General features: G+C 42.9%; 2 protein-coding genes across 2 annotated transcripts in view; both read left to right on the top strand.

Annotated features, from left to right (window-relative positions):
* The window catches only part of LOC310789155 (tryptophan--tRNA ligase, cytoplasmic-like), a gene marked incomplete at both ends in the record, with an annotated part of 10,721 nt that extends 6,000 nt beyond the window's left edge, over positions 1-4,721 (top strand). Inside the window, 5 exons of the mRNA XM_083650744.1 lie at positions 148-248; positions 468-580; positions 2,208-2,381; positions 2,645-2,785; positions 4,563-4,721. Of these exons, the coding sequence (XP_083506870.1) occupies positions 148-248; positions 468-580; positions 2,208-2,381; positions 2,645-2,785; positions 4,563-4,721 (688 nt within the window). The remainder of the gene's footprint in view (positions 1-147; positions 249-467; positions 581-2,207; positions 2,382-2,644; positions 2,786-4,562) is intronic.
* Positions 4,722-39,075: 34,354 nt separating this feature from the next.
* LOC310789401 (NLR family CARD domain-containing protein 3-like) lies at positions 39,076-125,574 on the top strand. The gene is made up of 10 exons (XM_083651044.1): positions 39,076-39,177; positions 69,763-69,849; positions 72,615-72,894; positions 83,765-83,848; positions 89,861-89,938; positions 92,469-94,308; positions 97,871-98,044; positions 105,115-105,285; positions 105,391-105,437; positions 124,811-125,574. The coding sequence occupies exons 3-10, from the start codon at positions 72,627-72,629 to the stop codon at positions 125,338-125,340; spliced, it is 3,192 nt and encodes a 1,063-aa protein (XP_083507170.1). The 5' UTR covers positions 39,076-39,177; positions 69,763-69,849; positions 72,615-72,626; the 3' UTR covers positions 125,341-125,574.
* The last annotated feature ends 18,605 nt before the right edge of the window (positions 125,575-144,179 follow it).

Here is a 144,179-nt window from a genome sequence, read left to right as displayed (position 1 = left end):
CGGAATCGAAAAACACAAAGACAATCAATCATTTCGATCACGTATAGGGGGTTTGTCCATCTTGATCCTCCAACAGCAGTTTAATTGTGAATCATTGATTTTTGTTGAACTTATTTTCTCTGTTCTTCTGTTTTCTTTTCTCCGCAGTTCATCCCGGGATTTCTACAGCAACGTGGTGAAGATCCAGAAGCATGTGACTTTCAACGAGGTCAAAGGCATCTTTGGCTTTTCAGACAGCGACAGCATTGGTATGACAGACACATACTTATGGGCTTTATCATTCATTAGAATGATAAAGCACAGTTATTACATTAGAACAAAATTATTACATTAGAACAAAAGTGCTGAATAGGCAGCAAAATACTTGGCTGATATTTGGCGTGCTCATTCTCCATAACGTTCTGAGCAACATGGCAGCAGTGTGTGTGGGGCACCAGTAACAGCTGTTCCCTCTGCTCCTTCTCCAGGAAAGATCAGCTTCCCGGCCATCCAGGCAGCTCCGTCCTTCAGTAACTCTTTCCCTCAGATCTTCAGAGGCAGAACAGACGTCCCCTGTCTCATCCCCTGCGCCATAGACCAGGTCAGGATAACACCGCGTAATGATTCACATTATTCACAGCCTTACAGACTCAAATGACTGTGTACACCACCACCAAACCCAAAATGTCACCATTATCTCAGTCAACTCACCGTATTTACATTGGCTGGGTTTCCCAAATGCTTCTTAGCGCTAAGAAGCTTCTTTGACCCTTCTTAAGGCTCCCGTAAGAAGCCAACGTGTTTCCCAATTGCTTCTTAGCCTAAGATGATCTTTCGTTAAGAAGGTTTTGTAAGAAGGGTCTGGGGCATTCTTAACACCTTCTTAACGATGAAACACTCACAGATCAAGTCGCGTCAGGCAAAAGGAGATAATAATATAGTGTCCACTGTTGTGTTTTTCCCTTTTGCCTTTCTTTCATGCACCCTTTAGTGTTTAAAATTGGGCAACGCTTGAAAATCTCTCCTCTATGCAATATGTTTACTTGTGTTTTAAATGTTTTACCATAGGCTATATTCCTCTAATCAGAATGGATTCCTTTTATAATAAGAATGTTGTGGATTTATATAGCACCTTTCACAGAACCTTCTTTAGCGATGTGTTAAGAAGGCGTTTGGGAAACACTTCTTTGGAGCCTTCTTAACTCCTTAAGAAGCTTCTTATTTGGGAAACGCAGCCATTATCCGTTTTGAAGTGCCAGTCCCACTCAGGATTTCATATTTAGGATTTTAGTGTATCCATGGCAATGTCAAGCCAGACACTCTTATATTGGTAAAGTATTTTATTTTATTTCACCTTTATTCAACCAGGTAAGTCATTAAGAACAAATTCTTATTTACAATGGCGACCTGGCAAAAGGCACAGCCTTTTGAGGGATAGGAGGTAGGGGATAAAATAAATACAAAGTTAGGACAAGTTAAAACACAAGTTAAAACACAGTTAAAACATAGCAGACAGACAGAGCAAAAAACAACAACAAACAACCGGAGCAGACAGGCAGGGGAATAGAGTTAGTTTAGGAAGCAGTTGCAGGTGTCAGTGAATATGTCCATGATAGAGTCTTTGAAAGCTGACTTGGAGATGAAATTGTCCAGTTTTAGTGTTTTTTGTAAGCCATTCCAGTCTGTGGGCACAGCAGAATGAAATGACGAATGACCGACGATTACAGAATGAGTTTTGGGGATTTTCAGCAGGATGAGGTTAGCAGAACAGGTGTTGTAGCAAACTACACAGGTAGGGGGGTGACAGACCAAGGAGAGTTTTGTAAATTAGCATGAACCAGTGTATTTCATGACGGGTGTGTAGGGATGGCCAGTTTACAGAGGAATATAAAGTGCAGTGGTGAGTTCTGAAAGTGGGCATTAGTAGCAAAACGGATGGCAGAGTGATAGATAGAAGGACAAAAAAGCCAGCACTCAAAATAAATCCTTTTGGGGTTTTTTAATACCTTCAAGCAGCAGTTTCAGACAATGGACGTTTCGGCGCAAGCCTTCCTCAGCATTGAGTGATAGATAACATCAAGCTTCTGCAGAGTAGTTGTGCATGCAGATCGGTAAACAGTGTCACCATAGTCTAACATGGGAAGAACTGGCCCATGCTAGTAATCCAAGTACACTGAAAATGATGAAACCAGACTGTGAACTTGTGTCTGTCCCTCCACCTCTCCCAGGACCCCTACTTCAGGATGACCCGTGACGTAGCTCCCAGTATCGGTTACCCCAAGCCGGCCCTGCTGCACTCCACCTTCTTCCCCGCCCTGCAGGGGGCGCAGACCAAGATGAGCGCCAGCAAGCCCAACTCCTCCATCTTCCTCACCGACACACCCAAGCAGATCAAAGACAAGGTGAAGCGTGCTTAGAAAAGGACGAAAACACACACACACACACACACACACACACACACACGCCAGTCCTCGACAATAGGTGCTGAACTGAGTGCAAAACCTGGAGGATGAAAGAGTGAATGTACATTTATCTGCACCCAATGTGTGTGTGTGTGTGCGTGCGTGCATGTGTGTGTGTGTGTGTGTGTGTGTGTGTGTGTGTGTGTGTGTGTGTGTGTGAACTATTTCTAATGATAGCCTGGTCGTTTTGTCGTGGCACCCAGGTGAACTGCCACGCGTTCTCCGGGGGCAATGACACCGTGGAAGAGCACAGGAAGCACGGCGGGAACCCGGACGTTGACGTCTCCTTCATGTACCTCACCTTCTTCCTGGAGGACGACGAGCAACTGGAGAAGATCAGACAGGTGGGAGGCGCAGTGTGAGACAGGAGGGAACATAGGCTACGTTCACACAGCCGTCCTTAGTGCTTGAATCTAATCTTTTCCTCCCCTAAGTGACTCTTTTTCATGACTGTGTGAACAGTACAAGTCACATTGAAAGTGACTTTTTTAAAGACGACCTGGGCTACTTTTAAATGTGGAAAAACCATCAGATTCAAATCTGATGTTTTGGAATGTGACTCCGGTGTGAACAGACATCTGGCCCATATCTGACTTAATGCTTCAATGTGACTTTTACGTCATTCCAGAGCGACATTCGTCACTATTCTGCGCTGGCGGGAGGAGGGAGGACCAACAAGCGGGCAGATTGTGATTACAAACATGGAGGACAGCTGTGAGGGAGCTAATCAGTGGAGGGACAGTGAGGTTTTAGACCTTATAAGTAATAGCAAGAAGTAGCAGCTATTGCTCCACAGAAAGCCATTATTAAAATGTTGGCTCTCTTTCTCCTCTTCCTCGCTATCATCTGCTCCTGTATTCGTTGGCTTCCACTGCACAATAACTTGTAAATTAAACCGCAAACAACAGATGAAACAACACAAAAAAAATCAGACCAGATCAAAAAATCTGATTCGAGCGCTAAGGTTTGCTGTGTGAACGTAGCCTTAGAAGAGGGGAGGAGGAAAATGGGAGTGAAACGGGATGAAAGTAGAAAACTGTCTGGAATGTTGGATGCGTGGAGAGGGAGGATAATTGGGATGAGATGAGACAGAGTAGAGACATGGAACACAAAGGAGGTGGGTAGTTGAGAAGGCCTTCATACCAGGACGGGACAGGAATGACTGTAGTGTTGAGCTTCAGGAGGAGAGTGCAAACATACCATCAATTGAACATACAAACACATCCTATTTACCTCTCCTGCATGGTAAATGGTCAAATGGACTGCATATAGCACTTTTCTCCAAAGTGCTTTACAATGTGCCTACATTCACCCATTGACACACCGAAGGCAGCAAGCTGCCACGCAGGGTGCTGGCACAGCCATCAGGAGCGATTTGGGGTTGTGTCTTGCCCAAGGACACTTCGACATGCCGGGGATCGAGCCACCGACCTTCTGGTTGGTGGACGACGCGCTCTACCTCCTGAGCCACAGCCGCCCCATGGTCGTTCATTACCCGGCGTGAATGGACTACAACAGTGGTTCTCAAACTTTTTTGGCACCCCCTCTCCCCGATTTCTGAATCCATGTACCCCCTTTACCCGACTACAACATCTTGCTTCGAAAACGGCAAGAGAAAACTATAGCATAATGATGCAATGAAGGAATAATGGATAACCCATTTTTTGAAGAATATAACTTAACGAAATAAAAATGGGGTCGAAAAAGTTGCAATTAGTGCCTCCTGAGCAGATTTATTTTAACATTTGGTTTATTTTCAAGATTTATGCTTCCATTTTTCCATTTTCCCCAATTCTTCTTTCAAGTACCGCATGTAGTAGCTTTGGGAACCAGTGGACTAGAAGGACCAAAACAAGAAACTTATTAAGCATTAACCACATACAGAATGGCGAGGCACAGATCCTGTAAAGAATAACTGACCCTGGAATTTGCTAAGACAGCAGAGTTAAATAATGACAGAATTTGCTCTTTGTGCTGTGAACTTTTGAAGAGGAACAAGAGTACGGCCACTGTCAAAATTCCTTGGACATGTCCCACCATGGAGAATCTTTTCTAATCTCACCCCACTGTACATTCTCTCCCTTTCTCACTATTCTGTTCATCTCACCCTCCTCTCTGCAGGACTACACCAGCGGGGCTCTGCTGACAGGAGAGCTGAAGAAGTTGTTGGTTGAGACTCTGCAGCCGATGATCGCCGAGCATCAAGAGAAACGCAAGCAAGTGACGGATGAGATGATCAAACAGTTTATGACCCCCAGGCCTCTAAAGGTCAACTTCTAGCCTGCTTCAGCATGTGAGCTGTCAGAGGTCATCGTGCGGTTTAGTCTGAATGTAGGTATGACTGTGAGTCAAGCTGTTTCCAGCTAAAACTGTTATTTGGATTAAATACAAAATAAATATTGATTACAATACGATTCACTTGAGGTTTTGTGTATTTATTTATTGGATTTTTTTAAAGATAGGTTGATCACATTCCATAAAACGGGGTGTGTATATATATATATGTATGGGGCCATTTTCTATAACAAGTGATACGTCTTATTTTATATTAACAAAATTTCACTTGAATAAAAACAAAACAACTCTTACCTTGTGATTGCACAGATTTTATTCAATAAAAGGTAATACTTTTAATTGACTAGAAATGCTACAGAAATGAGTTATTAATTAATACTCCACTCGCATTCATACAGCAATTAATTTCTCCTAAAATATCACAAATGATGATTGTTATTCAAAATCGATAAGAAAATGATTGCATAAGTCAAGTCAAGTCAAGTTTATTTATATAGCCCTAATTCACAAGCATGTCTCAGAGGGCTTCACAGAAAGTATGTCTAGCTGATTCTAGCTAACACACAGTAACAAGAATATACAGAATAAAGATAACATTTGAACATTTGAAGAAAGCAGGAGAGTGGAGGAGGGAGGGAGAGGGAGGAGGGAGGAGAGGGGGGAGGTGGGGAGAAAATAGGAAATGTGGAGAGGTGGGAGGGCGCAGGGGAAGGAGAGCAGTGGGAATGTGAGAGAGGGGAGAGGACAGAGAGGAGGAGAGAACAGAGAAGGAGAGGTGGAAGGGTACAGGGGAGGTAGAGTAGAGGTAGGGTCTAGGGTGGAGGGAGGGAGGGAGGAGAGGGGGGAGGTGGGGAGAAAATAGGAAATGTGGAGGAGGAGAGAACAGGGGAGGAGAGATGAGGGTGCAGGGGAGGGAGAGCCAGGGTAGGGGTAGGGTCCTCATGAAATGGTTTGAGCATTTGATAATAAATACATATTCCTCATGCCTCATACAGTATTCCATTTAACGGGAGGTAATATACAGTATTGCAGTAGAGCAGGGGTCGGTAACCTTTTTGATATGAAGTGCCATTTTCAAATGTGCTTGTCAATCACTGCAATCAGTGTGCCATTACCAAGATCAATGAATCTGTGTTGTTATTAAAGTTGGAAAAATATTGACAGATTCGCACTTCCCGGATCAATAGCTCATAAACGAAGCATTTGTACTGCACACACAAGGCCTCTTTCCCATCTTAGTAAGGTAGACAACGAGCTACAACCTCATTTTCACCTAAATGAGCGATCCTCCGAGCTGGACAAATAACATTGGTCTCTATGTGCTGCGGGCGGTGAGGCGAGTGCTTAGGGACCGTCCACAAAGTGCAACACCATCCATCACCATCATGATCAATCAGTCAATTAGTCAAAATTCAGTTCCATCATCATGGAAAGTAGCTACCGTGGCACCCATTTTTAAATCCGGGTCCAAAACGCTTGTGGCCAACTATCGGCCTATAAGCATCCTGCCAATCATCTCTAAGATCGCGGAGAAATGGATTGCGAGCCAATTGATTTCACATCTTGACAATGGCCCCTCCATGTTACATCCAATGCAGTTTGGATTCCGGGCTAACCACTCCACTGAAACGGCGAACTGCCTTTTCACTGAAAGGGTTAAGTGCCTTTTAGACAAAAATCCATGTGTAGGAACTGTATTTCTTGACCTCAAGAAGGCTTTCGACACTGTCAACCATCAGGTTCTACTATCTAAACTCTCTTATTTCAATTTCTCAGCGGATGCTTTGTTATGGTTCAAGTCATATCTTTCAAACAGAACACAGTGTGTCTCTGTTGACGGTGTTAAATCTACTTACCTTAACAATCATGTCGGTGTCCCTCAAGGATCTATTTTAGGGCCTTTACTGTTCTCCTTATATATAAATGACCTCCCAGATGTTTGTAAGGAATTAGGCGTCCTGATGTATGCTGACGATGCAGCCATCATTGCGCATGGTAAGGATGCCATGTTAACTGCATCCAAGCTAACTAGTGCATTGGCCCAGGTACAAGCATGGTTACGAGACTCATGTCTCATGCTCAACACAAAGAAAACTGTATGTATGATGTTCACCAAGCGACCAAATAAGTTGAGCAGATCCTATGTATTCCTGGAGAGAGAAGAACTGGAACTGGTACCACAGTTCAAGTACCTTGGAGTTATTTTGGACTCTAACCTCACTTTCAAAAAACATGTAAAAAAGGTGTCCAATACAGTTAGATTTAACATACAGAATTTCAAACAAATTAGGCCCTTTATCACAACGGATGCGGCTAAAGCCTATCTCCACTGTATGATCCTCTCTCACATAGACTACTGCTCCACTGTTTGGTCCTTCGCTGGTGTCACTGTGCTCAAACCCCTTGAACAGCTCTATAAAAAAGCCATCAAGGTGTTTGACAAAAAACCACAATCACATCATCACTGTGAAATCCTAGAGAAATATCAGCTCCTTAGCTTTAACAATTTTAGAACATTTAAAAGCACGTGTCTAATCTATAAATGTTTACACGGCTTGGCTCCTCCTCCTCTAGGGGAGTTCATTAGAAGGAAGAATAGAAATTTGAGCACAAGGGCAGCAGCTAGGGGGGACTGCGAAGTCCAAGCTAGAAAATCCACGTTCTCAAAAAACACCTGGTCGATCAATGGCAGCACTAGCTGGAACACACTTCCTATGGCTATTAGGGAAAGCCCCACTTTTGCGGCATTCAAAAGCCAGCTCAAAATATGGCTTAAAACAAACCAAATTTGTGAACACTAGCTTAATAGCTGCCTTCCAAATCTTCTTCTCTTCCTGCACTAGGCACTTCACCACTTAAGTGTAACACTTAAGAGAGAGTAGAGTAGCCTTCATATTGTTTCTATGTATTGTTATCTTGTAACCTGTCGAATGGAAGGTGTAGTATTCTTCTTTTAGCACTGACATGCTGCATGTACATCCTGTCTGTGTTTTGCTGTAATTTTGATGTCTGTAATGTGTGGTATCTCTTGCGATGACACGCTACAGGTATATCAGTTTGTTGCGTACATCCTGTCTGTGTTTTGCTGTAATTTTGATGTCTGTAATGCTGTGGTATCTTTTGCGATGACACGTTACATGTATATTTCAGTCTGTGCGTTGAATGAATGAAATGAGTGACTGTTTTGATATTTATTGGGGACAACGGATGTAAATTAGCATTAGCTAACTCCGGCATATTTACATGTTTTTGTATATAGAGGCTTCTGTATTTCTGAACATGTCCATTAATGTGCATTGTCCCGTCACAATAAACCAATAAAGAAAGAAAGAAAGAACACAGATTACAAAAATATTCAATAAATTCACTGTTGTACAGTGTAGCTTCACCAAAATCATGTCACACATCAATGACCTCCTGCTGGTTATACTACACCACTACGTTTTGAAAAATATGATTTTGAATAATTTTGGTTAATTTTTATTGGAGAAATCATTCAATAACTTCACTCTCATACTGTGTAGTGTCACCAAAATCATGTCACACATCAATGGGCTCCTGCTGGTTATACTACAGCAATATGTTTGGAAAAATATGATTTTGAATAATTTTGGTGAATTTGTATTGGAGAAATCATTCAATAACTTCACTCTTATGCTGTGTAGTGTCACCAAAACCATGTCACACATCAATGGGCTCCTGCTGGTTATACTACAGCAATAATTTTGGAAAAATATGATTTTTAATAATTTCTGTGAATTTGTATGGGAGAAATCATTCAATAACTTCACTCTCATACTGTGTAGTGTCACCAAAATCATGTCACACATCAATGGGCTCCTGCTGGTTATACTACAGCAATATGTTTGGAAAAATATGATTTTGAATAATTTTGGTGAATTTGTATTGGAGAAATCATTCAATAACTTCACTCTTATGCTGTGTAGTGTCACCAAAACCATGTCACACATCAATGGGCTCCTGCTGGTTATACTACAGCAATAATTTTGGAAAAATATGATTTTTAATAATTTCTGTGAATTTGTATGGGAGAAATCATTCAATAACTTCACTCTCATACTGTGTAGTGTCACCAACATCATGTCACACATCAATGGGCTCCTGCTGGTTATACTACAGCAATAATTTTGAAAAAATATGATTTTGAATAATTTTGGTGAATTTGTATTGGAGAAATCATTCAATAACTTCACTCTCATACTGTGTAGTGTCACCAACATCATGTCACACATCAATAGCCTCCAGCTGGTTATACTACAGCAATACGTTTGGAAAAATATGATTTTGAATAATTTTGGTGAATTTGTATTGGAGAAATCATTCAATAACTTCACTCTCATACTGTGTAGTGTCACCAACATCATGTCACACATCAATGGGCTCCTGCTGGTTATACTACAGCAATAATTTTGAAAAAATATGATTTTGAATAATTTTGGTGAATTTGTATTGGAGAAATCATTCAATAACTTCACTCTCATACTGTGTAGTGTCACCAACATCATGTCACACATCAATGGGCTCCTGCTGGTTATACTACAGCAATAATTTTGGAAAAATATGATTTTGAATAATTTTGGTGTAATTTTATTGGACAAATCATGCAATAACTTCACTCTCATACTGTGTAGTGTCACCAAAACCATGTCACACATCAATGGGCTCCTGCTGGTTATACTACAGCAATAATTTTGAAAAAATATGATTTTGAATAATTTTGGTGAATTTGTATTGGAGAAATCATTCAATAACTTCACTCTCATACTGTGTAGTGTCACCAACATCATGTCACACATCAATGGGCTCCTGCTGGTTATACTACAGCAATAATTTTGAAAAAATATGATTTTGAATAATTTTGGTGAATTTGTATTGGAGAAATCATTCAATAACTTCACTCTCATACTGTGTAGTGTCACCAACATCATGTCACACATCAATGGGCTCCTGCTGGTTATACTACAGCAATAATTTTGGAAAAATATGATTTTGAATAATTTTGGTGTAATTTTATTGGACAAATCATGCAATAACTTCACTCTCATACTGTGTAGTGTCACCAAAATCATGTCACACATCAATAGCCTCCAGCTGGTTATACTACACCAACACGTTTGGAAAAATATGATTTTACATAATTTTGGTGAATTTGTATTTGGACAGATATTCACTTGTCACCCTTAAGAGTGTATTACTATCAGTTCAACCACCAGGGGTCTCCTGCTGTTTATTATAAAATGTGCCTTTGCCTAATCATGGGGTATTTTTTTTATTTGTTTTCAGAATCAGAATCAGAATCAGAAAGACTTTAATGATCCCGGGGGGAAATTGGGACAAGTTACAGTAGCTCGCTCACACACATAGCATAAAATAAACGGTAGTAAATGCAATATTAAGCAAATAAACGACATTATCCTATTTCATTGTTTATTGCACTTTTTTGATTGATTACTTTTTATCTGTTCTTCTTTCGTGTTTGTATCTGTCCATTTGGAAAGCACTTTGAATTGCCTGTGGGTATGAATTGTGCCATATAAATAAAATTGCCTTGCCTCAGCTTGCCTTGCCTTGCCTTTCCTTGCTGGTCAAACTACAATACTTAGTTTGGATTTCTATGTAAAATATTATTCAATAACTCCACTATAATACACTGTTGTGTCACCAACATGTCACACATCAAAGGACTCCAGTGGCTGTATACTACAAGAGTTAGTTTGGAAAATGTACTTTTGCCATTTTTAGGTATTTCTATTTGGAAGAATATTCAATAACTTCACTCTAATATAGATAGATAGATTAACTTTATTGTCACTTCATGGTACAAGTATCACGAGCGAAATTTCTGCTTGGTTCGCTCTCAGAGTCGGAGAGCAAAACCGGGTCGCCATTGAACGGCGCCAGCAATTTGATTGGACAAAGCATATAAGCTTGTCCAACGAGTGTAGTACCATCACAATCATATCAACCACCAGGGGTCTCCTGCTTGTTCTACTCCAGCACTTAGTTTGGAAAAATATCCTTTTGCGTAATTTTGGTGAAATTTTATTGGGAATTATATTCAACTAGAAATCTAGTTTGCTGGGACTCCGGCCCGGTATTGTGTGTGTGAGGTATCGGTGGGTGGCGCGATGCCGAATAGCACGACATTTGACACTGAACTCTGTGAGGTCCCCCTAAGGCACACATGGGCAAAATGCACACCCAGGCCAGCCCCCCTACCACCACCCAACCACTACCCAGCCCAAGTGCCTCTCTCCCGGCCACCAGACACCCAGGCCAGCCCCCCTACCACCACCCAACCACTACCCAGCCCAAGTGCCTCTCTCCCGGCCACCAGACACCCAGACCAGCCCCCCTACCACCACCCAACCACTACCCAGCCCAGGTGCCTCTCTCCCGGCCACCAGACACCCAGGCCAGCCCCCCTACCACCACCCAACCACTACCCAGCCCAGGTGCCTCTCTCCCGGCCACCAGACACCCAGGCCAGCCCCCCTACCACCACCCAACCACTACCCTGCCCAGGTGCCTCTCTCCTGGCCACCAGACACCCAGGCCAGCCTCCCTACCACCACTCATCCACCAAGAAAAGTGAGAAAAGGCACATTTTAGCTTCTCTATGGATAACTTCCTTTTATATTCCTCTAAGCTCTATTCATTGGGATCTCTCCCCCCCCCTCCCCAGACCCCGGGTAGGCAAACTACTGAGATAAGTGGCCCGCAGACCTCTTCCCTTCTGGCTAAGGGAGGTTTGACCTATATACTACTGTAGAATGACCTTGTATTCTGTGAAGGAGCTGATGCCCCGGACTAATCTGACTTTCTACACCAATAGCGGAGGAAGAAAGGCTACCACAAAATAGTGCCTCTTACCCTTTAGGATCTGTGGAACTCTCAAAATTGTTTTGAAGAAGAAAAATAAAAAATAATGATCCAAGGTTGTGTTATTGGGTTTTATATAAGATTGCAGTTTCCATTACAAAGCATACGAAACAATTCTCTGTCCAATTTTGTCCAATATACATGACATTATTGTCCAATACACATTCCCTTGTTAAGGATTACCACTGGCTTCAAATGATATTTCCTTCTTTACTGGGCACTATCTTAGTGCCCGTATTACTAGATAATTATGTTTTCTGTGAATCAACAAGCAGTGCCCATATTCCTAGATAATTCTGTTTTCGGTGGACCAACGAGCAGTAAGTAAGAGTGCAGTAAGTATAAAAGTTATATTTGAATTCCCCATGATTAGGCAAAGGCACATTTATAATAAACGGCAGGAGACCCCTGGTGGTTGAACTAATAGTAATACACTCTTAAGGGTGACAAGTGAATATCTTTCCAAATAAAAATTAACCAAAATTATGCAAAATCATATTTTTCCCAAGCTTATTGCTGTAGTATAACCAGCAGGAGCCCATTGATGTGTGACATGATTTTGGTGACACTACACAGTATGAGAGTGAAGTTATTGAATGATTTCTCCAATAGAAATTCACCAAAATTATTCAAAATCATATTTTTCCAAAATTATTGCTGTAGTATAACCAGCAGGAGCCCATTGATGTGTGACATGATGTTGGTGACACTACACAGTATGAGAGTGAAGTTATTGAATGATTTCTCCAATACAAATTCACCAAAATTATTCAAAATCATATTTTTCCAAACTTATTGCTGTAGTATAACCAGCAGGAGCCCATTGATGTGTGACATGATGTTGGTGACACTACACAGTATGAGAGTGAAGTTATTGAATGATTTCTCCAATACAAATTCACCAAAATTATTCAAAATCATATTTTTTCAAAATTATTGCTGTAGTATAACCAGCAGGAGCCCATTGATGTGTGACATGATGTTGGTGACACTACACAGTATGAGAGTGAAGTTATTGAATGATTTCTCCAATACAAATTCACCAAAATTATTCAAAATCATATTTTTCCAAACGTATTGCTGTAGTATAACCAGCTGGAGGCTAATGATGTGTGACATGATGTTGGTGACACTACACAGTATGAGAGTGAAGTTATTGAATGATTTCTCCAATACAAATTCACCGAAATTATTAAAAATCATATTTTTCCTAAATTATTGCTGTAGTATAACCCGCAGGAGCCCATTGATGTGTGACATGGTTTTGGTGACACTACACAGTATGAGAGTGAAGTTATTGAATGATTTCTCCAATACAAATTCACCAAAATTATTAAAAATCATATTTTTCCAAACGTATTGCTGTAGTATAACCAGCTGGAGGCTATTGATGTGTGACATGATGTTGGTGACACTACACAGTATGAGAGTGAAGTTATTGAATGATTTCTCCAATACAAATACACCAAAATTATTCAAAATCATATTTTTTCAGAATTATTGCTGTAGTATAACCAGCAGGAGCCCATTGATGTGTGACATGATGTTGGTGACACTACACAGTATGAGAGTGAAGTTATTGAATGATTTCTCCAATACAAATTCACCAAAATTATTCAAAATCATATTTCTTCAAAATTATTGTTGTAGTATAACCAGCAGGAGCCCATTGATGTGTGACATGATGTTGGTGACACTACACAGTATGAGAGTGAAGTTATTGAATGATTTCTCCAATACAAATTCACCAAAATTATTCAAAATCATATTTTTTCAAAATTATTGCTGTAGTATAACCAGCAGGAGCCCATTGATGTGTGACATGATGTTGGTGACACTACACAGTATGAGAGTGAAGTTATTGAATGATTTCTCCAATACAAATTCACCAAAATTATTAAAAATCATATTTTTCCAAACTTATTGCTGTAGTATAACCAGCAGGAGCCCATTGATGTGTGACATGATTTTGGTGACACTACACAGTATGAGAGTGAAGTTATTGAATGATTTCTCCAATAAAAATTAACCAAAATTATTCAAAATCATATTTTTCAAAACGTAGTGGTGTAGTATAACCAGCAGGAGGTCATTGATGTGTGACATGATTTTGGTGAAGCTACACTGTACAACAGTGAATTTATTGAATATTTTTGTAATCTGTGTTGCACTTTGTGGACGGTCCCTAAGCACTCGCCTCACCGCCCGCAGCACATAGAGACCAATGTTATTTGTCCAGCTCGGAGGATTGCTCATTTAGGTGAAAATGAGGTTGTAGCTCGTTGTCTACCTTACTAAGATGGGAAAGAGGCCTTGTGTGTGCAGTACAAATGCTTCGTTTATGAGCTATTGATCCGGGAAGTGCGAATCTGTCAATATTTTTCCAACTTTACCGAACTCAAAAAGTTGACATTGAAATGAGAGCACTATTCAAGATACACAGGACTGATAACAGGCCGTGCAACTGCAAATGGCTGTGAAATAGGTAATTTGGCAGGGCATTTCAACATTTCTACAAAAACAATCTCTTGTGCACTTATTGCTACTGTGCGCTGCCGTGCCACTGGTTACCCCTTCGCGTGTCAGAGGTGGCACCCGTGTCATAGGTTACCGACCCCCGCAGTAGATACTCAGGCTGAGAAATCTCGAGGCATTTGAGTGAAGATGTTGAAAATGGAATTGTAAGGCGGTAATAAAGATAACAAGACAAACGGAAGATGTTATTTCATAGAGGTCGGTTGCTGAATTCAGTAGCACAAAATGATGTGCCGTTTTCAAACGGTAGTTTGATCTGCTGCCTGGCACAAAACATGAGTCATGTTAACAGTTTGACAGAAAGCAGAACCCTGAGAGGGAAATGTCTTGCAAAGGCATTTCTGGACAATAAAATGACAATAATAATAATGCCATTTCTAAAACATGGAATATAGTTTCACTGCAAAAAATAATAATAATTAAAAGACATCACCACTGAAAGAATTTGTTATACTCTATGATTAATACGTTGTTAATCCAACCTTTCCACTGATTTACAGCATCTGTTACAGAGAACATGTCCTGGTCCAATAATGACTTCCCCTTCCTGTTCTTATGTAATGAGAGGAATGAGACGACTGTCTTCCTACAACACTTCTGAACAGATATACTTTGTGTATTCAATTAATTACTCTTTTGTTTGGGAGCTCTGAATTAAAATATATTCACATTTCAAGTAAAGTAAGTATTTACATTATTTTAAATACTTTAGAGTTATATGAAACACATAGCAGCATCAGGGGGAAATGGTCATAAAATATTCTATATTAGAATAAAATTTACTTCGTTAGAAAATGTCATATTACACGCATCTTGTATTTTAAAATGAGCACCACCTCTCAGGACAATACTTTGGGAACTTTCTAAAAGATGCCTGCAGATTTGACATAATTTAGGCATTTGGTTGAATCTTCTCAAACCGTATCGATCCTTTCATGAGACATTTCTCTCCATTGATGGTGTGTGAGATGAACCTAGAGCAGTGGTTCTCAAATTGGGGTTCACCTCTCGGACTTCCAATACAACTCAGTGTCCTGTCATCTCCAGACATTTTCAGATGACTCTGCAGTTGTGGGGTGTGTCAGTGGTGGAGAGGAGACGGAGTACAGGGAACTGGTGGAGCGCTTCGTGGCATGGTGTGGAAACAACCACCTCCTCCTAAATGTGTCTAAAACAAGGGAGATGGTTGTGGACTTTGGGAGGACCAGGACTGAACTGAACCCTGTTTCCATCGGGGGTGAGGAGGTGGAGAGGGTGGGCAGCTACAAATACATGGACGTGCACATGGACAAAAAACTGGACGGGAAATGCAACACTGAGGCTGTATACAAGAAGGGACAGAGCAGACTCTACTTTTTGAGGAATCTTAGATCCTTCAATGTATGCAGCAAGATGTTGCATATATTTTACCAGTCTGTTGTGGCAAGTGCAGTCCTCTTTGCTGCCACCAGCTGAGGCAGCAGCATCAGAGTGGGTGACTCTAAGAAACTGAACAAACTGATAAAGAGAGCTGGCTCGGTGCTGGGGACTACTCTGTAGCCCCTGGAGGTGATTGTGGAGAGACGGATGTTGCACAAAGTGCTCAAAATAATGGACGACACAACACCCCTCCTACACAACCTACTGGCTGAACAAGTGTTTTCAGTCAGAGGCTCCATCAGCTCCCATGCAGTAAAGACCATTACAGGAGGTATTTCATGCCCATCACAATAACCATATATAATAACTCCCATACATGCAGCGAGAGGAGACTCCTCCCCTCCCATAAAGGCACTACTTAACTCACATTGCTTATGCACATTGCACACTGTACACTTTTTGTCCACACAGCACACGTGTAGTTGTAATGATAGTAATAATAGTATTTTTATATAATATGATGCAAGTGGACAGTTACTAGTAGTTGTGTAAAATATGTATATATTGTTTCGTAAGTATGTATATACTGTATTATATATTTATATTACAATATCTATATTTGTTTCCCCAACACCTACCTGTGTGCGTTTGTCTTGAGTTTTTGATATAGGAGTATGTTATGTTACTGTCATTGGTTACTGCTGCTGTAACGCAAGAATTAAATAAAGTCATCGATCTATCTATCGATCTATCTATCTATCTACAGTATCTATCTATCTATCTATCTATCTATCTATCTATCTATCTATCTATCTATCTAGCCAACTATATATATATATATATATTTTTTTTTTACAAATGTAATTAAAAATATTTTGCAGTGCACTATGTTCCTTTCTTGTTTAAGAATGTTTCGGGAAATGAAAATGTAGCCTATTTAAATAGAATTATCAACAATAACAATCAAGGAAGTTACATGCTTGTAGGCTAGAGAAGAAGAAGAAGCGTGCATGCACGCACATGTTGTGTTGAACCAACCAACAACCAATACGAATTGTTTAATCTGGCAATAAAGAAATGTGAACTTGATATGCTATTTTAATAGCCTACTCAAAAATGCACCTCCCACTATACAGCAAAGAGAGGAGTCAATGTTTCTTGATATATGCCATTCAGATCAGAATAATTAGTCTAGTCATTAAGTTTGCTGATAATATTTCTATCATGTTAAGTCTGTGTCATGTTAACTGGTGTATTCAGAGCAAATAGGGAGATATATTTATTTATAAAATATTTATTTATTAACGTTAGGTTATTGGCATGTAGTATGTAGCAGCTGGATCGTTAGCTAATGGGCAGTGTTGAGGTGCATTTGTTTCTCAATAGCTTGTGGTTGGATTACAGTCATGTCTATAGCTGGCTAGCTACAACTTCATCTGAAATCAGCTTGACTGTAATGCTAGCTTGTCTGCCTTTCTGTGTAACTAAGAGTATCATCTGATTAGCATAACCCCTAGCTTGTTTACAGTATACAAACTGTACAGTATAGCAGACTGTACGGTTTGTAAGTATCTACTTAGACACACACACACACATTCTGATATATCTGCCTGTGAAGAACAATCTTCATCTATACTGATATAACCTAGGTAGCAGGGGCAAGGGGCTCTACTCTCCCACAGGCCATCGGCGCTATTACGGGCCTTAACCGCAAAAAAACGTGCCTTGCGCCTGTTTCGGCAAGATAGCAATAGGCTTTAGGCTGCCAAATGCGCTTTAGGCCGAATGGGCGTGGCGCAGTCCCAAAGTGGGCGTGTCGGCGCTAAATACCAGCCTAGTCATATCTTGGGAGCTGGCCTACATTTAGCGCTTTGCGCTTTTGAAAAGCAGGCCTATTCTTTGCCTTCACTGCTTCTTCTCTGTCACCCTTCTCTCTCTCTCTCTCTGAGTTCCCAGCATGCATTGTGTTTCTTCATTTCGCTACTAAATAGCCACCAAATGAGCCAAAATAGATATAAAAGGTAGTTCTAAATTAATGTGTAATGGTAACACAGCCTGCCATTGTCAACATTTCAATATTGGACCAAATAAAACCTCGAAATGAAAACACCACCCTATGTGAAACATATATGTCCTCCTGGGCATATATATACCCCTTGTCGAGTTAACGTGATTTAGAGAAGTAACAGCGGAACGCGCTTCGGAACGCGCTTCTAATGGCATCTGCTATACTGTGATGTCCGTCCAATAACTTGGCCCTATTTCACATTTAGTTTTACAATAAAAACACATTTATGCAATGACTTGACATAATGTAGGGTATATTTATGTGCATCATCCTTCCTGCAGCAGGCGAGAGAAAATGATATCTTTCTGGACAAACTTTCACCAATCTAATAGGCTATATTTTTCTAGCTGATGCATAGAACATTATTTTCACTTTGATCTTGCTATAGTGTAGCGTATTTACATGCTTGCAGTATTGAAACTGCAGTTAGATTGGTTTGAGAAGCATAATAATATGGAATAATAGCCTATAATGCAGACAGACAGGCTGGATGAAGGGAGGGGGGGGGGGGGGGGCAGAGCGTTTGGCTTTCGTCTGGTTTTGCGGGATCACTGGAATTGGAGCTAAAAAGGCAAGCGTGCGATTCGTTTATTGCACTTATCCAATGAGCATGACGGTGCATAATTTTACGCCTAAAAGGCGTGGTTGTAATGCTTTGGGCTGCATCTAGCGCCAGCACGACGATATCAAGTGCGCCTTTCCACGCCCACTGCTTTGATCTGCGCCTGCCGCTCGGCCTAGAAACTGCGCCGATGCAACGATAGGGGCCAAGATGTCTATCTCCCTCACATTGAACACCAGACGTACGGCCCCTATCGTTGCATCGGCGCAGTTTCTAGGCCGAGCGGCAGGCGCAGATCAAAGCAGTGGGCGTGGAAAGGCGCACTTGATATCGTCGTGCTGGCGCTAGATGCAGCCCAAAGCATTACAACCACGCCTTTTAGGCGTAAAATTATGCACCGTCATGCTCATTGGATAAGTGCAATAAACGAATCGCACGCTTGCCTTTTTAGCTCCAATTCCAGTGATCCCGCAAAACCAGACGAAAGCCAAACGCTCTGCCCCCCCCCCCTCCCTTCATCCAGCCTGTCTGTCTGCATTATAGGCTATTATTCCATATTATTATGCTTCTCAAACCAATCTAACTGCAGTTTCAATACTGCAAGCATGTAAATACGCTACACTATAGCAAGATCAAAGTGAAAATAATGTTCTATGCATCAGCTAGAAAAATATAGCCTATTAGATTGGTGAAAGTTTGTCCAGAAAGATATAATTTTCTCTCGCCTGCTGCAGGAAGGATGATGCACATAAATATACCCTACATTATGTCAAGTCATTGCATGAATGTGTTTTTATTGTAAAACTAAATGTGAAATAGGGCCAAGTTATTGGAGGGACATCACAGTATAGCAGATGCCATTAGAAGCGTTCCGAAGCGCGTTCCGCTGTTACTTCTCTAAATCACGTTAACTCGACAAGGGGTATATATATGCCCAGGAGGACATATATGTTTCACATAGGGTGGTGTTTTCATTTCATGTTTTATTTGGTCCAATATTGAAATGTTGACAATGGCAGGCTGTGTTACCATTACACATTAATTTAGAACTACCTTTTATATCTATTTTGGCTCATTTGGTGGCTATTTAGTAGCGAAATGAAGAAACACAATGCATGCTGGGAACTCAGAGAGAGAGAGAGAGAAGGGTGACAGAGAAGAAGCAGTGAAGGCAAAGAATAGGCCTGCTTTTCAAAAGCGCAAAGCGCTAAATGTAGGCAAGGGTCCCAAGATATCACTAGGCTGGTATTTAGCGCCGACACGCCCACTTTGGGACTGCGCCACGCCCATTCGGCCTAAAGCGCATTTGGCAGCCTAAAGCCTATTGCTATCTTGCCGAAACAGGCGCAAGGCACGTTTTTTTGCGGTTAAGGCCCGTAATAGCGCCGATGGCCTGTGGGAGAATAGAGCCCATCTTTAAAACAAATAAAGGTCTGGAAAACATGGAATTTTTTTATTTGAAAATGTGAAGAAACCCTGTGTTCAACAAAAACACAATGTGGAACATAGGCTATCATTAGAATGCAAAACACAGTATACAATGTATTTTGTTTTATGTGCAGAAGTCATCTTTATGGATCAAAAGCCTCCACCACAGCCTGGCCTGCCTCCACTACAGCTATGCCCTGCCTCCACAAGAGCCTGCTTTGCTTCCCCCTAGAGATGAAAGGGTAAGAACATTTCATATCACGATTATAGTGGCCAAAATAAAATGATAATGATGAAATGCATTCACTGTAATAATTTCACCAAGTTTTATTTAGAAAACTCAGACGTGCAACCTGCGTCTGGATAGACCAGACCAGCAAATCTGGGTACTTTGCAAAACGTCAAGGCGCTGCGCCCCTTTTAGGGGGAAAACACAAGCCACTCGCTGTTGACTTCAATGTAAAAATAACAGTACAAAAAAAAAATCAATAGAAAAAGAACAGAATTAATTTTGTTTATTAATGACCCAAAGACACCATGACATGACAATATATTTCAACTCGGCCGTGCTTGCCTTATATCAACGGTGTGTCCAGCCCACTGAGGAGTTTTAACCAGGTTACCTGCATCATCCATATAGACGGTGTCCTTCTGCAATTCATTCTTTATGTAAGGACGCGCTAAACGTGCTCTCAACATGATTTTCATAGCTAAAAAGAAGTAACCAAGGCACTCTTGTAGGTGAAAAAAGTTAAAAAGCCTTTATTGTATGGCTAATGCATAGTAGCAAGAATTTAAAACGCACCGACGCGTTGCGGCACACAGGCCTTCATCAGGGTGACAAGGTTGTTGTTGTCACCCTGAGAGGGCAGAGAGAAGACAGGCCTGTGCGCTGCACGTCATTCGCCTGCGGCGAGCACCTCGCTCTAGCCTGAAGTACCCCCGATCTTTGCACAGATTTTCAGGAGGCTAATCCGTAGCGTTTGTGGATTCCTCCCTCACGAGAGAGCCAGGATCGGGTGCTAATCCCATCCCGTACCGGATGTTGTCTCTCCGACCGTCAACTGTCTCTCCAGCTTGTCACCAAACTATACTTGGTTGTCACCTAGTCGATTCCTAAGTGTCACTGGCCAGGGGAGCCAGTGACACAGTATTTACAGTCTTTTTCAAAGCGCTGTAATCAAACTTTGGTTTTATTGATCATTCAAATTTGAAACAGTAATACTATCATCAGGAATTTGATCATGGTTTATCAGTAAACCGGTAATAATTTCATCCCTACTTCTACCACAGCGTGGCCTGCCTCCACCACAGATGACTGTCACTACTAAAGCTGCATGTGTCCCAGTCACACTTCTGCCCCCTGCATCACCAATCCCCAAGCACAGGCTGCTCCTGCTGTTGAGAAGATGGTCCACACCAGCTTGGAGAAGCAGCAGCTGCAACAGCCAACCCAAGTCTCGCTACGAAGGTGATTCACTTTTTCTATCAGGGTGGACAAGTCAGATACTTTTATTGCTCATCCAAAGTGTACAAGATTTACAGTTCCGAGGGTCTCACAAAGGGGACTGCCCCCTAGTCCGACACCTCACGAGTCCGAAAAATGATGCATTGGAGAGACATCTCATTAGTCCGACAGCTCGTTAACCCGACAACGAAAATCTCACTAATCTGACAGCTCGTTAGTCCGAAAATAATGTGCTTTGACTCCAGCGCAGACGGCAAATTTCTCTGCTGGTTTTCTTCTTTCTCTCATGAAAATAATGTAGTAAACCTGCTGTGGGAGAAGTTTGGGGGGTGCACACACACACACACACACACACACACACACACAGAGGGGGAGAGAGAGTTTCTACAGTGAAATCAGCAAGAATACAGGATTTTTTTCATTGATCATTTAGGGAACATTATTAGCGCCGCCTGTGAGAGTAACATGACTCTCTGATAATGAACTCTGATCAATTGTTATGACTGTTATTGAAGATCATGACCAGTCAGATGGATAATAGATTGGTTGTGAGGATGATATGAAGCGCAGGCTGTGTGACGCAGACAGCTTTACGCACAGGTGAGGTAGCCTATGTTACAGGCATTTTTCAGCAGCTAAGATTGTCATTAAGCTATAAGGGCACAAACACATTTCTTTTAGATCTATCACAAACCACTCCTACAGTAGCTGCACTATCCGTCATGTGCTTTAAAACAGGTCACTGCAGTAAATTATGTTATTATTACATTTTTTATTATACAATTTCTGCAGCGCTCCGAAAGACACAATAGGCCTTTAGGCTACGACATAACGTCCTTTTCCTTCCAGCCTGTTCTAACCGGAGTGCGTTTCCATAGTGGGATATGAATAATAACGCATGTCGGATCTGTTAAGCCAAGGTGAGCGGACAAATGCAGAAGCAGAGGCTGAGGCAATTGCAAGGTAACAGGGTGTTTTAATAAATGTTCAGGAGTGGCATGTGCCAGATGGAGCTGGCAGGTAGGCTGGCTGGCAGAGGAGCAGGCTGGAGTCAAGTCCGATGGTGATCTGAGCAGAGACAGGAACAGGTTAGAACAGGTAGGCAGAACAGAACAGGATTTGTAGTAGGGGTGGGGGAAAAAATCGATTCACCTAAGTATCGCGATTTTTAATGTCACAATTTTTTGAATCGATCTTTTATTCCAGAATCGATAATCGCAAAAAAAAAAAAAAAAAAAAAAAAAAAAATTGGGTGCTTGCAGTCAGGCCACTCACTGAACAGCAGGCCAGGCGCCGCCTACTGGTCTACTAGTGGTTTTATTACTTTATTAGTTAGTCTGAAGTAATAATTACACTTCAGGGTTAAAGTGGGTGCATCTCATTGTAAAATTGGACCTCAAACGGCCCAAACTGGCTTCAAACGGCCCAAATTGGGCTTCAAACGGCCCAAATTTCACGAGCATCTGCCCATATTGGCCTGGCCTGCTTGGTATCTAATGCCCGGCCTGAATTATGATCCCAGTCTGTCCCTGTTTTTAACTATATCGCCCAGCCCTACTCATGATATATAATATACAGTCTCTAGTGTATGATTCAACTTTTCCCATGTTCTAATCTAGTGTAAAAAAGCAAACAAACTGAAAAAATAAAAGAAAAAAATAAACAAAAATCGCAATAAATCGTAATATCGAATCGCAATAATCGTAGAATCGCAATACTTAAGAATCGCAATATAAATCGAATCGGCACCCAAGAATCGTGATAGTATCGAATCGGGAGATAAGTGAATCGCCACAGCCCTAATTTGTAGTATCTTAATAGACAGTTTTTAGACTGGAGCGACTAACTGGATGCAAGTGGCTCCAATCCTGCAATCACACACACCACACACACACGTACAGAAAGAAAGAGAGAGAGCGACTAGGAGGCAGGGGGCATGACATGACAGTGTCATCAGGCTATAGCATAGGCTTCAGTCTACACTGAATGAGAACAGTGACTTGCGCTGCTGTCAGAGCACATTATTTTCGATAACGAGCTGCCAGATTAGTGAGATTTTCATTGTCGGGTTAACGAGCTGTCAGACTTATGAGACATCTGTCCAATGCGTCATTTTTCGGACTCGTGAGGTGTCGGACTAGTGCCATGGCACCCTCACAAACCCCAAAATACCATTTGAGGAGTTCTTCAAAACTCCCTTCTTTCAGTGGACAGAAAAAACATGTTTAAGCTTGTGGATCAAGAGGACAATGCTATGGTCCATCAGTCTGCCACAGATTCAAACAGTCTGCTCCATCCAACAACCAAACACCAGATAACACAGCACATAAAACACCTGGCGAAACAGGTGAACACGAACTCATCACTGAACACCAGTCCAGAAACAACTTTTGGAGACAAAAAAAACTGTGGCAAAGTTTAACTGAGGGAAGTGAGACTGTCCCCATGTCCCAGTTATAGAACTGCTGCCAGCCATTGTGAATCCAGCAAACCTGGTCTCACAGCCAGCACCTGAAGAGCTACTAACATGGGAGAATGTAGAGAAAATTGTGCAGGACAGCACAGCAGCAGCAGCAACAACAACAAAACTGTTGTGATTTTAACCATCATGTTTTCAAGGTTAGGTATATGCTTGAATTTGAATATCCTCCTTGAAAAGTGATTTTCAACATAATCTGGTGTTTCATCTACACATTACAATCACTCATGTAAACAAAACATCTTTTAATACCTGAAATGAGATGATGCTGTTGTGATATTCATTGTCTGCTGACATCTCACACAAGACACAGAGCGGACGGCGGAGTGCACCGGAGCTGGATTGACTAACATGGGCCCCGAAATGAAAAGGGGCGTTTTTCTGTTCAGCTCCGCTCCACTCCACTCCGCATCATGAGGGCGACCATCTGCTCTCATTTCCCTGAAAGTGCTTGAATTTGATGTTGAAGAAGGTGTGGGAACCCTGACTGCATAGATTGACAAAATCATATCTGACAGTAAAACATATTCTCAGATTTGGGCCTGAGAGACACAATCTCATCAAATGGGGGTCTGTGGCTCTAATGTGGACTGAATTAGGGGTTCTTGATATGACATCATGTCCATCCTATCACATGGGATCTAAATGGAGCATATTCTGGTAAATTGCTACTGTGTGTAAATTGTGTAGTGATTAATACAATTGACTGTATTTCCTTGTATAAGGTATACAGTATATTTTATTTATATTGTTCTTTTTTTCTTGTGGAGGATAGAACTGTTAATTATTACTCATTATAAACTTTTTTTTATACTTGCTTGTTTTCATTAATGCCCCTTGATTTGCTGCTGATTAGTATTCTCCTTGTTCGACAAATGTCCAACTACTTTGCCCTGTCCCATTGCATTGCAGCAGCTAGCAGTTGCCTAGTTGTATTTTCTTTTCATTGTTTGTTTATATTTGTTTTAGCACTCTCTCCACTTGATTTTATGTTCAAAGCATTTGTCAGCTAATTGCACTGAAGACACATGTTTGGCTGGATTTAATAAAACGTTGATTTTATGGAAATAATTTGTTTCACTTGATTTTATCTTCAAGGGCATTGCTCAGATTGTTTTCAATAATTATATGTCAAACAGGTGGTTTATCAAATTCATTTTTGAATCCAACAGTTTTGAGTACAGTATAAATATGATTGATGCAGTGTAATAATTACACTATTATATACTATACTTTGGGCCTTCCTCTAAGATTATCTATACAAAAACTGATATAGCCTACACATTTCAGACTGAACTGATGTAGATTATAGGCTAACCTGTCTCATGTGAAATTTGCGTTCACCTGTCATCTGCTAATCATGTAATAGTTGATATTTATGTATTAAAATTAATCAACTGTTGTTAATGTTGACTAAAAACATGTTTTAGTTATCAGCAATGTTGCATGACAATTGTTTGAGGTGGGGTAAATAAACCGCTGAAAACCAGGAATTCTGACCGCTAGACCATATGGGACATGTTACAAAAAACTGCACCAGTTCAAAGGAGTCACCACCTTCACATGCAGCCAGATCATCATATAAATCTGACTGGTTCAGACAGCAGTAATCAATTTAGAACAAACCGACCAACGCCAATCAGGTTGAAGATTGTGCTGGACTGTTTTATCCTCCCAATCCGATAGTCTGCCATAAAAGAAATAATGCTGCAGTGGCCATGGCCCACAAAAACTGTCCATAACTCAATTGCCAAACCAAACACACAACTAAGTGCTCTTCATCATGAGAGGTCAGCGACAGGGTGCAATGGCTCAAATCAACCAATAGGGGGTCCACAAAGGCCACAAAACTATCAACTAATCTAGTGGTTAGAATTGCATTTGGTACACATAGGACCATGCATAGTCAAAATAGTAAGTTTGGCCCTGGTTGGTCAAATATGCGTGGCCTACAGCATCATTGCATAAGTGTCATTAAAAATCCCAAGCTAGACTTCCTGGTATCCTGGACTCAACTTCCCATAATCCACCACTCACGTCTCCCACTTCCACCTCCTTGCACAGCTGCCCACCACAATCACCTTAATTACCTCACTCTACACCAGTGATACTCAACTGGCGGCCTGCGGGCCACATGCGGCCCGCGGGTGCCCCCTGTGTGGCCCGCGATGGAATTGCAAAAAAATAAAAAATAATTTACAGTGCACCTGAACACAACATGCAAGATACCCGCTGAATAAGTATCCAAATGTTAATGTAATTCTGGCCAATACTCACACTTGTTATAGCATTTCAGTCTGGAATATGGAATATCTTTCAATAATCTATGATTTCGCTGCTAAATTGTCAAATACCGCCGTCCACTTGCTACCCAGGCACTTATGTATGTACTTAACCGAAGTAACTATCCGGTGTGCACAACATTGTCAGACTAAACTCCGTCTGACACCTACAATCCGCTACAGAAAAATATATATTGTTTATTAACTGGCCCCTGGCCTTCTATCATTTCACGAAAGTGGCCCGCGGGCAAAGCAAGTATATCCCTGCTCTACACACTGCCTTTAACAACCCTCTCATTTCACGCAATGTTTAGAGCTGGCCTGTAGTAAAAACTACTTTACCCTTGTTACTTTGATTATAGTAAATCCTAAGTTTATGTCTACTTCTACCTGTTAATATCCTGCACTCCTTTTGCATTGCTTTACCTGTGGCAGTGATTGGTTTTGTGGGCAGCATGACTTTTGATAGTTTACTCTGTTTATTTCAGAACCACACATGTTGGATTTCCTTGAGCTAACAAGGGGCGGCTTTGTGTTGACCATTTGCATTTAACACATTGAATGCCAGCCATGTTTTCATTCCTGTAGGTAAGTTGTGCCAGGGGTGTTTTTGACGATTCTGGCTCATTTTAGAGACAGCCGAGGATTCTTTTCTGTTAAGAATTCATGAACACCAATCATCTAAAAATAACTAATAGAATGTGTGCTTTCTCTGTCTAAAAGAGTTAGTTTGCAGAGTTAGTAGTTATGTAGATATTAGCCGTTGAGTACAGCATGGTTTCAGCGTCTGGAAATTTATTCAGAGATAAATGGCTTTTTGTGAAACAGTCACTTTAACCATTCATTTTTGGCATCAGTAAGCCGTCAGACATTCTAAACAATAGTTTTGAACAGTAATTTCCTCCATAACAACAGGAAACACCCCTCTCATTCAAACTCCTCCCTCCGTGTGTCTTCTCCTCGTTCCTCCTGGCTGTACAGCGGGCGTGTCAGAAGCGCTTTTGCTGCTGCCTGCCTGTGTGCCTGCCTGCCTGCTTGCCTGCGTGCAGACGCTCCTTGTGCGAGTCAAGATGGGCCGGGGAATGCGTGGGCGATGGGCAGATGTTGATTCTGGCCTTTCTGAGGTGTTTCAAAGTGTGTTTCACCTATGATCTATTTTGCAAATCGCTCTCCGCTCTCTGTGTGCTGCTGCCGGTGCGCGGCCGCTCTCAGGCAAGACAAGTCTTGAATGGATTTACTGTAAAATCGCCACGGCATTTCCTTGAACGGCTTGGTCCCGCGGCAGTTTTTTCTTTGATTTCGGTCGTCTGGGGGAGCACTGTCAACACTTAGTGGGTCGGTAAAATAGATTATACACATTATCTTGCTCCAATAGTGATCTCGAAGATGTAAAAGTTGTTGATTGATGTCCCACCGTCAAAAAAAAAAAAATGTTTATGTAAGACGAGTAAACTCGGCTCTGGCACTTAAGCGTTGGATTATGTAAGACGAATTATTTCGGCTATGGCACTTAAGGTGTTAAGAGACTTGCTGCTACCAGTTGTTAGAATTAGTGGAGCCTGCGGTGACGCACAAGCTGAAAGAGTGCATATCACCACCTATCGTAGTGGAGGCGACATGATTCCATAATTAATCAATTTCCCACCTGGGACGAGGACAGTTACAGTCAGAGTAAATAGCCTAATCAAGCTATAACCATAGCTCGACTTAACTGTCCATGTAAACATACTGACAGAGAAGGAGAAAGAGACAACTACAGCAGTCCAGAGTAGAACATCCCTTCAATTGGAGGTGAGTTACGAAATGCATTCTGAGGTCAGACTAGGACAATGTAAGACCATGTAGTTAAGCTACAGTGATTCTCAAACTTTTCCATATTATTAAGGGCCTCTGATTTAGTATGCATTATGGCCACAGACCCTCATTTGATAATTTGTGTCTCTGACCCAAATCTGAAAATATTTTTGATTGTAGGTAGATTCTATTCTACATTATCTAATTGTTAGCCTCTTGTACATGAAATAATGGTGAAGATTAACAATCCATAAAATTGCTGGGTCCCCTTTCGAAGCCCCTCAAAGACCCCTGATGTTGACCAGGCCCATGTTGAGAGCGACCAGACTCATAGTATCCTCTTACCCACAAGTCTAGAAATACCCCCTAAAGTCTAGAAATCCCCCCGATGTGAAGCATGTAAGGGGGGGATTTTGTAGCACTTATGCTGGAATAAGTGTAAATAGGAGATGGATATATAATCAAGTATATAGTAGAGTATGGGCTAGTTCCAGGTTTGACTATGGAGCTGGTGGAAGAGTAATGAACACACCGACACAGAACTGCAAGAACTGGTTTGTATTAGATAATCAAAATGAAAATGCATAACAAAAAACACTTGCATTAAATCAAGATAAATAACAAATAAAGTAAATATAAATAGGCCTTTTAAATAACAAAAGGGTGGGTTTACACCTTCTGTAAAGTAGCACTACTAGTGGTGATTTCAGTTCAGCCCATCAATGTTCAAATCAATTCATTAAGTCATGATCACATTTCTGTTCATTTCATCACCATCTTCTTCCCCGTCATAAATACTATGTAATTGCACAATCCCATAAAGCCTTCAATTCAGTTCACACTGTAAAGTGACTATTGTGATTAAAGTGCTTTAAGTTGACAATGGTTATGACAATTATTGCACAACCCATATGACCTTTGTAGTGCAATGAGGGAGAAGGGGAGAGAAAAATTGATTGGAGACTAGTCCAAGTCTACAGTTCTACCACCCAACGGGAATGGGGCCTATGGTAGGACTGAGTCAGGCTTGAAGCCTGCCCAGAGTTCTTCAAGATTCTTCTGGTTTAACCATCCATTAGCTCCAGCTATGAAGCCCGACCAGGGTTCGCAGCAGGCTTTCCTCCACAACAGCAGCAGGACATCATCAGATCAGACACTGTTGGGTGAAGGCTTGATTACAATTTGCATGTATAGTGAAGTCTATAGTTGGCATGGTAGCTTAGCATCTATCTTGGCATGTAGCTTAGCATTTATCACTGTTTGCATTGTTGGTTTTAGCAATGATGGCAGAAGATTTCCATGCTTTCTGTAATGAGGATCCACTCACCCATGTGGTGTAAAAAGCAGTGTTGCATCCAGTTTCCAATATTCAGGTTCCAAATGTCCAATGTCAGTCAAGGTGAACATGCATCAAGGTGTGTGGCCTGCTTGCATCAAGGTGTGGGGTCTGCTCTCAGCAGGTGTGAGTGGTGCCATGGAGTGAAAGAGAGGGAGGCAGTGATTTCCTCCTCCCAGACCAAGAAAAGGGGGCGGGTGCAAGGCTGAAGAGCCTGCAGCCGATTGGCTCAGGTGTTTGATTTGACAGTTTTGCTTGTCCAATCATTATACAGGACTGTGGATAGATGAGTGTGTATATGGCAGAATGATCAATTCACCTGTGTTGCAATTTGCTAAATGAATTTTAGGCCCTGAGTAGCATGCGGCAACTTCTATGAATACTTGTTATAGATGATATAATCATGTATTGCCATGTGTAACGTGCAAGTACAATGGTATGCTTACTCCCAATTATAAATTCTAAACAGATTCTCACAATAGGCCTCAGTAAAAAGTAATGTACACAATATCCTAATTAAGGTAGAAAGTATCCAAGGCACAGTTTGGAGGATGCAGTATTTGACTGTTGTGCTGTGGACTGTGTGTAGACTAAAGGGACGGAGTGTGTGTGATGTCACCCATTGGTTCGTTGACTACTGTTTTGAAAGCTCTAGTTCGGCACTTTGGCCGCTGTCATCTTTGTTCATACGCAGCTCACTTGAGACAGGAGCCCTGTTCGGAATCGGTCCCTATGAATAGTGGACTATTTAGTGTCGCCACTTTTCTTTTTTAATAGTGTCCGAATCCTCAACTGTTAATTTGATTCACTATTTAGTCCACTATAAAATACCCACAATGCACAGCGATTTCTAGTGAACAGCGAATGTATCCTACATTTTTGCCGGTATACCACAATGCAATGTGGTTGTCTTTATCGAAGGAGAAGAAGAAAGTCGTTAGCTTGCGAGTTAACAAGCTTGTGAGCTACTTCACCAGCAAAGCTTGCTATTAGGAGACAGCACTAACAAAACCGCACATGCAGGTAATTAGAATTTGAAATTAGCTATAGACCTAAACATTGTTTTGAACCAGGCTGTAAACATGTTTATTTACGATGTAAAGACAGGCATTTTAACATAGGGGTCTATGGGGATTGACTCGCTCTTGCAGCCACCCTCAATTGCCCATTCATGGAATTGCAGTTTTTGCAACTGCTGCATTGATGTCAATGCAGAAGTAGAAAGCTTTGCCCTCGGTGTAGAAACAGGGCTCCTTTAAGGAGCTAAGGAGTTGAGCATGGCTAATAGGCTTTTTCACGTTAGCTGTATGAGGAAGTGAATGCTGGTGTGTTTGTGTTGGTTGTTTGGTGACTGAGTCATGAATAAACAACATGTGAGATGGTGTGACACCTCTACACCTAGTCAGGGCCGTAGCTAGCTATGAGGACGGGGAGGTCCGGACCTCCCCTAATATTTCAGAGATTTTTTTTTTTTTTTTTTTTAATAAAACAATCTGCATGGAAAAGCATGAAAAACACGGGATCGCTTTTATTTTGAAACGAAAGGCAGGTCAGGCAGGAAGTCATCTGACGCGGTAACTTGATTCCGAGAGAGCAGCAGCATGGTGGTGAGTGATGACTGTCTGTCTGCCTGGCGAGATAATTGAAGGTGAGCGACCTGCGAGACAGTGAGCGAGTGAACGACAGACAGTGAGTGACACTGACAGATTTTTTAGCAACAACCAAGAAAGTAAGTGTCTAGTCTGTCTCTTAAGTAATGTTACCTGTGTGACACGTTGGGATGCTACTGGCTAATCATGCATGATGCCAATTGCCAAGCTCCCGAAGTCAGGTATGCAGGTGGCTATATGCATGGTTTCAGTTTCATGACCCAATAAGTAACAAAAAGAGGTGGTGTAAAGTTAAAAACAACATAATATATTTTATTTTATTTTTCAATCGTTCCTATCAGGAATAAATAAATGTCCCTCTGTATGTTTTTTTTTATTATCGATGATGACTTTGTGTGTTGTGTACGGCTTGGGTTGTGTACCTGTGTTTGTAGGTGTCATTTTGATATGAATTTGGCTAAAACAGTTTGTGTTTGTTAGTTACAATTATGTTGACAGGAGAGCTGAGCAGGTGGTGACATGAAAGAGAATATACTGAATAATGACATCACAACAGTATAATCCTAATGTTGATTTAAAATGATATATTACTCTAAATATGGCTTAAAAAGGGGGAAAAAAAACCTCAAATTTTTCAAACTCAAATCCGCCTCCCCTTGCTGGACCTCCCCTATTTCGGAACCCTGGCTACGGCCCTGCACCTAGTAGAATTATCAATACTATATGGCTCACTGCACCCCCACCATAAGGTGCCAACATTGTTTCAGTAGTTAACTACAGTACACACAATAATTACAAGTAAATTCATTCACTGAAACACTATGTAAAAGTGTAACGACCCTGGGATGGCCCTTGCACGATGATTGTCCCTTTGTCTGACTGGTCAGCAGCGGCCTGTCTGAGGACGGGGAGCCCCAGGTTCAAGAGACACCTCGGCTCTGTTACAATATGAATATAGTTCAAATTGACCAGCAAGCTACTGCAAAATGTGTAATTACATTGCATGTAGTTCACTACTCCCCAACACTGGCTTTGTGACCTGCAGATCAGACTGTGGTTGTACTGGTCAGTGGAGCTGCTCAGTGGCCAGCAGATCAGACTGTGGTTGTACTGGTCAGTGGAGCTGCTGAGTGGCCAGCAGATCAGACTGTGGTTGTACTGGTCATCTTCCAGGTGTGAATGTGTGTGTGAATGTGAACAGGGCGCTCCTGAAAAAGAGAGCTCTCAGTGAGACTCCCCCTGTATAAATAAAGGTAAAAAACAACAACAGTGATGTCACTCGAGCAATTGTGATGTTATCAGTGATCTAATAAATTATTCCTGGTATGACATTCCATGACAGGGAGGACCTGACAATTTTCAACTTCCACTGTGGCAACGAGAACGTGGCCATGGTCTCAACGCCAGCAGTGACCATTACAGCTCCAGAGCGATGTTCCGATTGAGCGCCTGCACATCTCGAACATACTTTCCCCGTCCTGCCAGCCTACAAGCTTCCCACACCTGTTTGACAGCGCTGTTCCACATGTTCTGCACGCACACATCACAGACTCTGAACTCTTCTTATTTATCATGCTTATGTTACAAACTTCTACTAATTTTCTACATGTTCACTGGCCACAAATGTATTTTAAAGAGCTAAATTCTTATTGTGAGTATTAAAGGATGGGTTTATCGGTAATCAACCCACTTTGTATCATTAATAATGTCAAAGGGAGGAAGCCTTTTTGTCTGTTCTCACGTAAGCCCATAAAAAGTGACAGATGCAGCAATCTTTAATTGGCATCTGGGCCATGACAGGTCCTTGGCAGATTAAACAAAGTCAACACGGAAACGTAACAGTGGCGGTAATCTTCAGGTGATACTCCCACCCGAAACCCTTTCAGCTGCCAGCTGGCTGCCATAGCAAAGAACTGAACTTTGTTACACCATAAGGTGCACTGCTTCTGGAATGTGACAGAGCAAGCATCCGTGACAGCCATGAAGAACAACATATTCTCTCCATCAGGCATGAGAAGAAGCTAAAACCACAGAAACTAAACTTGTTGGCCAATATTTCTATGACTAAGTTATGCTAAGTTATGCTAAGTTATAGGAAACATCACAGTAACAGAGTAGAAAATTAAAGTTGCATTCAGCTATGTTTTTGTGTTAAAATAAGTGTTAAATGACTGAAATAGTGTTTGGTCAGTGACTTTGAACCCCCAAACCCCCGCTGTCCTCTATTTCTCTCTCATGCAGGCAGGGCGGATGTATCTCATTATTGCTGAATGCAGCTTTAAAATGTTTCGGGGGATTTTTGATAATTTCCAGGGCAATTTTAGCAATTGCAATAGCATTTTTATTTATTCACATTATTTGTTTTTTTGCTTAGTTGCCATACAGTCTATGCTGCAGAGACCAGGAGGTAATTTGATGTTTCACATGCTTGTGCAGTGTAGCCTCACTCTCCTCAATAAAAAATAAAATAAAGTTACACCCGGGTGTTGAAGTACTCATACTCTGAAAATACCTTGAAAGTGTTATCATTTATATGATTTACCCCCAGGTCACTTTATAGCATTGTCTGATTTTTCTTTCCGACCAAATCATTTCAATTCAAAACTTCTCCTTGTACTGTGGCTCCTTTTTCCTCTATACTGTAGCCTGCTGGATCCTCCTGTAATTGGTCAGAAAATCCAACCATCCAAAAAAAAAATAATCACACTACAAACAAACCGAACCATGGTCCAGTTTGATCCGGACTGAGACCACCTCTTCATCGGACCAAGGTTCGGCTGTTTGGTCCGGACTGTGGCCCGGGGACAGGTTGGATTGGAGGGTGTTTTTTTTTAATCAAAATGGAAAGTCCAGACCAAACAAGGTAGATGTGAAAGTCCCCGAACAACAGTGATGTTATTCCTAATTAAGGTCAGGCCCGGCCTCATGCAGAATCTAAGCTACTGAGAATGAGTGATGCCAAGCAGAGTAGGGATAGTGTGTGTGTGTGTGTGTGTGTGCGTGTGTGTTTTGTGTGGGTTTCTTTCCTGTCAAACAAGTTTTTTGTTTTCTTTTCTCTTCTTTCCTCTCAGACATTTTTTCTTTCCTGTGAAGCAATACAGCCCTCGTCCCCCGTCCCCCGTGAAACAATTGCTTTCATCTCCAACCACCCCATTACGTAACAATCAGACAAAAGTATCATGACCGTCACTTGTCACATTCCAGAGCCACCTCTGCTTCATGGCCTGTCATTTCCATCAGCATGTCTCTCATGTCTCTTTAAATGCAGGCTACATAACTGCCTGACACTGACCCTCTTGTTTGTCCCTGCGGTTACACGCAGAAGAAGTGCTTCAAAAATACACAGAAATGATCAGAAATAATGATATCAGTCACTGAAACTTTATCAATACTAAGCACCTTTGATATCCCCGCAAGTCAAGTGTATTACTTTGACGATGTGTTGGCTCATGGACATACTAGTACAGGCTCTATTTTCCCACAGTAGTTTACTTAGGGTGGGTGTTTTGGGACTTTTGTGAAAATTCCACTTTTCCCATATTTTAGTGGGCGTGGCATCGGGTAAAATGGGCGTGGCCTAAACTACCCGATGCCCCACCCCCCTGATTTTGGAGTTTCTGAAAATCCACTTTTTCCACTTTCTCATTTTTAGGGCAAGATGGGATTGGGTAAAAGGGGCATGGTCTAAAACTACCCAACGGACAGCCCCCCTGATTTTCCAAGTTTCTGAAAATCCACTTTTCAAGGATGAGTGGGAGGGGAGAAAAGGCAGATATCCTCTCAGCATGATTTTGACACCTCTGTTTTTTAATCTCTCCTCCCAATGTCATAAATAGGGGGCTACTTCCTACCGAGAGTGTTAAGATGGTATCTTAGAAATATTCCCAAGGAAGAACTCGGTTTTTTAACACCATTTATTTTTGACCACGGCCAAATGCCATTTGGCCATCCAGGAAGTTGCTGCGTGTGCACTGTGCATCCAACCATTACATTTTTGACGACGGGCAATTCCCTCAGTGAGATCGCATCTCAACAACAACAGCGTTCAGATGGGAACCCCGTTTGTTTTTTTGATGACGGCCAAATGGCATTTGGCCATTCAGGACGTTGTGGCTCTATTCTTATGCATTTGAGGAATAGCCTACAATTTCACTGATTCCCCAGCCCTCCCGATCTATGTCATGTTGTTGTGTTTCTCTAACTCCCCCCAGCACCAACACACTCCTCCCATCCCCAAGTTGTATTACTTTATTACCCGGCCGTCCTGTATAAAGCCTGGCAAGGCTGTCTGCACAATCACTCCAGTTTTAAATAAACTTGTTTTTTTTTGCAGTCAGTGTTGTCTATAGTTACTGCTAAAAACGATGAGTTACAAATCAAAACCTCAAGCTAAAGGTGCGCATAATGTCTCGGGGAGTGGGCGTCACAGTTTTTTTTTCGTGGTGCATCATACTCAGTAGTTTATGAATACTTAATTATTATCTGTCTATTAGTTAGTCTTTTTGTGTACCCTATTGTAAAGTGGTGCATCATACCCAGTAGTTTATGAATACTGAATCATTACCTGTCCATTTGTTACTCTTTTTGTGTACCCTACTATAAAGTGAAAGATATCAAATAAACACTCTCTCCAGGTGAGATTTGAACTTTCAGCCCCAAGATTGTCACATTGTAAGTCTGGTTCTCTACCATCTGAGCTAAACAGCCTGTTAGTTGGTAGAGCCATACTAGGGATTGTAGAGCCAGAGAATAAGTATTATGTTCTATCCACATACTACTTTCTGTTCAAGTACTTATAGTTTTAAAGGTATATTCCATCCAAATCCTAGTAACTAATTACTTTGAAGTAACTGGTAACTTTAAAGTAATTAAATTACCTTTTGAGAGAAGTAACTAGTAACTGTAACTAATTACCAATTTTCAGTAACTTTCCCAACACTGCACATCAGGTGCTAAAATTATAGAGTAGTATTTAGCTGTCTTCAGCATCGTTTTAATTTCCTTTTGAATCTGTGAGGCTAACATTATTATTATTTCGTTTTGAATGTCTTTGCCTAAGTAGTGAACCTGTGTTTCCTTTGAAGTTATTCTCCTAATGTGTTCAGCCATAAAGCTGTCAAAAAGGCTGATTGTCTCCACTAGTTTGAGGAAATTGCCATTGTTATGCTCAAACAATGCATCTGTGCCACCACGGAATGCCAGGTTTTGCGCAGCCATTACCCTGATCAAACTGATCAACCGCTGAATACATTTCGCCAGTGCAGCCAGCTTCCTCTGATGATGTGCATCAATGGTTTTTTGTGTAGCCAATCTTATATTTAGTTCTCTCCGTTTATGAAAACTGTCTAGGTGGTCATTTGACTTTTCATGACCGCTAAGGATGGTAGACATATTTTTCCAGTCTTTAACACCCTCTCTCGCCAGAGCTGACTTTCTATCATTTCCACAGAAAAGCTTACAGCAGAAACAAAATGTGACATCCTTCCTTGCTGAATAAACGAGCCAGGAGTCTCTCTCCATTTGCCAAACTGCGACTATAATGATACTCAGAAAACTTTCTGTTTGCACTGTCTCTGGGGAAATCAATTCCTTTGATTTGATAGGTTCCCCTCTCAATCAAGATTTCTTTGAGTCCTTTCGTTATTATTTCTGGCCATTTGCTGGGGTCATCAAAATCCTCTTCACCGTGTACCGTTATATTATCCTCATGCTCAGAATCAGTAACGTTCAAAATATCATTATCTTGTTGTCCAGTTATATCCTCGTTTTCGTTGCTACTCCCGGCCACGGTCTCTGGTGGAGGGGCTTCCTCCCTCACGATCACAGCGGCCGCGTCCCAGGCAGCGCACCTGGCAGGCTCCGGTGCCGGTGATGAAGGGGCGTCTTCCCTGCTACTCCCGGCCACGGTCTCCGGTGGAGCCGGAGGGGCTTTCCTCACGATCACGGCGGGCCAGGCAGCGCACCTGACAGGCTCCGCCGGTGGCGGTGGATGCAAAGAAGAAGGGGCGTCTTCTTCCCTGCTACTCCCGGGTGCTGGTGCAGCGTCGCTACTAGTACTAGCAACAGCGGTATTGCTAGTGCTACTAGCAATAGCAGCTAGCACAGTGCTGCTAGCTGTCTCCGGCGCCAGCGAACTTGAAGGTGCACCAGGTCGGGCGAGGGCCAGCCGGCCCGCAGCGGCAGCGATGGTGTTAGCACTAGCAGCAGCACGGACGGTAGCAGTAGTGTCGATGTGATGCTGCTGCTGGCAGCGGCCTCCGTCTCCGGTGGTAGCGGTGGACTTGGTGGATCCCTCCCGATGGCTTTGTTGTCAGACTTGTCACTACTAGCCGCGGCAGACCTGGGTTCAATAAACCTTAACAAGGAACCCCTCTGCTGTTCCCGTGCTTGCTCCTTTTGCAACTGGGCAACTTTGCAACTTTCTTTTTAAACTGGGCACCAGACAATTTTGGTCGCTTAGGGTTAGACATGATGTTTAACTGGCGCTTTTTTCGCTTTGTCTTCGTTGTGGCGTTGTTGGGGTGAGGGCGGGCCACAGCGGGAGCAGGTAGGCGGGTGCTGCAGGTGCATGAAGCCCAGTCATTGGTGCAGCGCCACATTGACCCATTCCTCAGCAAATGACTATACGGCAGAAAATGTGATCAACCAACCAGCAACCACGAACCACATTATTTTATTTTGGTTTTATTGTGTGGGTTTGTTTGTTTTTTCTGCCTCATCTTGCCGCCCCCACAAGATGGCGCCATAGGCGGTCGCCTATGTCGCCTATATGCACGAACCGGCCCTGGATGTATGACCTCCCAACAATACTACAGAGAAGCCTCTCTGCATTGTCAATATGCCGCAGTGCTGTGTCCCTCATTGTTGGAATAGATCCAAGACAAAAAAAAAGATTCAACTGTCATTCTCCTTGCGATGAGAAAGAGAAGAGGACATGTTTGCAGTTAATAAGGTTCACAAATACAACAAAGTTTGGCGCAAAAACTAAAAATATTATCTATAAAAATGTATGTTAAGTTAAACAATTATTTATATAAAGATATCTAAAAAGATTCACGGGATCCACCATAGTTGTTTTGAATGAGGCAAATGAGGAGCGGTGCCGCTTGGCCCCGGAGGTGACACGGGGTGAACATCTGTCGTCAGTCTTAACAACCGATTGTCCAGCTTGTCCAGGAGGACGATTAGGTGAAAATGAGGTTGTAGCTCATGGTCTACCTTAACCTGACATTGTCAGATGGGGGCGGTATTGAGAGAATCCAGCTTGCTTGCAAGGTTAGGTCTACCTTACTAAGGTGGGAAAGAGGCGTGGTTTGTGTGCATTACAAACACCTTGCTTCTGAGCTATTGATCTGAAGTGTGAATCTGTCAACGTATTTCCAACTTTAGTGAATGTGAGCGGAGCTGTGTGTTTTTCAAAGGGAAGGCAGACGAGACAGGCAGTATTCACGCCGTAAGTAAGTTGCATAATCGTCACAAACAATCTTGTCATCTATTTCAGGCAGTTACAGCACTGAAAATGCTAAATGCTTTTGCACACAATAAGTGTCAAAAATGGTTGCACGTTTAAAAATAAATACGATCTTATGTTGTGTCACCTACGTTTACACACTGCCCCACGAAACTTTCTTCTGTCATTAAAGTTTTCGGAACAGGTTTGATTTTCTGTGTTTTTTGGTATCAGTCAAAAGGCGTTTGTGAGCTGTTTGACCCGTGTATGATGATGATGATGATGATGGGAGTATAAGTAATCAGTTGTGTATATAAATAAATAAAGGAGCAAAAAGAAGAAGAAAAAAAGAATTTGGGTGTGTCCCGGAGGCTTTGGGGAGGTCTAACTCCCACGGGTCCACTAGTGTATAGAATTGGTGATGTCACCAGTGATGTCACTCGAGAACTCAATGAGGACATAATCAGTGAGTGATGTCAACAGTGATGATGTCACCAGATGATGTCATCATTGCTCGAGTGACATCACATTATCATTACGTAATTAGGACAATCATCATTAGGTAATTAGGGAAATGAATCTGCCCTAATTACCTAATTAAGAAATCTGGCTCCATTAGGTCACCCGCAGGGGTGCTCTTTACACTTCCTGAAAGTTTCACCCCGATCGCATGTAGAATGGCATAGCTGTGGCCGAACAAAATTCTGCTCGTGTTTTGGGGAATTTTTGACCATGTTGATCAATTCTCGAGTGATCAAAATGGCTAAATCTAAATCTGGCACCAGATCTGTGCTACAAATGGGATCAACCTCAGCATTTAATATGAAATCATAGACTTTATATGACATCATAGACTTTCAGCACCCCAAAGCTCACTGACTCCAGAGTCTCTGCGTGTTGTGGCATGTGGCCACACCTCAATCAGTGTCAAGGCAGGTCTTTCCATGTCTTTAGTATTTGGCATTTGCCCATTATGGGCGTGGTTAGAGAATGTTGTTGCGCATCATCTACTGTAACTGCCTCCCTGTTCATTTCCTCTTTTGTGCATCATAAAGCTTTAGGTGATCTGACAACAGGCACAGACTGACTAAAACTCTGTCTATGTTCTCTTCATTAAAACCAGGCCAGATGTCCATCCCATCTCTATATGCCTCTAGAGAATGCCAGGTAAGATCTGTGCAATTAATCATTTAAGTGTATACTGTTGCTGTGCTTATTATATGTTTTTCTTATTGCATTTATGGGAGAGAAAACCATTACAAAATAATTCTAAGTTGCAAAATTCTAGGCATTAAAATAAAAATAAAAAAAGGACCCACTGAGCACCCCCGTGCAGCTACTGTGGCCAGACAGCAGATTTTGAGACATTAATTTGCAGGCAATCAAATGCATTTGCACTGTTAACAATTTTTTTTATGTCTAGAATAATATGTCTGAAACTTAGAATGATCTTTTAATTATTTTCTCTCATAAGTGCTTCAAGCCAAGTTGGAAGAAGGCAAAGACTCAAACTAATGATGCGGTGATGGTCCGATCACCTGCCCTTTACAGGGAACTTGACCGTGTTTTGAATTAGAATTATTTTATTTTGAACAAGCGACGTTTGCACATATAAATTACATAGTGTCACTGTCAGATTACTGGCAGAAATGTAAAAAAAATCTCCAAAAAAGCTATTTTTCATTTTAACATAGTTTAATAATAGCAACATTAATAACCAGTAATATAACATCTGTCGCTCGGCCAAAATACCTGAAACTTTCACAGGTTATTTTGGGGTACCTACTAAATCTTAAATCAATTTATGAAAATAAACAATTAAATAAAAATAAAATATATATTTTTTAAAAGGCTGAATTTGGAGATAGAAGCTATCCGCCGGACAGCGACAATAGTTTACATAAGGAACATGATAAGTTAGAAGAAATATACAAGATATAGACAGATATAAAGATATAAACATTATATTAACAACCAAGTGTGGCAAACCAGCAGGTTATATAAAAAACACACCTTTTCAGGCTCCACCTGGCCCCTTGTTGAACTAACATCTTTCTTAAAAAAACTTACCACTCTATTCCTTCAAATGTTGTAGCTGTCATAGATTATGTTGCATAGTTGATTTCTCTATTGTTGACAAAATGTTATTGTAAGTGAGAGTGAGAGTAAAAGCATCTGCTAAATGATGTAATGTAATGTAATGTAAGGCAATGTAATGTAATAATGTTATATTTTGGCTGATCAACTGTGACAGCTTTGTTTGTTTGTTTGCGGGTCATGTGGGTCAGTTCAGGACCGTGAGCAGGTCACACTGGAATCTGATGTTGGGTCAGTTCAGGACCGTGAGCAGGTCACACTGGAATCTGATGTTGGGTCAGTTCAGGACCGTGAGCAGGTCACACTGGAATCTGATGTTGGGTCAGTTCAGGACCGTGAGCAGGTCACACTGGAATCTGATGTTGGGTCAGTTCAGGACCGTGAGCAGGTCATACTGGAATCTGATGTTGGGTCAGTTCAGGACAGACAGAGAAAGACAGACAGAGAGAGGGGGCAGAGACAGATAGCTGGGGAGACAGAGAGAGATAGCATTCATTTGTCTTGTATTATTCATTCATTCATTCATTTGTCTTGTATGTTTGATATAGTAAGTTTTCTAATTAATGTTTAGCTCTTCATGTCTAAACGCTTGCTTTGGCAATATGTACAGTGTTACTTCATGCCAATAAAGCCATTTGAAATGAATTGAATGGATAGCTGGGGAGACAGAGAGAGGGGGCAGAGAGAGACAGGGGGCAACAGAGAGAGGAGCAGAGAGAGAGAGAGATGGGGAGAGCCAGAGAGTGAGGGGGCAGAGTGGGCAGAGAGATAAAGGGGGAAAGACAGAGAGATGGGGCAGAGAGAGAGAGAGAAACAGGGAGGGGGCAGATACACACAGAGAGGGGAGACAGGGAGAGGGAGAGAGAGAGAAAGAGAGGGCGCAAAGACAAAGAGAGTGGGAGACAGAGAGAGAGAAAGACAGAGAGAGATGGGGCAGAGACAGAGAGAGATAGCTGGGGAGACAGAGAGAGTGGGCAGAGAGAGAGGGACAGAGAGAGAGGGGACAGAGAGAGATTGGGAGACAGAGAGGGGGGCAGAGAGAGGGTGAGACAGAGAGCGAGAGGGGGAGACAGAGAGAGACAGAGAGAAAGGGGCAGAGAGAGAGAGAGTTGTTTACCTGTTGAACAACTGTACAAATTTAAGTCAGAATGCCCCATTTTTTGGGAAGTTTATATGTACATATATCTTTGATTGTAAATTTTGACTGTTTGTACATTATACATCTTCGACTGTACATTCATTTATTATTATAATTTCCTTATTGTTGTACTGTTAATATGTGTATTTGCTTTGGCAATATAAGCACTGTCTTTTCATGCCAATAAAGCTATTTGAAATTGAAAAAAAAATTGAATTGAATTGAGAGAGAGAGAGAGACACTGGGGCATGTAAAAAAAAACCCAACAAGAACAAACAGGTATGCTGGCAGGTAGGCCCTGAAGGGAAATGACAGTTAGGGGAGCGCCTGAGCTGCTCCTTGAACTTAGATAATACCTCCAAAGAATGTTGTAAACAAGGAACACACACACACACACACACACACACACACACACACACACACACACACACACACACACACACACACACACACACACACACACACACACACACACAGCTGCTGCTAGACTGATCAGCACAGTGGCTCATTACCATCGCGCTTGATTTGATTTGATTGATTGATTTAGCTTACTGCATGGAAACGTGGAATCCTGTATCAGCATTAAAGTGACATTATTTCTGCATTCTGAAGGTTTTGTTATGGTCAGATGCATTAAAGTGACCTTATTTCTGCATTCTGAAGGTTTTGTTATGGTCAGATGCATTAAAGTGACCTTATCTCTGCATTCTGAAGGTTTTGTTATGGTCAGATGCATTAAAGTGACCTTATCTCTGCATTCCGAAGGTTTCTTTAGGGTCAGATGCATTAAAGTGACCTTATCTCTGCATTCTGAAGGTTTCGTTAGAGTCAGATACATTAAAGTGACCTTATCTCTGCATTCTGAAGGTGTCGTTATGGTCAGATGCATTAAAGTGACCTTATCTCTGCATTCTGAAGGTTTCGTTAGAGTCAGATACATTAAAGTGACCTTATCTCTGCATTCTGAAGGTTTCGTTAGGGTCAGATGCATTAAAGTGAACTTATCTCTGCATTCTGAAGGTTTCTTTAGGGTCAGATGCATTAAAGTGACCTTATCTCTGCATTCTGAAGGTGTCGTTATGGTCAGATGCATTAAAGTGACCTTATCTCTGCATTCTGAAGGTTTTGTTATGGTCAGATGCATTAAAGTGACCTTATCTCTGCATTCTGAAGGTTTCTTTAGGGTCAGATGCATTAAAGTGACCTTATCTCTGCATTCTGAAGGTGTCGTTATGGTCAGATGCATTAGAGTGACCTTATCTCTGCATTCTGAAGGTTTTGTTATGGTCAGATGCATTAAAGTGACCTTATCTCTGCATTCTGAAGGTTTCTTTAGGGTCAGATGCATTAAAGTGACCTTATCTCTGCATTCTGAAGGTGTCGTTATGGTCAGATGCATTAAAGTGACCTCATCTCTGCATTCTGAAGGTGTCGTTAGAGTCAGATGCATTAAAGTGACCTCCTCTCTGCATTCTGAAGGTGTCGTTATGGTCAGATGCATTAAAGTGACCTTATCTCTGCATTCTGAAGGTTTCGTTAGAGTCAGATACATTAAAGTGACCTCATCTCTGCATTCCGAAGGTTTCGTTAGAGTCAGATGCATTAAAGTGACCTTATCTCTGCATTCTGAAGGTTTTGTTATGGTCAGATGCATTAAAGTGACCTTATCTCTGCATTCTGAAGGTGTCGTTAGAGTCAGATGCATTAAAGTGACCTTATCTCTGCATTCTGAAGGTTTCGTTATGGTCAGATGCATTAAAGTGACCTTATCTCTGCATTCTGAAGGTTTCGTTAGAGTCAGATACATTAAAGTGACCTTATCTCTGCATTCTGAAGGTTTTGTTAGAGTCAGATACATTAAAGTGACCTTATCTCTGCATTCTGAAGGTTTCGTTAGGGTCAGATGCATTAAAGTGACCTTATCTCTGCATTCTGAAGGTTTTGTTATGGTCAGATGCATTAAAGTGACCTTATCTCTGCATTCTGAAGGTTTCGTTAGAGTCAGATACATTAAAGTGACCTTATCTCTGCATTCTGAAGGTTTCGTTAGGGTCAGATGCATTAAAGTGACCTTATCTCTGCATTCTGAAGGTGTCGTTAGAGTCAGATGCATTAAAGTGACCTTATCTCTGCATATACACAGGGGGCTCTACCTTCCCCCTGGCCTTAGGCGCTAAACTGGCGTTAAACGCAAAAAAATACGCTTTGCGCCTGCCTACCAGTGACCTGGGAATATAGCATCATGTTTTTAGGCCCCAAAATGCGCTTTACGCTGAAGAGGCGTGGCACAGTGCCGGAATAGGCCAGAATGGGCGTTTCGGCCTTAAATACCAGCCTAAAGCAATCTTCCCAACTGGCGTTAATTTTGCGCTTAGCGCTTTTCAAAACCAGGCCTTATTCAGTGTGCTGGCTCCCCTACCAAGCCACACACAGACACACATGTGCATTTTTCCCAGCATGCATTGAGGCTTACTACATTTTTACAAGAAAAAGCAACCAAATAAGCCTAAGTAGTAGATAGAAATAATATTTATGTTAACACAACATGCAATTCTAGAACATTTAAAGGTCCAAATTCGTGCAGCTGTAACCTCTTAAAAACGTGTGTCTCTGGTCCATAAAACATGATTCTGGATTAATTTGGCGAAAATATAGCAACCCCGTTTGTTGTGACGGAGTTGTCCCTTCCTCATCTCGTTGCGTCCCAAGAATGGTCTGTTTCTATAATATATTCAGAACTAACAGTTCCCATTGGCCGCTGAGGGAGAGCCCGCCCCAGGCTCCCAGCGGCCAATCAGATTAGCGTCTGTGGACCAGCACGCTAGGTTGTGTCCACAACTAACGCTATCGCTAACTTAACGTTGCTACGCTAAAGAGGACATCTCAAAATGCCTAGACTTACCGAATGCACCTCCGCAGTTGCTGGATCACGTACAGTTGGCGTCGCTCCAGCTAGAAGTGTTAATTTTGTGGCTATAGACAAAATGGTGCAGGTAGCTTGTGTGAGAGAGACCTGCGCAGTATGCTTGAGGACCATCGTGACATCCCAATACCCCGTCTGGGGGAACAGAGCGTTTGGGGGTGTGGCTTGAAGGAGACTGCAGGGGGATAGGGACAAATCCAACTGTGGCAGTTCTGAGCTTGTGACCACTCATTACAGGGAGGGATGACAGCAGTATATATGCATTTACAAGTAAAAACAGCTTTTGCACGGAATGGGACCTTTAAATATAGGACACAATAAAACATAAAAATCAAAACACAACCCTATGTGAAACATACATGTAATCCAGGTCGTACAGAAGGCATATATATCCGTCGCAAATACTTGTTATAGTCGAGTGACAACCGTAACACGGTTGTACTGTGATGTCCGCTCCAACAAGACATAGCTGACTTGACACGTACTTTTTCAACAAAAACACATTTATGCCATGACTTTACATAATGTATATTTATGTCACATCATTTAGCCTGTGCTGTGATGTGCAGGAGCAGCAGGTAGACTACAAGTTATAAAACAGCCTGCCCTGAATGAGCTGAGTGGGGGTGCTTGTTTTCGCTATTGTGAAAGTTATGTGTTTACAACATAAAGATCATGGAATTGGATGGTATCAGGAATGTCACGGATAGTTAATGTTCTATATTGTACATACTTAAAAAATAAAAATAAACAATAACAGCCGCCCTCAGGGCAGATTCCGCATCTGCAGCAGAACCTCTGCAGCCCCGTTGTGACGCGTTGAGACGTAAAACGCGTCAGAACGGAGCGCTCTGGCAGAGGAGGAAATGGGAGATCTCCCTGAGGAAAACAGAGAGAGAAGGTAAACACTGCCCATGTGCTTCTATTACTAAGATTATTAATGATACAATGTGGGTTGATTACCAGTAAAGCCATCCTTTAATGCCTGATACAAGATTGCACTTTTTCTTTGGGGGACATTTATGCCTTTATTGGATAGGACAGATAGACAGGAAGGCTGGGGAGAGAGAGGGAATGACTTTTGGCACGGGTCGGATTCGAACCCGGGTCGGCCATACTGAGCCTTTGTGGTACACGCTCTACCAGGTGAGCCACCGGGTCGCCCGGTTCCACAAGTTTCAAGACGTAAGAGGGCGCTTAACAGCGAGCTGTCAGAAGCGCCTCAATGGTTAGATACTGTCACCTCACAGCAAGAAGGTTGTGGGTTTGAATCTCCACCCACGTCCTTTCTGTGTGGAGTTTGCATGTTGTCCCGTGTTTTCCTGGGTTTCCTCCACATTCTAAAGACACGCTGTGTTTGTGTAGTAATGTAATCTAATAAAATGTGTAGTATGTATATGATGTATGTTGTGTGTCGATATATGATGTATTATATGACTGTGATGATGCTATGTAAAGACCGTTGAGACATGCTTGAGATATACGATGTATTATATGTAGGGATGGGTATCGTTAAGGAATTAACGATACTAGTACTCTTATCGATACTGCTTATCGATCCGGTACTTTAACGGTACTCTTATCGGTACTTTTTGTTATTTTTACGAGAAAAAAATCCCAAAACAAATGGGACTGGTTGTTGTCGGTTCTTTTTGTTATTTTTAAGAGGAGAAAGGTTTGGGGGGAAAGAGACAAATTAACCTGGTCACAGTTAGGTGGCACTCATTTATCCTTTCCTCAGTCATTCTCCCACTAGCTGCCATGGTGAAGGGGTTTCTGCTTGGACCAGCAGTAGAGGGAGGAGGGGTGGGAGTGGGACTCGGCCGGTTCATTGTAGCTGCAGGCTCAGCTAGCTTTAACAAAAAAAGTAGCAAAATCTTAATGGGTTCGTTTTTATTATTCATTTAAATATCCTAAAATATCCTTCTAATGGAGTTTTAACGCAGGTTCAGACAGGATGATCTTGATCCTCACCGGTTCCACAGTCACTGCACTTCTCCTGCTTGCTCACCTGGTAACCTGTCAGCTTCCTGGTGATAATTGAATAATCAGTGGTTGCCTCCCAGTTCCCCATAAGCCAATAGCATAGCAACACATCACCTCCTACACCTTTGCTCACCTGCACTTCTAGCCTATCACATTGTGGCACTCCCCTTTAGGCAGCCTATCACATGGTTGCTGTGTGCATAAATATGCTTTTCTGTGTCTCATTCAGTCTCTCTAAACCCTGCTGCGGCTGAGGCACACCACCTCCCCGTCTCCGCCAAATCCCTGATCCATCAGTCATCAAGAGGTTTCACCAGCACCAGTATCTAGACTCCACAGGGGGTATAAATGGCTGTGCTGTTCGAGCTGACCCAGCTCGATCTCGATATCTCCCTGTGGTGTCCAGCTCCAAAGACTAACTAACTTTCTCATCATAATATTCTGTAAAGATCATTCATCATCATTATAATAAAATCATTGTTTATTCATCAAGTCTCCTGATTGAACCACACTGTGCCAATAGCAACATTCAGCTAGGGAAAACATAATAAAAATAAAGCAAGACAGTATCTGTCTGCTGTACTTCCCCCCAAATCACTAAATAAAAATCCCCCCTGCTCTGAAAGTAACATTTCTGAACGACAACTGAGATGATGACCGTCACCTGACGATTTATATCAGACTGTATTTATGATTTATGATGATTAACACACCCAAACAGCGGGGAAATGTTTACTACTCTTGTCTTAACCATTACCATGTTCACATAGTTACCTGATGTAGACTGGTAACGCAACCGTGGCATCATTGACAGGAGATGATGGAGGGCGAGCTAGCTTGTCAAAAACTGTGCATTTCTCCATTTGAATGTGATGCACTTTGGCTAAGTGTTTAGACAAATTGCTCGTGTTTCCACCTTTTACTAGCGAAGGTTTTATTGCACTTGTGACAACGTGAATTGTCACCATCGACTTGAGTGAAGTACAACCACACTTTAGATCGCTTCGTTCTTTCAGCCATTCTTAACGTGTGCTCTGCTCAGTTGCATGTCTAGTCTATCTGCCTGCTTGCCGGTTCCCTGTTCCCTGTGCTGTGCATGTGTGTGGTGGGTGCTCTCAGGCACGCCCCCAGTCCCTCCCCTCTCAGTCCTACTCCTCTCGTCTTGGCTGGCAGTGCAGCAGCTGTGTCTCTCTCGTCTGACGGAGAGCAACGCGGAAAAGATTATCCCTTTTCTTGTTTGGAAATCACAAAAAACACATCATAGGCCTGTCTTACGGAGTTGGTGAGATAAAATGTGCAAGATAACATAACGTTTATTTAGCAATTATATAGCCTATAGGAAATCTATTTTCTTAATTTCTCCACTCCAGACAGTACCGATAAGAGAACCGTTAACGTGAAAGCTTATTGATCCTCCGGTATCCCAAAATCCGGCCCCGGGGCCCGTTTGGTACCGGGTCTCGGTACCCATCCCTAATTATATGACTGTGATGATGCTATGTAAAGACCGTTGAGACATGCTTGAGATAAGGGGCTATCAACAGAACTAACTTAACTGAATCAATGCCAGGCCACAAGTCTGACTGTCACATTTCAGCTGATTTGTAAAATCAGGCCGTTATTGAAAATAAGAATTTGTTCTTAATTAATTTGCCTGTTTAAATAAAGGTTGATGATGATGATGATGATGATAAAATGAAATCTCAAAACTGATGTAACAGCTAATTTAAATAAATTTGACTGAAAGACATTTGAACCATTGTTAGTACACCAAGTGAAAAACATTTCCACCAATAATTAGAGAGACTCCCATTTAGCACGACAGCATTTTGTGCTAAAGCGTTTGTTTGAAAGGCTTACAGCCGTTCTTTATGGAATGTGGATAGACCTGGTTGGTCTATTTGAAGCAAAGTGCTGTCCTGGTAGTTTCCACACTCTCAGGTATGCAATCTGTTACAACATGATGAGGCTACAGACAATTCACATTCCAGCAGTTTGTTTTTTCACTGCCTTCCATAGTCAAGTCAAGTCCATTTTATAACTAAACTTATCTGACACTTTTCATATCTGAACAAAAATAATTGGTAACACTTTACAACAAGGTAGGCAAAAGTTACAGTAGTTACTAGAGAACTACTGTAATGAGGAACTAACTATTAGTTAGTTATTCATTCAGTGTTTCCCATACATAGGGGAATTTATGGCACACCGCCACAACAAGATGTTGACAGTTTTTTTTACCCCCTCTCAAAACTCCACATTGGCCCTCTGTCTGTCTGTCTGTCTGTCTGTCTGGCTGTCTCTCTCTCTCTCTTTCACAAACACATAGGACAGCGGAGTGATGATTGAGTGATATCAGAGCCAATCAGAGGCAGAGTAGAACGGGTTAGATGTCATTTTCAAGACACGTGATCGATTAAATGCATCGTGATTCGTTGAGATGCACGTGAGGGAGGCGGCCGCCTTTCCTCGGAAAGTCCGCAGCCAGGAAAATCACATATCCCACCTACTCACCACCACCACGGTGTTGCTAATTCTCTTCTGTTATTTCCATCAGTCTTTTGTGTTGTTGCCTTCGGCTCTGGTGAAATAAAATCGATCTCCTTGCTCAGCCTTAACATGACGGGTTTCAATTGTTTTGAGAGAGAAAAAGTCCGCTGCTCGGGGAAGCCCTTGTACTTTGCTTGTAACGTCGGCTCCGCTAGGCCGGAGGCGGGGGTTTAGTGAAGCTGCGGTCTTGCCTGGGGAGAGGCCGCCGGGGTAGTGGCTCCCCTTCTCCCCGTAGCGTAACTCCTGTCCCCCGCCTCAGACTGCTTGGACAAAACAGCTTGGGAGTGTGTGAAGCACTGGGGAGCAGGGCTGCATGTGTAACCAGGTTAATGACTGCTAATATCAGTGATTAGGGTTGCCAAAAATTAATGCTAACACTTCCGGGTTCTTCACTGTTTCTGCCTATGAGATTTTTGATTGGGTTTTTGGCACGATGCTTCAAATGAGGTCTGTGGGTAACGCAAGCTTATTCAAATGCGAACCAGTGTTCAGCAGGATAATTTTCACACATGAGGACTAGTGATGGGAATTACGGCTCTTTGAAGGGAGCCGGATCTTATACTCCATTCCTTTCTGAGAGCCGTTCAAAATAGCGGCTCCTCGTTCCCCTTTATATATTTTTTTATGGGGGGCGCACTACTGTTTCTCTGCAAAATCACTAATATAATGATATGGTATAATTTGGATCAGATTTGTTTAGACCCACCACTATTTCATTTCGCATCAGTGGACTGCAGCAGCATTAAATTACTCATACAGTATTTCCAGACATAATGTCAATGATCTGCATTGTAAACATTACACAAGGTGACACCATATCATCTGCTTATTTAGCTAGTCAGTGAATTTACTGACTAAGCTGAACAACACTTTGCTACCCAGAAAGTCGGCAGATGCACTCCGCGGCGTAGCCCGTTTTGATATTAAGCTGAGTCCGCCCACCCAGGCCAGCTACAGCATGCGCCGGTAGCAATTAACGAGTGCACCCGACCTATCCTCCCTGCCCCATGCTCGCTAACTTCACGTCACCAGGCTCTTCTCGGCGAGAAAGAGCCTGGCCTCCGTTTACAAGTGATTTTGTCACCCTGCCTGTTTCTGGCCTAGAGCCGCCCTAGACAGGAAACAACAGCGGAAATAGCTTGTTAACTTGACAATCAGACACAATGAATAAGAAAATAAAACGGCAAACAACTGTACTATCAATGGCCTCAACACGAGACTCATCAGTCATTAACTAAATATGGACATACCGAATGAAGTTTTTTATTAGAAGTTCTTGTAGAAACATTGCGGATTCACAATATCACATATTTTAAGCCAATACAGAAGCTTTACTTTTCAAACAAATTGCCAGTTGATGGAATAGTTATAGTTGTCTGTCCGCTGTTATCGATAATGGAGGATCAAGTACAACAGTTGAAATCCAAAGGTATCTCTGCTCTGCTGCCTGTGCTGGGAAAGACATGGACATTGATCAAAAGATTTCACATGGCGAGTACCGTAAATTCCGGACTATAAGCCGCGGCTTTTTTCCCGTTTTTTGGCCTTTTTTGGCCCCTGCGGCTTATATAACGGTGCGGCTTATCTATGGATTTTTTTCAAAAAAAAAAAAAAAAAAAAAAAAAAACTCTCTTTTTTAGCACTCTTTCTAACTATAAATCCACTTCTGTTTTAATTTCCTCTCTTGCCCTCTTTTCACCACACTGTATGACACTGTATGACACTGTATGACACTGTATGACACTGTGTGCACTGTAAATAACAACACAGGTGGTGTTGTGTTATGTTGTTTTGTTGAAATGTTAATAAATGGGAGCATTACATATGGTAATTAAACATTAAAACACAATAAAAAAAAAAAAAAAAAAAAAAAAAAAACATTAAAACACCCGCGGCTTATAGTCCGGTGCGGCTTATATAAGAAAAAAATAGTCAACTTTGAAGGTGCGGCTTATACACCGGTGCGCCTTATAGTCCGGAATTTACGGTACTCCATTGTCTTTGGCTCTCCAGAAACCTTCCTCGGCAGTGACTACTAGAGTAATGTGCTAACGCTACTATACAACTTGTGTTGTTGTTGTTTTCATCAGGCTCTAGCTAACGTAACCTCGCCGCGTCAAGCTAACGGCAACAAAGAAGTTTTTTGGCGCACTTATTTCCGGTATTGTTTCCTGTTTCCTTGGTTTACGCCCCCATGATAAAAAGCGGAGTAAAGGGTGCCCAGACTAATGCTCGCTGCTTAGTGGACTAGTCTACCCTGTGTGCATGTGCTGGGGAGCCGCGGTCAGTGACATTTGGGCACAACATTAAAACAAACGGCTCTCAAGTAGGACTCGGTTCCCTTCGTTCATAGCAAAGAGCCGTTCAATAGATTTGGATCGTTCGCGAACGTCACATCACTAATGAGGACCACTTTTATGAGTTTTGAAGCTTTTACGTGCTGCTAAAAGGGCGGCTAGCTAGCAAACGGCTAAATGAGACTACACTGTTGAGTCGACGGGGATATTATACGTCAATAACGTCATCACTTCAAAGGATGAACACGGAAATGATCTTTCCCTCACCTGGTTCAGCCCGGGTTATCAGTGCACAGCAGCGCACACATCAACAACAGTAACAGGTTGATTTTGGCTGTGGTGACGTGACGTGGAAGCCTACGCGACACTGTGTCAGTGTGTGTAGTTCTTGAATATGCATGAGCTTTTTACTTCTAGGGCTCGCATTTACGCTTCAAAATTCATGAAAGTGGTCCTCATGTGTGAAGATTATCCCACAGACCTTATTTGAAGCATTGCACCAAAAACCCTTTCAAAAATCCCATAGGCAGAAACAGTGAAGAACCCGGAAGTCCGGGACTTCCGCGTTCCGACTACAAAAATACGTCATCCCTACGGTACTCTATTTGTATTGAGCGAGTTATACCCGTAGCCGATTCTGCTCTGCCCCTCACCCTGTCTGTGGTGTCATGTTACGTTCAACTACCCTAGATTGCCCCTCTCACGGTTTGTTGTGAGTCACGACCAATGAAGCACTGTCAGTGTTGCTAGATTCAACTAAACTCTGAAGACAGCACATTGAGTAGGCTAAGCATGCCATTTGTTTTTGTTGTGTTCAGACGATTTCAGTTGAAATCTAAAATGTTTTTGCACTAATGAATTAAACTTTCATACCAGGTTTGTTCTAGTCAAAAGAATAGCCGATGTAATGTTGCTGTTTGCACTGCTAAAATAAATTTGAATAAGTGAGCCTACATGCCAATGTGAAGTTGTAGGCTACCTACTGGTAGACCTATATCACCTATATTGCGTTAAACGAGTGCAAACGCTAATTAGCGCTTTTGGGAAGATAGAGGCCTTACGGCCACATTCCACTGAGTCCGTGTTCGGTCCGTCTGCGCTGCGGTACGGGTTCGGAGCCGATACGTTTCCACTCTAATCATTGTGTCAACTCCCACCTACTCCGCTGCGTTGCGTGTCTACTCCGTCCCAGCTCTGACGATCCGGAGCTCTCCGAAAAAGATACGCAAGGCTTCTATTTCTCACGGATGTCGGAGCAAAGCTGCAGCAAGTTGGGCGGAGCCAGGCATGGAGTCAACAGGGCAGAAGTGCTTACAGCATTCAATATCAAGCCAGAGGACAAACATGTATGAGGAAAAGTTAATAATTGAAGTGGAAAACCACAAAAGAATATATGACACGACACATCCTTTTTACAAGGACAACACCAAGCAAGTCCACCCCTCCTCTGCTTCTCCAGTTGGGAACAATGATCTTCTGCCTGTTTGTTGTTGTATTTATCCCACATACAAATTGTCTCGCGCGATTTCACCGCGAGAACTTGTCAGTCTCGTCACTCTAGCTGTCTGGCGGAGCGGAGCCGTGACGTGCTCTGCACGCAGCCGGTTAGTGTTGGCGGAGTACAGAGCACATAGCAAAACCGGAGCACAGCCGCAACGCAACGCAGATGCAACCAGTGAAATGCCGGTGTTAGGGTATCAGGGGGACACAGAGGTCATGTTCCGGCCTTGTTTTCGGTCTTGTGATTTGAGAGATCTTGGGTCCTATCTTCCCAAAAGCGCTAATTTAGCGTTTGCGCTCGTTTAACGCCATGCACAAAAGCAAATTGGGGGCGGACACAGGCGCATGCCTGTGATAATTGTACTGGGCATTGGCTGCCACATGCCAAAGCAGGCGTTTCAGCGCTAAAATGTGAGATAGATGGCATTATCCTATCGTCAGCAGCGCACAATTACTTTGCGCTAAGAGCTTTGAAAAGGACCTCGCTGCGCTGGGAGCGCACGCGTAATCTCCGTGCAGTGCAAAGTAGAATTCCTTTTGGAGATGTCATTACGCACAGCCTAGACATCAAATTATGCTGCTAGAATTGGGTATTGCCATATAATTCAGTGAGGCAATCAACTATAACTCAGTGAGAAACTTTTATCACATCGCAAAGAGGGAACTGAATTGAGAAAACTTGTTGGACAATGGACATAGGCTATTTACCTTCACCACAGACGATCTGTCAATAAGCTCTCTCTGTCCTCGCACGAGTGAGTACACTATTATGCATGGAGAGAATTACAGCATATTGCATGCCTCGCTCAAACAGCTATTGCGAGACGGGAATCTGATTGGTTTTGATTGACGTAATGCCCAGCCTTGCCTGGCCACGCCTGTGAATAATTCTGGTAGTTAAGACCGCTCAAATCCCATTTGCGCAGGCATTTGGGGGCGCAGATGATTTTGGCACGGCTCTAATTTGCATCTGCAACAGGTGCCGTGAACGTTTCCGCATGCCCACCGAGAATTGCATCCCCAACATGTTTCGGGGCTGTTTTAACTTAGAAATCAGGGAGGTCATGTCTACCAGACAATTATATAACTTTTAAACAGTTATATTTCTGTATAAATCATTACAATATGCTCCCGTGAGGTGGGGATGCTGCCGGCGCTGGGGTGCAAAACTCGGCATAACACCTGGCGGACGGCGCAAGGCGGACTGCTATCTTCCCTGCCTTAAGGCATGCGCAAACAGGTGCGCAAACGCTATTAGGGGATAGCGCCTGTCGGAAGATAGGGCCCCTGATGTCTTATTTTGTGCTAATAAATGACACACACGATGTGTAGTCAAAGAGAGAAGTTATTCATCTAATCATTCCTGCTTCATCAAAATTCAATTTATGATAAATTCCTGCATTTAGATGGTTTAGTGATGTGAGATAACAGAAGAATGTACCTGTAGGAGAACCAAACAAGTTCTGTTTATGCCTACAAAATGTTACTTTGTATTTTGAGTTCTCCCCTGGAAGTGATTTTGGTATAGATGGGACATTGTATTTAAACAAGCAGTATTCTACTGAGTGACCTGTATTCAGAATATACCTATTGGGAGAAATTTAGTTTGTCATTTTAAACCCACAGCACAGTAAGGATGACATGTTCTTCATAGATCTAGCGTTTTAATTTTGCTCTTAGGTGCTTTCTCAAAGTACACCAAATTCATGCATTTTACATGAAAAAATCTCACGGGGGACATGCCCCCGCACCCCCCATAGGGGGTCTGTGGTCCCTCCACCACAACAACTCAAAATCCTGTGGGAAACACTGTAATTAGTATGATTAGTTAGTGATTAGTTAAAGTCAGTTCTGAGTATAGTACTGTAGTTAATCATTAGTTAATGGTCAGTTTGTGAGTATAGTAATAATTAAGTATTGATTAACTAGTAGTTAATCAATTGACGGAATTTCATCAAATTTGCCTCAAACATCGCCTTAGACTCAAGGATGATCTGATTAGAGTTTGGTGGTCAAAGGTCAAAGGTCAAGGTGAGCTCTCAAACGCCATTTTCAAGCTTGTTAACGCGATATCTCAGGAATGCCTTGACGCAATTTAATCTAACTTGTCTCAAACATCGACTTCGACTCAAGGATGAACTGATTACATTTTGGTGGTCAAAGGTCAAGGTCACTGTGACCTCTCACACACCCAATTTGCAAGCTCTGTAACGCAACATCACAGGAGCGCCTTGACGGAATTTCTTCCAATTTGCCTCAAATGGCGATTTGGACTCAAGAATTAACTAATGGCGGAGGCATAAATCCGCGTTGCGGTCGTTCTAGTTTAGAGTAATGTATAATGTATAACTTTTTTGAGTAAAGCCCCCCACACTGTCCATTAGTTACTCTTTGTCTGTACCCTAATGTAAAGTGGTGCATCATTTAAAGTGAAACATCATACAGAGTAGTTCATGAGTACTGAATCATTACTTATACCCAACAAATACATTCAAGAGTTGTTTCAGGTGAGAATCCACAGCCCAAAGTTATTAGTCAGGTTCTCAACTGAGCTAACAAGACTGTGGAATCAGATCAGTCGGTAGAGATGATGCTATCAGAGGCTGAGAGAGAGAGAGAGAGAGAGAGAGAGAGACACACACACACACACACACATAGAGAGAGACAGAGAAAGAGGGAGAGAGAGAGAGAGAGAGAGACACACACACACACACACACACACACACACACACACACACACACACACACACTGGGGAACCTAAAACCTGAAACAGGTAGAACAGGTAAGCTGGGCAGGTAGACACTGGAAGGGAAATGCCAGTTAGGGAGTGTCTGAGGTGCATTCTGCTCCTGAACCTCAGCCAATATCGCTAAAGAATGTTGTAAACAAGGAAGCACACACACACACACACACACACACACACACACACACACACACACACACACACACACACACACACACACACACACAGGGCCGGCGCCAGGATGAAATGACTGAGGGAGCGGTTATAACTGGGGAGGGGGGTGATTTCTTTTTTTCTGATTTTTTTTTTTTATATATATTTTTATATCGTAAAACGTAGGTTATATACCCGCTATGCCTATTTCTGGACTTTTTAACCATAATAACCTCTGAAAAGCGCAATAACAACACAAGAAAGACTACTATTCAAAATCAAATAAAACATTTATTTCACAGCAGCAGATTAAGGCATTAATAGTAGGGATGCACCGATCGATCGGCACGTGACCAGAAATGGCCGATTTTCACGTGATCGGCCTCGATCGGTGATCTGCGCCGGTCACTCTAAATAGCCGATTCTGTGAGCCGATTTTCACGTGACGTGCGCGCACCCGAAAGCAGCGAGACCGAGACGGATGAGTTGCAGCCAAAACAAAAGCTGCCACTACACACATGCCACAGAATGTCTTCGTCGGTGTGGAGCCACGGAGGAGCCGGGTAGGTTGGAGTCCACTCCAGTCCAGTCTGAGCGGCTCGCTTCACCTCACCCCTCTTCCCCGACCAGCTGCAGTCCACATCACCGCTGCCTGCTGCTGCTGCTATCTGTCAGTCACGTTGTAACGTGGATACAGCCAGGAGAGGACTTTTGTTTCGTATTGCGAATAGAACGACGAACATAATAAATAAAAAAAAAAAAAAAAAATCTTTTGGAAAAGTAAATGCATGATAGCTGTGGGATATACTGGAATTAATTGTTTTATATTCATTGTATTTACAGAAAAAAGAAAAGCTCTGTCCAGTAACCTGGAACACTTTTATTTTGAGATGTTTTGAGTGAGATCGTCCTACCTCATGAAAATGATAAGAAATGTGACATGAATGTTAATTTTCTATTAAAGCAAAGTAAAAAAAAACGTCAAAAAATAACCCGCCAATTATTGTTCTTAGAAAGAAAATCGGAATCGGCAAAAATCGGTATCGGCAAGTCAGACTATTCAAAAATCGGAAATCGGAATCGGCCAACAAAATCGCAATCGGTGCATCTCTAATTAATAGAGCTGAGCTTTGCATAACGTGAAATGCGGGACCTGTCTGGAGCACTCTGAACATATATGTCTATATGAAAAGTCATAGAATAAACAATTGCTGCAAAAATCGACAAAAAAATAAACAAAATAATAGCCAGTCAGTGCCACGTTCATTAAATTAAAGAAATAAAGTGATCAGATGCGTTGTCTCCATCTTTCTGCTCATGGCATGCTGTGTGCTTGGGTGCAGCTGATTTCTCTCTCTCTCTGTGTGTGTGTGTGTGTGTGTGTGTGTGTGTGTGTGTGTGTGTGTGTGTGTGTGTGTGTGTGTGTTTTAATCATGTCATGATCACTACAGCATGCAGTGAGGTTCAAATGTAATAAATAGCTACATCTCTGACACCTTGTTGTGACAACCAAAGCACAGCAAATAGCACTTCCCTGCCAATTCTGAAACAACAGAGCTATGTTTATAGGTAGCCTACATCAACTTAAACTGATCAAATTTGATGAAGACTGCAGAAACAGCAGCCGAAACATGTCAGGTACAAACATTGCCTAACTGGCCTTTATAGATGAACTATTCTATCAAAAAAACAAAAAACAAAAAACAAAACAAAAAAATAAGTGAGGGGGCAGAAAATTGAACTGAATTGAACCCCTATCGCCCCCTCGTGGCGCCGGGCCCGGGCAGTGGCACACACGCACGCACACACGCGCGCACACACACACACACACACATGCACACGCACACGCACACGCACACGCACACACACACACACACACACACAGGCGTTTTTTTTCCCTTTTGCAGTTTGAAGACAGATTTAGAGGAATATCTCATTTTAAATTAGCATTAGGATTAGACTGTTGTGATGTCATTATTCAGTTTTAACTCATTCATGGCCAAAGACGTCTTTGACGTGTTATCAGGAATAGCCCAGAGGGCCAATGACGTGTTTGACGTGTTTTTGTTTTTATTAGTGCAGCGCGTAGTTCAAAGACTTCCCCAGCCTGTGACATGTTATCAGGTCCCTAGGCGCAAAGACAAGCCGACAACACGCAAACAAACACATACCGCAGCTGTTGTTTTGAAATGAGCAGGAGGAAAAACAGAAAACAGAGAAACGCGCTTCCTTGTGAAGTTGTGCAGAGAGGAGAAACGCCATTGAAACGCCCCTCGGCGCGCTGCACGAGCTGGTCGGCTTGCTGCAGGGCAGCGGACATCGATCAGTTGTTCGCGGTAGTCAAACCCATGACCAACATGATCGATCCTGGTCCCTGGACCCCGTTCCTGTGTGCCACCCCGAAAGAGACGAGACGGAGTCACAACTTTGTGAGCAGGAGGAGAACAGCAGCCTCGCCACAGAAATGGCTTTCACACAGAGCCAAGCAGCACGGCCACTTTCCTGTCGAGGGCGAGGAAGACTGGACTCCAATGCGACAGGACCCGGATGATCTCGCGGTAAGGAGTGTGTGTGTGTGTGTGTGTGTGTGTGTGTGTGTGTCTGTGTGTCTGTCTGTCTGTCTGTCTGTCTGTCTGTGTGTCTGTCTGCACACTCACTCACACTGAGTAAACTGTATTGTTGAATGTAGAAAAAGCACTTCATGTATATATATATATATATATATATATATATATATATATATATATTTTGTCATTTGTGTCATAACGAATAATATTTACATGTCTGATGTCAATACAGTTCAAAATAAAAGAATTGAGAGCGAGTTCTGCCTGAGATTGTGTCTTTTACAAAAATGGCCTTTTCTGCTGTTTCTCTTCTCAGAGAGACATTTTTGGTGAAAACAGGGTGTATATAAATGGCTATAAGTAGAGTACAGAACATGCTAAAAGATCACTTTTTTTTCCTGGTGAACCCAGAGACGTACATCTTCATTTTGAGGTATTGCAAATCACTTTGGTGCTAATAGATAATTTACTGTGGGTCTTGAAAGATGACCAACAATTATGAAAATCTTTGGCCTGTGCTAAATATTGGCAGTCCTAAACTGGCCATGAATGAGTTAGGGCCTGAGTCCACCTAGCGTCTTTTTCCGAAATTAAACGCTGGGAGTGCGCTGGGGAACGCTGATCTCGGCGCACAATATAACAAGGAAGCAGTCTGAAACTAACGTTAGCTCAGTGCAGTAGTAGCTTGATAGCTGACAGCTAACATTAGCAAACAACACACATACAGTGATTTAGCTCAACACTCAGCAGAAATATTAAGTGTCTAGCCAATCTGCTCCCACAATTGAGCCTTTCTGCTTCTGTTGCGATAGTTTTTTCATATGATTAGTTGCCAGAAAAGGAGCACCCAACACCAGCGTCTTTCTGAAAAGTTAAAATAATTTCAGCTGGAAGCGCTGGGAGTCGGGCGCACAAAAACACCAGAGCGCTCTGAAAATATACGCTGGACGCAGCGCACTTTCTCTAGACGTCCGTGTGAGCTCGCATACGCTCTCCCCCCATTGGAAACAATTGAAAATAGACGCCGGAGCTGATGAAAAGACGCTAGGTGGACACAGGCCCTTAACCATCAATAATTGTTCCTTTTCTCATTATTTCATTTCTCAGAGTAAATACTGTATATTTATTTGGAGATTTTTGTCAATTATTTGTGCTGTTATGGTTATTATTAGCCTAGTTACTCACTTCTACACAAGCTTAGATTGTGTTACTTATGGATGGCATGGAATTGTAGTGAAAATAGATTATCCCCCCTTTTTGCTGGGGACCCCACTTTGAAAACCACTGGCTTAGGCTACAACTGTTGCGAGAAGGTTTCAGGATTTATCTCTATGCATTAGGCTGTGATTACTATTTATATAAATCTATTTATTCACATAGCTTCATGATATATTATGGTATACAGCCTACCTGTGACATCAATGTTTTGATTAATCTGTCTAAATGTAGCCTATTACTGCATGACTGATCCTATGATGCCATTGTAATCACACTCAGGTGTGCTTTCACAGGACAGGTGTTGTCCATTCAATCAGCCCACCTGTCTTTATAATGGCTGTCTTGCACTGTGTTTGTATGAGACTTGACAAAGGCTACGGCCGAAACTGTCAAATAACGTTAAATTACACTTTCTTACATCTGGAACCAGAGTGTGCCTTCCCCTACACTATCAACATACTCGTTTAGTTACATTCCAATAGAGAGCCGCAGGGATGACGTATTTTTGTAGGCAGAATGCGGAAGTCCCGAACTTCCTGGTTCTTCACTGTTTCTGTCTATGGGATTTTTGAATGGGTTTTTGCCGCGATGCTTCAAATACGGTCTCTGGTCAACGCAAGATTAATCAAACGCGAACCAGAGTTCCGTCGGATAATCTTCACACATGAGGACCACTTTCATGAGTTTTGTAGCGTAAATGCGAGCCCTAGAAGTAAAATGCTCGAGCTAAGCTAATCCAGAACTACACACTGTCGCATAGGCTTCCACGTCACGTCAGCACTCAACCTGGACTGTTGTTGGATGTGTGCACTGATTACCCCGGGCTGAACGGGGCTGAACCAGGTGAGGGAAAGAGAATTTCCGTGTTCGTCCTTTGAGTGGTGACGTTATTGACGTATATATCCCCATCGACTCAAAAGTGTAGTCTCATTTAGCCGTTTGCTAGCTAGCCGTCCTTTTAACGGCACATAAAAGCTTCAAAACTCGTAAAAGTGGTCCTCGTGTGTGAAGATGATATTACTAAACACTGGTTCGCGTTTGATTAAGCCAGCGTTGCTCAGAGAGATTATTAGAAGCATCGCGCCAAAAACCCATTCATAACTCCCATAGGCGAAAACTGTGAAGAACCAGGGCTGTTAGCATCGATGATTTCCGGACTCGTTACTGCGGCTCTCTATTCATCAAGCGTTATTTACCCGACATGCTAGGTTGACATGCTTGGTGCCAATCGATTCCTTATTTTTTCTACTTTCATATGGTATAAAGATCACCACTCACGCTTTAAAAACGAGCTCGCTGTCAGCCATGGATTTACGGGCCAAATTCAGTTAAAAAATGTGGGAGTTTAAGGTTGCAGTTTTTATTAGGAAAAGTTACAGGCTATGCAGCATGAAACATAAATACTAGGGGTGGGGGAAAAAATCGATTCACCTAAGTATCGCGATTTTTAATGTCACGATTTTTTGGATCGATCTTTTATTCCAGAATCGATAATCGCAAATTAAATTTTTTTTTTTTTTTTTTTTTTTTTTTTGGTGCTTGCAGTCAGGCCACTCACTGAACAGCAGGCCAGGCGCCGCCTACTGGTTTACTAGTGGTTTTATTACTTTATTAGTTAGTCTGAAGTAATAATTACACTTCAGGGTTAAAGTGGGTGCATCTCATTGTAAAATTGGACTTCAAACGGCCCAAATCTGGCTTCAAACGGCCCAAATTTCACGCGCGTTGGCCCATATCGGCCTGGCCTGCTTGGTATCTAATGCCCGGCCTGAATTATGATCCCAGTCCGCCCCTGTTTTTAACTATATCGCCCAGCCCTACTCATGATATATAATATACAGTCTCTAGTGTATGATTCAACTTTTCCCATGTTCTAATCTAGTGTAAAAAAGCAAACAAACTGAAAAAATAAAAGAAAAAAATAAACAAAAATCGCAATAAATCGTAATATCGAATCGCAATAATCGTAGAATCGCAATACTTAAGAATCGCAATATAAATCGAATCGGCACCCAAGAATCGTGATAGTATCGAATCGGGAGATAAGTGAATCGCCACAGCCCTAATAAATACGAAAAAAATAGCGCTGCTTGGTGGACCATTTGCATGCCGAATTTACTAGAAGACCCGGATAACTTGAAATGAATTGACTTACTTGCACATCCATGCCGTCTGTAGTGTACCGCATGCAGCCGAGACGTTGCAAATATCCCAGTTTTCTCGGTCTCCACTCCGTACCGCGGCCCGCCCGCTCGAAACTCGTGTTGGCTCGTAATGCAATGCAACGACTGTCTGGCTTGTGAACTAACTTACTGCTTGATAAAAAGTAAATAAAAATAAGGGGGTTATATACCGTAAATTCCGGACTATAAGCCGCGGCTTTTTTCCCGTTTTTTTGCCTTTTTTGGCCCCTGCGGCTTATATAACGGTGCGGCTTATCTATGGATTTTTTCAAAAAAAAAAAAAAAAAAAAAAAAAATCTTTTTTAGCACTCTTTTCTAACTATAAATCCACTTCTGTTTTAATTTCCTCTCTTGCCCTCTTTTAACAACATAACATAACATAACATAACATAACATAACACAGGTGGTGTTGTGTTATGTTGTTTTGTTGAAATGTTAATAAATGGGAGCTTCCTCAAACAGCCATCTCTTTCCCGACAATCCCCTCTGTGCATGAACCCTTACATATGGTAATTAAACATTAAAACACACAAAAAAAAAATACCATTAAAACACCGGTGCGGCTTATATATGTAAAAAACAGTCAACTTTGCAGGTGCGGCTTATACACCGGTACGCCTTATAGTCCGGAATTTACGGTAATATGCTGCTACTGTCGTCAGTGTCGTGTAAATCTATATATTCCTGTCAGCTCATCACAGCAAAGTGGAATTTTGATGTCATCACTTCCTCCTAGTGAACTGGATTCAGCGTTGAGAGACTCATTCAACATTGGACAATACAATGTCAATCTTACCGATCTATGCAATCAACAACCAATTAGGTTGAATAAATTAATTGATTGGTATTGATTGGTAAGGGCGGTTTAGGCTTAAGCTAAATATGATTGGTTGAAAAACACATCATTTCACTGTTCCCTGTGAATTGCAAGTGTTTTTCAACCAATGATATATTTGCATGAGATAAATTACCAAGAAATAAATGCCCTCAGGGGTAATGTTTTTGTACCGTACCCAGGGGCGCTGCCAGGGATTTTGGGCCCCATGACAGGACATAGTATGGGGCCCACTGATGGCGGCGTCCGAAGGGCGCCGGCCGAAAAATTTGGGCTGTTTGAAGCTGATTTAGAGGATAATATCGCATTTTAAATTATATTAGGATAACACTGTAGTGTTGTCATTATTCAGTCTTAACCATCAATATTTGCTCCTTTTCTCACTCTCATCCCTGTTGAATCATCATACTCTCTCTCTGCTCTGAATACACCAGAGGGAACAAAGAAACACTATCAACTAATGACTAGAAAGAATATTGATACACATGTGGAGTCCAACAGGAGAGTGTTTAGCATGAGACTGTTGTGATATCATTATTCAGTCTTAATATCATTATGTTCTCCTTTTCTCATTGGCTGTCATTTGTGGGCTGCTTTTCCTTTCATATAATGAAAGGCCCGCGGGCGCCCCCTGTGTGGCCCGCGATGGAATTGCAAAAAAAAAAAAAAAAAAAAAAAAAAAATGTAGGGCCCCTTCAGCTTCAAGGGCCCCTAGAATCGTCCTAGGTTTCCCCCCCACTACGGCGCCCCTGACCGTACCCCTCGGGGGCCGGGCCAGACTGCATGGAGTCTGCATGCAGTCCAGTCTGCATGGAGCTCTCATTTCCATCAGTGCCCTACAGGTGTCACTGTTGTTGAAGCATTTTAAGAATATAATGAATGAAAAAAGGAGCGTCCGCACATCAGAAAAAACACATTTGATTGATATTTTATAAAAAAAAAAGATTATTATATAAAATCCCCAATCTCTTCTACAAAATAGAGGAGGTCCATCCTCCTCTCCCTCAATAGAAACACCTCCACTGACACACACACACACACACACACACACACACACACACACACACACACACACACACACACACACACACACACACACACACACACACACACACACACGTCAAATTCAAACAAGACAGCAAGCCTAAATAGCCCAGCCTATACAGGGGGGGGGGGGGGGGGGTACCAAATTACATTATACACAGTTTCATAATATTTGTATGATTGAATTTGTGCTCATCCAAAGATAGTGTGAACGGCTTCAAATAGTTCAGTTCTTTGTTTATCATGAAGATTGTTTTTGTTTTTACCACTGGTCATCTGACTAGTATTTTAATGAGAATCAGTCAGTCATGGAACGGAAAGGATGCTTTGCACTTTCGGGGGCACTGGATGACTTTCACTCTCATTTCCCGAAGGGGTGGTGTGTTTCCATACGCCTGACCCCACCCGCTTGGGACGCTGCCTTCATTTCAACGAGCACACACTGACTCACACACACACACCACTGCTGTGGGAGGAGACGTTTGGGGAACGGCGTTGCAGACAGGGCCCAGGACTCACCGCTAGGGATGCATCGATTATAAATTTTGATGTACGATTATAGTCTGAGAAAAAACCACGATTATCACGGTTTCACGATTATTGTTATGGACGTATAAAAATCACATGAGCATTCTCTAAATAGAGGTTTTATTGTATTTCCCCCACAATCTTAATTGCTGCCTTCCGGAATACTAATGCACGATATGGATTTTTACAGCCGATAGTATAGGCCTACGCTAACCGATAAATATTCTCCTGGCCAATAACCGATACGATAAACATACTATGTTACTTTTTTCACATTTTTGTATTTAAAAAAATAAGTTCTTAACCTGTATTTTATGCACACCTGGGATTAAAAAAAGAAGAAAGGGCAGATGTAGTGAGCAAAAATGGATGATTTAATATTCCATGGCTCTGACCTAATCAAATCTAACTGACATCACTATTGTGAACATAAAACAAACAACATTTCTGATATAATATGATTGTATTAGTAAATGTTAGTGTATCACTCAATAGTCAATACAAAAAATATTTTATTATTATTTTATAGAAGCGAAAGCCTATAGCTGCTTAGTCTGCAGAAAAAAACACAAAAGGCATAGTAACTTATATTGGCATGTTACTGGCAACTAAATGTGCCGTCTGAATGTTGCATTGGGGTCAGTTCTATTGAAGTGATGATGGGGCAGGCATGGAAAGCCTCACTATAAGCCATCATGTGTCGTTTCACTTTTTACTGGAAAATGCTCCTCTAGATTAAAGAAAGGACACTCTGTGGTGTTGACTGGTGTTTGTTATGTAAATGTGCGCATTTGTTTTCCTTGTCTCAGTCAGATCAGGACTGCCAAGCAGCTAGCTATGTTAGCTTCACGTTATTAGGCCTACATGTAACGTTAGCGGGTTGCTTTTGGAGTTGACACAAACCCTTGATGTTTGTTTTCGTGTAAAGCATGAGGTTCTCTATGGTTTAGGCCAGCGCTGGGAGCATGAAGTGCTTTAAATGCGGGGATGTTTGGTCACAATGAGCTTGAGGAACTATGTACGCTAGGCTATGGCCAGCTAGCTAACATTAGCCACAACAGCTAACGTTAACGTCAATGACTGTATGTTAACGCTAAACAAATCCGCTGCCTCCTCTCCACGTTTGGTTTAACGTAACACCAGCTCAGACTTTCCCCTCATCTCAGAAACCTTGTGGGACATGTATTGCAACATTTATTTTGGTGCTGGCGTCCATGGCTAGGCTACAGACTGGCTACTACTGGGAGACATGGCAGCTGCCTGTGTTTGGTGCCTCCGCTAAATAGTCCGTGCGGAAACGAAGCGAGAGAGACAGGTTCCTCTCCTTCCAGCGCCGTCTGCGCCGCATGGGAGTTTAAACTGACGGACTGTTGTGAAACAAAACACTCGGTGTAGCGGAGCCTCTGCGGTTATATAACCGTGACGTTTTAAATCGCGGTTAATAGTCAAACCGGTTAACCCCTGCATCCCTACTCACCGCTCTCCAGTTTTGTGTTTAGCGTCCAGCACCGCCGACCAAAAGCCATTGTTTAAGCTTGTGTTATGCTCACCGTTATGCTCGCCAGGCGCGGGGGAGGAGCGAGGGCCGCGAGCGTCAAATGACGTCAATGTGTGGCTCCTTCTCTCAAAAATGGACGCTTTCGAGCCACTGAGCCCTGAACACTGAGCTGTGTTTTCACGACATTTCTTGACCCATGTGGTAGGCTAAACTTTGATTTGCAACTGTTAGTTTTTAGTAATTTCACCAAGTAAATGTGTTAAAATCAGCACAGAGTAGGCTCAGGGCTGAGAACTGAAACGGCTATTCAGTAAAAACAAGTTTGGTGATTCATTCATGTGCTGATGTGCGGTCGTTTGAGAGTGAAAGCACACTCAGTAGGTACTGCACATAACAGCGTTTCGTTGTGACTTTTCATGGGCTGTTCTCCCTATTACCATTGTACAATGTAACATGCTGATCACTTACATTGAGTATAAATGCATCCCGGGGGGGGGGGGGGGGGGGGGAGGGGCGGAACGTGTCCCGCCAGCTGGGCGAGTTAAGTTTTAACCCTCATTTCATTCATGTTAAATGTTGCGTGCGTCATTCCCTCCCTGCTGTATGTCGTGCGTAAAAGGAGAGGAAGGAAAGCCGGAGGTTTTTTACTGTGGGCGGCCAACTTACCTGTGGGTACTGTTAGCAGTGTTGGGCAGTTACTTTCAAAATGTAATATACTACATATTACTAGTTACTTTGATTTAAAAGTAATAAGTTACTTTACAATATTACTTACTGTGTAGAGTAACTCGTTAGTGGTTATACAACTTTTGCATTACTTTTACCAAAACAACAGAATGAACCATCCCGAAAAATAATTTCAACCGCCTTGAAGTCAGTGTAAACAATCCAAAATTCTAAATGCTATTCTTTTCCTTTAATATTGCCATCTATTGTGGTTATTTGCATAAACACACAGTTTTATTAGGAAATCATTGTATCTTTTTTAAATATGTGCTTTGATTTAATAAAATGTAACATCACTCCATCCGTGGCTGTACCCCATCGAGCCACACCCCAGGGATGCCTGCCCCCGCAGTTGCCACACGCCGCACGTGGTCTGGGGCTGAATTTGCCCTTGTTGAATGTTGGAATCGTTGCATCGCTAATTTCAATCTTGTCATATTCGTCTACTAACTAGAGCAGTGGTCCTCAACCTTTTGGCTCGTGAAGCTTTAAAAACTCTTGATGCCTACTGTGGTGACCCCTGTTGCCTCATGTAACAGAAAGAGTAGAGAAATAAGGATATATGCCTAACTTTTTCAGCTTGTTTCAATGAAAGTTGAGCTGTTTAGTATTTTTGCTTACTTTTAGAAATAAAATAAGTTTGGATACGAGTTATTGAATATTGGTCTGTCATGCAAACTGCGTTTACATGGACTTGAGTATCCCGGTTACTGTCGGGGTTTTGGAGTATCCCGTTTTTGTGTTTGCGCATGTAAACATCATATCCCGGTTTCAGAAACCTGGATAAGCCCTTATCCCGGTTTTGAGAAAGCCGGTTATGCTAGGTGGAGTACTCCGAAAGAACCCCGGATACTGCTGCATGTATACACCTTATCCTGCTTTCTGACCGCAGCAGACTACCTGCGCAGGCGCGAGTTCAGTTCATCTCCAAAAGGCAGCAGACTTGCAGGCATTTCTTTTCTCCATTTCATGACCAAACAACGCGAAACACACCGTGAACACCCTCCAACGCGAGGGGAATCTGTGAGTGAGAGACGAGTGCCTGGTGCAGGGCAGTGGTGACAGACAGCCTGGTAGAGAAGCGAGGAGCGAGGTGGAGAGGGCTCCATGCTGCTGACTCGCCGAGCGGTGTGAAGTGAACACCGCTACCGTACACAACACAGCTCGCGCAAAATGACCCATTTCACTATCAGAATTTGGTCCAGTAACATTAGAAAGTATAGAAGTGCCGCACGATTAGCCTACTTCCTCATCAGACCGCCGTCAGACTCCAGGCATTTTCCTCTCTACCCTCGCTGCTGTAGGTCCCGCACATAATCGTTTTACCTGGAAATACTCACGCGCAAATGTCAGTGCAATTCGACTTAAAAGTCTCACTTCTGGAGCGATGAGGAAATGGAGTTTTGCCAAGTTTTGTCTTTCGGTGATGAAATAATTAAATGCTTGGCAGCTTAGATAGGAGAAAGCATCGAAATGCTGCCCTATTCAAGTCTGTAGTATACAGACTACAGGACGAAGGTGTTGTGACTCAAATGAAAGCAAAAGCCGCGCGCTGCGCGCAAACGGGGACACTCCACCATGAAGACGGAATCCAAGGGAATCCCACGTCTTTGCCCAAAAAAGGTGAATGACGTCACGTCACACGCACCCAATATAAGCAAAATAATAATAATAATAATAATAATAATAATAATGACCCCGGTTTGTATTGTAAAGATCACAGGCGCCTGCGCAAATAGCATGCAGTGATCAGTAACCGGGATACTAGTACTGATCATGTATACAGGGATATGAGTAACCTGCTTTCTCTCTCTTCCATGTAAACGCCATATCCCAAATATGATCAAAACCAGGATAAGCCTCATAACCGGGATACTCAAGTCCATGTAAACGCAGTCATAGACAAACTATGATAAGGTATTTCCCAACATTTGATAAAACAAATTGCCCTGGAAGTGATCCAAAATGCCTCCCTTCCGGGAGAGGAGTCTGGCCGGGCAGCTCTCCATTGTGGAATTGCGATGGGCGGCGCTTAGTGGCAAATTGGAAAATTGTTTCCAACAATCCAACTTGCCATTTTCAACGTGTAGCCGTTAGCTTGCTAGCTAGTTAGCGTTGTTGTTTTCACTGAGGCAGCAGGGCACTGTTTACAGCGACACACAGGGAGGAGGGAGTGGAAGGCGCTCTGATTGACATGGTCGGAGCCAATGACAGAGCTTGTAATAAGCGGGGAGCAGACATCCGGCAGCGACTGAAAAAGTCGCTCCAATGGGAGAGCAGAGTAGAGCAGGGGAGGGCTTATCCCAGTAACCTGTTTCCGTGCAGCCAGACCCCTCTCAAGGAAGGGAGGGAAGGCTGGCCAGTGAGACCTTGTGCCTAACCATACAACATTCACTGCCAACCTCGTCTGCCAACCACGTCAACCCCGACCTTGTTGAAAAGTAAGGAGAGAGTTACCCAGGGCATGAAAAAAAGTTCCTGAGCAAATGTTCTGCTGTTTGAGGACTTGGCTGTGAGAATGTGTTGTGCTGGAGCAGCCAGAGAGTTCTACTGTCTGAGGACTTGACTGTGAGAATGTGTTGTGCTGGAGCAGCCAGAGAGTTCTACTGTTTGAGGACTTGACTGTGAGAATGTGTTGTGCTGGAGCAGCCAGAGAGTTCTACTGTTTGAGGACTTGACTGTGAGAATGTGTTGTGCTGGAGCAGCCAGAGAGTTCTACTGTTTGAGGACTTGACTGTGAGAATGTGTTGTGCTGGAGCAGCCAGAGAGTTCTTCTGTTTGAGGACTTGACTGTGAGAATGTGTTGTGCTGGAGCAGCCAGAGAGTTCTACTGTTTGAGAACTTGACTGTGAGAATGTGTTGTGTTGGAGCAGCCAGAGAGTTCTACTGTTTGAGGACTTGGCTGTGAGAATGTGTTGTGCTGGAGCAGCCAGAGAGTTCTACTGTTTGAGGACTTGACTGTGAGAATGTGTTGTGCTGGAGCAGCCAGAGAGTTCTACTGTTTGAGGACTTGGCTGTGAGAATGTGTTGTGCTGGAGCAGCCAGAGAGTTCTACTGTTTGAGGACTTGACTGTGAGAATGTGTTGTGTTGGAGCAGCCAGAGAGTTCTACTGTTTGAGGACTTGACTGTGAGAATGTGTTGTGTTGGAGCAGCCAGAGAGTTCTACTGTTTGAGGACTTGACTGTGAGAATGTGTTGTGCTGGAGCAGCCAGAGAGTTCTACTGTTTGAGGACTTGACTGTGGGAATGTGTTGTGTTGGAGCAGTCAGAGAGTTCTACTGTTTGAGGACTTGACTGTGAGAATGTGTTGTGTTGGAGCAGCCAGAGAGTTCTACTGTTTGAGGACTTGACTGTGAGAATGTGTTGTGCTGGAGCAGCCAGATAGTTCTACTGTTTGAGGACTTTGGTGTGAGAATGTGTTGTGCTGGAGCAGCCAGAGAGTTCTACTGTTTGAGGACTTGGCTGTGAGAATGTGTTGTGCTGGAGCAGCCAGAGAGTTCTACTGTTTGAGGACTTCTGAGGCAGCCACACCCTGTTTGCTTTTGCTGCTTTCTCCATTTACCAATTTACCAAGTAAAGAAAGGAAAAAGATATTTAACAGTTAACATAAATAAATGAAGTGAAAACTGGGAAGCACCCTCTGTTCTGACCATGCTGAGGAAACATACATGTAGTATTGAGTGTTTGTAACAAAGTGGTCCTGTAGATATGGCATCAAAACACTAATTGCATTATTAACAAGTCCTGTGTATTTTTTTCCACTAGGCTTTCACACTGAAAATGAGCAGCGCTGACTACGGCTCCCTAGATTGTCCAATATTGGTGGCTGACCATTCCTGAACACCTTCAGAGGTATGTGAGCTAAAATTAAAATGTTTCAACAGAGTGAAAACATTTTTAGTCTTATTCACACCAGTAGAATGTACGGTGTGCTTTCTCCTATATAGGCTAGGGAATCTGTGAGAAAAATTGGTGGAAGGGTGTAGCATGGGCCAATGAAGAACCCATTACATTTTGGAGCGGATCCGATCCGGGTCGGGTCAATGAAGGGGGCGGGGCTAGGGAAAAAAGTGTCCGTTGCTAGGGATAGGAACTAGGAAGGTCGTAGAGAGTCTGGATTCGAGAGGTGGGTAGGGGGCATGGACAGGTGTATCGGGGGGAAGTGTATGTGGGAGGTTGGAGGGGGTGTGGTCAGGAAAGGGGCGGGGCTAGGGAAAAGCCCTACCAAACATACTGTAACATAACCAACAAAACAAACATCAAAAATTTAAGTGTGGCTAATATGTTCTAATGTTACAGTTAGGGATGCAGCGGTATACCGTTTGAAGGTATACCGCGGTTTGAAAACGTCACGGTATCAAAACCACTAAAATTTGCCGTCATACCTTCCCCACGGTATCAGCTGTTTCCCCAAAACAAAGTGCCCAGGTCGCTTGCAGAGTGCAGCTTACGCGGCCCCTCCCCCTGGCTGTATGCCTACCTAGACTAGAGCACAGTAGAGAGGAGCCGCAAGGACCTCCCTGAACTTACCCCCATCTAAAAAGACGACGTCGGCTGTATGGGAATATTCCGGCTATTGTAAAAACACAAATGGTCCGCAATACCGCGATACCGTGAAACCGTGGTATTTTTGTCAAAGGTTATCATACCGTCAAAAACTCATATCGTTGCATCCCTAGTTACAGTTAGTGGAAAAGGGTGAGTTTTCATGCACATCTTATTCCCTCAGACAGCCATCGCAAACCATAACTTCATGTCATTCATGAGTCTCGCATTGGAGGCAATTGTCAGTGATTTCAACAAGGCACAGCGCAAGTTGTAGCTCAAACATGCAGACGAGTGGACAGCTAAGTGTTCTCCATATCCCGAGGGTTATGGATAAGTTGACCGCCATTTATCGTCTGTTACCAATGACAGTCATTGTCTGTTACCATTCAAAGTGGCTAGCTTAATAAGCACTTACTAGTTAGCTAATAGCTTACTAATAGGTTTAGCTTAATAATAGCTTACTAGCTAATTCCTATAGCACTTACTACTACTTATTAGCAACTAAGCTTAACTCTGGAGATGATGCACCACTTGTGCTCTTCTCCCTACTTATACTCCCACCACTTATAAAGCCTCAGCCAGGCGGTAATGCAACATAAAGGATGCCAACTTTTCCATAAAACACCACAGAAGAAGGATTTATTACATCACTGATGACATCACAATTGCTCGAGTGACATCACTGATGACATCACAATTGCTCAAGTGACATCACTGATGACATCACTGATACATAACAATCGTGGCACACACCGCCGCCCGCCCACTTATGTTTCCTGTTAGGACCACCGTAAGGCATGAATCAGTCTGCCGGAAAGCTATGAATGTATGAGAGGGAGGGGCCCCCGCGTACCACTAGTGGTACCTGTACCACAGGTTGAGAAGAGAACCACTGTCTATTTATGTAGAAAAAGTTAGCCCCCGCTGTAAATATTTAAGCCCCCCTTAGCCCCCCCAGGCACAATTGGCTGGAGCCGCTACTGCTTTCAGGAAAGACCAACAGAAGAGGAGAGGGGATCGGGTTTTACAGAATGTAGGGAAACACTGGATGGATAAATTCAGAAGGAGGCGATGCAACATAAAGGATGCCAACTGCCATAAAACACCACAGAGGAAGAAGACCTTCAGGAATAATTTGCCCAAGAACTTCATGCTGCAGATGCCATCTATCACCAAAAATGCAGTGTGAACTTCCGTACCAAAAGCAAATACCTCAGACCTTTGATGAAGAACATGGTTGTCCAAAAAAAAAGAGCAGACAGCTATTAAGAACAGAATGATGATGAGCAAATTACACTTGGAGACCTGTGAAAATTGAACAATACCTTGAAGTGGTGATCAAATAATCATTACAGAAATCAATGGCGAACCAGAAGTGGTTAAATTGAAGCAGAAGGCCTCAAATATTTTGAGTGCATTTTTGCATGCATCTAAGAAGGACAATAATGATGTTGAAGAAAAAGTGTGTCTTGTGAAAACTGCTGCCAGACTGGTAAAGACCGACATAAAATATATCAAGATTCCCAGAGATGCATATCCCTCATGTGAAAATAATCTGCCAAAGGAAACATGGAAACCCTTCAGCTTCTCCTCAAATAACTGTTTGCTGGCAAGAACTGTGAGTTAAACATAGCTGCAATAGGACAGGCCATGCGGGCAGCAAGGGCAAGGGTTCTCATCACGCCATTACAGATAGGACTTACAAATGCATCACCAATTTGGATCTAGATTTTTGGTGGAAACACTTGGTAACCTTGGATTCTGTTCCTCATATCAGGAGGTGAAAGAGTTGAGTCAAGTGCAACTGTTTCTCAATTATATTTTATAATTGTTTCCTGTGTGACAGGATAAGTGATTTGTGTAAGTTTAACAATGTCTGTCAACGTCTAGTCTTATGCAAATCTGTCACGTTTATCATGTCCTTGATCAGGTCACGTGACCTGAGTCTTCAGTTTTGAGTTGTCATGAGCCAAAAAAGCCACCAGGACACCCCATGAGCTGAGATGCATTTTTAATCATCACAGTGAAGAAATGACATAATTGAGTTGAAAATAACCTCTGATTTGCAGGAAGCAACAAAGATGGCATCTAACAAGCTGCTGATGCCGCTGCTAAAAGAATTAGAGGATTTGGACGATGAAGAGTTCAAGAAGTTCAATTGGTTCCTGAAGCTGGTTCCTGACATCCTGGAAGGCTTCCCAGTCATCCCAAAGAGCCGACTGTGTAATGCAGACAGGCTGGACACAGTGGATCTGATGGTCCAGACCTACCATGAAAACTCTCTGGAGGTGACCAAGAGAGTTTTGAGGGAGATGAAGAAGAATGATCTAGTGCAGAGTTTGCCAGAAGGTAAGTCATAGGAAGAGAAAAGTGCGGACAGGTGACAAACCTCGACCCTTTGGTCATATGCGTAAATTAAGTATTCTATATTATAGGAACAATAGCATGAACTGTTAGCCTATCTTGCTTGCAGATAGATGTGTGAGGAGGGAGTCCCCTAACAGATAGATGCGTGAGGAGGGAGTCCCCTAACAGCAGATAGATGTGTGAGGAGGGAGTCCCCTAACAGATAGATGTGTGAGGAGGGAGTCCCCTAACAGATAGATGTGTGAGGAGGGAGTCCCCTAACAGATAGATGCGTGAGGAGGGAGTCCCCTAACAGCAGATAGATGTGTGAGGAGGGAGTCCCCTAACAGATAGATGTGTGAGGAGGGAGTCCCCTAACAGATAGATGTGTGAGGAGGGAGTCCCCTAACAGATAGATGCGTGAGGAGGGAGTCCCCTAACAGCAGATAGATGTGTGAGGAGGGAGTCCCCTAACAGCAGATAGATGTGTGAGGAGGGAGTCCCCTAACAGATAGATGTGTGAGGAGGGAGTCCCCTAACAGATAGATGTGTGAGGAGGGAGTCCCCTAACAGATAGATGCGTGAGGAGGGAGTCCCCTAACAGCAGATAGATGTGTGAGGAGGGAGTCCCCTAACAGCAGATAGATGTGTGAGGAGGGAGTCCCCTAACAGATAGATGCGTGAGGAGGGAGTCCCCTAACAGCAGATAGATGTGTGAGGAGGGAGTCCCCTAACAGATAGATGTGTGAGGAGGGAGTCCCCTAACAGATAGATGCGTGAGGAGGGAGTCCCCTAACAGCAGATAGATGTGTGAGGAGGGAGTCCCCTAACAGCAGATAGATGTGTGAGGAGGGAGTCCCCTAACAGATAGATGTGTGAGGAGGGAGTCCCCTAACAGCAGATAGATGTGTGAGGAGGGAGTCCCCTAACAGCAGATAGATGTGTGAGGAGGGAGTCCCCTAACAGCAGATAGATGTGTGAGGAGGGAGTCCCCTAACAGCAGATAGATGTGTGAGGAGGGAGTCCCCTAACAACAGATAGATGTGTGAGGAGGGAGTCCCCTAACAGCAGATAGATGTGTGAGGAGGGAGTCCCCTAACAGATAGATGTGTGAGGAGGGAGTCCCCTAACAGCAGATAGATGTGTGAGGAGGGAGTCCCCTAACAGATAGATGTGTGAGGAGGGAGTCCCCTAACAGCAGATAGATGTGTGAGGAGGGAGTCCCCTAACAGCAGATAGATGTGTGAGGAGGGAGTCCCCTAACAGCAGATAGATGTGTGAGGAGGGAGTCCCCTAACAGCAGATAGATGTGTGAGGAGGGAGTCCCCTAACAGCAGATAGATGTGTGAGGAGGGAGTCCCCTAACAGCAGATAGATGTGTGAGGAGGGAGTCCCCTAACAGCAGATAGATGTGTGAGGAGGGAGTCCCCTAACAGCAGATAGATGTGTGAGGAGGGAGTCCCCTAACAGATAGATGTGTGAGGAGGGAGTCCCCTAACAGCAGATAGATGTGTGAGGAGGGAGTCCCCTAACAGATAGATGTGTGAGGAGGGAGTCCCCTAACAGATAGATGTGTGAGGAGGGAGTCCCCTAACAGTAAACTTCATGACAGCAGGTCAATGGTTCAGGTTTAATTCAACTGAACATGTACATGGGTCTGCACAGAGGAACACAGTTTGTGTCACTTAAGGCTGTTACACACCAAGAGCGACGCAAATAAACATTAGGACAATTCAGAATCATTCGCAGGTGGAAACAAGACGCAATTTTGTGGTTAAATAGGTTCTAAACAAACCATCGCGACAGGAACAAATATAGTCAACATCAAGCAGTGATGTCTTGTGAGAAGAGGAGAGAGCATGCAGAGTTCCACTGTTTGGTACAGGAGCTGAAACCATGGCCGCTTTCACACCTACTTCAGGACGTCTGTGGGGAAGTTTGACCCCAGAGAGACGACTGCCCCAGAGCAGAGGCTAGGGGCCCTATTTTCCCACTGGCCTTAGGCGCTAAACTGGCGTTAAACGCAAAAAAAAACACGCTTTGCGCCTGCCTCGGGAAGATAGCATCATGTTTTTAGGGCCCAAAATACATAATAATACATTTTGACAAGAAATAGCAACCAAATCAGCCTAAGTAGGCTAAGTGGTAGATATAAATAATATTTATGTTAACACAACATGCAATTCTAGAACATTTCAATATTGGACAAAATGAAACGTAAAAATCAAAACACAACCCTATGTGAAACATACATGTAATCCAGGTCGTATATATATCTGTCGCAAATACAATGTGATATAGACGAGTGACAACTGTAACACGGTTGTACTGTGATGTCCGCTCCAACAAGACTTAGTTTACTTGACACATACTTTTTCAATAAAAACACATTCATGCCATGACTTTACATAATGTAGGCTATATTTATGTTGCATCATTTAGCCTGTGCAGTGATGTGCAGGAGCAGCAGGTAGCCTACAAGTTATAAATCTAAGCCTGTCCTGAATGAGCCGAGTGCTTGTTCACTATTCACTAACTATAAAGTTATGTGTATACAACATAAAGATCATGGAATTGGATGCTATCAGGAATGTCACCGATAGTTAATCTTCTATATAGGCTAGGGAGACCGCATCAGCCCTGCTGAACAGATCTGTATTTGCCTGGCTGTAGGTTGAATCGCTTTATTCAGGCTGATCTGTGATGAGATATCCAAATTGGCATGAAGAGTAGGGCTGCACGATATGAGGAAAAGCTGCGATGTGCGATAACACTGTTCAATATTGCGATGACGATATGACCTGCGATAAATAAATAAAATGCTATAAACAAAAATATTAATGGGTAGGGGTGCTCCGATCCGGCTAAGCCACGATCTGATCCGATTCCGATTCCTGGGGTCACGATCGGATTCCAGAATCGATTCTCAATTCCAACGATTCTCTATTCCAGAATCTAGAATCGATTCTCAATTATGTAGTTTTATATTGCAATAACACACAAAGGTAAATCTAAGACAAAAAATGACAAATGTATTAATGCTGAACTTCAAATTCAACTTACAGTGAGGTATTACTGTACAGTGAGGGCCTAAATTCATTTTGCAATATGAGTGTGTTAATTTAAGCATACGTATCAGTAAGTGGCACGGGATTCTCAAAGCCTGTGTTGAGGGTCATACGAACAAAAATGCACTCTTGAAGCAACAAAAAAAATCCAAAACCAACAAGTTAATTATTTACATTTTTACTTCAATGTAGAACAGTCATTTCTTACACATGAGATTACTTTTAGCCTTTTAGTCATAACGATTATTGAAAGATATTCCATATTCCAGACTGAAATGTTATAACAGAAGTGGAGTATTGGCCAGAATGACATGAACATTTGGACACTTATTCAGCCGGTATCTTGCATGTTGCGTTCAGGTGCACTGTAAAAAAATATATATATATATATATATATATATATATATATTATTATTTTTTTTTATTTTTTTTGCGATAACACGTGACCTTTGCGATGTGTTCATCGCGCATTTTCATATCGCGATGACGATGAAAATACGATTAATCGTGCAGCCCTAATGAAGAGTAGGGCTGGGTTCAAAAAATCGATTCCCCCAATTTTTAATCGATTTTCATTTTAATCCTCGATTATCGATTCATATGTCCAGAGATCGAATTTTTATTTATTTATTTTTTATTTTATTTTTTAAATAAACAGGCTAAAATATTATGCTGTGTGTGGTAGTTGAAACATAGTTTCAAGTTGACGTTTAATTATGTTTGTAGTTGAAACAAAAACATAAATACTGTAGGCTACATGAATGGAAATGTTTGAAGATTATTAATATCTACTTTTAGAAATTATATAGGCTGAAATCAAACACTGTGCATAATTGTGAAAGTGTCTTTATTGACAGATGAAAAGGCTGTTATTTACCCTTTGTCAGCACCTGGTGTGTAACTAAAACCATTAAAATTGACAACAGGTCTGCAACTTTTTTTCCCCATGTATCTACTTGGCTGGTTGGAACCCCTGTGTTACATAACTGGACAGTCATGTAATTCAGGGTACAGCTCAAAAACCACGTTTTGGTATCACTAACCAAATCAATATTGAAAATTGATCGAATCGGAATCGAATCGAATCGAATCGAAATTAATCGATTCGCAACCTTGTGAATCGGAATCGAATCGATTCTTGAAATTTGAACCAATACCCAGCTCTAATGAAGAGATGACAGCATGGAGCCTCAACCCGGACTGGATCGAGTGGATCAGAGTTTGGAAAGGAAGAATGTCATAGCATAACTGGAGTTCACCAATGACCAGAGTTGTGCATAATTCTACGCTTAACACGTTCACTGCCGTGGACGAGTTAACTCGTCAAAAAAACAACAACGGTTGACTGCCGTGGACGAGTTAACTCGTCAAAAATTTTTTTTTTTTTTTTTTTGACGGTGGGACGTGGATCTAACCCTTTTACATCTCCTATAAAAATATGGGAGCCACCGAACGTGTACAACCCATTCCACCGACCCACTAAGTGGCGACAGTGCTCTCCAGACTAGAGAAAGCCGAGCCAAAACTGCAGGGAAAAGCGTGAGGAAGCCATTCTCATACTGTAGAATGGTTTGGCGAAAACGCTTTCGCGCTGGCGCACAACGGTGGCGCACAACGGTGGGGGGTTCCAAAAATAGACTGGGTGCAACACACTTTGAAACACCAGCAGAAAGCCCAGAATCGCACGCAGATTCATCCCAGCTCACAACCGAAAACCCAGAAACGAACGAGCCCCATCCAGACTCGCCCGACGAGCGGCCGCCAGCAGCCAGGCAGCAGAGACTCGCCTGTGACAAACGCTGCAAAGCCACCAGAGACACACCCACGGAGGGAGGAGTTTGAAGGAGAGGGGGGTAGGGGTGCTGTTATGGAGGAAATTACTGTTCAGAACTATATTGTTTAGATGTCTGATGTCTCACTGATGCCAAAAATAAATGGTTAAAGTGACTGTTCTGCCTGTTCTATCGAATTTCACAAAAAGGCATTTATCTCAGCTTTCATTTTCAGACGCTGAAACCATGCTGTATTCAACTGCTAATGCCTACATAACTACTAACTCTACAGACTAACTCTTTTAGACAGAGAAAGCACACATTATATTAGTTCTTTTGAGATATTTTGTGTTCACAAAGTCCTAGCAGAAAATAATCCTCGGCTCTTGAAAGATGAGCCAGAATCCTCAAAAAAAACCTTGGCAGAAGCTACCTACAGTATTGAAAAATCTGTTGGCAGTGAATGTGTTAAAAGGCGTGGTTAAGTGGTTAACGCCGGGTGTAGCGCCGAGGGGAAAATAGGGACTGCGCTGACCACACCCACTAAATAGCGCTTGGCCTGGCGTTAAACGCTATTTTAAGGCCAGGGGGAAGATAGGGCTCTAGGTGTTTGTCTGAGGTCAAAGGTCAGAGCAGAGGCTAGCCGTGTGTCTGATGTCAAATATCAGAAGTCATAACTGAAATAAGTCCAGTTTGAACACAGAGCCAGCTGTGAGCATTTGGTAATATGAGGGCATTTGGCAAGCTGAGTGCCGGTGTTATGCCGAACTCTGCATCCCCGGCAAGAATTGCATCCCCCACCTTGTGGGAGCACATTGTAATGATTTCTATGGCAAAGTACTGTTTAAAATATATAGGGCTCTATCTTCCCAAAAGCGCTAATTTAGCATTTTTGCTCGTTTAACGCCGTGCGGTAGGGCTGCACGATATATCGTTTACACATCGTCATCGCGATGTGCGCATGTGCAATAGTCACATCGCAGGACGTGCGATGTCAAAAGCAAATGAACTCGTCATGTTGCTTGATAAACTCTCACTTTAGGGGTAGTCTACTGAGTGAAATGGCTCTCTCAAAGGAGAGAGACGCCCCACTACTGTACTCACTCATTTAGTGCTTAGCTTCAACACAACACAACAAACATGCACATAGAGCTCAATTGAATTACTTTTGCTCATGTTGCGTTGCTGACAGTAGCCCGTCTGTAAACGATGTGATTGCGGAGGCGGATGCGTCCACAGTTTGCATCGCCCTAGCATACAGCAGGCTGCTGTAACTCATGTCCATGGAGTTCCACCAAAAAGCAAGACAGCAACTTATAATGACACGAAGGCTAAAGAGATTATTACTGAGAAGTTTTCCGTGTTATCACTGCGGCTCTCTCTCAGGCTCAGTCTCTGATGATGCATCAGATGATAGCAGTAACGTTACGGTAGAGTTAATCATACATAGCAACTCATTTACACAAAACATTTAGGTGAAAATACAAAGACAAAACATATCTCGGCAATTAAATGTATATTTATTACTTTTCATGAATGAATTGTTTGTCACCGGTCTGCTGCATGTGAATCCTCGTCTCTCTAGTCTGTACTGCGGTGCGCTCCAAAACCGGAACTCCCCAGATGCGGAGCGTACCACTTGGTAGTTTCTGGAGGGGGTTTCTGGGGGGTCAGACCAAGTGTGTAAAGTGACAGGGGTGTTTCACTGTTGATTTATTGAAACATTATTTAATACCTTTGAGTAGAAAATTAAAATTAAAACAGCTGACCTCAGGCTCATTTAACGTCACAACATGCATTTACATCTTGTGATGTAAATGCATCACAATGAAATCTAATGTTTTTCTGCAAATAGCATCATTGGGAGGTAGATTCTGGCATTCAATATTAGGGGTGGGCAATATATAAATTTTATATCAATCTTGTGATATGAGACTATATAGCCTATGGTCTTAGATGTTGGATTATGGTAATATGGTGATACGGCATAAATGTTCTCTTTCCCTGGCTTTAAAAGCTGCATTACACTAAGTGACATTTTACAGTAGAATCACTCACTTTTTCATGTATGTATGTATGTATGTATTAGGGGTGCTCCGATCCGGCTAAGCCACGATCCGATCCGATTCCGATTCCTGGGGTCACGATCCGATTCCAGAATCGATTCTCGATTCCAACGATTCTCAATTCCAGAATCGCGAATCGATTCTCAATTATGTAGTTTTATATTGCAATAACACACAAAGGTAAATATAAGACAAAAAATGACAAATGTATTAATGCTGAACTTCAAATTCAACTTCTGTATTACAGTCAGGGCCTAAATTCATTTTGCAAACTAGGAGGGAATTCCCCCCTTATGTTCTTCAGATAAGATGGATTTATAGGCTGGGGGGGATCTGTAGATTTTGGGGGGGAATACATTAACCAGAGTTCTTAAGTGCAAGAGGTGGTGGCACCGTGGCAGTACAGTACACAAACGACATGAACATTTGGACACTTATTCAGCCGGTATCTTGCATGTTGCGTTCAGGTGCACTGTAAAAAAGTTTTTTTTTTTTTACAATTTTAAGAATCGATTCTTGGGAGTTTGGAATCGATCCAGGAATCGTGGCATTAAGAATCGCGATCCTTTCAGAATCGATTTTTTTGGAGCACCCCTAGTATGTATGTATTTTCATGGAAATCCATTGGTCAAAATGTGTATGAACCCTGATAGATGGCACTCTGAGCCTGAGGCCTACCAGTGGGCCACAGCCCAGTGGTTGAGAAACATACCTAATTCGACCTCCAAAATCAGATGGACTCCTCTACAAAATCACCCAATCATTATTTTCTTTAAAATAGAGCTATTCTGGTAATCTGGTGAAAATCTCTGTATTTTTTCATATCGCAATATATATCGCAGGCGGGGGAAATATCGCAATGTCAGTTTATTCCAATATCGTGCAGCCCTACCGTGCGCAATGCAAATTGGGGGCGGACACAAGCGCATGCCTGACCTGTAATAATTGTACTGGGCATTGCCTCTCAGAAGCCAAAGCAGGCGTTTCAGCACTAAAATGTGGTGATAGATGGCATTATGCTATCGTCAGCAGCGCGCAATTACTTTGCGCTAAGACCTTTGAAAAGGACCTCTTACGCGCAAATACCTATCTGCGCTGGGTGCGCTGCACGGAGATTACGGCTGCGCTCTCAGCGCAGAGAGGTATTTGCGCAGTGGAAAGTGGAATTCCTTTTGGATATCTCATGCATAGCCTTGCCACGCCAATACATCAAATTATGCTGCTAAAATTGGGTATTAGCAGAAAATTCAGTGAGGCAATCAACTATAACTCACTGAGAAACTTTTATCACATCACAAAGAGGGAAATGAATTGAGAAAACTTGTTGGACAATGGACATAGGCTATTTACCTTCATAAGCCGGAGGGTCGTTGGCACCACAGACGATCTGTCAATAAGCTCTCTCTGTCCTCGCACGAGTGAGTACACTCTGGTAGTTAACTTAAGACCGCCCAAATCCCGTTTGTGCAGGCATTTTGGGGCGCAGATGATTTTGGCACAGCTCTAATTTGCGCTTGCGACACCTGCCGTGAACCTTTCCGCATCCCGGCCGAGAATTGCATTCCCAACATATTTCGGGGCTGTTTTAACTTAGACATCAGGGACGTCACATCTACCAGACAATTATATCACTTTTAAACAGTTACATTTCTGTATAAATTATTACAAGTATGCTCCCGTGAGGTGGGGATGCTTTTTTTTGCTGATTGGCGGAGGAGCAAAACTCAGCAGAACACCTGGCGGACGGCGCAAGGCGGGATGCTATATCTTCCCTGCATTAAGGCAAACAGGTGTGCAAAGCACTATTAGGGGATAGCGCCTGTCGGAAGATAGAGCCCAGCATCTTCTTTGTGGGTGCTGATGAGAAACAATCTGACATCGATAGTTTATTAAGTTATTTCACCATATTTTGTGCTGTTTTGACTTACTAAATCAGGGTACAATAGAGCTCAACAGTCACGTGACTTTTCGTGATGTAATTTGCCCCAGAAGTGAGTTCCCCATTAATTTTCTCCATAGACATTTCGATAAATCCTTAAATAATGAGTTTTAAGGCTTGGACCAAGTCAACCAAACATTCGGTTTAAGCAAGAACAAAAAATAACAATAGGGAAAATCAATTTTCTTCCTGTTGTTATTCTTTGTTCTTGCTTAAACCAAATGTTTTAAGGTCACTCATGATTCAGTAGGTCACGGGTTGGCTTGGTTCCAGCCTTAAAACTTGTTATATAAGGATTTATCAAAATGTTTCTGGAGAAAATGAATACGGAACTTAGGGCTCAGGGCAAATTACATCACGAAAAGTCACGTGACTGTTGAGCTCAATAGAGCTGGAGGGTGAGGGTCTCCCCTTTGGCACTCAAAATCTGTGCAGAGGTGACCTCCAGGCGTGGTGGTCTGTCTTGGCTCATGGAGGCCGACTTGGTGCTTAAAATCCAAGTAGAGGTGACCTCCAGGCCTGCGTCTCTCCTGGCTCATGGAGGCCAACTTTGGTGCTTAAAATCAGGGCAGAGGTGACCTCCAGGCCTGGGTCTCTCTTGGCTCATGGAGGCCCACTTTGGTGCTTAAAATCAGGGCAGAGGTGACCTCCAGGCCTCCGTCTCTCCTGGCTCATGGAGGCCAACTCTGGTGCTTAAAATCAGGGTAGAGGTGACCTCCAGGCCTGGGGGTCTGTCTTGGCTCATGGAAGCTGAATTTGGTGCTTTAAAAGAGGGGGATGCAAATCTCTGCGGTTTGTACCTGCTGAGATTTGCATCCCCCTGTTTCAGCACAAAATATGGTGGGGATGCAACTCTCACCAGGGATGCAGAATTCGGCATTACACCGGTTTGGTTCAAAGTGTGTGTCAGGAGTGAAATATTGGAGCTAATACATTGTTTTATAACTGCAGAGTGATGCACTTCATAATCTTTCATGATCAAGACATACAGTAGATTTTCCTCTGGTCAAGTTTGTAGGTGTGACTTGTGTCCTAGATCCTATAGTTATCAATACACACAGACAAATATAACCAACCTATGTAGCCACCTATCTAGTCTCCGACATGGTATTGTCGCCTACACATAATTTTGTCTTTGTTTATCTATGTAGATTTGTTCATGTTGCAGCCGAAAACTCAGAAAAATCTGCCTTGGGAGGTGGTGCAGTGGTTAGCACTATCGCCTCACAGCTCGAAGGTTGTGGGTTCGATTCCCACCTGGGGACGAGGTGAACGCTGAAGGAATGCGTGCCCGTCCGCATGTCCTCGAGTGCCCACCGCCCGGGTGGGGTCGGCAAAATGGCCTTTCTGTGTGGAGTTTGCATGTTCTCCCCGTGCCTCCCGGGGGTTTCCTTCATATGGGAACCCCCTTCACAAAAACATGCAACATCCTGGTTGCTAATGTGGTTCCTCCTCTGATCGTTAAGGGCGCCTGTTCAGAGGGAGGGGAACTGGTTGGAATAGCGTGAACCTCCCACGTGCTATGTCCTACCGGTGAAGCTTCCTCTGTCAGTTGAAAAGAAGCGGCCTTGTGACTGCCCATGTCTCGGAGGAAGCATGGAGCCAGTCTCGGCTCTCCCCAGATCGGCAGAGGAGAGAGCAGCAACCAGGATTGAGAAATCAAAATGAGCACTAATGGGGATAAAAAATCGGGGGGGAAAAAATCAAAAAAAAATCTGCCTTGATCTGAAAAATGTGCTGCATGAAATGTTGACGTCAATATTCACAGTTGCATTGATTGATTATAGGTTTGAAAAAAAATATGATTGACGTGTGAATTAATGGCACAAAGGAATCACTCTTGGTGTGTAAAGGACCTTTATTCATGTGAGAGACTCAGATGAAAACTAAACATGATGAATGTTCACTTCCTTCAGTCCTTCAGTATAAATGTAAAGAGTTGTGGGATTAATAGGAGCTATTGGCTGGTTTGCTGGTGTTAAATTCAAGCCCTTTTAAAGTTTCTCTCTCTCTCTGTCTCTCTCTCAGTGGATGTCAGTGATGTCGGGGAGCCTTCAGAGAACAGAGGAGCTTCTCCTCGTCCGCAGCCTCCCACTGACAGTCAGACTGAAGGTAAAGCTATTCTCTGGCTCCCCCTGGCTGCCATGTTGGTCTTCTCACTGACCATTGTGTGTGGCTGTTAACACATTCACTGCCAGCCGTTTTTCAATACTGTACTAGTTAGCTTCTGCCAGAGGGTTTTTTTGAGGATTCTGGCTCATCTTTCAAGAGCCGAGGATTCGTTTCTGTTAGGATTTTGTGAACACACAATATCTCAAAAGAACTAATAGAATGTGTGCTTTCTCTGTCTAAAAGAGTTAGTTTGTAGAGTTAGTAGTTATGTAAGCATTAGCAGTTGAATACAGCATGGTTTCAGCGTCTGAAAATTTATTCAGAGATAAACGGCTTTTTGTGAAATTCGATAGAACAGTCACTTTAACCATTCATTTTTGGCATCAGTAAGACGTCAGACATCTAAACAATAGTTTTGAACAGTAATTTCCTCCATAACAGCAGGAAACACCCCTCTACTTCAAACTCCTCCCTCCGTGTGTGTTCTTCTTGGCTGCAGCGGCCGTGTCACAAGCTCGTTTCTGCTGCTGCTGTAACCTCGCGTCACCAGTCTCACTGCTTTGCTGCTGCTGTGCCTGTCTGCTGGCGGCACAGCAGCTTCATCAAAGCTCTTAGAACCCCGTGGCGGGGTTCTGAGAGCTTTGATGAAGCTTTTGCGATTCTGGTCTTATTTATGCTGCGTGTTTCAAAGTGTGTTCCACCCGTAATCTATTATGCAAATTTGCAAAACCCCACCGCCAGCTCCCAAGCTCCTCACACTGCTTTTTGCTTGCCTTCCTCTAGAATGGAGAGCACTGTCGCCACTTAGTGGGTCGGTGGAATGGGTTGTACACGTTCGGTAGCTCCAATATTTTTAGAGGAGATGTGGGGGGCATTGATCCACGTAGCACCGTCAAAAAATTTTTTTTTTTTTTTTGACGTCTCAACTCGTCGTTGGCAGTTAACTCATTGAGTGCCAGCCACTTTTGGAGAACGGACGCTCCCAGTGCCAGAGTTTCAGAGCGTTTTCAGTGATTTCTCGAGGCCCACAGAATATTGTGTGATATTACTATGTAAACACTGAACACGCACAAAGAACGATGAGACTCTATTCTATCATCTGCAAAAAAAAGTTTATTGATCCCATTTTCCGTTCTTTAGTTATGAGCCGGAGAAGATAGCTTGATTCATCCAAAAATAGCAATTTTTTTCTAGAAGCTGAGATAATTGGCCTTTTGTGAAATTAATCATTTCAAGCACATCACTGACTCTGAAGCTAATCTTTTCTAATGTAGTCACACCTCAAAAATAATTTCCTTCAATAAAACAGTTTAGGCCAGGGAATTTTGTTTGGCAGAATAATATTTTTAGCTACAACCAGCAGCGCTGGCCCCTGCGTGCGCTGCTGGTTGCAGCTTCTTGCTGGTTTTGATTTGCTGCTGGTGGGTATCGGATATTCTGGCTTGCGTTTGTCAATCCTGTCCTGCTGCCTGGGTCTGTCTGGGTGTTGCGTGCTGCTCTGCGTGCCCCCCCCCCCCCCCCGCCCCGCCCCGCCCCGCCTCGCCTCAACTGCACACTCCTCCTCCTGTCTGTGGTGGCTCTCTGCTGAGTTTGCTGTGCGCACAGTGAAGGGTGCGGAACAGCCAGGCTTTTTTACAGCGTTCCGCGTGTGTTTGTCACCGGCAACGATGCTTCCAGTTGAGAATAATAACTCCACGGTGTGGATGTGCGGCTGTGCTGTCGCAACCGACACAGAGCGGCTCAATTGTGGGAGCAGATTGGCTGCTGCAGGCACAGCTGCAGTAACGTGCTTCAGCATATCGATGCATACGGATGCGATGCGATTTCCGTTTCCATAACGACTTCTTCTTTGTTTTTTCCTTGCCTTTCTGTTATGTGGAGAGCACTGTCGCCACCTAAGGGTTCTGTAAAATAGGTTATAGACCTCCAATAGCTACAATAGTTGTACCAGAGATGTATCAGGGATTGATCCACGTCCCACCGTCAAAAAACGCAATTGACGACAACCGTCGTCATTGGCACTCTACGTCAGTATTTGAATTGACGACAGCTGTCGTCATTGGCATTCAATGAGTTAACACATTGACTGCCAGCCGTTTTTTTTTGCTGTAGGTAGCTTCTGCCAAGCCGTTTTTTGAGGATTATGGCTCATTTTACAAGAGCCGAGGATTCGTTTCAGCTTGGAGTTTGTGAACATACAATATCTCAAAAGTACTAATAGAATGTGTACTTTCTCTGTCTAAAAGAGTTAGTTTGTAGAGTTAGTAGTTATGTAAGCATTAGCAGTTGAATACAGCATGGTTTTAGCGTCAGAAAGAATATTCAGAGATAAACGGCTTTTTGTGAAATTGGATGGAACAGTCACTTTAACCATTCATTTTTGGCTCTCTCTCTCTCTCTCTCCCTCCCCCTCTCGCTCTCTCTCTCTCTCTCCCTCCCTCTCGCTCTCCCTCCCTCTCTCTCTCTCTCTCTCTCTCTCTCTCTCTCCCTCCCTCTCGAGTTGCTTCAACTCCTCCCTCCGTGGGCGGACAAGCTTGTCACCAGTCAGTGCTTTGCTGCTCTCCTGTGCCTGTCTGCACGGCCGCTGTTTGAGGAAGTCGGGATGGACTCGCTCGTTTGGAGTTTTGGTTGAGAGAAGCTTTTGCGATTCTGGTCATATTTATGCTGCGTGTTTCAAAGTGTGTTCCTCCACCTGTAATCTATCACCCGATCATAGTAGATCGGCTGAATCTATTATGTAAATTTGCAATCCCGCATCGCCAGCAATCAGCGCGAAAAGGAAAGCGTTTTCCCCCATCCATTTTTCATGAGAATGGCTGGGGTGAGAATGGCGTGACAAGTTAAAAAAATGCTTGCCTTCCTCTAGTCAGGACTCAGGAGAGCACTGTTGCCACTTAGTGGGTCGGTGGAATGGGTTGTAAACGTTCGGTGGCTCCAATAATTATATAAGAGATGTAAAAGGGTTAGATGCACAACCCACCGTCAAAAAAAAAAAATCGATGCCAAAAACGTGTAAACACGTTGTTGGCAGTCAACAGCTGGATTCTGAAAACGTGTTTACACGTTGTTGGCAGTGAATGTGTTAACCGTTGGATTTTTTTTGACGAGTCAACTCGCCATTGGCAGTGAACGTGTTAAAATGATGAACGATTTAAGGCGCTGACAGGGTTCTGTGCACCCTCGACTTGGAGCCTTGCCGCCGACTAGCGGCGACAGCGAGACTGTGCATACTCGAACATAATTTTATTTTTATTTATTGATTTTTTGCACTGTAAAGACAATACATGCCAAGCGTATTACACCTGGAGGGGAAATTAATAAAATACAAAACATTTCAGTGCTTGGAGAGGTAAGAAACCCTAGAAGGGCTTATCGAGAACCTCACCATGTAAAAAATATCTATTTATATATATTTCTAAAAGATATATATATTATAACCAAGGAGATAGTACAGATAATAATACATAGATAGTACAAAAAAATAAATATAACTCGGCGCGTTGGCTGCAGTACACGTCCAAAACACTAGGTGGCTTGTGGTACACTTATGTCCATTACATATGACGTTATCGTGTCGTTTACCAAGAACTTGCAATCATGTCGGTGGGGGGACATTTTATTGTCCCTCCATTTCAAAACTTATTCCGGTGAGCCTGCAGAAGGCTTTGCTAGATGAGGGACAAGCACTGTTAAATAAGGAAATGGCATTTCCTCATTCCTCACAACAAGTACTTTATGTGCGCGGGCCAAGGCAACGGCCAATCACAGCTCTCGTGCTGGTCACGTCACGTCCGCGTTGATGCCGCGGAGTCACATTTTCGAGGAGCTGCACGCCCCCTCCACCGAGCTGCGCCGATAGGACGCCCAGCAGCGGCGACCCCCTCGGCGCAGTTAGCGCCAGCGATTTCGCGTGAGCATAATTTGCGCTTTAGTTCATACAGTATGTTTCTTTTACTTGATGTCACAACTCCTGAAAGCCTTATAAACTACATAAGATTATATGACCCATGAGAAGGCGGGTATTATGAACTATAGAGACACTGTGGAGCACGTCATCATTCAGAAACCACGCCCTAAACAGGGGAAAGCAAACCCCCCCAATCCTGGCGTTCTCCTATGTCGCGTGCATGGTCGTGTGTTGCACACAAAGATCATATATACGGAAGTTGAACACTCCAACTTACTTCCTTGACAGCTAGATCCACATTTTTCTTCTAGCCAATTCTCAATGGCTTCCTTGTTTTGCTCGGGAGATGAGAGAGCTCTGTAACTTTCTGCATGCCAGTGGAGATAGAGCCAAAGATATCTTCTATGATATCCTGAAGAAACAGGAGAGGTTTCTTATGGTGGACCTCAACCAAGAAGGTTACAATAATATAATGTCTATATAAAGGTACAACATAGGTACTTTACAGTAATATAATGTCTATATATAGGTACAACATAGGTACTTTACAGGTATTAAATAGCTCTGGTCATGTGACAATTCACATGAAACATGTGACACTGCACATATTTGATTGAGACACTTTGTATTATGTCAATATTTGCAGGAAATCTATCGATACCTCCTTCAGTGACATTTTTAGAGCCTTATAAGCAAAAATGTTTTTTACGGGTGGGATTAAATTGAATGCAGCAGCCTTTAAACAGCACTACATTAGGAAAACATGATGTGATTTTTAAGAGAGTCCAGTTCAATGAAGTACCGCGGGACCCCGCCTTTTGTTATAGCAGGCGGAAGAGCGGGTGGTAATAACGTGGCTTGCAGGCGGTCAATGACACACACGTTGTGGGAGCAGGCGGTAATGGTCAGAAATCCAGTGGGAGCGGGCAGGAGCGGGATTTAAAAAACAGTCCCGTGCACTCATCTACTTGGGGCTGACATTAAGCTGGAAGTGGTTGGACTCCACTTCCCATTGAGAAATCTCTCAAGGGGAAGATCATTGAACGTGAGGTCCATACACTTCACATTGGATGCTGGTTCAGAGAGTGGTATGCTGGGTTCGATTCCAACCTGGGACGCTGTGAGCGCTGAAGGAGTGCGTGCCCGTCCGCATGTCCTCGAGTGCCCACCGCCCGGGTCGTCAAAAGGGCCTTTCTCTGTGGCATTTGCATGTTCTCCCCGTGCCCCCTGGGGGTTTCCTTCATATAGGAACCCCTCACCAAAAGATGCAATATCATGGTCGCTGAAGTGGTAGCACTATATAGCAGGCGGGAGCGGGTGGTAATAACGTGGCTTGCAGGTGGTCAATGACACACACGTTGTGGGAGCAGGCGGTAATGATCAGAAATCCAGTGGGAGCGGCTGGCTACTGCCCATGTCTCCATGCTTCCATGAGGAAGCATGGAGCCAGTTTCGGCTCTCCCCAGATCGGCAGAGGGTGGAGCAGCAACCAGGATAAATACATTAAAATTAGCACTAATGGAGGATGAAATGGGATAAAAAAAATCTGGGAAAAAAGAGAGTGGTATGCTCTCTAGGACAACTGTATAATTTGACAGTCTTTATGTACAGTAGTTGGGAGACCACCCATGGCACAGAGTTAATTCCCTTCTCTGGCAAGCTGAATAGCTCTTCAGTACTTCCAACACTTGTGAGGCCACCATCTACACTCTATATCTTAACATATCTTTAACATTTCTCAGCACAAAAACACAAACGTGTCTTTGATAACTCAACAATAGGATTCAGGATAGGTTAATGACATGGGCATCCATTTTAATTATTTCACCTTTGATTCTGAGATTTTTTTTGTCAGTTTTGAACAATAGGCGAAGGCTACATTAGCCTACCCATCATCCCCAGCACCCGCTACTATAGTGAAGCAAGACGCCAGCCGAAGCCATCAAATAATGTAGTCTTTTATCATTCCTCAATACAAAAACACAAGTGTCCTTATTATGTTGCATCTCTCTCCCTCTCTCTCTGTGTCTCTCTCTCTCTGTCTCTCTCTCTCTCTCTCTCTCTCTCTCTCTCTCTCCCTGCCTCCTCTGTCTCTCTTTCTTCAGAGAACAAAAGAGCTTCCTCGAGTCAGCCACAGTCTGCTCCTCTTCATCAGCTTCCCACTGACAGCAGTCAGACTGAAGGTAAAGCTCTTCTCTGGCTCTTCCTGACTGCCAGTATGGCTGTTAAAATGAGGAAGGTCTTAACTGAGTCTTAACTTGGCCTAAAACTTCCTAGCAAGGAGTTATATTTTATGAGTGATTTAAGAAAGTTCTTCTCAGAGTGACTCACCTCTGAGAGAGTAATGGTCAAGAACGTTGATCTTAGTGAGGAGGTGTGGTCCACTCTGTTGCTAGGTATGACACTCTTTTAGATGCTGTCATTGGTCCATCAGGACAAATCTCAACATGCCTCTTGTAATCATTCAGAATGTACACAAGGAATCAAATAATCACACAATTTAGTGTACAGCAAATAGAAGTGTAGTTTACTTACTGTCAAAAATGAAAATCCCTGTTTAATGAATAGTTAGTCTGTCCCATCAGTGACCCCAACAACACCAGGCTAACCCCCTATATCCATACATGCTTTTCTATATGCTGGCAAGGTCCACTCGTCCAGTGAATGAAATAAACTGCATCATAGGTGTTTTTGGCCAGTGCACGCAGTGGCGCAGGCCCTATAACAGGGTTTGTCCACCCAATTTACAAGCCCATTTGGGAGACCATTTGGAAGCCCATTTGGTCGCGTAACGCGTCAGAACGGAGCACTTTGGCAGAGGAGGAAATGGGAGATCTCCAAAAAACACAGAGAGGTAAACACTGCGCATGTGCTTATATTACCAAGATTATTAATGATACAAAGTGGGTTGATTACCGGTAAAGCCATCCTTTAAGGCAGGGGTATTCAATTAAAATTCAAAGAGGTCCAGTTAGAGAAAATGTCCTCAAGCAAGGCTCCGTAACATCGCAACGTCTAACTTTTGTGACTGTTCAGTGCCATATGAAGTAGCCTAATAGTTCTATTAACATCTGCATGTAGTCAACAACTGACTGTTAAATCAAATAAAGTAATTCAGTATTTCAACAATGTTTATTTTCAGAAAAAATATATTTGAAAATAAAAATAAAATATTTTCAGTTTTCACGTTTAACGGATATTAGGTGCACTGCGGAGATCACACACATCAAAAACCTTCCCTGGAAAATAGATGTTTAAAACAAATTGTGAATGGAAGCAACCCATAACTAATTAGCGGCTACTTGTAATGCAATATCTGAATACTGCCTGATATCACAACCTGCCTGTTCCACTAAGGCTGCATGTAGTCAGGAAAACATTGTATTGATGTTGACAGTGAGAACATGTTTGTTATTCCCAGAGCACCAACCTTCAGTAAAAAAATAAAAAAATAAAAAATAAAAAAATAAAAACAAGCTCACAACCATCTGTTTAACACGTTCACTGCCAACAACGTGTATACACGTTTTCAGAATCCAGCTGTTGACTGCCAACAACGTGTAAACACGTCGTTGGCATCGATTTTTTTTTTTTGACGGTGGGTTGTGCATCTAACCCTTTTACATATCTTATATAAGTATTGGACGTGTACAACGTGTACAACCCATTCCACCGACCCACTAAGTGGCGACAAGGAAGTAGGAAGGCAAGCAAAAAGCAGTGTGATCCATTTCCATTCTCATGAAAATGGATTGGCGGAGGCGCTTTCATTTTCGCGCTGATTGCTGGCGGTGCGGGATTGCAAACTTGCCTGGTGGATTGCGGATGGAGCACACTTTGAGGCACGCAGCGTAAATATGACCAGAGTCGCAGGGGCTTCATCGGAGCTCTCGGCCAGGGCTCCGGGAGGCGGGCGAGTCCAGCCGGGCTTCCTCGGGGAGCGGCCACGCAGACAGGCACAGCCAGGCACAGCCGCACAGCGGCAGCGGGGCAGTGAGACCGGTGACAAGCTTGTGGTGCAGCAGGCGATTTTGCCTTGCAAAATAGCACCAAATTGGAAACAGCCATAAAAGGCTTTTAGAATGGGATTTTCAACCCATTCTTTTTTGTTTCTTTTTCGCTCTAATTTAGAGTAATTTAATTTCTATTCAGAAATTTATTTGAGAGGTCGAGAGTATGAGAAAGTGCATTTGCACAGGTAGGAAAGTGCTTGTGACACGGCGCTGCAGCCAAGAAGAACGCCCACGGAGGGAGGAGTTGAGCAGAGGGGAGTTTCCTGCTGTTATGGAGGAAATTACTGTTCAAAACTATTGTTTAGGTCTTACTGATGCCAAAAATGAATGGTTAAAGTGACTGTTCTATCGAATTTCACAAAAAGCCGTTTATCTCTGAATCTTTTTTCTGACGCTGAAACCATGCTGTATTCAATTGCTAATGCTTACATAACTACTAACTCTACAAACTAACTCTTTTAGACAGAGAAAGTACACATTCTATTAGTACTTTTGAGATATTGTATGTTCACAAACTCCAAGCAGAAAAGAATCCTCGGCTCTTGTAAAATGAGCCAGAATCCTTAAAAAACGGCTTGGCAGAAGCTACCTACAGCAAAAAAAAACGGCTGGCAGTCAATGTGTTAATATGCTACCTGTCAAATAGCCTTTACTTTTAGTTGCAGTTTAGATTTCATGGATGTTACTTTGTTCTACACAGATTTGCTGGTGAAAACAACAAAGCCTCCACAACTCATCACATGGTACCAACAAGAACTCCAACCTCACTTGAAGGACCTATTTAAGTGGGTACAAGTAGGATGGTTAGAGAAGAAGGATCAGCAACATCTGGTTGATATCTACACATGGCTCTACATCACATATGGATGGGACATACACAGGCAGCATGAGATACGGCAGATTGAGATGACATCAAGAATGATAGCAGGCACAGAGAAATCCATCAAACTCAGTGACATCTTCAAACACCCTTCTGGAGAAGACAGACCCATAAGAACAGTGTTGACCACTGGGATTGCAGGAATCGGCAAAACGTTCCTTGTGGCCAAGTTCATCCTGGACTGGAGTGAAGGAAGAACCAATCAAGATGTCCATCTCATATTCCCCTTCACCTTCCGCCAGCTGAATTTATGGAAGGGAAAGAGTTTTAGTTTGGCAGAACTAATTCACGAATGTATCTGGGCAACCAAAGTCATCAACAAGGAGGCTCTGAATTACATCTTCAAAGAACTGCAGGAGTCACCAAACACCAGATATGACAAGAGTAACTTCAAGCTCCTGTTCGTGTTGGATGGTCTGGATGAGAGCCGCCTTCAACTAGACTTCAAAGCCAATGAAAAGCGCTCTATTGATGTGACAGAGCCAATCAGAGTGGATGTGCTGCTGACAGCCCTCATAAAGGGCAAACTGCTTCCCGCTGCTCGCCTCTTGATGACCACACGACCTGCAGCAGCCAGTCAGATCCCTGGAGACTTTGTTGACATGGTGACAGAGGTGAGAGGCTTCACCGACCAACAGAAAGAGGAGTACTTCACGAAGATATGCACAAATGAGGAGGCCAGCAGCATCATCTCCCACATCAAGACTTCACGAATCCTCCACACAATGTGCCATATCCCAGTCTTCTGCTGGATCACTGCTCTAGTTCTGAAGGCTCTGTTGAAAACCAGTGACAGAGACCTGCCAAAGACCCTGACTGAGATGTACATCAAATTCTTGTTGTTTCAGATCGATCAGACGGAAAAGAAGTATGATGGTAAAGGCTGGATTCAGTCACTTGCAAAACTGGCTTTTCAGCAGCTGGAACAAGGCAACTTGATCTTCTATGAGGAGGACCTAAAAAAGAGTGGCATTGACTTCAATGAAGCCTCAGTGTACTCGGGTGTGTTCACAGAGATCTTCAAAGAGGAGGATGGGCCAAAGGACAGCTCCAAGATGTTCAGCTTTGTCCATCTGAGCATGCAGGAGTTTATGGCTGCTGTTCATGTGGTCCTGTCACTCAACAACAGCAACACAAACGTAATGCCTAAGCCACGACTGAATGTCAAAAATCTGAGGATGTTGGTCAGCAAAACATCTGCCACAAAAGTCTACAGGATTGCTATTGACCAGGCCTTACAGAGTCCAAATGGACACCTGGACTTGTTCCTCCGCTTCCTCCTGGGACTTTCACTGGAGACCAATCAGAAGCTCCTAAAGAATATCCTGAAACAGGCAGCCAGTAGCTCACAGACCAATCAGAAAATAGTCCAGTACATCAAGGAGAAGATCAGGAAGGAACCGTCTGCAGAGAGAAGCATCAATCTGTTCCACTGTCTGAATGAGCTGAATGATCATTCTCTAGTGGAGGAGATCCAACAGCACATGAGATCAGGCAGTCTCTCAACAGACACACTCTCCCCTGCTCAGTGGTCGGCTCTGGTCTTCATCTTACTGTCATCAGAAGAGAAGCTGGATGTGTTTGACCTGAAGAAATACTCTGCTTCAGAGGAGGCTCTTCTGAGGCTGCTGCCAGTGGTCAACGCCTCCAGTAAAGCTTTGTAGGTGACAATAAAACTGGATATATTAACTGTATTAAAATGTGATCATAGTGACGTGAACGTGAACGTTCACAATCACAACCACCAATCATGACATCATACATAATGTTAGGCAAAAAACAGATGACTAAGTTAATCATTATTGATAATTTAATGACAACAATAGCCAATGAGCTGCATCTAGTCATGGTGGTAAGAAATCCATGGTGCATCATGAGAATACAGTACTTTAATTGAATTAAACTAAATTGTAAATTGTATTAATAATGTACCATACTTGGGGATGGCGCTTAGGGGGACCTGATGGAGTGCAGTGCCGAAATCTTGTGCAATTTGGCATAGCACCACCTATTGGCAACACAAAATGTGGTTTATCTCAAGAGCCGTTATTCAGATCGACTTCAAACTTGGGGAGTGGGCTGCTGGGAACTTGGCAGTCTATTACCTAATTTGTAGGGCTGTCCCAAATACCATAGTTAAGGTCTTTGCACACACAGTCCGATTGTTTTCATATGCGTGTTTTTTTATCCGTCATCTGAAAACACAGACGGGTCCCAGCTCGCAAAAATCTATTGACTGATGCGAAAAATGCAAAAAATCGAACCTCGGCCGAAAACTTAAATGACGGATGTAATTGTCGGACTTGGTGTGTCAATGATGCTTGACACAAATGAGGTCGTATTCTTTTTTTTCCATGCGTCAATTTTGGACGAAAATACGGACTTGGTGTGCAAAAGCTATTAGAGCGTTGACGCTTCGCGGAGATAAAATCAATCATAATCAAAGCTTCTACGCCGGTATTTTTTTTTGGGGGGGGGGGGGCTTGGGGGGTGGTGAGTCACACAAAAATAAAAAGTCCAGTTTGCCATGAAATGTTGTGAATTTAACATCATAATAACAACACGTTCCACGTGTTGATAATCCTAATGTGACGTGCACTCTGGCTGTATGTACATCCATGTGATGGACGCAGCCAACTTCAGTTTCACTACCAGTCAGTAATAACAAATCCATGTGATAGACAGATCGAACGTCACGTTCACGTTAGTATCTGTGACTGCTGCTAATTCATAACATTATAAACAAATTAAAGGACTTGAATTCACTTGAACACTTGTAACGTTACTCACACTGGGTTAGAAAAGAAGTGTACGAAGATTCATGTTTACAACAGCTCTGCAGACCACAGCTCAACGTCAGTTGTGGCTACTGGCTGTTGGGTGCATTTGTTTGTTCTCACGGCGCGTGCCAGTGTGAGTTCCTACTAGAAACTAGAGACTGTCTCACAAAGCTACACTCCACGTTAGAATATTATGGAGAGAGAAAGAGAGAGGAGAGGAGGGGAAAAAAAACAATAACAACAAAGCGTTGATTGCTGATTTGAGGGTCGATTACCATGGCAATGATTCTAGCTTTGAAGCGTTGATTTTTTTGGGTCAGCCCTACTAATTTTGTGCTATTCGGCATAGCACCTAACCTGACGCTGCCAGATCGATGAGTTTGCTTCAAATATCTGTTTCACAAACAACATCCATCTGGATTCGGCCAAGCTACATTGCTGAAGAGGGCGGTCACTTTTTTCAAGCTACTAGGCAGGTGATTGGATGGACCGTCTGTCTGTCACCGTCTGGGCTTGCCAGCGCCAACCAATCAGATCGACTTCCCTTCATGACGTAGCAGCGCCTGATCAGCTAGGACTACAATTGCTAATAGTTAGCATGGAGGTCGCAGATTTTTTGCTGTTTTTGTAAGGTGAATATTGGGTGCAACCATTGACTATTCAATTTGCCAAAATAAAGAAGAATTACTGCAGATGTCTGACTGAGGATGAAGTGCAGGTAGGCCATTTTGCACGTTAAATGTAACTGATTGGATTAACTGATGTTACGCTAACGATAGCAACATTTGGAGGTTGGGGTGCTACGTCTGATGATTGATGATTAATGTTAACGTTAACAGCGATTCATTCATAACACATATCGTTGTTCGTTTCTTCAGGGAACTGATGACACGATATGACACCGAGTGGCACGCACCCTGGGCGGCTAACGTCATGGAGACGCAACGCTCTCTAGCCTTTATGATCATGGCAACAACCAAATGCTTTGATACAATATAATGATTTAACGCTACTATTTAACTGGTGAATTTTAGCATATGTGTCAGTGGAATGGTAGATATTTACGCATGACTGGAGAATGTTATTTGCTTACTTTTGTAATAATAAACTAAACGGAGAAATGACGGCCGTGTGTGGTGTTGTTGTTACATAATCTGCTGGTCTTGAGACGATTGGGTCAAATGATAAGACGATGTAAATGCATAAAGATGTTGTCAGATGAATCTGCGAAAGGGAGCTGCCTGGAGCCCAGAGGACGTCAACAGAGAAGAGGAAAAACACCCTGGTTACACCATGCAGCATGTATTTGGATATAATCTCTAACTTTAAGAATGGTTCCTTGTTGATATACCGTATTCCTAGTATTGGCTCCCATGACGTTTGTTTACCCCCTATCTAAAGTACAAGTGCAAAATCTTAAGCTACCGGTATGTTCTATCGATAAACCAATTTCTCGAATAACAGCTCCAAAATATCAGACATATAGGACTACTATATGCTAGAGCTATATTCACACTTCACAGTATAATTTATGCAAGCGGGGGAAAATATCAGATAAACTGATTGTTGTATTGTATCCTGAGATCTTTAATCTCGCCTGTATAACATAATATGTCACTCGGACACCAACGTGAGTTAACGTGGTTTATTAAACAGCAGCCAACATTCCAATCAGCAGAATACACTTCAGCTAGCAGTAAAGGGACAATACATCACACTGATCTTTGCAGTTCTGTGTTGATTAGCTAATAATTCAGTGGCATTTTGATTAACGTTATGATTTATTTCGATTTGGAACAAAAATGATGGTTTAACAGATTGCATGTTTACTGGGCTGTGGTGAGAGTGAGAAGGGCTTTGTGTTTGTGTGACTTGCGTGAATGGCTAGCCGTTAGCCATTACAGCCTTACAGCTAATAAGTTAGCCTTCAGACCGCTAGGCTGGGATATCTCCCCAAATTCTACAACAATGTCTTGTTTACTAACATTCATAGTTGATAACATTACAGCAATACAGTTACGGTTTCGTACTCACTGTAAGATCAAGTGTTTAACGTTTATGTTAGCTTATTGTTTTGAATAGAATGTTTGACTAGCACACTGGAGCTAGCCTCGGTAGCCGCCGCCATGTTGAATAGTGAAAGAACTACAAACGCAGAGGCGCCTCTCGGTGGCGTCACACCCGGTCTCGCCTAAAGCCCGCCCCTAGCTCACGCTGATTGGTGCGCCTGTGTGGCGGCCGGTTTGAATGCATCTCTGAGGCCAGGGCCAGACTGAGGTGGATTGTGAATTTGTGGAACAATGCCGCCCCCGTCTGGTGGAGTCAGGCTACATAGCACCACCTATACTGGCAAAAACAAAAAGCGCTTTATCAAAATGTGACGCGAGTACTAAATGGAAAACATTTTAAAGTTGTTTGTCTCCATCACTAATTCTCATGCAGACTGAGTGGCTGTCAGCTGTCAGAGAGAAGCTGTGAAGCTCTGGCCTCACTTCTCAGCTCCCAGTCCTGCAGTCTGAGAGAGCTGGACCTAAGTGACAACGAGCTTCACGATTCCGGGGTGAAGCTGGTCTCTGCTGGACTGCAGAGTCCACACTGCAGACTGGAGACTCTCAGGTAAGATCCATTCACAGCTTTCCTCATGTGATTTGACACGGCTCCCACAGCTCATCAAATATGGCATTCACAAAAAAAATGTATTTGCAAGACATTGTTGAGTGACACTCTCTCCCTCTTTCCCTCTCTCCCCCCCCCCCCCCCCCCCACACACACACACACACACACACACACACACACACACAAATGAGATAACACTGTCAGTCATGTTTTGGGTCTAAACACTAATGTATGAGAGTAGTTCTGAACGTAAACTTACTTTGATGTCACATCAGTGATATATATTGAATATATTGAGATCCTGCGTCTACTCCGTTCTTGTGAGCATGACTGCTCACTACAGTGTGGCAGACTGTAGTGAAAAGCTTCTCCATCCGCTAAGTGGTTTCTATTTTAGCCGTGCGTGACGACCGCATGTTCTTGATCATTGTCAGTTCCTCCAAAACATACAACTGTTGCTGTTTTCCACCTATGAGTATTGTTGCTTCCACACATGTATCTCAGTCAAAATAAAAGCTCTCTGCAGAGTAGGGCTGCACGATATATCGTTTACACATCGACATTGCGATGTGCGCATGCGCGATAGTCACATCGCAGGACGTGCGATGTCAAAAGCAAATTAACTCGTCATGTTGCTTGATAAACTCTCACTTTAGGGGTAGCCTACTGAGTGAAATGCAGGCTCTCTCAAAGGAGAGAGACGCCCCGCTACTGTACTCACTCATTTAGTGCTTAGCTTCAACACAACAAACATGCACAGAGACCTAAATTGAATTATCTTTTGCTTATGTTGCGTTGCTGACAGACAGTAGCCCGTCTGTAAACGATGTGGTTGCGGAGGCGGACTTGTCCACAGTTTGCAGCGCACTCGCATACAGCAGGCTGGCTGCTGTAACTCAACATGTCCGTGGAGTGGAGATATTTACTCTTGAAACACCAAAAAGCAAGACCGCAACTTATGACACGAAGGCTGATTACTGAGAAGTTGTCCGTGTTATCACTGTGGCTGTCTCTCCCCTTCAAGTCTCTGATGTTGCATCACATGATAGCAGTAACGTTACGGTAGAGTTAATCATACATAGCGACTTATTTACACAAAACATGTCAGTGAAAATAAAAAGAGAAGAGACATATCTGGGCAATTAAATGTATATTTATTACTTTTCACGAATGAATTGTTTGTCACCGGTCGGCTGCATGTGAATCCTCGTCTCTCTGTACTGCCAGCCTTGCGCTCAAAAACCGGAACTCCGCAGATGCGGAGTGTACCACTTGGTCGTTTCTGGAGGGGGTTTCCGGGGGGTCAGACCAAGTGTGTAAAGTGGCAGGGGTGTTTCATTGTTGATTTATTGAAACGTTAGAAGAACGAAAGAAGTTGAAAGCAGTGATTATAATCAATGAAATCTAATGTTTTTCTGCAAATAGCATCATTGGGAGGTAGATTCTGGCACTCAATATTAGGGGTGGGCAATATATCAATTGTATATCAATATTGTGATATGAGACTATATGGTCTTAGATGTTGGATATGGTAATATGGTGATACAGCATACATGTTGTCTTTCCCTGGTTTTAAAGGCTGCATTACACTAAGTGAAGTGTAGGCTAGTGACATTTTAAAGTAGAATGTCATAACTTACTCACTTTTTCATGTATGTAGCCTAAGTCATGGAAATCCATTGGTCAAAATGTGTATGCACCCTGATAGATGACGCTCTGAGGCCTACAGTATAGGCGACAGCCCAGTGGTTGAGAAACATTAAAATACCTAATTTCCCCTCCAAAATCAGATGGACTCCTCTACAAAATCATCCCAATCATTCTAGAAGTATTCTTTTCTTTAAAATAGAGCTATTCTGGTAATCTGGTGAAAATCTGTATTTTTTCATATCGCAATATATATCGCAGGGGCAGGGAATATCGCAATGTCAGTTTTTTCCAATATCGTGCAGCCCTACTGCAGAGCCATGTCATTGTGACTTCATGACATTTTTAAGGACATTTCATATTATTTTGAAGGAGCGGCGGCCAAGATTTATCATCAGTGGACCGTCGCTACTAAATGTACTTTATTAAACCGGACGGACAAACCCTGTCTCTCACACACACACACACACACACACACACACACACACACACACACACACACACACACACACACACACACACACACACACTTTTTTGGAGGCACTGTGCAATTTGTCCTCCCCGTTTGACCCATCCTGGCTCATCCCTCGTTCCTTCATGGAGCAGTGAGCAGCTTCAGTGAAGCACCCGGGGACCAACTTCTTCCAACTGCTGCCAGTCAGACGACGATCTTGTGCATCTTTTTAGTGAGGCTTATATATGGAAGAACCCCAGTGGAGCACGGCGAGAACATGCAAACTCCACACAGAAAGGCCCTTTGGCGAGGTAGCCCACGTGGGGAGTAGGACTGAAGACATGTCGGAACACCAGGGGCGATTTTAGGATCAGGGCCCAGTTGCACAAAGCTCCTTATGTTAAGATTTCCATTAGGGTCCGAGTTAAGTGTCCATAAAATAGAATGGACTGCACAAAACACCCTTAAATCTTCTTCATAAGGTTAAACATTTTAGGTTAAACATAAGCACAAAATTTAAGGGTGTTTTGTACAGCAAATTATATTTTATAGATACCTTAACTCGGACACAAGTACAAAGTAACATTTGCTTTGTAGGCATAAACACAAGTAAAACAAAACTAGAAAAGTGCACTCAGTAGAGTGCTCAGCCCCCAATGAGAATGTGGCTGACCTCGGACCCGCTTGGGACGTCCCCCCCCCCCACACACACACACACACGCGCGCGCGCACGCGCACACGCACACGCAGACGCACACACATGCACACACACACACACACACACACACACACACACAGAAGTACATCGTAAAGTAAAATGGATCAGGTGCATTTTGAGGGCAAAATGAAGAGGCAGAACTACACACATCACATTCAGGGTTCTTGCACTATTTCCAAAGTCAAATTTAATGCTTTTTAAGACTTTTTAAGACCTCAACAACCATAATTTAAGACCCAAAAAAACTTATTTAATAGAGATCATATCTGGCTATTTTTAGGCTGAATGGTATATCACAGTTATCAGTATTATTATTATGGTTGTTAAAATGTGCTGAAAATGTTCAAAAACACTCACTCACTCTAATGTCATTAATATCTTCTTTTCTGTTCTGTGGCTCTACAATGATGAGCAAAATATTGGCTCCCTATATACTGTATATATTGAGCATACAGGTCACACTTATGGTAGAATACTGCTTGCTTAAATACAATGGCCCATCTATACCAAAATCACTTCCAGGGGAGAACACAAGTACAAAGTAACATTTGCTTTGTAGGCATAAACACAAGTAAAACAAAAGTAGAAAAGTGCACTCAGTAGAGTGCAGATCTCCACCAGGTGCTGCTACACCTCACCATGGCCAAACCCAAACCCAACTGCTAAGAAAACCACTTGCAGATTACAAGGCAACATTAACATTGTTTAAAGGTCCATTCAGCGATGTTTTTGTGTTAAAATAGCCTAAATGTTAAATGGCTCTATATTCTGACAGCAATCACTGAAATAGAGTGTTTGGTCAGTAACTAACTCCAAACCCCCCGCTGTACTCTGTCTCTCTCCAGTAGCCCTGCATGCAGGGCGGACATATAGTCCACCTCCCACTATCCAATCAGAGAAATGTTGACATTTTCTGGGAAACAGAAGGTCAGATCGCGATGGCTCTAAAGGACTATAATGTATTTTTTCACCTAGAATCCAACAGTGCCACCCATGAGTAGGCAGGGCTACAGGAGAGAGACAGCATACAGCGGGCGGTTGGGAGTCTATGGAATTACAAAGTTCCTGTAATAACATAGCAGACTATTACATAGTTCCTGCATTTAGCCTTTTCAAGGGTATTTTTTCTAATTCAGTTGCACAGGTATTGTGATGTATGGTAAATAAATCTTGCAATGTATCGAGTATGGCAGAATCGCCATATTGTGATACCATCATTATCGTGGGCAACGTATCGTGATAGTATCATATCGTGAGTTGTAACGTGTCCTCCTTTTTGGTGTTATGGAAATGGCCACCCTATGTAGGTTACATAGGGTTTACTGGGCAGCCCAGGTCTGCCTCTCAGTCTGGGGCTCTAACTAATGTTAGTCAGGCTGCCTGGTCTCTTCTGTATATCCTTATAACAGCTACGAGGAGAGGAGCTTGTGAACAACATCCCCACAGTCAAAGCACTTCTCTGAGATATCCATTATAAAAACTCTCCTCATGCTTTACCCCAAATAAAACCTCCAGTGTTTGTTTGTGTGACTCTTGTGTGACATTATAGCACACATGGGCAAAATGCGGCACCAGGGCCAGACCCGGCCCCTGGGCCATCTCAATCTGGCCCCCAATGTCCTCAACAGAAAACAAAACAACCCCCCAAAACTCAATAAAAGGCAGAGTTATGTGAATAAATCTCATCTGCTATACAGCCATTTGATTTGTATCACTATTATATTATATCAGGGGATTAACAGGAGAAATGACCAATCACAGCGGGAGAGAGGGTTAAAAATAGACTCCCATGAAAATCATGTTGGCAGGTATGATGTCCATTGTGTGGCCCTAAGCTTACTTTATGTAAACCAGTATGGCCCTCTGGAGAAAACAAAATGTTGCCCACCCCTGCATTATAGTCAATGCTTCAATAGCTAACAGCTAACGTTAGCTGATGATCACACATCAAGCAGAACCCGTCTGGCCATAACGTTATGCAACTTACTATTCCCCAACACGCATACACAAGGCTGCGATGAAGGGAGAAGCCAGTGACGGCTTGAGACTGGCTGCCACAGCTGTCAATCATCCCTTTGAATATCGTCAAATAACTACTTAAAAACAAACTGATCAGAAACATGACCACTTGAACATGATTAGCATGAATGAGTTCTATTGTAGATTTGAGGCTCAGCCTATGGCTGACTCTAGCTTCTCCAGCTCTACTGTGCCTCTAGATCCTCCGTTCCTGATAGAGGAACATGAAGTTAGGAATCTGCTAAAACGTCAGAACTCTAGAAAGGCAGCTGGTCCCGACCTGGTTTCTGCAGCCACTATTAAGTGGTGCACAGACGAATTATCTCTGGTTTTTACTGACATCTTTAATTTGTCCCTTAATGCGTGTAAAGTCCCTGCTTGTTTTAAATCAGCTATAATTGTTCCTGTACCAAAGAAAACAAATGTTAGCTGTTTAAACGATTACAGACCTGTGGCTTTGACTTCTGTAATTATGAAGGTATTTGAAAAGCTAGTAGCCAAGTATCTGTCTAATGTGACACTTGATTCATTTCAATTTGCATATAGGAAGAAGAGGTCTGTAGAGGATGCTGTATCCCTCTGTATCCATTCCATCCTGCAGCACCTTGAGGCCAATTCTACTTATGCACGCATTTTGTTTATTGATTTTAGTTCTGCTTTTAATAATATAATTCCAGCTAGGCTGTGCGATAAACTCCTTCAGATGGGCGTTAACAAGTCCATGTGTGATTGGATATTTGACTTTCTGACCAACAGGTCACAAGTGGTCAGAGTCAATGACAGGCTATCCAAGCCACTGCCCATTAGCATGGGTGCTCCCCAGGGTTGTGTTTTGTCCTCTTTACTTTATTTATTTTATACCAACGACTGCATCTCGCTTTCCGACTTAGTCAAAATATTTAAATTTGCAGATGACACCACCGTGACAGGTCTGATCTCCTGTAATGATGAAACAGCTTACAGAGCAGAAGTCTCTTCACTTGTCGAGTGGTGTGCCCAGAACAACTTAACCCTCAACATCTCCAAAACCAAGGAGATGATTGTGGATTTCCGCAAAAATAAAGCTGAACTCCAGCCTTTAATCATAAATGATCAGGCTGTTGAGAAGGTGGAAAGTTTCAAATTCCTGGGGACCACGATCTCCTCTTCTCTTAAATGGAACGTCAATGTGAGCCTTATCGTAAAGAAAGCCCACCAACGTTTGTTCTTCCTGAGGCAACTCAGGAAATTCAAAGTCTCAAAGATAGGGATGTGTCACTTCTACCGAGCTATGATAGAGAGTGTGCTCACATTCTCTATCACAGTTTGGTTTGGTAACTGTTCAGCTGAAGACAGAGAAGAGCTGAACAGGGTCGTGAAAACGGCATCGAAGATTGTAGGTAAGGATTTGCCGAGATTATGCGATATTTATAACGAGCGCATACTGAAGCTAGGGCTGAAGATAATAAGGGACCCCTCCCATCCAGCCAATGCTCTCTTTGCCCCCCTTCCTTCGGGAAGAAGGGTACGCAGCATCAAATGCCGAACCACTCGTCTGCGTAACAGCTCGTACCCTGAAGCAGTGAGGGCCCTTAACTCCTCCTCAGTTCAGTTCACCACCCCAACTTAATTTTACTCCCTGGTCTTTTAATGCACCAGACACTTTAATGCATTGTGCACTTTTTTTGTTGCACTAGCCGCCTGTGCCTACCTTGCACTGTACACTGTATTGCATACTGTTTTGCATTTTGCAGTTGTTTTTGATTGCATGTTCCTACTTTTTATACATTGCAGCAGATGTGTAGTTGTATTGTCTGTCTCTCATGGTCTGTTACTGTGATTGTTTTGTCTGTTGAGCATGCCAAGACAAATTCCAATCAATTTTGGTTGATATGGCAATAAAACTATTGAATCTTGAATCTTGAATCTTGATAAGAATGATCTAAAATGATAGAAACCACCTTTGGGAAATAATATCTGATGTGTACGTTGATTGTTTAGTTTGGCTCATTTCCCACCCACTAACATGGCGGAGGCGGGACTTGTGACCTATACTGGGATTGACCGCCAGGGCGGCAATCTTTTTACAATCAATGATCTATACCTCCATATATAATGAAACCGTGTGTGTGTGTGTGTGTGTGTGTGTGTGTGTGTCTGTGTGTGTGTGTGTGTGTGTGTGTGTGTGTGTGTGTGTGTGTGTGTGTGTGTGTGTGTGTGTGTGTGTGTGTCTGTGTGTCTGTGTGTGTGTAGGCTGTCAGGCTGTCTGCTCTCAGAGGAAGGCTGTGCTTCTCTGGCCTCAGCTCTGAGCTCCAACCCCTCCCATCTGAGAGAGCTGGACCTGAGCTACAATCGTCCAGGAGCCTCAGTGAAGGTCCTCTCTGATGGACTGGAGGATCCACACTGGAGACTGGAGACTCTAAGGTATTGAGAGACAACGCCTGCTAGAAGGCTGAGAGTTACACACATCTTCTCTGTCTCAGTGAGAAGAGGAGAAATCTGCTCATCTGACTTTGTTTATTCCTCCAGTGTGGACCATGGTGGAATTCAGAGGCTGGAACCAGGTCTGAGGAGATGTAAGTGTGTATTTAGTTTGATTCATTAACAAACTAACTTCAATGTCAGGTCTTTAATCAGAATCAGAGTTATTTTATTCACCAAGGTATGTTTTCACTTACAAGGAAACTGACTTGGTGTGACCGCCTAATTTTAGTTGTATGAACGACCGTGGACAATAGCTCCCTCTTGAGGGACTTTCTAAGAGACTTAATGTGAAAGCAGCTGTGAGTCTATAACCATTATGACTTATAAGCATATATAACCCTAACCCTCCTGAGGGACTTTCTAAGAGACTTAATGTGAAAGCAGCTGTGAGCCTATAACCATTATGACTTATAAGCGTATATATAACCCTAACCCTCCTGAGGGACTTTCTAAGAGAGAACAGTTCAAGTTAAAAAATATAGCTGCAAGCGGCAATTGAGGCGTCCAGGCACAATTTGAAAAGACAGACAGAGAGACAAAACATTACTATACTGTAGGTATATAGACACATATAGAGATAGAGAAATACAGATAAGATTATAGGGCTTGGTATCGAGTTTCGATACTTACTTGGCACCGAAATGAAAGCATCGATACTAAGGGGTATCGAAGCCTCCCTTGTCAATCGATACCAATTTTCGATACCAAAACAAAACAGCGTCATTGAGCCTATAAGCATGCGACATGCTTGCACACCACGCTCTAATACGGCTGGTGATTGGCTGTCATGTAGAAGCATGCAGGGAAAGTTACGCCCACTTTAGCCGGTGTGTGTTTGTTGTGAGGCAGGCAGCGTGCGGTGCGGAGACAAGTGGAGCTGGGACTGGTTTCCACAGACAAGAGAAATAATCGAGAGGTGGGTCAGCTTACCGCAAGTTGCTGTTGATGTTAGCGGTTATCAGATCCCTCAGTCTGACAGTCTGGCTGTGAGTTGTAGCTAGCATTAGATCGTTTAATTAATTGGCGCGGTAACGTTATGCGCAAGCGGGCATTGTGTATTTTTAGCAACTCGTTAACAAATGCTGATGTCATGATAGTTTGTTGAATGTAAATGCGATTCACTTTGTGCCATTAAGGCTTAGGGGTCGACCGATTATCGGTTTGGCCGATTATTATGGCCGATATTCAGCATTTTGCCGATTATCTGTATCGGCATTTTCATTGGCTGTTTGCCGATATAATAATTTAATTAAAAAATGCGCTAATTTGCGACTGCTGCACCTGGAAGAAGCCTCTTATACAGTAGTTCCCTCTGTGTGATCTGGAGCAATGTCCCGCCCACAGCGCTATCTGATTGGTTACATATCACGCCTATCAGAGGGCTGCTCAGAGATGAAATCTGACACCTCAGTGCTCTTTAGCCTGCACAGAGGGAGGCTCGTCGGCCCGTCTGAGCTCTTGCCTGCCTGTGCCAATGCAGCGGACTCGAGTTGGCTGTGACTGTGACAGTCACAGTGTTAAAGGTAAAGCAGCAGATATTGCCATGCCAAAGTTGTAATAAAGTTAATATACATAATAATTACCTACGCTGACATTGCAAAAACACCACGATCTTATGAGCGATTCGTATGAAGCGCTGCCTCGCACAGTGCAAAGTGGAGCATGGAGATAGGTCTATGTGAGAGAGATGAAGCAGTTTAATTGAAAATGCGCGCATGCACTTTGTTGCAGTGATAACGATAACAAGATAACAGAGATTATTTGTGTACTGATAGCATAATATATCTTTGAGTAACGTTGGTGCCTGCAGTGCTGTGCAAGTTCAACTCAAACTTATCACCACCGCTGCATTGGGGCACTAGTTTTTAATTCCATAGCGTGTCCACGGTGTAGCGTCGCTCTTTTTTAATCAAATGGCCATGGTTGTCAGTAGCGAAGCTGTTTTATTGATCCAGTCGCGCTGCGTGTCCGAAAAATACATTGGCATGTCTGGGCAAGCTGCAGAACGGACTTTTTTTCTGTTCTCTGCCTCTGTTTGGAACAAGGAACCGAATAAACGAGGATGAGACATTACGTCAGCGTACTCTGTTTGGAATGAAACAAGGAACCGAATAAACTAGGATGAGACATTTCGTCAGCGTACTCTGTTTGCAATGAAACAAGGAACCGAATAAACGAGGATGAGACATTACGTCGGCGGATGCACGGATGAACATGTTTGTTTCAGTATTCTCCTTAGAGAGCCTGGGGGTGAGGTTAGTGTCAGGTGTAAGCGGAGGGAAACCCTCTATTATTTTGTTACTGTAGTGAGTCGGTGTTAGTTTGTTAAAAGTATAAGTCCACAGCTTTATCTTGATAATATACACACACATACACACACACACACACACACACACACACACACACACACACACACACACACACACACCACTTTGCTTAATGTTAATAGTGTGACTATTTTCAATTAATATTGCAGTTGGATAAACTGAAGAAAATGCATTTTGCATTTCGTGCTGTCTAATTTCACGTTTTGACAAACATTCCGCACCTTTGTTTTGATGTCCAACCGGTTTCACAGATCAACAATAAAATAAACATTTTGACAGTCATATAAAAAAATTGCTTTTTCAGGTCAAGCCAAATTCTCTCACATACAGTACAGTTGGCAGGAGGGAACATGGTAAACGGGAAGAAACAAAACATACTAGAGGACAAAAAGCCCTCAGCCAGTCTCTGGCAACATATTTCTTCAGAATTTCAATCTCGATGTTTTCAACTGCACATCATCAGATTTAATACAATATTCCCAATTCACGTTCTCTCTGATGCAGCAAACAATACTCCAGGTCCTAGGGTGTAGTGGTCCTTTGTTGTATTGCTATATATTGCAGTTGGATAAACTGAAGAAAATGCATTTTTACAATGGGTCGTGTTATTCAAAAATTTGACACCAAGATTTTCAATTTTACTGCAAATATATATCGGTTCCAAAATATCGGTTATCGGTCTGCTTGACTCGCGATAATCGGTATCGGTATCGGCCATGAAAAACCCATATCGGTCAACCCCTATTAAGGCTATATTGATAGGTTAGTCAATGCTCAACTATTGTCTTCCATGCATGAAGTGGAGCTGTCTCGTCAGTTTTGACAAGAATGACGTTCTGTTGCAGCAGTGAGCATTAAACACTGATCTGCAACGCTAGCGTTAGATGTTCAATTAATTAGTGTTAACGTTATATGCAAGCGGGCAGTTATCGCCCATTATGTATTTTTAGCAACTCGTTAACAAACGCTGATGTCATGATAGTTTGTTGAATATAAATGGGATTCACTTTGTGCCATTAAGGCTATATTGATAGGCTAGTCAATGCTCAACTTTTGTCTTCCATGCATGAAGTGGAGCTGTCTCATCAGTTTGGACAAGAATAGCGTTCTGTTGCATCAGTGAATATTAAACACTGATTTGCAACTCTCCGTTTTGCACTGAAAACTATTGCACTGATTTATTTGTTTTACATTTATTTCCTTTGTAGTACTCCAATATTTTTTTGTAGGGACAGCAACAAGTTTAGACAACTTAAAGTTATGTTAAATACAGTAGGTTTTTTTTCTGCTGTAAAACTTGAAAAAAAAAACTAAAGATTTGTATCATAACTGTCAATGTGTAATGCAGTTTTATTTTTGTTAAAATGGATTTTTCTAAAAATTGGTATCGAAGAACGACACCGAGCCCTAGATAAGATATGAACTTTTTGCATTTTTAGCACCCACTAGTGGTAGTTTGGGTGTGTTCCAGCAACACTGCTCAACATGTCTTACTTTTGGTGGGATTTGATGAATGGATTATGAGTTCGGTCTAGTTTAGTGTTAGGAGGACATGTTTCGTTAAAGCGTTGGGGCCCTATAGCGTACACCGGTGCAGAAGGCATCTGCGGTAGCGTTTGCGTCTGTGCTGGCTCTCTTTCCTATCGTCCACCTGCACACCTGCAGGCCGTGCGCCCGGTGCCGGGAAGATAGCAAGCAGCTTTGTGCTCCCAAACGCGCCCGTGGGCGTGCTGCTCTGAAAAGTAGGTGTGTCCATGGAAAATCCTGACACACTGCCATCGTACAGATGAGCACAAACAACTGTGTTTAGATGAGCTGAGACCACTTCTTACCACAATCTACACCTCTCTCTCTCTCTCTCTCTCTCTCTCTCTCTCTCTCTCTCTCTCTCTCTCTCTCTCTCTCTCTCTCTCTCTCTCTCTCTCTGTTTTGTCTATGTCTCTCTCTCAGGTTTATAACTTCATAAAGAAATTAAAAACCCACTTATTTAAAAAACCCTCAAATAGTAATATAATATTACAACTACTACTAATAATAATAAATAAATAACTTTATTTATATAGGACGAATCAGCATGACATCACAACAACAAAAACAGCACTTAGTGAACTCAGTTAACTAGTATGAGTTGTGCCAAACAAACGTTAATATCTCAAAAACTATCCATCACATCACTTATATTTAGACTTTGTGAGTGAGAGCAGAAGTAGCTCAAGAGTTTGATGTATAATATATGTATGTTGTGTTAAAGTTGTGTGAACTGTCACAGTTTTGTGTGGATTTAGTCTAAAGTCCAGCCTGCTATGTGAGACACACTCAAGGCTGGTCCCATTATAAAGGCTGAAAAAAGCATCAAACATAAACTGTGATTTCTCAAATAGTACAAACGATAAATTAAAGCTGAGTTAAGCTGATAAAGTCCTAAAAGTGCTGACTCGTTGAAAGTTTAAATGGAGTGTTAAAGTATGAAGGAGCAGTTAGAGGTCAAAGAGGGCGTGGTTTCACATTGAACTCTGTTTAAAACCAACAGCAGTTTCCTGCACACACACACACACACACACACACACACACACACACACACACACACACACACTATATAGAAATAGAATATAAATATGCCGACAGTTTACTTTCTTAAATGATGTAGCCTATGTTTTAAAAGAACATGTAATATATTAGGCTACTGTAAGCATTGTAAAGTCATTAAATGATCACGATGTACATGTATAGACCTTATTCTCTAACCCTGGACAGCACCATATTGTTGACATACCGTCCTGCGCGCACACAGCGCTGCAGCTGACAACTAGTAACAGCCTTATTGTCGTTTCTGTTCCATTACAAAATAGTGATGCTAATGACACCAATAAAAACCCCACACTTGTTATTTGTATGCTGCCGACGGCAGCCGTTAATGCCTGTAATAAATAAACAAAAGAACGAGGTGAACAGACTTTGCTGTGAGGAGCTGTCAGAAAGTTTCACCTGTCTCAACTAACTATCCACACCTCTCCTGTGCTGCTAACGGATCCTCAGTGTCGCTCCCTTCACGTCTGTGGACGGTAGAGATAGAAACAAACCACGGGGACTTTATTGCTGTCATTACTACAGCCATGCCTAACGCAGGTCACCATCCGAACACAATTGGAACGATACAGGTAACGCTAACAGCGGCTAACTTCCTATAAACGCTGCTCTCACATAGGCTGTAACTTTGAGAGCTGCTGCATTATGTCAACAATATGGCGGCGGTGGGCGTGCCAGTACGTGAGTGACGTCAATCGAATAAGGTCTATAGGCATTTCAGAGACATCAAAGTGAATCAATCAACCAACAATCAATCAATTTTCTATTTATATAGCACCAAATAACAAGGTATTGCAGGCAGATTTTAATACCATCTTCTCTGACAACAATGCTACAGCCAGTCATTTGAAATTTGATATCCTTTGCAGAGTGGAATTAATTTCTGATTTTATTTCGGCGTGTTTTGGCCATGTGCCTTTGTGCGCTGTGCGCCGGTGGAACACACTGAAAGCTTATTGCACAACATAGCCTAATAAACACAAAGTCCACGATGTTTCTTTTCTTTTCTACACTTCTGACTTGCTTGAGGGGATTGTGCCATGACCGTTAATGCAGTAGCCTACGAGACGGAGATTGAGCACCGTGCAAACTTCACCAGCGGTGAAAACGACAATCAGCCCAGCCGTGCGTCCTCGGTTCGTGTGCCCCAGGTTGGGCACTGGGCATGATGGTCTGGTTGTAGGCGATGTCCGTGCACAGAGGGGTGGAGATAGTCTGATACAGCCGTGCTCCGGTATGCGGTATGGAGATGTCTGGGCACGGCTGGAAGACGAGCAGTGCAGCCGCCAGAGCGCAGCGCAGCAGCCCATATAAAAGCACACGTTGACAGGTATCAGACAGCATTGATGTTGTGCGTAAAAGAGCGTGAAAACAGGCTGATCGACGCGTTTACGGCTCCATTCCTTCCACGGCAGTTTCCACAACTCTCTAAGAAAATATTTAGCCTAGGCTACTACAGGATTTATTCATACGTTAATCCAGGCGATTGGTGAATTATATCAACTCTAACGGCACTATATAGCCTAATACCTATATAGGTGCAGCCTACTAAAAACAGCCTAAAAAGTTAGTTAAATTGTGATGTTTTGCCTTAGTTAATTAATATTAATGGCACCAAATAATACATTCATCATAGGTATATTTCTCCTTATATTTCTCCTACTATAAAAAAAAAGATACACGACAAATTTCCCAGGATTCCCGGGAAAGAGGTCTTAATTTCCCGTTTCCCGGTATGGCTCATTTTCGGGAAAAATATGAAACCCTAACACACACACACACACACACACACACACACACACACACACACACACACACACACACACACACACACACACACACACACACACACACACACACACACAGTGCTTCACACAAGACATTATTCAAACCATAAGGAATAAGATCATAGAAAAGACAAACCATCTCACTCTAGCCCATTGATTGAGACAATTATGCATCAGGAGATTCTGTTCCAACACACACACACACACACACGCACGCACACACACACGCACACACACACACACACACACACACACACACACACACACACACACACACACACACACACACGTCTGTGTGCGCGCGCACACACACACACACACACACACACACACACCTAGACACACACGCACACACACATGCCCACACATAGACACACACGCACAGACACAGACACACACACATGCGCACACATAAACACACACACAGACACAGGCACACACACATGCGCACACATAGACACACACACATGCGCACACATAGAGCAGGGCTCGACATTAACGGATGCCCAGTTCCGGGCAACCCAAAAAATTGACAACCATTTCTTGGCCTTTGGTTGCCATAGTGGCAACCACGTTTTAACATGTAAAAAATAAGCACAGCAGCAAACAGCAAAATATGCACCAAATAAATATTTTTTAATACTTGAGTGACACGCTGACATTTTATTGCTGTTACAATGGGAACGATGTTGCTAATTACCAGAAGGAACCCAGTAGACACGTGCGGTGTGTTTACTCAGGTCAGACGCTGCGCGCACACCGGCTCAGCTGCAAGCACACGTTTGATATGGCCAAACAGATAGAAGTTGTCTGGCTGTGTGAAAGCCCCAACTAACATTAACCTGGTGTGGTGTCAACATCACAAATGAACGAGCAAGAAAGATGATTCGACTGACAAATAACCAGATGAATCGCTTGCACGAAAAAACAATGGCATTTGAGAAAAAGAGGACAACCGTGTCAGGGGAAACACACCTACTCGTAAACTATGTATGAATGTAACGAGGCGAAGTGCGTCTGAACTGCACGCGGAAAGTATTCCACGAGAAAACACCCGCGTGTCATACATACTGTACGCAGCCCATGAGATCGGGTTGGAGAGAGAGGGATTGCGGCGGGGACAGAGCGGGCGGGCCAAGGCCGCTTCTGGGCCTTTTGGGGCCATCGACATAAAAAGAGATACAGTATCATTCATATATATCTCAATGTTTGGGGCCCCATGCAAAATCTTCGAGTGGGGGCCCCAAACCACTGTCATCATAGTATGAACATGAATGAGAGGCATAGGCTACTTCATTATCAATAACGCGTTTAATTAATAAATTAAGCACAATATGAACAATAACTGCTAAAAAATATATGAAAATGAAAGTTCACAAATATTAATTAAACAAATCCTTTCAGTGCAAATGCATTATAAAAACAAAAAATAACTAAGATTTGTTTAGAAAACGAAATTACACAAATGTATTATTATTATTATTATCATTATGTAACCTCCTCTTGCCCCCTGTAGGCTCTGACCAGCAGAGTCACATACACAGCAGTATCTAGAATGAGCTGGATGTTATACTGGCCTAAGTATATCATTTCAATAACAGGATCCTGAGTTTCTAGCTGTTGGTGTTGAGCTGGCTAGATCTCCTATTTATCAGTAAGAGTCAGTTCAGTACCCTGTACTACAAAGCTATCTTAACAGACCCGCGATCTGTCACTTTGATCTGGTTTAACTGAACAGGATCAAAGCTATCTAGTTTAAGGATACTACGACGCTGGTTTTCTACTGGATAACTGAAGCTGGCTTTATCTGGGATCTGCCTGTGCACGCGCACGTTTTTCGCTCGTGCACAGGCGCGCGTACACGCGAAAGAGGTGCGCTAGCCAATCACATTATGAACAGCTGAGTTGATCCACGCCCACACCCATTTCCACACCCATTTCCTCGTTCAATGAAAGCGCAGTGCATGATCAGAGTTTTAGCGGATATTTAATGTATCCACGATTTAATGTCAGAATGAAAATCCGCGTTGGATAGTCTGCTGAAGGGCTGTCTAAAGCAGCAGCTTGTATTCACATCAGTCATTTGATTTACTTTGATCAGCGATTTCTGTCTGATACAGCTGCATTGATACAGCAGCAACAAATGTAAATGTGTAATCTCAGTCTATACATTTCCACAATCTGTAAGCCTATTTAGACCATAGATTTAGAAACGCATGCTCAATGAATAATGATCTCTATCACTCATGTGTGTGGTTGCACTGATCGAATAATTCATATATAAAATAGCCTAGTATAAAGCCTAATAGCCTACTATAAAAGAGAAAACTGCTGAACTGAATTGAGACGATGCGGGCATAGTTATCATTGATAAAAACTAGCCTATTTTTGCTCATATATTGGCATACAGCCTACAGGACACAGTTCCAACTGAAAGATGCAAGAATAGCCTGCATATTTAGTATTGGGGCTATCCCATATTTATCCCATATCTATATTAGGCTTTTCTGGCATGTAGGAGAATATCACCCTCACTCCATTTGAGGGTCCGTTCATGATATGCGCCGCGGTGATTAATAGTGATCATATTTCTCCACGCATCGTTGAGCTGTTAAGACATAAAGTGGTAAGTAGGCTTAATTTAATTATGTAGCCTACAGAGCCACGAATGTTTTGCTTGTTCTATTCTCAGTTGACTGCAATCTATTTTTCATATGGCGATCTTATGAATGGTGAGTGACTCCAGAGAGCCGATTATATGGGTCTCTCATGGATTTTGATCTTATCCTCTGAAGCTAACCTGGTCGCGACCAGGTTAGCTTTGCAGCGTCAGTTGCCATGGTGATTGAAAGTTAACTTGCTTTGTAGTACGGCTAAACCAGGTTTAAACTCAAACTTACTCGGATAAGGCATTAAACTAGCTTCGTAGTACAGGCTACAGGCTTGAATAAATGAATAATAGCGCGGTGCCTCCACTGTGGAATTACTCAACTCTATGAGCTAAATGTGTATTCCCCAGAAATAAAAGTAAGTATGTGTGTAGCAGTATGTAAGTGTAAACCTAATAATAATAAATTGTTCAGGACAACAAGATAAAAAGGAATAATATAAATGTATTTAGATTGTGTTGTATTGGTTTAACACAAAATAAACACAAAATTCACAATACCAGGAATCTTAAAATAACAATAAACGTTTCAAGTTTACCCAATAATAAGATAAAAGTTCCAAATGTACCTTGTGTTAATTTACCTTATAGTGCAAAAATACCCCAAAGAAAATATGTAGGCGAAAATATGTAGACGATCCAGCCACGTTAATCCTCTTCTCGCGATTTTGCGGCGTTATTTAAGCTGACTGTCCCTCACGCGGGTTCGAAAAGAGGGGCGGCTTTAGCTCAGGAGGTAGAGCGGGTCGGCCAATGACGCAAGGGTTGGCGGTTCGATCCCCGCTCCCTCCCAGCTGCCGTCGTTGTGTCCTTGGGCAAGACACTTAACCCTCCTTGCTCCCGATGGTGTGTAGGCACCCTGCGTGGCAGCCTGCCGCCATTGGTGTATGAATGGGTGAATGTAGACTATCTACTGATTGTAAAGCGCTATATAAATGCAGGCCATTTACCATTTCGAGCAGAAACGTCCGTCTTGATAGTAAGTTACGAGACTTGCACGTTATCACTTTAGTCATGAAAACAACAAAACGGCTCGGCTTGGCTTCACTTCACTTCAAACTGTAGAAAAGAGTTTCGGACTGCGACACGCACACGAGTCTCGACTGCACAGTAATATTTGTGCCAATACCTTGACGTATTTCAGTCAACAAATATTATCTCCAAACATTAAACTTTGTTTTATACTGCACGCAGCTCAGTTCCCAAACGTCTTCACATGTGTCTCTCTCTGACCAGACTGCCTAGTATGCTTTCCGGATTCCTCCTAGCCCCACCCCAGTCATTTTTCATTGGCTTATGCCTGGTTCAGACTACACGAATTCGGCCCGATATTAGACCGATTTGGTCGTGCGCGACAGATTTTCAGCGTCGGGCCCGAATATGACCGTCGGGGACGACGATCGGCCGTCTTCACCTCTTGTAGTGTGACATAATCAAAGACCAGCGTCGGGACCAGTCGGGACGTCTAGGACGCCTCACGACGCCCTGACGAAAAGACTGGCATGTCAGTCTTTTGGACATGGTTTCGCCTAGTGTGACACCCCGGAAGACAGGTATCAGGTCCTGGGGAGACCGCTCCCCGCTCGATACAGATTTCACCCGCTCGCACTCACCGCTCCGCTCAAAAGAATAAAAGAGATAAAGGCCAGGGTGTTTTAATTTGCGTTTAAACGCCTGGGCAATGGGCATTGCTCACTACAAATAACATGAGCTTTGAGCTCAGCAGAGTCGGCTGCATGTTCGTTTCTCTTCCTTCTCGTCTCGCAGCAGCTGGCAAGAAAATAGTGGGTGTGCACATGAAGTAAGTTGGAGGCTGGAGCGGACATCACAGTGCATCACAGTAGAGCCTGTCACTCATCCAAATAACGTTAATTCTGCAAGGGATATATATAGCACCTGGATTACATACATGTTTCACATAGGGTTGTGTTTGGATTTCAATGTTTGATTTTGCCCAATATTGAAATCTTCTACAATTGCATGTTGTGCTAACATAAACATTATTTCTATCTACCACTTTAGCCTATTTAGGCTGATTTGGTTGCTATTTCTTGTCAATGTAGTGGCCTCAAAGCATGCTGGGAGATTTCGTTCACAGGTCCGCCTCCCCGACGACCTGTGAACTCGCTGACGACAGCTGACGACGTGATGACGGTGGCATACGACGCTCTGTCGGTGTCAAGCGAGAATACACTTGTAGTATGGCCAGTCTCCCGACCAAGACATGTCACGAATTTATGGCAGTATGGTGGCCTCGTCTGACATGGTGACATCGTGAACGACAAAAAATATCGTGTAGTCTGATCCTGGCATTAGAGCACAGCAGCGCGATCCCCGATTAGCTTAGCAACATGTCACTCAACAAACAATAAGAACTTGGCGCAAATAGGAAAATGAACATTCACAAGAAAACAAGCATCACGGTGAATGTAGTTTCTCATTAAATTCACCCATACTGGAATAAAAACACTCTAATCACATTTCCCATAAGAAAACACTGTTATCACGTTTCTCATTTACCTATATTTCTGAGGTCTCTACAATTATTACTACTACACCCGGTGCGCGCACTGAATAGGCCTATTATACTATATACTATTATACTATATACTATAGACTATTATACTATATACTATAGACTAGTGATGCGCGGGTCAGGTTTTTTTAAGGCCCGCCCCAACCCAACCCGTCATCGGAGCCAGCCCGCCCCGCCCGCCCCGTTAAATATCTGAAAATTCCGAACCCAGCCCAACCCAGCAGCCCGCAACGGCCAATTTAATGTAATATGTCTCCGGACGCAGGAGGAGCACAGCAGAGCTTCCAAGGTGTGCAAAGCAGCTAATAACGACTGTGTCTCTGTCCCCCCTCTCTCTCTCTCTCTCACACACACACACACACACAGACACTCACATGCTGCCCTGCGCGACAACAGTTGTTGCAGCCTAGGCCTGCTCTGGATGAGTTGCGCTGCTGCTTTCATGTCGGTCTTTCTTCAATTAATCCATGGTCTTCAGATAGCGCGACTACGCTTCCCCAAAGTGCAGATGGCGTGACCGCGCAGTGTTTCAAATGGAGGTAGCAGGTATAGAGGTAGGCACTAGGCACTGGCAGGCTACAGAAACAGTTCTTATTCTTCCCCATTTCTTTTAATTACCTCATGCGCTCTCAATTGGCCATGTTGCAGTAGTAGGCTAAAAACGTAGTAGTGCAGCAGGTGCGCACACGGCTTGCAGATACGGCCAGACTCGCTGTCTGATTTCTTTTAATTACCTCATGCGCACTCAATTGTTCACAGCCTACTCACGTTGCAGTAAAGTTGACAAATAGATCACAGTCGAGTCCACAACAGAAAATCTGCGGTGGCATTATATGGACACTTCAAATAATAATTACAGCGAATAATCCTTCCAAAATGTTTGTTTTGAGAGCACATAGGCTACCTCATTGAAGCGTTTCTTTACTCCATGTAGGCTATAGAGAGTGCAGCAGGAGTCTGTCTGATTGTGTGTACCTACATGCGAGAGAGAGTTAACGTCTTTAAGGTTAATTACTCTGCGTGTTTCATTGCTCTAAATAATTTAATAATGTTGCTTTGTCACGTTCTGAGCCTGCCCCGCCCGCACCCGCGATATTTTCATAATTTGCCAACCCAGCCCGCCTGCGGGGCGGCCCAGCCCGCGGGACCCGGCGGGTTCTGGGTGACCCGCGCATCACTACTATAGACTATTATACTATATACTATAGACTATTATACTATATACTATAGACTATTATACTATATACTATAGACTATTATACTATATACTATAGACTATTATACTATATACTATAGACTATTATACTATATACTATAGACTATTATACTATATACTATAGACTATTATACTATATACTATAGACTATTCTACTTTTCTGTCACATCGTCATTATTAAGCCGGCTTATCAGAATCACAATCAGAATCACTTTTATTGCCACAGTATGCAAGTTACATAGGAGGAATTTGTCTTAGTGTCTGTATGCAGCGTAGCAGTCACATCAATATACAGAGATAAGAAGTAGGAAGATAACTAAAGACAATCACAAAGTTGCAAGTGCAATCAAATAGAGTAAATATATACAATATGTACATGAGTGGTGAAGTGTTCTGTGGATGATAAATATGAATTTACGTTGGATTTACATGAGATTTACAGACTGAGTTAAATAGACGTTAAATAGGCAGTGGATTTACATGAATTTACAGTCGGAGTTAAATAAGAGTTTACATTGAAATGTACAGGCTAAGTTAAATAGGCATTCAATGTGCAGGGAGTTCCAGTTTTATGGGGGGGGGGGGTTCAGTTGAGTTTAGGAGGAGGTAGTGAGTGTGTGTGTGTGTGTGTGTGTGTGTGTGTGTGTGTGTGTGTGTGTGTGTGTGTGTGTGTGTGTGTGTGTGTGTGTGTGTGTGTGTGAAGGGGGGGGGGGGGGGGGTTGTTAGTGAGGTCCTTGGTGGAAGGGGTTTCCGGGCCTTGTTGGTGAGGCTGATGGCGGTTAGGAAGAAGCTGGTCTTGTAGCGGGTGGTTCTGGTCTTGGCAGACCTCAGTCTCTTGCCATGGAGGAGTGTCTTAAAGAGTTGGTGTCCAGGGTGGGAGGGGTCAGCCATGATCTTGCGAGACTGCTTCAGTGTCCTGGCTGCATGCAGGTCCTGGAGGGATGGCAGGTTGCATCCGATTATCTTCTCATCGCAGCGGATGATGCGTTGAAGTCTGTTAGTGTCTTTGAGAGTGGCAGCAGCATACCAGACAGTGATGGAGGAGGTGAGGATGGACTCAACGATGGAGGTGTAGAAGTGCACCATCGTGGCCTTTGGCATTTTGAATTTCTTCAGCTGCTGCACAAAGTACATCCTCTGCTGTGCCTTCTTGGTGAGAGCTCTGATGTTCAGCTCCCATTTTAGGTCCTGGCTGATGATGGTCCCCAGAACTCCACAGTGTTGACTGGGGAGTCACCCAGGGTGATGGGGGAAGGTGGTGCTTTGTTCCTCCTTATGACTGCATAGTATCTTTATTACTCAAAATATAAGGCGACCAAAAATGGCAACCATATTTTTAGTCGGGCAACCAAAAGCTCCTGCCAGGTTGCCACTCCGGCAACCACTTTTAAAAGTTAATGTCGAGCCCTGTAGAGACACACACACACACACACACAGAGGCGGGCACACAGACATGCGCACACATATACACACATGCACACACACACACACAGGCACACACACATACGCATTAGGGATGCACCGATATGAAAATTTTGGCCGATGCCGATAACCGATATTAAGATTGCTGTTATGGCCGATAACCGATATTTACCGATGTCGATATGATCTGTATAAAAACACATTTCTATGATAATAAAATTTTGTACATACTGAAAAACACATGTAAACACTGAATTTGAAAAAGTTATACATTTCTTTATTTCAAAAACATTTGTAAAAGCCCATAAATCATAGATTTACTGCATTATTTCATCTCAATGTGAAGGATTTGGCTGATACCGATAACCGATATTAACATTGCAACATCGGACCGATACCGATATGTTAAAAAATGACTAACATCGGCCGATACCGATATGATTGCCGATATATCGTGCATCCCTAATACGCATACAGACACACAGACACAGGCACACACACATGCGCACACATAGACACACACGCACACACACACACACACACACACACACACACACACACACACACACACACACATGCATGCACACACACACACACACACACAGACACAGGCACACACACACACACATGCACACACATAGACACACGCACACACACACATGCACACACACACACACACACACACACAGACACAGGCACACACACATGCGCACTAGACCTGTGAATCTTCACTGGCCTCACGATTCGATTACGATTCATCTGTCAATGATTCGATTTGATTCCACGATGCATCTTGATACAGCTCAAAGTATTGCAGCTCCACGTATCACATCCTCAATTTTCTGTACTATTACTGCACATTTCATCAATTAATACAAGCAGTCAGATAAATATCAAGTCCCTTTTTTACTTTAAAGTGCTTTAAAATCTGAATGTCAACAGAAATTTAAACATAAACGATTCTACGATTCATCTGTCAACTAGGGCTGTGCCGATTCACTTATCTCCCGATTCGATACTATCACGATATTTGGGTGCCGATTCGATATATATTGCGATTCTTAAGTATTGCGATTCTTAAGTATTGGGATTCTACAATTATTGCGATTCGATATTACGATTTATTGCGATTTTTGTTTTGTTTTTTCTTTTCCTTTTTCCTTTTTTTTTACACTAGAACATGGGAAAAGTTTATTCATACACTTCTAGAGACTGTATATTATATCATGAGTAGGGCTGGGCGATATAGTTAAAAAGTATATTGATATAACATCTTTCATATCAGTCGATATCGATAATTATTGATAATTTTAATTACCCTTAATAAAAAACATGAGAAGAAAAAGGTTGCATTAATAGCCACTTCATTTTGAACCACCTTATTTTCAAGGCACACAGGTAGGTCTAATTTGTCACACACACACATACATGCTCTGAGTGCAACTGCAAGCAGTAATTTACAGACATGGTGACATTTTACTTTGTTGACAGCCTAGCGTTGCCAGCCTTCTAAAAGAACGTTTGGTAACGTGTATTTCAGGGTTGTAGGGTTAACGTTAGGTGAATCAGAGGTGTGGAAAAGCCTGGGTTTTGCGTCAGTGGCGTCATGAGTGGCGTCAGCGGAGGACCAAAATGTGAGACTCATTAGCCAGGAATGGGTCTCGCGCTACTTTTGCATGCTAAAATAAAGCTGATAATGTACAATTTGATTCAAGGGGGGAAAACCCTTTCAGAGTACAACACAAACTGTCTATTTTGCTGCAACTCGACAGTGCTGCTTAATCCAGGAGATGTCGGGACTCTCTGCTCTGGATCAAACCACACACACACAGAGCATGTGAGTGGAGTGGAGCCGCTCCATCACTCCAGACAGATTTCACCCATCCCTGCTCACATGTTCTGACACACACCCACACACACCCACACACACACACACACACACACACACACACACACACACACACACACACACACACACATAGACACACACAGACGCACACACACATTCTCTCTCACACACACACACACACACACACACACACACACACATAGACACACACAGACGCACACACACACACATAGACACACACGCACGTGCGCACATTAGGGTTGTGCGATGTCATCAAAATACCCATCTTGATTGTTTTACAGTGAAACATCGTTTTGAATGATGGCATCATCATTGGGGTTGGGGGTTGGGGGAATAATTAATGATTTATTAAGTCGCTGCGTTGCTGTAATGTCATGTGGCTAGCCGCTGCAATGCGTTCACGTTAACAACAGGACAGCTGAGCCTGAGCTCTACATGATACCAGCGGGCTTTGATAGCCTCTGCTCTGTGCTACAGCACAGAGCCAGGCGACTGAAGTGGGCAGTGGCTGTCACTACCAGCAATTTGAACGGTGCAAAACAAATAACGTTAACGTTGTTACAGATCCTCACCAACAACGTGTGTGTGTTGAATTTAACTAGCTGGCAGAAAACCGACTGAATTACTGGCTGATATAACGTTAGATTCGCGTGGGCTTTTGAACCTAATGTAATGAGAGGGAGTTTAGGAGAAATGGCTGGAGAAACGCAGCTGCTGTATCTATATGGAGCGATTCCAACTTTCACTTTGGAAACAGGCGAGTTAAATTCACAGTTGAAGACTTGTACTCACTTTGTGTTGAAAACAGGAAAGAACGTGAAGTTTCTTAAAACAGCACACATTTATTTCTAACAGATAATTAATCACGATGATCCGATGTAGAAGGCTCAGAGGTCGATGGGGGGTCGGCCAATCACGATGGTCGATGCCATCGTCCATCGTGCCAACCCTAGCGCACATACACACACAGAGACACGCACACACACGCACACATACAGAGCAGACACACACACACACACACACACACACACACACACACACACACAGAGACACGCACACACACGCACACATACAGAGCAGACACACACACACACACACATACACACACAGAGACACGCACACACACGCACACATACAGAGCAGACACACACACACACACACACACACACACACAGAGACACGCACACACACACACACATACAGAGCAGACACACACACACACACATACACACACAGAGACACGCACACACACGCACACATACAGAGCAGACACACACACACACACACACACACACACACACACACACACACAGCAGCTGTTAGCTACATGAGCTAATCCCACTACTGCTGCTGTAACCACTTCACCAACAGTGTGAGTGACCAAATGTTTCACTTGTTAACCAGTTGGAGTGACGCTCTTTCCACTAACATTTAGGCTTTGAAATGTGTTGATACATGAACCCTGCTTGTAGATTGCAGCTACATTGAACGTGAAACACATTGCCGGTGGAGGTACCCGGATGTAGCAGACAAAGAGTATTGAAGGCAACAGACGAAGCCTGTTTTGTTGTTTTTTACAACAGCGCTCCCGCCTTGATGTTGCAGTGGAACCACTGAGGGGAACAACTCAGTCGTCAGTTCTTATCGATTTAACTTCTTTGGTGCAGAATTGTCGAAGTTGTCCTGCTTTGCTACTCGATGATTGACACAGACAGCAACCAGTCTGTACGTAAGTGAATCAGTGGGGATAGCAGAGCGTCCAGAGCCTAATGATGATTCATTTGGAATGGATTCATTGGGGTTGGTCAACTTTAGGCTAAGAGGCACACTGATGGCAGTAACAAATAGCAGACACTGTGATATTTAGAAGTGAATGGTGGACATGCAGAGCTGCTGTTTGGGCTGTCTTGGGCTACACTCTGAGCATACTGGGGGCAGCAGCTCAGCTTGAGGGAGCCTCCATGAAACATGAAAGCTGGAACATCCCCACCCCCCACTAACTACTTAAGACAACTTAAAAATATATTGTGAATATATGCCATTGTTCTCTTGTTTTAATAATAATTTAAAAAGACTCTTAATGTGTAACTTTTCCTCCGTGGTATCAATAATGGTATGAGTGAGTGAGTGAACTCTGAGTGAGTTCATGTCAATTCTGCTAATAAATACATAATAGCTGCTTCTTGCCTTTTAGGGGTATTTTTTTCTCTTCAGTTACACAGATATCGTGATGTATCGTAGGTTAAATTTGTACCCTGAATATATCGCTTATCGTAGAATCGCTGTATCGTGATAATATCGTTATCGAGGGCCAGGTATCGTGACCGTATCGTATCGTGAGTTACTCCGCGATTCCCACCCCTAGCACACACACACACATACATGCGCTCGTGCATGCGCACATACACACACAGACATGCACACACGCGCACACATACAGAGCAGACACACACACAGACACGCACTCGCACACGCACACACACACACACACACATGCACGCGCATGCGCACATACACACACACAGACATGCACACACGCGCACACATACAGAGCAGACACACACACAGACACACACACGCACACACTCGCACGAGCATGCGCACATACACACACACAGACATGCACACACACAGACAGACAGACACACTCACACTCACACACACACACACACACACACATTCACAGCTCCTCTTCTGTCTCTCCCTCAATAAAAAAAGAATAGATACAAAACTGCCCTTAATCTTAATCTGGCTTCCCACCCGCAGACACGGCCAAATGTGCCTGTAAAGTTACATGGGGGCTCGAACCTGCAACCCCCATGTTGGTAGGCAGGGATTCTACCACTGCACTACGCAGACGCCAACGCATTTGTTACCTTCTTGAGGTTGGTTTCGCTTTTATTTTGATTTAAATCAATAAATGAATAAAAAATGAGCCACAAAAATGAAACAGTTGAATCATAAAGAGTGAAGTTATTAATAGAATAATAATCAACACAACAGGTGTGTTAGATGAGAAGCTGCTGTTGTATTGAGTCTTGTTCTCTCATCAGATGCCTGTGAACTCACACTGGATCCAAACACAGCACAGAGATACCTCCTCCTGTCTGAAGACAACAGAAAGGTGACGGTGGTGTGGGGAGAGGAGCAGCCATATCCTGATCACCCAAAGAGATTTGACTCCCTGCCTCAGCTGCTGTGTAGAGATGGTCTGACTGCTCGCTGTTATTGGGAGGTGAAGAGGGAAGGACAGGTTTATATAGGAGTGACTTACAGAGGAATCAGCAGGAGAGGAGGGGGTCATGACTGTGAGCTTGGATATAATGAAAAGTCCTGGAGTCTGTACTGCGATGATAACAGTTACAGAGCCTGGCACAATAACAGAGACACAGACATACCTCCTCCCTCCTCCTCTCACTCTAACAGAGTCGCAGTGTATCTTGACTGGCCTGCTGGCTCTCTGTCCTTCTACAACGTTTCCTCTGACAAACTGATTCATCTCCACACGTTCAACTGCACCTTCACTGAACCTCTGTACCCTGGGTTCTGTCTGTATTATGGTGGCTCAGTGTCTCTGTGTTAGATAGAGGAGGAGTGAGAGAGAAACACACTGTGACCAAACACAGCTGCTGACATGATGCTTCACTCTGTACAGGTTCAAATATCTTTCTTTTGATCTTTGTTATATTTGGTATTTGATTCATCTCATCGTTCCAAGCTGAACATTTTGATGTTTTCTAGAACCGTTTCCCAGAGTTACATGTTACATAAACACGGTTTTATCTGTTTACAAACCTGTTTTCTAATAAATGTGTTGACATTGTTCACTGTGCGTGTGTGTGTGTGTGTGTGTGTGTGCGTGTGTGTGTGTGTGTGTGTGTGTGTGTGTGTGTGTCCGTCCAATAGTGGTATTAGTAAACAAAACGAATAGCCTACTATCCACCCTAACACTCACTGTGTGTGCATGTGTGTGCGTGCGCACGTGTGTGTGTGTGTGTGTGTATTTGTGTGTGTGTGTGTGTGTGCGCGCACAATAGAGCACACACACACACACACACTGAGGACAGACATGACTTTTAAAATGGGAAGAGAAGGTGAGTAGATTTTGCTTTGGGAAGAGGAAGAGAGAGGAGAGGGAGAGAGAGGAGAGAGGAGAGGGAGAGAGAGAGAGAGGAGGAGAGAGGAGAGAGGAGGAGAGAGAGAAGAGGGAGAGAGGAGAGGGAGAGTGAGAAGAGGTAGAGAGAAGAGGGGAGGAGAGAGAAGAGGGAGCGAGAGGGGAGAGAGAGATGAGAGAGAGAGAGAAGAGAGTAAAGCTGCGTTCACACCGACCTATTAAAGTTTTTCGCTGGCATCGAGTTTACATACAAAGAGACAGAGCGATAGGGAGGAAAATACGCTCGTCGCCCGAGATGAAATATCTCAACTCGAGCGAAAATACGCTGGCATCAGTCGCTCGCTGTTCAACGCTGATTGGCTGCCGTGTGAGAGCGAGTCAAGGATCACACTGGCTTGGAACAAACCGCTGGTTTATTGTGTAGCAACAAACCACATTGACAGACTGACAGCTGACATGAAGTGAAGTCTGTACTACCGGTATGGAGCTCGCATTAGGAGCACGCTGATAGGCTTTAGCTTGTAAACAATGACGGTGGCTCGTAGTGGACAAACATCATGACATTGCGTAACGTTATAGCCCCCACATGTCCGTCAATTCATGTGCCTGTTGATGAGCGATTTAAACACAGCGACAGAGCGATTCCAAAGAGTTGAATCAAGCGACAGAGAGAAAAATAAATATCTCGGTGTGAACACAGCTTTAGAGAGAAGAGGGAGAGAGAGAAGAGGGAGAGAGAGAAGAGGGAGAGAGAGAAGAGGGAGAGAGAGAAGAGGGAGAGAGAGAAGAGGGAGAGAGAGGAGAGAGAGAGAGAGAAGAGGGAGAGAGAGGAGAGAGAGAGGAGAGGGAGAGAGAGAAGAGGGAGAGAGAGAGAGAGAAGAGGGAGAGAGAGAAGAGGGACAGAGAGAGAAGAGGGAGAGAGAACGAGGAGAGAGAAGAGGGAGAGAGAGAAGAGGGACAGAGAGAGAAGAGGGAGAGAGAACGAGGAGAGAGGGAGAGGGAGAGAGAGAAGAGGGAGAGAGAGGAGAGGGAAGAGGGAGAGAGAGGAGAGGGAGAGAGATAAGAGGGAGAGAGAGGAGAGAGAGAAAAGAGAGAGAGAAGAGGGAGAGAGAGGAGAGGAGAGGGAGAGAGATGAGAGGGAGAGAGAGGAGAGGGAGAGAGAGGAGAGAGAGAGAGAGGAGAGAGAGAGAGAGAGAGAGAGAAAAGAGAGAGAGAAGAGGGAGAGAGAGGAGAGGGAGAGAGAGGAGAGGGAGAGAGAGAAGAGGGAGAGAGAGAGAGGAGAGAGAGAAGAGGGAGAGAGAGAGGAGAGGGAGAGAGGAGAGTGAGAAAAGAGAGAGAGAAGAGGGAGAGAGAAGAGAGGGAAAGAGAGAGAGGAGAGAGAGAGAGAAGAGGGAGAGAAGAGGGAGAGAGAGAAGAGGGAGAGAGAGGAGAGGAGAGGGAGAGAAGAGGGAGAGAGAGAGAGGAGAGAGAGAGAAGAGGGAGAGAGAGAGGAGAGAGAGAGGAGAGGGAGAGAGAGAAGAGGGAGAGAGAGGAGAGGAGAGGGAGAGAGAGGAGAGGGAAGAGGGAGAGAGAGGAGAGGGAGAGAGAGAGAGAAAAGAGAGGGAGAAGAGGGAAAGAGAGGAGAGGGAGAGAGAGAAGAGGGAGAGAGAGAAGAGGGAGAGAGAGAAGAGGGAGAGAGAGGAGAGAGAGAGGAGAGAGAGAGGAGGGAGAGAGGGGGAAGAGATGATGGGAAAAGAGGAGGTGAAGAGAAGAGATGAGTCACTGATAACAGTTTGAGTGTAGAGTTCTGCTACGTCCACATGGACACAGATAGATTCTCCTCCATTCATAAAGAAACATGGCCTCCACACCTCCATCCACATGACAACATGAAGAGCATTTCAAACAGCATCATTTACTATCAAAGCCAGCGTCCAGATTCCACACTCACCCCGTCAGGCGACCAGCTGATGTGGGCGTGTCTCTCACTAAATGTCAGGAAGCTGAAGCTGTGGTTCAATACCACTTTTTCAACAACACTTTTTATGGCACAAGTGAGTTTTTTGTTTTCTTTCTTTCTGATGTTCATTTAGAACAATATTCATCACATTTTCTGAGTTTGCTGAAGAAATGCTTTTGATTTCTGAAAGTGAGTTGGAGCAGCCAGCTATTCAGTGCCTGTGTGTTTTAATGTAGAAAAGGCCACACAACACATAGTGAAAGCTACCAGGCTACTGATGACAATAATAAGCTTCCTGTCACCTGCTCAATATAAACTAAACAGACATTTCCATGAGCAAGTTGAAGTGATGATGTCAGCGTCTTCAAAAAGCTCTGCTCCACCTGTCCACACCAATACAGCCCAACTGACTTCTGATATATCTCCTCACATGGAAGACATGTTCCACTGTGGGCCTCCACTCCGTCTATGAGATCATGATGATATTATTTGATCCCATAGACACACAACAATTGAGCCAATATGGCCTGATATCATATTGCTGTTTGACATATTTCAGACTACAGCAAATAGCAAATAGCATAAAACAGGTGTGTCTGTCTGAAGGCATTTATTTGTTTCTGACTCTGGGAAAATGGGATAAAACACAAAAATTCCCCAAATTCTGTTTTGGTCTTCTGCTCTGTTTTGCTGTATTGGTGTGGACAGCTGGAGCTTTTTGAAAACTCTGACATCATAACCTCAACCTGTGCATGGCAGTTGCTGTTTCATTTGTATTGAGCATGTGTCAGGAAACTAGGGCTGCACGATATTGGAAAAAACTGACATTGCGATATTTCCCGCGCCTGCGATATATATCGCGATATGAAAAAATAGAGATTTTCACCAGATTACCAGAATAGCTCCATTTTAAAGAAAATAATACTTCTAGAATGATTGGGGTGATTTTGTAGAGGAGTCCATCTGATTTTGGAGGGGAAATTAGGTATTTTAATGTTTCTCAACCACTGGGCTGTGGCCTACTGGTAGGCCTCAGAGCGCCATCTATCAGGGTTCATTCATACACATTTTGACCAATGGATTTCCATGACTTACATACATGAAAAAGTGAGTGAGTTACGACATTCTACTTTAAAATGTCACTAGCCTACATTTCACATAGTGTGTAATGCAGCTTTTAAAGCCAGGGAAAGACAACATGTCACCATATTACCATATCCAACATCTAAGACCATATAGTCTCATATCACAATATTGATATACAATTGATATATTGCCCACCCCTAATATTGAGTGCCAGAATCTACCTCCCAATGATGCTATTCGCAGAAAAACATTAGATTTCATTGATTATAATCACTGCTTTCAACTTCTTTTGTTCTTCTAACGTTTCAATAAATCAACAATGAAAGACCCCTGCCACTTTACACACTTGGTCTGACCCCCTCCAGAAACTACCAAGTGGAGCACTCCGCATCTCTGGAGTTCCGGTTTTGGAGACGACGATTGACATGCAGCATCACTGGTGACAAACAGTTCATTCGTGAAAAGTAATAAATATACATTTAATTGCCCAGATATGTCTCTTGTCTTTTTATTTTCACTGAAATGTTTTGTGTAAATGAGTCGCTATGTATGATTAACTCTACTGTAACTGCTGTCATCTGAATGATGCATCATCAGAGCCTGAGGGGGAGAGAGAGCTGCGGTGATACACGGACAACTTCTCAGTAATAATCACTTTAGCCTTCATGTCATTATATTATGTTGCTGTCTTGCTTTTTGGTGTTTCAAGAGTAAATATCTCCACTCCACAGACATGTTGAGTTACAGCAGCCAGCCTGCTGTAAGCTAGTGCGCTGCAACCTGTGGACACGTCCGCCTCCGCAATCACATCGTTTACATCAGACGGGCTACTGTCAGCAACGCAACATAAGCAAAAATAATTCAATTGAGCTCTCTGTCCATTTTGTTGTGTTGAAGCTAAGCACTAAATGAGTGAGTACAGTAGTGGGGCGTCTCTCTCCTTTGAGAGAGACTGCATTTCACTCAGTAGACTAGCTTTTGACATCGCACGCCCTGCGATGTGACTATTGCACATGCGCACATCGCCATGACGATGTGACTATTGCACATGCGCACATCGCCATGACGATGTGTAAACGATATATCGTGCAGCCCTACAGGAAACTACGAGCCTAACGGTCTGATGTGTTTTCTAAAAAAAACCCATTTATTTTCCAAAAGTCATCAAAGTTATTCAAGTTTGTGAAGATCATCCTGCTGAACCCAAATTGACGTTCCCATAAACTTTTGATAACCACAGACCTTGTTTTATCCATATAAGTGAAATCCCCATTCTAAAAGCTCATTCACTTTTCCCCTGATGAACAGGGCCAGATTAACACAGTGTGATGGCCCAGGGTGACCCAGACTTGAAATTTGCTTGGTTTGTTTTGCTAGAAGCTGGCATGATAGTTGGTCCTTTGTGTTTTCCCCCGTGTTGGGTGTGGTTTCTGAATGATGACGCGTTCCACAGTGTCTCTATACTGACACATAAACAGTGCAAATGACTATGACAATAAATAGCAGAGATGTTGTTTAAAGTAGAGCCTCAACACATTGAAGACACAATGTAGACGACCTCTAAAACACCTTGACACTATAGACATGAGCCACATTCCATATGGTTACACAGAAACGGATACTGTCTCAAATCTGAATGCAAGTCACATCCCAGACACATTTAAACACATCATGTTCAATAATATCACTATTTGAAAGAAGCATGGCAGGTGGAACTTTGTATTGATCTATCTGACATGATATATATGTCTGTGGTACAACTATGCTCAGTTAATAGTAGACACCAGCTCATTCAATTTAAAGTCGTTCATCGCCTTCACTATTCTAAGCATAAGTTGCACAAGTTCTTCCCCTCTGTCTCACCACTGTGTGACAGGTGTCAGGTGTCAGAGGGCACTCTGTCTCATGCCTTCTGGTTCTGCCCTTCACTGACGGGATTCTGGGCCAAAATATTTGACTGGTACTCTAAAGGCCTACATAAATAACCCTTCAGCCGGAGGCAGAACTCACCATCTTCAGCTGCTCAGAGAACTCTCTGGGCTTCCCCACAGCTGTGCAACAGTCTCTGACACTGGGGACAACTGTTGCCAAAACACTTATCCTGAAAGAGTGGAAGTCCCCCTCTCCGCCTCCTTTCCAACTGTGGTTGATGGACATGATCTCGGTCATAAGGATGGAGAGGCTCAGATCCCTGAGAAACAACTCACTTTATACGTTTCTAACTATTTGGGACCCGTTTCTGGCCTACCTGGATGAGGTTGGAGGTGGTGGGTAACTTGCCCAGGTGAGTGGGACCGTTTCTGGCCTACCTGGACGAGGTTGGAGGTGGTGGGTAACTTGCCCAGGTGAGTGGGACCGTTTCTGGCCTACCTGGACGAGGTTGGAGGTGGTGGGTAACTTGCCCAGGTGAGTGGGACCCGTTTCTGGCCTACCTGGACGAGGTTGGAGGTGGTGGGTAACTTGCCCAGGTGAGTGGGACCCCACACACAACATTCCTTACAAGCACATAAGCACCCTATATGGACGCTGTCACCACATTATTGTCAATATGTTTTTTGTTTTTTGTTTTCTTCTTTTCTTTCCTTTCCTGTGTCTGAGCTTGTTCCTTTGTTTTGTTTGTATTTTGTAAAAATTGAAATTGAAAAAATAAAATACCAACAAAAATAATAATAATATCACTATTTCCATCAGAAATGTGCCAAAGGCCTCTATGATGACTGAATGTCAAACCAGGGACTTGGACTTGAGACTTATACTTAGGTCACACACACAGTGACTTGAGACTTGACTTGTTCTCAAAGACTTGAGACTTGTTAACACATTGAGTGCCAGCCATGTTTTCATTCCTGTAGGTAAGTTGTGCCAGGGGTGTTTTTGACGATTCTGGCTCATTTTAGAACAGCCGAGGATTCTTTTCTGTTAAGAATTCATGAACACCAATCATCTAAAAATAACTAATAGAATGTGTGCTTTCTCTGTCTAAAAGAGTTAGTTTGCAGAGTTAGTAGTTATGTAGATATTAGCCGTTGAGTACAGCATGGTTTCAGCGTCTGGAAATTTATTCAGAGATAAATGGCTTTTTGTGAAACAGTCACTTTAACCATTCATTTTTGGCATCAGTAAGACCGTCAGACATTCTAAACAATAGTTTTGAACAGTAATTTCCTCCATAACAACAGGAAACACCCCTCTCATTCAAACTCCTCCCTCCGTGTGTCTTCTCCTCCTTCCTCCTGGCTCTAACAGCGGGCGTGTCAGAAGCGCGTTGCTGCTGCCTGCCTGCCTGTCTGCGTGCCTGCCTGCCTGCTTGCCTGCGTGCGGGGACGAGTCTGAAATGGATTACTGTAAAATCGCCTCCCCATTTCCTTGAATGGCTTGCTCCCGCGGTGTGTGTGTGTGTGTGTGTGTGTGTGTGTGTGTGTGTGTTCGCGCGTTGCTCCGCGGCTCTGGGGGGAGGGGATCTCTGTCCGTTCTGTGTGTGTGTCTCCGGGCTTCTGACTGTAAAATCGCCAAGCCATTTCCGCGGGAGGCGGCTGCTTTTGGTCCACGGGTCCCGTGGCTGTGGCTTCTCTCTGTCTCTGTCGCCACTTAGTGGTCGGTAAAATAGATTACACACATGCTCTTGCTCCAATAGTTATCTCGAAGATGTAAAAGGGGTTGATTGATGTCCCACCGTCAAAAAAAAAAAATGTTTATGTAAGACGAGTAAACTCGGCTCTGGCACTCAAGCGTTGGATTATGTAAGACGAGTAAACTCGGCTCTGGCACTTAACGTGTTAACGAGCTTCTTTTTTTTTTTTTGGTGCATTAAAAGTATGAAGGACAAGCTGCTGAATGTTATTCCCTCCTCCCTCATTATAATGCGTAACCTAAAACATCTAGTGCGCACAGCCTCAGATGACATGCGTCCCGTACAGATTTGATATATTCTACAAATGATTTGAAGAATTTAGACACCGCACTGTCAGAGACAGAGGAACAAAAGTGGGCCCAGCAGATTAATAGACCAGAGGGCAACAAGTTGAGCACCTATTGTCAATTCAAGAATGTTATTGAAACCGAGCCATATGTACAAAAGATCCTATCTAGACAGTACAGAAGCGCTTTAGCCAAATTTAGATGTGGAGTAGCTCCTTTAGCCATAGAAACTGGTAGATATACAAATACCCCATCAGCTGATAGTCGTTTCTGTACTCTTTGCATGGTTCTATTGAATCAGAAGTCCATGCACTTATTCATTGTGAACTTTATGTGGACATTCGTTCAGAACTGTTTAGCTCTCAAACTACGTTGAACATTTTAATGATCTAGATCAGTGATCCTCACTATTTCTTTGATGAGAGCCGCACTGGCAGGACAAAGTCAATAGGAGAGCCACTTTTACCGCAAAACACCAAAAGCCACCCCAAGCAAGCACATCTGCCTATACCATTTCTTTGTGTTTTATTGTTTTACACACACACACACACACACACACACACACACACACACACACACACACACACACACACACACACACACACACACACACACACACACCAGTTTGCCCTAGAAAATCTTTCAGGCCTGGAGGGATTTCGAAACGTATCCCGACCGCAACGGTGGCGGCCCTCGCTGGTGACGCTAAACTTTTAGCTAACCTGTTCACATCTATGTTCGCAATGGCATCCCAAGTATCATCATACTATTATGGGATGCGATGCGAACAGTTGTATTATGGGATGTGCATTTCCCTGGCAACGACACACGTTGACACGTTTTGGAACAGCGCTGCACGCTTACATACTCCTAATATAAAAGCAAAATGCTTATTGTTTTGAATGATTTGGCACCTTCTATTACTGTCAACACCAGTGTTGTTGTATTGTAATAATATGCCATAAAGGTTTATTGAAATTTTGGGGAGAGCAGGGGGGGGGGGGTGAATCTTAAAAAAAAAAAAAAAAAATGCAATTTCTTAGAGCCGCAGTCAGGCCACTCACTGAACAGCAGGCCAGGCGCCGCCTACTGGTTTACTAGTGGTTTTATTACTTTATTAGTTAGTCTGAAGTAATAATTACACTTCAGGGTTAAAGTGGGTGCATCTCATTGTAAAATTGGACTCAGAAGCTCAGAACCATGAAAATATGGACAGAGCCACCGTGATGTCACTCATTCATTTCTGGACTCTTGTGTTGGAGCCTTGAGTTTTGCATTGCTCAACACTTGGCTATCTGCTATAGAGACTAAAACCCTTGTTGGCCTAATTTTTCAGAAACAAAGGTTGGGGCTTGAGCAGAACACACTACCATGTCTAGGGTCACACACGTCACACTCTCTCCCCTTCCTTTTCTCTCTCCAGCTATCAGGGCCTCTGGAAGTCATTTTAAGCAGGGGATGCTGCAAGGAAGGGACTTTTGACGCCAACTTTTTTTTTATGTTATTTGGACGTTTGGATGTTTTTGAGCCATATTTAATATTGAATCTTATTCAGTGAATATGAGCTGCTACCGTCTGGCAGACGGTACAGAGCCAGCCGCTGTAAGAGCAACCGCTATAAACTCTCTTTTCTCCCAACTTCCATTGCACTGCTGAATAAACAGACAGCTCCCTCCCCACGTGTGTAGCTAGCACCTTCCAATAGTGGAGTTCTGCAGTGCTTTTATTCATTTGATTGATTATATGATTTTATTCATTTTATTTTCTTATATTTTTATTCTCTTATTAGTTTTTCCTACTTTATTGAGTTGCTGTACTTGCCAGCGCTTTTCCTGTTTGGTTATTATTTGACCTAAATGGGGTAACATTGATTGATTGAATCCTCCTTATAGTGTATATCAGCCATCCTCAAAGTCCGGACTCCGGACGTGATGCTACTCAGCCAATCAACAAGTGAATCGATTCTGCCTGTTGCTTGCCTAGGCTGTGCTGCTGCTGCTGCTGCTGTGAGAGAGTGACACACGGACGGAGGAGAGGCGAGACTCAGAGAAATTACAGAGATAGAAGTAATTTCACATGGCGTGCTCAAAAGAAACGAGTAGACCGTGAAAACAAAGCTTTAGTTTTAATCCAGAGCAGACTCATGTTCATTCATTGTTCTCACGAGCAGTTCAAAACCACTATGTCTCATGTGAAGTGTGATGCGATCCTGACCAGCTGTCTATGGAAGCACCACACATGAGCAAACACACACTCAAATCCAGACTGAGGACACACACACATTCACTGCCCAACAGCATGTGAACGATCGATAGATAGAAAGACAGACAGGCAGGCAGAGAGAGAGACAGACAGACAGACAGACAGACAGGCAGACAGACAGACAGACAGACAGACAGACAGGCAGACAGGCAGACAGACAGACAGACAGGCAGGCAGGCAGACAGACAGACAGACAGACAGGCAGGCAGGCAGGCAGACAGACAGACAGACAGGCAGGCAGGCAGACAGACAGACAGACAGACAGACAGGCAGGCAGGCAGGCAGACAGGCAGACAGACAGACAGACAGACAGACAGGCAGACAGACAGACAGACAGACAGACAGACAGACAGACAGACAGGCAGACAGACAGAGAGACAGGGTGGAAGCTCACTTCTATCAAGAGAAAAGGAGGTTTGTTGGCTGGGAGCTTGAGACTGATAAAAATGGAGTTAAGAAAAGAGGAAACTTATTTTTCTCAAATTAAAGCACTTCATTTTAAGATGCACATTTTTTCAAAGCACTCTGTTGTATGTTATTTTTTAAATGCAGCCATTATTTTACTTGAAATGAGAAAACAACATGTATTTATTATTATAATAGGCTAGTTATTTATAATTAATCCAGTTAAATATGAAAACTGTAAATTAATCAACATTTTTGATGTTTATTTTGATTTAACAGTCAGTTGTTGACTACATACAGACATTGTACCATTAGGCTACCGCTACAGCAATCATTGAAGTAGCCTAAGTTCAATGGCACTGAATCATAACACAAGCTACGTTAGGATGTTCTGGACCTTCGCTTGAGGACATTTTCTCTATCTGGACCTCTTTGAATTTTAATTGAGTGCCCCTGGTGTATGTTATGTACATGTTGTGTATATATATATATATATATATGTTGTGTATATGTTGGTGTATGTTATGTACACTACAGTGTTATGTACACTACAGTGTTATGTACACTACAGTGTACTGGTGTATGTTATGTACACTACAGTGTTATGTACACTACAGTGTTATGTACACTACAGTGTACTGGTGTATGTTATGTACACTACAGTGTTATGTACACTACAGTGTTATGTACACTACAGTGTACTGGTGTATGTTATGTACACTACAGTGTTATGTACACTACAGTGTTATGTACACTACAGTGTACTGGTGTATGTTATGTACACTACAGTGTTATGTACACTACAGTGTTATGTACACTACAGTGTACTGGTGTATGTTATGTACACTACAGTGTTATGTACACTACAGTGTTATGTACACTACAGTGTTATGTACACTACAGTGTACTGGTGTATGTTATGTACACTACAGTGTTATGTACACTACAGTGTTATGTACACTACAGTGTACTGGTGTATGTTATGTACACTACAGTGTTATGTACACTACAGTGTTATGTACACTACAGTGTTATGTACACTACAGTGTACTGGTGTATGTTATGTACACTACAGTGTTATGTACACTACAGTGTACTGGTGTATGTTATGTACACTACAGTGTTATGTACACTACAGTGTACTGGTGTATGTTATGTACACTACAGTGTTATGTACACTACAGTGTTATGTACACTACAGTGTTATGTACACTACAGTGTTATGTACACTACAGTGTACTGGTGTATGTTATGTACACTACAGTGTTATGTACACTACAGTGTACTGGTGTATGTTATGTACACTACAGTGTTATGTACACTACAGTGTACTGGTGTATGTTATGTACACTACAGTGTTATGTACACTACAGTGTTATGTACACTACAGTGTTATGTACACTACAGTGTACTGGTGTATGTTATGTACACTACAGTGTTATGTACACTACAGTGTTATGTACACTACAGTGTTATGTACACTACAGTGTACTGGTGTATGTTATGTACACTACAGTGTTATGTACACTACAGTGTTATGTACACTACAGTGTTATGTACACTACAGTGTTATGTACACTACAGTGTACTGGTGTATGTTATGTACACTACAGTGTTATGTACACTACAGTGTTATGTACACTACAGTGTTATGTACACTACAGTGTTATGTACACTACAGTGTACTGGTGTATGTTATGTACACTACAGTGTTATGTACACTACAGTGTTATGTACACTACAGTGTTATGTACACTACAGTGTTATGTACACTACAGTGTACTGGTGTATGTTATGTACACTACAGTGTTATGTACACTACAGTGTACTGGTGTATGTTATGTACACTACAGTGTTATGTACACTACAGTGTACTGGTGTATGTTATGTACACTACAGTGTTATGTACACTACAGTGTTATGTACACTACAGTGTTATGTACACTACAGTGTTATGTACACTACAGTGTTATGTACACTACAGTGTTATGTACACTACAGTGTACTGGTGTATGTTATGTACACTACAGTGTTATGTACACTACAGTGTTATGTACACTACAGTGTTATGTACACTACAGTGTTATGTACACTACAGTGTACTGGTGTATGTTATGTACACTACAGTGTTATGTACACTACAGTGTACTGGTGTATGTTATGTACACTACAGTGTTATGTACACTACAGTGTACTGGTGTATGTTATGTACACTACAGTGTTATGTACACTACAGTGTTATGTACACTACAGTGTTATGTACACTACAGTGTACTGGTGTATGTTATGTACACTACAGTGTTATGTACACTACAGTGTTATGTACACTACAGTGTTATGTACACTACAGTGTTATGTACACTACAGTGTTATGTACACTACAGTGTACTGGTGTATGTTATGTACACTACAGTGTTATGTACACTACAGTGTTATGTACACTACAGTGTTATGTACACTACAGTGTTATGTACACTACAGTGTACTGGTGTATGTTATGTACACTACAGTGTTATGTACACTACAGTGTTATGTACACTACAGTGTTATGTACACTACAGTGTTATGTACACTACAGTGTACTGGTGTATGTTATGTACACTACAGTGTTATGTACACTACAGTGTTATGTACACTACAGTGTTATGTTCACTACAGTGTTATGTACACTACAGTGTTATGTTCACTACAGTGTTATGTACACTACAGTGTTATGTACACTACAGTGTTATGTACACTACAGTGTTATGTTCACTACAGTGTTATGTACACTACAGTGTTATGTACACTACAGTGTTATGTACACTACAGTGTTATGTTCACTACAGTGTTATGTACACTACAGTGTTATGTACACTACTGTGTACTGGTGTATGTTATGTACACTACAGTGTACTGGTGTATGTTATGTACACTACAGTGTACTGGTGTATGTTATGTACACTACAGTGTACTGGTGTATGTTATGTACACTACAGTGTACTGGTGTATGTTATGTACACTACAGTGTACTGGTGTATGTTATGTACACTACAGTGTACTGGTGTATGTTATGTACACTACAGTGTTATGTACACTACAGTGTTATGTACACTACAGTGTACTGGTGTATGTTATGTACACTACAGTGTTATGTACACTACAGTGTTATGTACACTACAGTGTTATGTACACTACAGTGTTATGTACACTACAGTGTACTGGTGTATGTTATGTACACTAGAACATGTATTTATTACAATAAAGTATATCTCATCTCATATTTAGAGGAATATCTCATTTTAAATTAACATTAGGATTATACTGTTGTGTACAAAGCCCCACCTTCCCCCATCACCCTGGGTGACTCCCCAGTCAACACTGTGGAGTCCTTCCACTTCCTGGGGACCATCATCAGCCAGGACCTAAAATGGGAGCTGAACATCAGAGCTCTCACCAAGAAGGCACAGCAGAGGATGTACTTTGTACGGCAGCTGAAGAGATTCAAAATGCCAAAGGCCACGATGGTGCACTTCTACACCTCCATCGTTGAGTCCATCCTCACCTCCTCCATCACTGTCTGGTATGCTGCTGCCACTCTCAAAGACACTAACAGACTTCAGCGCATCATCCGCTGTGCTGAGAAGATAATCGGATGCAACCTGCCATCCCTCCAGGACCTGCATGCAGCCAGGACACTGAAGCGGTCTCGCAAGATCATGGCTGACCCCTCCCACCCTGGCCACAAACTCTTTAAGACACTCCCCCACGGCAAGAGACTGCGGTCTGCCAAGACCAGAACCACCCACCACAAGACCAGCTTCTTCCCAACCGCCATCAGCCTCACCAACAAGGCCCGGAAACCCCTTCCACCAAGGACCTCACTAACAACCCCCCCCCCCCCCACACACACACACACACACACACACACACACACACACACACACACACACTACCTCCTCCTAAACTCAACTGAACCCCCCCCCCCATAAAACTGGAACTCATATCTAATTTAATGCCTGTTTAACTGGGACTGTAAATTCATGTAAATTCCCTGCACATTGAATGCCTATTTAACTTAGCCTGTAAATTTCATGTACATTCAATGTAAACTCTATTTAACTCCGACTGTAAATTCATGGAAATCCACTGCCTATTTAACGTCTATTTAACTCAGTCTGTAAATCTCATGTAAATTCAACGTAAATTCATATTTATTATCCACAGAACACTTCACCACTCATGTACATATTGTATATATTTTAGGGCTGTGCCGATTCACTTATCTCCCGATTCGATACTATCACGATACTTGGGTGCCGATTCGATATATATTGCGATTCTACGATTATTGCGATTCGATATTACGATTTATTGCGATTTTTGTTTCTTGTTTTCTTTTCCTTTTTCAGTTTGTTTGCTTTTTTACACTAGAACATGGGAAAAGTTGAATCATACACTTCTAGAGACTGTATATTATAGGGATGCACCGATCGATCGGCACGTGACCGGAAATGGCCGATTTTCAAGTGATCGGCCACGATCGGTGATCTGCGCCGGTCACTCTAATATGCCGATTCTGTGAGCCGATTTTGACGTGACGTGCGCGCACCCGACGGATGAGTTGCAGCCACTACGCTCATGCGACAGCATGTCTTCGTCGGTGTGGACATTTTTCACCGTCAGTGAAGACGATACAAAGCGTGCAGTTGGACGCGATGTTGCAACGGTGGAATATCGATAAAACCAGGGTTCATGTGGTGCTGCGTGACAACGCTAGAAATACGGCGAAAACAATGTTAGATGGCAACCTGGCGAGTTTGCCCTGCATGGCACATACGCTTCAGCTGGCGGTGAATGAGGGTCTGCTGTCTCAACGCAGCATCAAAGACGTGCTGGCAAATACAAGGAAGATTGTCGGCCACTTTAAACACTCGCCACTCGCCTATTCCCGACTCCACGACATCCAGGAGAGGAAACGACTGCAGCAGGATATTCCTACCAGATGGAACAGCACGTACTACATGCTGGAGTCACTCATTGAGCAGAGACGGGCTCTCGGGGCGTACGGTGCAGAGCACGAGCTGCCAGCCACACTCAACACGTATCAGTGGGGGGGCTGATAGAGAACGTGGTGACGCTCCTCGCACCGTTTGAGGAACTCACAAAACAAATCAGCAAATCCACAGCAACAGCGGCAGACGTCATTCCAGAAATCACCGCGCTGAAACGGCTTTTGGAGAGAGAAGCAGACACTGACCGTGGAGTGGGGACTACAAAAGCCACGTTGTTGGAGGCAGTCCAGACAAGGTTCAGCAACATTGAAGAGGAGCCACTGTACACTGTGGCCACTTTCCTGGACCCCAGGCAAGTTAATAGCTTACACTACTGTATAATATCTATCATATTATTCATATTGCCACATACAAAAAAAAGCCTATTACTATACTTGTCAAATAATAAATGAAGACAATAATATCTATACTCTAGGCTAATAGTAGTTACTGTAGTTATGCTTGCCTGTGTGTTTGCCTGGCTATGTCTCTGAAACAATAAATTTGAATTATCCTTCTTGTCTGTTTATGCAACAGGTACAGGAGTCGCTACTTCTCCGCAGAAGTTAAGGATCAAGTGTAAGAGCGGATTCTGACTATGCTGGAGGCTGAGGAGCGCAGACCAGGAGACCACGCACCTGAGGAGGAGGAGGAAGACGAGGTGGAAGCTGTTGCAGGACCATCCACGACACCTGGGCCTGCAGCCAAAAGGCCAAGTCTGCTGCTTTCAGTACATGAGGAGATAATGCAGGAGAATGCTGATGCAGAGCAGCTGCTGGCCAGCCTTAGGCAGTAGTATGCCTGTTAAAAGTGCCTTGTTATAGTTTATAGTTGCACGTTTCATTTGGATTTTGCTAAATACAAAAATAAATACTGCACTTAATTTTTTTTGTTGGAGCTTTGTAAAAGAAAGAAGAAAGTTGGACCATGTTAAAAAAAAATAGGGAGAGAGCAAAGAAGGCTAAGGACCTGTAATGGTGCATTTGTAGTCTAAACAAAATGTAGGCTATATTGTATTTATTTTAATTTATATTACAGATGGCTGGGCTCCATGGAGAACATTTTGATGTTCTGTTGCACCTGTTTTATTTTGGAAAAGTGAATGCACTGATAGCTGTGTAGGCCTACTAGATTTGTATTATTATATTCATTGTATTATTTGCACAAAAAAAGAAAAGCTCTGTCCAGTAACCTGGAGTACTTTTATTTTGAGATGTGTTTTAATGAGATGGTCCTACCTCAGAATTATTACTTGAAATCAAGAATTCTATTAAAGCTAAGTTACAAAAATGTTTGTGTAAGCTGTCAATTATTGTTTTTAGAAGAAAAATCGGAATCGGCAAAAATCGGTATCGGCAAGTCAGACTATTCAAAAATCAGAAATCGGAATCGGCCAACAAAATCACAATCGGTGCATCCCTAGTATATTATATCATGAGTAGGGCTGGGTGATATAGTTAAAAAGTATATTGATATAACATCTTTCATATCAGTCAATATCGATAATTATTGATCATTTTAATTACCCTTAATAAAAAACATGAGAAGAAAAAGGTTGCATTTAGCCACTTTATTTTGAACCACCTTATTTTCAAGGCACACAGGTAGGTCTAATTTGTCACACACACACATACATGCTCTGAGTGCAACTGCAAGCATTATTTACAGACATGGTGACGTTTTACTTTGTTGACAGCCTAGCGTTGCCAGCCTTCTAAAAGAATGTTTGGTAACGTGTATTTCAGGGTTGTAGGGTTAACGTTAGGTGAATCAGAGGTGTGGAAAAGCCTGGGTTTTGCGTTGACTTGCTTAACTACATTATGTCATAGGCTTATGTAGGGCTGGAGGGCGACCGCGCGCCGTTTGTTGGACGAGAAAAAGCCTTGCCTCGCTGGAAATGTGGTAGGCAGTTTTATATACGTTTTATATACGTTTTATATACGCATCAAGACCCCGCCCAAGCAGAAGACATAAAGTCATAAGCTGTGTGCTCAATAGATGACACAATGAGTTATTCCTGTCCCCAAAGTACAAGTAAAACCTTTCCAACACTTCAACTTTGTCTCTGCTCACAGAAGTGAATTGAGCTGCGGATGCCATTCCGTAAAGTAACGTTGCAGACGTCCGTATTTGTGAAATTGGTGTCTTAACATTAACGTTAATTTCCCGGGCTCTTATTAATAGAACACATGTTAACACGTTACGTTAACACGAATTGAAACTCACCCACATCGAATTATTTGTAACGCCGGATGAGATCAAATGAGTGGGGTCAGCGGAGGACCAAAATGTGAGACTCATTAGCCAGGAATGGGTCTCGCGCTACTTTTGCATGCTAAAATAAAGCTGATAATGTACAATTTGATTCAAGGGGGGGAAACCCTTTCAGAGCACAACACAAACTGTCTATTTTGCTGCAACTCAACAGTGCTGCTTATCCAGGAGATGTCGGGACTCTCAGCTCTGGATCAAACCATCGCGTCACTAGCAATTCCACCATTGTCAAGGGATATGATTAGCTGTGTGAGTGGGGGCGGGTCGGAGTTTGTCTGTTAAATGATTGGCTGTTTCTGTGTCACTTGTACTAAAAAGGTACATGATTGGCTGTATGAGCCATGGAGCAGAGGGAAACACTCTATAATGTGCTGGATGAAAGTGGTAACATTTCATACATAAACAAACAGAAAAAAATTACGCGATTATCAATTCTGGAATAAAAGATTGATTCAAAAATCGTGACATTAAAAATCGCGATACTACGATTTGATTACACTTGCAACTTTGTGATTGTCTTTAGTTATCTTCCTACTTCTTATCTCTGTATATTGATGTGACCACTACGCTGCATACAGACACTAAGACAAATTCCTCATATGTAACTTGCATACTGTGGCAATAAAAGTGATTCTGATTCTGATAGTATTTTCTCCTTTTCTCATTCACTTTCATGTCACCACCTTCTCTCCCTTTAGGTCGTGTTACACTACAACAGACAGGCAGAAACATAACAGATGTATATTTGTTTTATGTTTTATATTTTGTGTAACCTAACAGCTGTATTCTATAGTCTGTATTCTGTACCCTGTTTTTATATTTGCCTTATAACATCTAGGGACAAACATTGTAAACTAGCTTAGGCTATAAATGTCAGGATATATAACAAAGACTGTTTCCTGTGAATGCTCTATGTTTATGTATCTGTCCCTATAGAAATAAACTTTTCAATCAATCAATCAAACACTGAGCTTATTATTATATTTTATTATCTTATTATAAACCAAACATCAAAAATAACATCTCCACCCTCTTTGCTTTGCTCATAACCCTTAAATATCGCAGTATAAAACATATAAAACACATTGTAATTTTTTTTTTTTATTGAGACTGCAATTCCAAAACAAAACAGCAGAGGGTGCTGCCCCCCCTTCCCGCGGCCCTGCCAGCTATAGTGCTGAATCCAGCATGCAACAACACAGACCAACACAAGCCTGCAAACTGCGCAACCACTTCAAAGAATGACAGCAGCCTGCAGCCAGCATCACATTTCTGCTCAGAAATAATGATAAATAACCATGCCAAGAAATTATTATAAATAAATATCAGCCTTACCTTTAGAAGATCTTCTTTCTTGACTTTGTGCTTGCGAAATTGTTCATTAAATCCTC

The sequence above is a fragment of the Poromitra crassiceps genome (assembly GCF_964638095.1).
Source record: "Poromitra crassiceps genome assembly, chromosome: 14".
In the NCBI taxonomy this organism is placed as follows: Eukaryota; Metazoa; Chordata; class Actinopteri; order Beryciformes; family Melamphaidae; genus Poromitra; species Poromitra crassiceps.
This window is presented reverse-complemented; position numbering and strand designations above follow the sequence as displayed.

Bases quoted from the DNA above. Each gene is read 5' to 3' on its own strand.
- LOC310789401 (XM_083651044.1), top strand. From the start codon at position 72,627: ATGGCATCTAACAAGCTGCTGATGCCGCTGCTAAAAGAATTAGAGGAT. The intron at 83,849-89,860 runs GTAAAGCTATTC...CTCTTTCTTCAG, and splicing joins CACTGACAGTCAGACTGAAG to AGAACAAAAGAGCTTCCTCG. The intron at 94,309-97,870 runs GTAGGTGACAAT...ATTCTCATGCAG, and splicing joins AACGCCTCCAGTAAAGCTTT to ACTGAGTGGCTGTCAGCTGT.